The sequence below is a fragment of the Equus asinus genome, chromosome 8, assembly GCF_041296235.1.
Source record: "Equus asinus isolate D_3611 breed Donkey chromosome 8, EquAss-T2T_v2, whole genome shotgun sequence".
Taxonomy (NCBI): Eukaryota; Metazoa; Chordata; class Mammalia; order Perissodactyla; family Equidae; genus Equus; species Equus asinus.
In genome coordinates this window covers 29461926-29606104 of record NC_091797.1, presented here as the reverse complement: position 1 = coordinate 29606104, position 144179 = coordinate 29461926, and the positions used below count along the sequence as shown (strand labels likewise).

The following is a 144179-nucleotide window of genomic DNA, read 5'->3' as shown; positions in this document are numbered from 1 at the left end:
TATTTACCCAGGCAGCACCAACAGCCCACCCTGCCCCTGGGTCCCCACCCTGCCTGTGCCCGTGCCCCACCCTGGAGGTGGCCCCAACCCTGGAGACCCCCTCTCAACCCTCCCCCCCTGCCATCCCCCACTGCCTGCCTCCCGCCCCATCCACGTCCCCAGAACTCCCGTGCCTGCCACGTTAGGATAGTCTGTGCCAACACCCTGGGCTGTGTGCCAGGGAGACGGAAACGTTCCCAGCAGGAGGACTTGCCTCCCTCGTGGCCCTGCTGTTTGCTCAGCCTCAGCTACAGGTAGGATGGGAGGTAGCTGCTATGTTTCGGGGCACAATGGCCCGAGGGGTCAGCGAGGAGGAATGGGCAGGGCAGGTGGCAATGTCCGTCAGGCTGGGATGTGATGACACATCCCTGACATGTTTGTCAAGTGACCTTCGTGGCCCTCACACCTGTCCCCTCCCCGGGCCTTATTCTCACTCCCATTCTGTGGATGGGGAGGTTTAGGTGCAGAGAACTAAGTGACCTGGATCCAGGTCTTCCAACTCCGGGCCCAGGGCCCCTTCACCAGCAGAGAATTCCCGCCTCCTCCACACCCCACATTCCAGCGCCCCAAGTCACCTTGCGCCTAAATGCCAAGGAACCTGCTCTCAGCCCAGGCTCGCCCCCCCGCTCCCGGGTGAAAACTAAGTTAATGATTAACCGCACGGTGGGAGGAAAGATCCGACTGTCCGCGTGGGGAGTGGGTGAGGAATGCTCCGCCTCCAGCAGCCCCGGTCTAGAGGGACCTTGGTTTACTGGTCAGGGGCTGGTGGGCCCAGCCTGCAGCTCCAGCATCTCCTCCAGACCCTGGGGCTGGACCAGGGAGGGAAGAGAGACCTGCACAGTGAGCGCCTCCTATGTCCAGAGCGCTCATGCACGCTACCCCCTTTCCTACCCACAGCCTGGGTGATGTGGACTCGAGAGCCCGTTTCACAGATACAGACAGTGAGGCTCAGAGAGCTTATACAGCTTGCCCGAGGTCCCCAGTTAACCATGTGTGGGCTCTGTTCATCATACCATGTTCCCTCTGAGAATTCTGCTCTGGCCAGTCCCCTCTTTCCAGGGTCCTTCCTGCCTTCTGATTGACCAATTTGATCCTCCAAAAGTCCATTCCCACCTCCTGGCTGCTCACTCCACCCTACTGTCATGCTCATTTCCCTCCGACACACTTTCATCAGGCACCCCTGTGCTCAAGAACCTCCCATGGCTCCCCATTGCCTGCCCAGCCCAATCCCCTTGGCTGATGCCCACCTCTGAGCCTGCCTCCTACCCAGCCCAGATAATCAGAGCTGGAAAGGGCTATATATTATGTGATCGTTTTTTAGATAGGAACAACGAAGCCCAGAGTGGGGAAGGGAGTCATTCACTGGTTAGAGGCAGGGTCTGCACCAGAACCAGAGATCGATCAACATGGTGACCATATCCAGGCTCTAGTGAGAATAGCGTTTCTCCCCTGGTCCCTGTGCTATGGGCATGAGACGGCTATTTTCTCTTGTGTTCTTGTCCCTCTGCCTAAGATTCCCCTTCCTTCTCATCACAGTTCAGCCCAAAGCCCTCCTCCCCAAGGAAGCCCTCCCCAATAGCTCCCTCCTCTGACTTTCCAGCTCTCCCCATCTGTGCTATGCGATTCAGCCTTGATTACATTCATGGATGCTTGTCCATTCACAAGGACACACATGTGTTGGGAAAAACGAGGCTCAGAGAGTGGCAGGGATGTGCCCAGAGTCACACAGCAGAGCCAGGACCAGAGTAGAGGCCTGCTGACCCTCAGGTCACTGTTCCATAGGCCTAGGGTCCTGGGACAAGCCTGGTGTTTCCCACATCCACGTCCCTTGGAGGCAGGCCCAGCTCTCCCTACAGTCTCTGCCGGCTGGGGCCCAGGGGCTGCCGGTCTCCTGAGCAATGCCTCCAGCTCCCAAACCTCGAGCTGATCTGCTCTGGATTAAGCCACGTGTCTGGATTAAGGCTCAGCGTGTCCTGGCTCCCTTCTGCCCCAGAGGCTCTGGCTCCGAGTCTAGACAAAGAAAGTTTGGTAACAGCTGGTGGAGGCCAAGGCCCAGACACAGGACCAGAGGGTGTGGCAGCGGCCAGAGGGATTAGCCACCTGGGGCCCCTCCTCTCAGCACCTCCATTCCCCCAGGAGGGCAGATGAGGAGAGAGGGCACATTTACAGCAGCTGTTTCCTGCCACTGCCTGGCCTGTTCTCACCCCTCGGGCCAGGAATGCTCCCCTGAAACTCCCCTGTCTTCCAATGGGTTCTCACTCCCACTCCTACTGGCACCAGCAAAAGATGCCCTGATGCCACCTGAAACCACAGCCTCAGGGAAGCAGAGTTCCCAGGGAGGTCTTTGCTAAGGCCCTGGGCTGTCATGGGATTGGAGCCTGCCTCCCACATCCTGCTCAGTCCAGGCCCTCAGGTCTGACCCCAGGGGGATTGTGAGTGGGATAAATATGCCTGAGCCCCACCTCCACCATGAGACCCAGCCTCAGCCTGCCCAGAGCCCAGCACCCCGGCCGCAGACCCAGTGAGCAGAGCACCGAGGGAGAGTGGGTGGGGCGGGGGGTGACAGCCCATCCCTCAGCCCTGAGCTGGCCTCGCTCCGCCAGATGGAGCAGACCTCCTCCAGCTTCCCCAGGGGGGCCCACTGTCCTGCTGTCAGCCCCTCCCTCCCTCCCCCCAGGCACCTCCTTTAATGGGTCAGAGTCAGGGGGATGTGGCAGTGCCCTAACTAGGACCTGGCCAGGAGCCACACAGAGTGGGCAGGGGCCACATGGACCTGGCCCCCAGACCGCTGGTCAGCACCTTGGAGAGAAGCCGGGCCGGCCCAGGCCACAGGGAGGCCCGGCTGGAGCCCGTGATCTGCTGTGTCTGGCTTTCTGAACCCTCCCTGCCTCTGGCCAGCCTCCCCTCCTCCAGACATTCCCTTCTCAGCCTCCTCTCCCCCTCTCGCCCCCTCACTTCTCCTTGGACAGCTCCGGCCCCCCCAATGGAACCCCAGCTCCCTTGACCTCAGAAACTGCTCTTCAAACTGGCTGGACCCAGGAAAAGCTCCCAGCTCCTCCTTACTGACTGCCTTTCACTGCCCCGAGTGCTGGCCTCTCCTCACTGGACAGACCACCCTCTTACCCAGGAAGAGGTCCCAGGCTGGCCGCCTCCGGGCAGCTCCGGCCGTCTCTCAAGCGCCCCATTGTGGCCGTCCCCAAGCACCCGGGGTCCCGAAGGGCAGAGAGAAGGGAGGTGGGCCCTGGAGGGTGGCGGATGGAGGTCTTGCCTGTCTTGGGCTCAGCTTAAGAGTAGGGGAGGTAGGTTTCTTCTAGATCCCAGGGTTTCCCCACCTCCTCAGATCCCAGACCCGCCCAGGCCACTGCCCTAGCTCACTGAGGAGCCCTGCTCTCTGGGAGGCTCACTGAGGAGCCGGCCAGTGGGCCCAGGAGCCGGTGTGCGGGAGACTCGGGGCACGGGGTGAGGCTAGTGAGGCTACCGAGGGATCAGAGGGTGGGGAGGGAGTTGGGGGCAGGGCCAGGGAGCAGGAGCACAGGGCACAGGAGACGAAAGGGTCGGGGGAGCATCCAGGAAGTCTGGTTTAGTCTGCTTCGCCCACAGTTCCCACGGGCAGCCAGAGCCCGAAGGCACCTTTGTTCCAGGTGTGTCTCCCATTCTCTCCCGCTGCCTGGGTACCACTGGCGCCCACAAGGCCTCACTGACATTGCTTCCAACCCTTTCTTGGACAAGGCAAAGGCCAACTAAATAAACAGCTCCGTTGGGCTCGCCCAGCCCCCAGGCGGCCAGTATTACTCTCACCTGACAGATGCAGTGCTGGTGACCGAGCAGGGACTGGAACTCAATACTGAGCTCCACCCTCCTCTCAGATGGTACTAGGGTCACCCCTGCTGATCATCGCTTTCACCTCTGCTCTGGCCGTCTGCTGACCCAGCCCCTGAAAATCCGAGCCCCAGAGAGGTCGCATGGGTGGGCTCAGGTGGCATGAGCCTCAGCCCTAAGCTCACCCCTATCTTTGAGTTTGCTCGAAAAGGGGTGTGCGGCCTGGAAAGAACTTGAGGCCTCAGCATCTGGAGATGTGAGTTCATGTCCTGCCCCGTTCCCACCATATGTGAGGCCCTGGGCAGCCCCTAGTCCCCTCCCGGCCTCAGCCTCCTCATCTGTTCTCTGAGGGGGTGAGTTACCTCCCAGGGCTTTTCTGGCCCAGACACTGTCTGGATTCTCTGACCCCCATGACCCCCATCTTGCCCCTCAGCCTGACTTGGGCGGACAACGGAGGAGAAACAGAGGTGGGCACAGGGGGCTGCCCTTGCAGGCAGAGACATGATTCAGGGGTGGCATTTTAGGCAGAATAAGGGGCGTAGCTACATCTCCCTCTGCCCCGCTCCTCTGGAGTCGGTGCCAGAGCCTCTGAAAGACTTGGTCCACCCTTCTGACCAAGCAGGGCCACCCGCCAGGCCGCCCCTCACCTCCCAAGTGGCCTGTCAGGCCTGGTTCCCGCCCCAGCAGCATCTCCTCCCCGCTTCCTCTAGTCGGACAAGCTGGGGGCTTGGCGTGAGCGATGCTGAGGCTGTCAGGCCAGAACCCCGATTTCCAGCCACAGCAAGTACAAATCTTGCCTGACTTTCAGGGCTTTCCAGAAACTGTGGACCACTTCTTCCTTCAGCCCTTGTTGAGCACGTACTGTGTGTAAATACAGTTCACGTCTCAGCACCCCAGGCCAGCACCACTGCCCTGCCTGGGCCGCCACACCCCCGCCATCTGTGTGTGCCCCCTCCCATCACGAGCGCAGTCTCCCCCGGCCCCACAAGCCCTCTTTGCAGGGGCTGGGCCACGGCACCTTCCCTCTTCCCTGCACGCCTCCAGCACCTCGTCTACACCACCCTCCCAGCTCTTGAAATGGCAACGGGGCTTCGAGGTTTCATGGGCGTCTCCTTTCCCACACTCCAGTCCCAGCAAGGCTGCCCGGTCCCTGAAGGTGTGCGAACCTGCGGATTTCACCTGGCTCCGCCTGGGCACCCTGGTCCATCCTCTGGGCCTTAGTATCCTTGTTGGGGAAACGAGGACTCATGAGGATAATCGTGTCTCTGGGGTTTGGCGCGACAAGGCAGGACGGTGATGCGAGAAGACCTGACACTCCCCCAAGAGCTGTGTGTGTCCACGTCAGGTACTCTCGTCTATGTTCTCCGTGTCTCTGCAGCCTCCTCCAGCCCAGAACGGCTGGATGGAAAGGCATAAACTCCTGCTGTTGAATCTGTAAAATCTTGGCAGGGATGACAGAGAAAATGTGCCTTAAGCCCCAAGCCTTGGGCCAGGGAGCCCACCTTGCGCTTGGAGAGAGGGTTTTAGGACCAAGTGAAGGCATCCCGACATTACAGAAAATGAGAAAGTCCAGAACGAACCGCGAACCGTCTTGAGCCCTTCTGTCCTGGAACTCTGGGGTGCGGGGGTGGGGGGAGGTTGTGGAAACTGGAGACACGAAGAGCTGGATCCCAGTGGCCCTCAGGCCAGCTTGCTGCCCTAAGAGCAGAGGGACCTGGGCCCCGCCCCTGTCACCAGTCGTAGGTGCTGGGACTGTAGCCTGGGCAGTTACCCCGAGGCCTCTTTCCTGGATCCCAGAGCTGGAGGGAGCGGGAAGGGCACCTCAGTTCTGGCGGTGCCACAGAGACCTCATGGCCCCTTTCTCCGGTCCCGGGTGGGCTCTGTCCATCTGGCCCCAGCAGAGTTACAGTCGTGTCCCCGGCTGGGAGCAGTGGTCTGGAGGTAGGAAGAGGTCCACCCTCCCCTAGTCTGGAGGCCCCACCCAGCTGCCAAGAGGTGGGAGAGGAGAATCTGGCAGGGGGCACCTTCTGGGCTGGGAACATGCAAATGAGGCAGGGGAAGGAGCGGGCATTAAATGTCAGGAAGAGCCTAGGGCGACTGGCCTCGTGCAAAGTTTGCTTTGGGAAGAGTTGTTCCACCTGACAGGCCACTCGCTTGGCTGGGGGCACAGGGCGGGCCCTGGAGTGAGGTGGGGGTGGGGACGGGGGCGGGGAGGGTCTCAGGCGGAGTCTGAGTGCAGACTTCCTGCTCTGGGACGGGGGCAAGAGACTCAGTTGTCCGGTCTGTTCAACAGGCTGTCCAGAGCACGTCTTAAAGGGGTTGTGCAGATTGAGGGAGAGGCTGGATGGAAATTCCTTGTGAGTTACGATGGGCTGAGCATGCATGAACGTGGCCCTTGGGAGCAGGAGAGAGGATGTCAGTGGGGAAGAGGGGAGGGAAAGGCAATGGGGTGAGGGATGAGGGGCACAAAGGAAGAAGCAGGTGCCAACGGGGCGTGGAGGGGCCGAGGGGTGGAGCCTGGGGGATTGTTGAGGATGATGGTGAGGGAGCCCTGCGCCTTGCCCTGAGGTCATCCTGCTCCAAGCCCAGTCTAGGGCAGCTGCTGGCCTCACCCCCACCTCCCGCCTCTAGAAGGAGCCAGAGCCAGAGCCTCCCACCTCCCCTGACCTCAGCCTAGGAGAGCAGACTGGGAAAGCACACAAATCTTGCAAAGCCGGCAAATCCAGCTGGTCAGCCTGCCTTCACCAACTCCTACACAGTCTTCAAAACCTGGCTCCAGGTTCTCTTCCACGAAGCCTTTTTTTTTTTTTTTGGTGATCTGATTGGATCTGAGTTAACATCTGTTGCCAATCTTCCTCTACTTTATGTGGGATGCCACCACAGCATGGCTTGATGAGTGGTGCTAGGTCCATGCCAGGGATCTGAACCCAAGAAGCCTGAGCTGCCGAAGTGGAGCACACAAACTTAACCACTACGCCACTGGGCCAGCCTAGTGAAGGCTCTTTTAGCAGAGAAGGCCACCTTGTCTAACCTTCTCATTGCAAGTGCGGGGAGGAAAAGTGACTTACCCAAGGCCACACAGTGGGCCTTAACCCATCCTTTCTTGGCCTCCACCTAGAACGTCTTTGTCCCCAGGTCAACCTGAACTGACTTTCCCAGGTTACACTCAAGTCATTTCACACAAAACTGTGCTCTATTGTTTCCGGGCTATTAACTTTTTATCTGCAATGACCTCAGTGGTGAAAAGTGGATTCTCCTGGTTCTTCTAATTCCCACCAGCAGCACAGTTTCTGAGCATCAATGAGCATCTACTGCGAGCTATTTCCCCAGGCTTGGCTGACGGAGAAGCTTTCCCTAATTCAGAGGGTTCTTGTGAAAATCAGATGGCATCGCATCTGCCGAAGTGTTTTGTAATTGGTAACACACAGTAAACAAGTCCAGGAGGGACGGAGTTTTCAGCTCTGGGTCCCCCCACAGTGCCTGGGGCAGAGGAAATGCTTGTCCATTCATTGTCAGGCTCTCAAAGGGGAGGGTGGTCTCCTACCCAGAGAGAGACCACCTCCTCCATACCCGACCTCCCTGGGAACACTGAGGACGCTCCCTCTCCCCAAATTTCCGTGAGTTTGGGATCATGAGGCTCCAAGATGGGAGTCCCTGGTTCTGGCCCTCCCCGAGGTGGGCAGAGGGCAGGCAGGACTGGCCTGGCTAGGGGGGCGTCCCCTGCCCCTCCCTACCGCCACCTCGAGCCTGGGGCGGCCCCGATCCCTGTTTGCTTTGTCACTCAGCTGAGCAGCTGGTGCTGGGGAGATGCTGCTTTATTGGGGGTGCTGTGAAGCTGTTTACTCGGGAGGTGGGGGCGGAAGACGAGGCCAAGTCCCAGCCCTGGCCCAGCTCGGGGAGAAAGGCCGTGACCGTCACACAGTGGACAGGGTGCTGGAGCCTGGTGGCCTGGGTGTGGGCTGCTGGGTGGGCCCAGCTGGCAGGGTGAGTGCGGGAACCGGGGCTAGCTCAGTGGGCCTGTCCATTCCCCAAACACACGCCCCCCCCGCCACCTCGTCCAGCCTCAGGGGAGCCCCCAGCTCTCCAGGCCCTTCAGCTTTCCACCCTGTCATCTTCCAGGACCCCCGTTTCTTTCCAATGTGCCCAGACCGGGGCCCATAGGCCCTCTGCTTCCTCGGGTACCCAAGCACCCAGGCGGTTTGCTCTGCAGCTCCCCAGACCACCTGGTTCCTGTGCCCACCACTGCCCCGCCCAGCCCCCGGGCTCTGGGCCTGTCCCCTCTGCTCCAACCTGGACCCCAGCCCTGAACCTCCAGGCTCCAGCAAGCCCCTGCCCACCGTGGCCCCGCCCCGTGGAGCCCCTTCCCCTGGCAGAGCAGCCGCGGCTGGCAGCAGCAGAGAGGCTGCTTGTGTTTTGCTGGCCAAGCTGAACCGGCTGGTCCCAGGGGCTGAGGCTCTGCATCTGCTGCGCTGCCTTCCCTCCAGCCTTCCCCGCCTTACCGCAGCCCCCCATAAGCCCCCGCCGCTGGGCTCAGTGTGGTTGGGGGCCGTGACGGCACGGGGCGCTGCAGGCCTCCCTGGGCCAGGAGGCTCATCCAGAGTCTGGGGTCAGCCCAGGAAGCGCACGGAGGGATCAGCGGCTTCTGAGGGTGCAGGACTCAGATCACAGGCGCTGGAGGATCAGCTGTGAGCTTGCGAAGCCTGCCTTGGAATCCTCGGTCACCCACGGCCCCCCAGCTGGCAGGGGAAAGGCCCCACGGCAGGGCACCCTGTGCCCCCCGCCAGACTCACCTGTGAGCTGCCTGGTGCCCAAGGAGTTGTCTGCTGCAGCGCCAACCCTGGGGGCCAGGAGGAGGCGTGGGCGGTTGGGGCCACTGCTGGGTTTCAGCCAGGCATGTGGGGAGCCGGTGGGACCAGGGGCCAGAAGGGCGGGGGGCAGAGGTGGCACTCGGGGCGGCCGCCGGGGGCCTGGCCACCCTCGAGGGGTAGCCCTCTTAGGTCTCAGGGCTGCGTGGCCTGAGGGAGCCCCCGGCCCCCAGCCCAGGGCCACCTGCTGGCACTGTGGCAAGACCCAGTCGCAGGGGCTTCGGGGGGGGGGCCACGGTGGGCTCAGGGCACCGGGTCTGTGGGGCTGTGTGGACGCAGGCGGAGTGCAGGAATGTGCTGGGAGGAAGTCAGGGAGACTGAGAGGAAGAGTTGGCCTGGGCCTGATTTCCCATTATAAGTAATCCTTCCTTATTTACCTGAACAAATACGCTCCCTGCTTACCTCAGACCACAGGCGGGCTCCCGGTTAACCCTTGCAGGCCTTCCCCTCCTCGCTGGGGGCCCTATACCCTGGCAGCCAGGGAACTCACTCACTCACTCATTCACTCATTCACTCATTCCCTCACTCACTCACTCTCTCACCCATTAGTTGATGCATAGCTACTGAGCTCCTATTATGTGCGGGGCACAGGGAACATATCCACAGGGACCTGGGCCAGGGCACTAAGAGGGGTCAGCCGAGTGCAGGGAACAGACAAGCAAACAACAGTGGAAATTCAGTCACCCACGCCCCAGTGGAGGGCTACAGGAGCACTGAGGCAGGGGAAGTCAGAGAGGGCTTCCCGGAGGAAGGGCTGTCTGGCTCCCTGGGCTAGGGGTGGAGGGAACCCTGGGGAAAGAGACCTGAGGCTCATGCACCCACCCACAACACGTGGGAGCAGTGCTGTCTGTGCCCCTCAGGCCCGGCGCAGGCCCGTCACACAGTGGTGCTCAGGAAGGACTGGTGCTTGCTTTCCCAGGCCCAGAGCGGGGGTCGGCCAGCAGTGGCTTGCTCTTCACAGTCCCTGAGGGTGGAGGCAAAGAGGGGAGGCCACCCCCAGGCACCCAGTGCCCCCGCCCCTCCACCTCCACGAGTCCAAGGAGGGCCACACGGACCAGCCCTGAGCTGCCTCCTCATCTGGCCGCGTGGGTGGAGGGATGTCCCTGGGGGCAGGGGCTCCTCCTTTCCCCGGATCACCTTGAAGGGCGCCGAGCACCTGCCCCCGCCGTTCTGTCAGATGAGGGCATTGTAGATAATGTGTGTTGTTATTTCCTAATTTCAGTAGGAACTGTGTGAGTGCCCACGGCGTGAGCATTCCACGGCCGCAGGGAGATGCCAAGGCCTCAGCACTAGCTCCCCGTCACTGATGCCCAAACTGCCTGACATGTGGTTGCACTGTCCCACTTCTCCCCCTGCAGAGCCCTGTGCTTTGCTGTTGTCACGGGCCCCTTGGTGAGGATGGGTTATCAGAGTCGTTCCCCTGAGGCTGAGGGAGGATGGGACGGAAGTCGGGGAGGTAACACAAAGTCCTAAAGTGGCTACAGCCCCCCATCCCAGCCCTCCAGGGTCAAGAAAGAGAAAGACCCCCATGCGCCCGGGCGGGACGTCCTCCAGGATGCCTTTCTATCCCCTCTCCCCTGCCGGGCAGGCAGCCCTCCTCCCCACGCTCGGGAAGCTGCTGCTTGTAGCTGATGCGGCAATAATAACGGCCGCTGCTCAGTGAGCAGCTACTGTATGCCAGGCACTACTCAGCGCTCATGAGGTGCCAGGGCATTATTCAGAGTATAAGTACTACAACACGAGTAAGTACAAGGAGTACCCAACAAATGCTTATGGAATGGAAGGGGTGTCAGACATAGTTACCCCCAACGTCCATTCCCCCTTTTCCTCAGTAAACAATCCCTTAATTTTTTTGTTTTTGTTTTTGAGGAAGATTGGCCCTGGGCTAACATCTGCCACCAATCCTCCTCTTTTTGCTGAGGAAGAATGGCCCTGAGCTAACATCTGTGCCCATCTTCCTCTATTTTATATGTGGGACACCTGCCACAGCATAGCTTGGCAAGCGGTGCCATGTCCGCACCCAGGATCCGAACCTGAGAACCCAGGGTCGCCAAAGCAGAATGTGTGAACTTAACCACTGCACCACTGGGCCGGTCCCAACAACCCCCTAATTTTTAGCTGGGAACTTGGCTACCTGGAATTAAGGCTATTCCAGACCCCCTTGCAGCTAGATGTGACTATGTGATCAAGTAGGAGTGTCATGTGTCAATTTCCAGGAATCTTTCTTAAAAGGAAACTGGAATGTACCATTTGCCCCCTTCTTCATCTTTCCTCCTTGTTCCTGCCTGGAATGCAGCTGTAATGGCTGGAATTCTGGCTGCCATCTTGGACCATGAGGAGAAGATGGTGAAGCAGGGAGCTGGAAGGAGCCTAGGTCTCTGTGGATTGCAAAAAATCTCCATACTGGCTTTGGGCTGCCTATGTCAGGACTTTTATGAGGGAAATAGACATTTCACTTTTGTTAAGTGGGGTCTTTATTCTTCAAAGCCAAGCCTGATCCTAGCTGAGATAGACCAGAAGAAGACAGAGAGATGAAGATAAAACACTCTTGTAGCCAGTGAAGATATCTCACTGCTGGGTGGCAATGGGAAGGGGCTTGGTCATAACACAAAAACCCTTGACCTGGGGAAGTCTACTTCTTGAAGGCTGGGTACAGCCTTGCTCTGGGCCCAAGGGAGCACTTCACAGGTGTCTCCAGGGATGGGTGAGCCTCAATGGATGGACCAGGTGAGGCTGTGCTGTGTGTGCACAGAGATTCTACCCACCCAAGCCTGGAGTGGGGACCCAAAGAGCCTGGAGTCCCTGGAAGCAGAAAAGTGCCAGGAGGGGGCAAGGAGGGGACTCCCCATCTGCTCAGCTGGGGCTCACGTGGACTACGGTGCTGAGAGGCTGCTGGGGACGGACCTTAGTGGTGGGCTCAAGGGAGGTTTGATGCCCACCCTGGGGCAACTCTGGTGGGCTCCAGGGGGAGGGCCAATTAGAGCGCATCTTTAACCCATGAGGGGAACCTGGGATACATACAGCCCTCAACGCCTTGATGCGTCCAGCACGGTGTCATGGCACCAGTTCAGGATTTGACGCAAATACACATTCTGGTTCTGTCACCTTCCAGCTCCATGACTTAGGCTGAGTCTGAAACCTGCCAGACCCGCCCTCCCCATCCCTAGAGAACTCCCTCAGAGATCAGGAGGGAGATGACGTCTGTGAAAGTGCTCTGTGAACCCAGACGCCCTGCCCCAAAGCCTTGCTGACCACCAGCCACTTGCCACATGTCTGACATGAGACATCTTACTCCCTTGCAGGTAGATATTACTAGGCCCATTTTTCAGGTGAAGAAACTGAGGCCTGAATGTTTAAAATGTCTTCCCAAGGTCACAGCTGGGAAGCAATGCAAACTCAAATCTGCAGTTTCCTCCATCACCCCGTGCCTGATGGGACCCTGGTACTTCGCCCATCCCCTCGGGGCCAAGCCCCAGGTCCCCGGCATGGGTCACTGCCTCCATCAGACCTCCTGCCTCCTGCCACAGCTCCCCCAGGCTGGTCTCCTCTTCAACCCCGCTCTGGCCACCTGGTGTTGGGTGAAATGTGCCCCTCCTGTTTTCCCCCATCCAGACCCCACCCATTTGTTGTGGGCGATGCCCACCCCAGAGCCGCCCCTCGCTGGCCGTGTGACTCCATCCTGGAACTTTTCTCTGACCTACTGAGATAACACATTCTCTCTGGCCACTGGGGTTTCTGAGTCTTGAGAGTATAAGCTAGGAGCTGCCAGCCCCAGAGCGAGTGACAGCCCAGAGGAGAAGGACCTTGCTGACACTGCTGTGCGAGCACCTGGAGGAAGTGCCACTTCCTCCCTCTGTTGTTCACATGGGTTTGAGCTGAGTTTCTTCCAAGTGCGAGGGAAAGAAGCCCCATGCTTGAAGCCCGGGCTCAGGGACCCTCGTTCTGGCCCCTGCAGACCCGACATGGCCCAGTGCTTCGTGCCCCAGTTGTTTCCCAGGGTTTCTTTTCGTCCCAGGATTCTGACTTCTTGAGGGCAGGGACTCTGGAGCAGCGGCAGCATCAGGCCCATGGCACAGATTATGATTTCTGGAGCCGCTAGCCCGAGCGCCCCTCCCTCTCGGGTCCTCTCTCACCGCTAGCCCAGCAGAGAGTGAAGAGCGCTGGGTGGGAGGCAGGGCCGGGGCTCGGTTTCGGGGCTGCAGTTTATCAGTGGTGTCATCATGGAGTCTCAGGCCCCCTGGGAGCCTCCCTCGCCTCCTCCGTGAAATGCAGATGATACTTGCCCTGCTGACCTTGCGGGAGGGCGATGTGACGCGTGACTGTCATTGACAGCAGAAGTGGATGTACTTTGGAAAGGGGAGTCTGTCTGTGGGTCAGTCAGTCAGATTGCTGCCTTCCTAGCTTTCTTTCTGCCCCATCTCCTTGCACCCCCATCCTCCTACTTGGGTCCTGCCCTCTCAGGAGTGGCAGCCTGGGGGTGATGGCAGCAACAAGGCCGGGACCCACGCCAGCCACAGAGAGACGGGGCTGCCAGCTGGTTCTTGTCCGCCCCCTGCCTGGTTGACACAGGGCCCTGCCTTCGTCCTAGGCTCCAGCTATGAGAAGGTGGGAACAGCTGGGGGGAGGGCTCCCCTGCTGACCTGTGAAGAGCCTGGGGCTGGTCACCCAAGTGGGACCTTGAGGGCAGGATGGGCAGGAAGCCTGGTTTGTGGGACCCAGAGACCACGCAGCCTCGTGGCACAGAGGAAGACCCTGAGACCAGAGAAGCTAGGGAACAGACCCGAGGACACCCCAGGGCTGGGGTCTGAATGCAGACCCCCAACCGTGCCCGCTCACATGTGCTGCGAGCTGCCTCATCTACTCGTACTAAGTCCAGCGCCCGAGGGGTTGCTTGACCTTCCCACTCACAGCTGAGGAGTCGAGGCCCCTTCGACTTCCCCAAAGTCAGGCTAGAAAGCAGCAGAGGCAGGACTCGGGCTGGGTCTGTGGCAGTCCTGTTTCCAGGACACCATGCTGCAGCTGGAGGGGGACAAGGGGACCAGGAATAGCCTGGGGGGTGGCATCTACGTCCTCAGGAACACACAACTAGGCGTTTCCATCAAATGGAGTCTGTAGGGCTCGCTTGGGCCCAGGGGTGGCCCCTGGTGTCCCTGGGCCCTGACACATTGCTCTGCACGGGCCACCATGCACTTGGAGCGCCTACTCTGTGCCAGGCCCTGCAGGAGGACTGGGGCATGCTGGCCAGGCACAACGTGCCCTGGACGAGTTTGCGGTCTGGTGGCTACAGCCCCTCAGTGTCTCTCTGCCTCCGAGGGCACAGATGACCCAGCATCCCTCCCAAGGCTAGTCATCTGTGGGCTTACTGGTTTCACGAACGCCTACTGTATGCAAGACCCTTTTCTTTCTAGGAAAAACTGACAGGTGGGAGGTGCCAAAGACCTTGCCAGCTTGGAGCCTGGCTCCCCAGGCCCTAGGCTTCCTCACCAATGCCATCTCCTGCCTGTCCCCACACTGGCCCCTCCAAAAGAGACCCCAAGCACCAGAGGGGACCTGAGCAGATGGGCCAGTCTTCTCTGTGTCCAAGGCCTGGCTGCACCCAACTCACACACCCTTCTCTGTAGCCTCACCCCACCCCAGGGCCCAGCACAGCCCTCAGGGTCCCCGGGGTTTCCCTGTGGATGGAGCCAGGCAGGCTGCTGCCAGAGATGGCCTCCAAGCCTGGGGACCCTGCAGGCCTGTGCAGGGGGCAGATAGGACGCCTTCCCGACCCTGCAGGCCCCCGCGATGGCGGCGCAGGGTGGTGTCCCTGGCCTGGTCTCTGCCACAGGAATCTACTCACTCCACAAACATGTGCTGAAAGGATTAGCGGTGACCCTCGTTGGGTATACATTCTAGAGGAGAGAGACGGACAGTCAACAGTAAAAGTAATGAACAGGCAAATTATACAGTACACTGAAAAGTGCTGAGCACCATGACAAATAGGATGTCAGAAGTGCTGGGCAGGACGTGCAGAGTAGCGTCAAGTGTGGCGGTCGGGGTGGACCTCCCTGAGAAGGTGGGATTTGAGCGAAAGCATGAGGGAGGTCAAGGCATGAGCCCGGTGGTTATCTGGAGGGTTCCAGAGTGGAGGCAAAGCTTGAGCAAAGGCCCTGAGGCAGCTTGTGCTTGCAGAACATGGAGGAGGCGGGAGTGGCTGGAGCAGAGGGCAGGGGTGCAGGGAGGTGAGGCCCAGGAGGCAGTGTAAACCCGACTCCAGGGCCTTGAAGCCACAGCCCCTCATTTCCCGTCTCCCCTGCCAAGCACCTCACTTGTCCGCTGCTCACTGTGAGCCAGATGCCACGCCTATTGCTTTACAGAAGCTGACTCGTGTAATTGTCTTCACAACCCCTGGAGGTAGAGTGTCCCTATTTTAACCTCAGTGAGGAAACTGAGGCGCGGAGAGGGTGGCAGCCCGCGTGGCGAGGCGTGGCGAGGCGTGGAGCCAGGATCTAAAGTGAAGCCCCCCTCCCTGCTCAGTGCGTCAGCTGTCCCTCCGGAGCGCCAGGTGTGCCCGGGCTGGGCCATCGTGGGGGGTGGTGGTGGAGGGCCTGTGGCACTGCAAGAGGTGGCCACTGCTTTTCACCCCCGCCACCCCGTGCAGAACCAGCGGGGCCTGACAAAACCGCAGGCCCAGATAAGAGCACAATCGGGACCTGTTCTGTGGCCGGCCGGCTGGGGGCTGGGCCGGGGCAGTGGGCCGGGGCGGCGGCTGGCAGCCGGGGCCCTGCTATCGGTGCTCTGCCCCCCGGCCCATTAGCCCCTTTGAAATTTACCCACCTTATCAGGGGAGACTTCTGGGGGCGGGCTGTGGTGCCTTCGTGTCCAGCTGCGCACGGTGGCCTTGTGCCCACTCGGCCTCTGCCCAGAGGAGATGATGGGGGGGACGCAGCTGGGAAGGACCCCGAAGGGGCCCCTCCTCTCACACACAGACCTGGGCCACTGTCACTGCAGGTGGGCTCCTCCCAGGCCAAGAGATGGCCCTGCCCAGGCACTGGCCCTCCTTGCCTGCCCTCCCCCGCTGCGCCACCCCCTTGCACTGAGCCTGGAGCCCCCCAGCTCCCTCACCCCTTCAGCCACACTCCTCTCGGCCTCCCGCCTCCTCCTGTCCCTGGCCGGCTTCCCTCGGCAGCCCAGGCCTGTGACGTGCCTGAACCTCCGTCACACCCTCAGCAAATGTTTATTGAGCACCTGCTACACGCCGTGGGGCACGGCGGTGGGCAGGACGGACCAAGCTGGCTCTCCCTCGGAGCAGACATTCTCGTGCTGGGGACAGAGGAGAAATACACACAGATAGGTAGGACACAGAGGGTGTCAGAAGGCCATGACGCTGCCCTGTGGCACAAATGAAGCAGGGATGCAGGATAGGAGGTACTGGGGCAATTTTAAGTGTGTGTGAGGGGGCGAGGGGTCAGGGACAGCTTGCCTGAGAAGATGTTTGAATCAAGACCCGAAGGGCTCTAACTCTCTCCTTCTATGGGGTTAGACTCACAAACACAAGGGCAGAGCCAAGAGGAGGACAGAGATCAACCAGTCCTACACGTTCCCTTTTTACTGAGGCTCAGAGAGGGCAAGTGCCCAAGGTCACACAGCACAACGGCAGCAGAGCCGAGCAGGAGTTAGAGCCCAGCCAGGTCCTTTTCCCCATTCCTGCTGCCCCCAGCCTAGGGCACTGCCAGGGCCCTGGGTAGGACAGTCTGGCTATTCTTGGGGAGTCTGGAGGGTGGACTGAGCCTGAGTGTAGATGCTCACAGCCGCTTGACTGCCTTTTGCAGCTAAGGGGCCCACCAGGTCTTGTTGGAGGCTAAGGGCTGGGGTGTAGACCCTGGTTGAAGGACTACAGGGTGCACGTGGATGGCATTGTGACTCCGGGAGCTCTGCTCTCAGTGCCCCCTGCTTGGTGTTGAGGTCCTCCGGCTCCCTCCCCAACCCGTCCATGTTCTTTGTCTGCCCCGGATCTCCAGGTCCAGCAGAGCCCTGACCTCAAGGGCACGTTCTTCTAGAAGCCCCTTTCTACTCCCCACCCCGTCACTCCCCACACATGCCTGCTCTCCCATGAAGGGGTCAGTGGCCTGGAAGGGAGGAGGGGGCAGCGGCTGCAGCTGTGGGCAGGTGACGGTGGAGTCACGGGGCCGGATGGGCAGGTCCTGGGGCCTGACGTGTGCTGTGGGCTCTCAGCAGATGGATGAGAAGCCGATGCTGAAGGGAGCTCAGGCTGGTGGGCCGCTGGGCCATGGGGGATGGTGTCAGAGGCCCTTGGGCACTGTTTCTATTGAGCTGGAGAAGCCGGAGGCGGCTGGGCTGTTGAGGAAGAAACTGAGTTCAAACCTCAGCTCTGCTGCATCCTCACTGCGTGACCTCGGGCAAGTCACTCCCCCCTCAGCCTCAGTTTCTCTGCTCGGTAAAAGAGCGACAAGGATTCCTCCTTCAAAGGGGTGCTGTAAGGAGCAGCGGGCTCTCCCCGTGGGGCCCCCTGTCTCGCTCCTCTGCATCACGGCCAGAGTTCAGGGAGCGCTCAGCACGGGCCAAGCGCCAGAGAGACTTTTTTTTTTTTTTTTTTTAAGATTTTATTTTTTCCTTTTTCTCCCCAAAGCCCCCCGGTACATAGTTGTATATTCTTCATTGTGGGTTCTTCTAGTTGTGGCATGTGGGACGCTGCCTCAGCGTGGTCTGATGAGCAGTGTCATGTCCGCGCCCAGGATTCGAACTAACGAAACACTGGGCCGCCTGCTGCAGAGTGCGCGAACTTAACCACTCGGCCACGGGGCCAGCCCCGCCAGAGAGACTTTTTAAAGGACCCCTGTTAATGGAATTAGCCATAATCCTGGGTTTGTGACACACTCACCATGGGTCCATGCATGGCTCTGTCTTCATTTTTAATAATACAATGAATATTGTGAACCCATGTTAATCCAGGGTCAAGGTTATTGTCAGCAATGCCACGTGTATTAACTCACTTATTTCTCACATCAGTCCTATAGTTTTGGCTCTAAGTTGTCCCCAATTTACAGATGAGGAAATTGAGGCACAATTGAGGGTTCAGGGCATCTTCTCCACTGAACGATGCTGGAGATGCACCAGCTACGTTCTTCCCCGTGATGTCCTGTTCCGGGCTCCAGAGCCCTGGACAATAACGTCTTCACACGACCCCCACCCCAACCCCGCCACGTTCCTTAGCTCAGCTGAGGGGGTGACAGCCACAGGCTCAGCCTCCTCCCCCTGCAGGGCCCCCTCTGTCACCGCTCTGACACCTGGGAGAGCCCCGGGGAGCAGCCTGCCCAGCCCTGTGCTCCCTGACCACCCGGGCCTCCCCAGGCCCCCTCTCGCCCCCACCCCTCCAGCACTCTCCCAGCCCAGCTAGTGACACAAGAGCCTGGGGCTCCCAACCACTCTCCTGTCCTCCTTCCAGGTGGCGCCCAAGAATGAACGAAAGAAATTAATAAATGAATGAATGAGGATGCTAGAAAGGGAAAGAGATGTCAAAATTAAAAAAATACAGAGCATTTCTGAGAGCTGGGGGGTGGGGAGGGGTGGGGGGAGGGCAAGGTGGGACTCAGCATTGACAGACGCCCCTTTACCAGCTGCCACGTTCAGGGAGCCCCTGTGTCCTCGTGTGGATCCGACTCTCAGATCCGACTGCCCACGCCCTGACCCTGAGTCCTGCCCCTCCCCCACGGTGACTTCCCAGATACAGTGGCCACCAGAGTTCCCCAGAACCATCCTAAGCAGATAGAGCTAAAGCTGCTCCAGGGGCCTGGACTGTGGGCGGGACACCCCTGCTGGGCAGCAGCGCCACCAGCCAGGAAGTTCCGGGGCCCTTGCCTGCTGCCAGAACAGCTAGCTCCGGAGGAGGGCTGGGGAGGGTTTGGGGCCCAGGGCAGAGTCAGGGTTAGGCTGAGGCTGGGAGCCCTGGGCCTGAAACTTCTCAGCACCATCCAGGTGCAACGCCGAGGGAAGAAACTTTCTCCCCGACACGCGTGGGTCTTGAGCTGTGTGGGTCACCCTTGAGAACCTACAAAAAGCTGTAGACCCCCCCCACTCAGAATACACACACACACACAATTCTATGGGCTCACAGGCCCCCTGAAACCCCTCCATGAACCCCAGATTAAGAGTGCCTGTCCTGGTTCGTGGGTAATGTGTAGGACTCTCTGATTCACCTCCAGCTAACAGCAAAACATCTGGCATGCAGTAGGTGCTTAATATGTGCTTATTTTCATGAATCAACAGATATGGACGTGTTGGATGGAAGGGCAGGGCAGCTGGGGCTGGGCTGTGCATTGGATCGGAGAGTCAGAGTCGGAGAAGGGAATGGAGGGTGAGGCGGGGCCGTTGCTCTGCAGCTCACCATCCCCCACTCTCCCCATCACCCTCAGGGAAAGCGCAGGGGGGGCGTTGGATGCTGTGCGTGACCCTGTCCCAGGCACCCATTCTGCTTCAGCTCACAACCACAGGCGCTGGAAGGCTCTAGGAGCTGCCTGAAGCTCTCCCCAAATTTACTTATTCCAGCATTTACTGAGCCTCCATTGCATGTCACCCTGTTCTAGACACTGGGGACACCACGGTGATACCTCGCCGGGCTGACGGTAGCTCTTGCTTCCAGACTTTCCTACCCGCCCTCGTACTTGGGCTTCAGAATCCAGCCTGGGCTTCATCTCCCCTAGGAAGCCCTCCCAGACCCTGGGGTCACAGTGCTGAACCCCCCCTTATCCAACTGTCCTTCTCCTAGTCTCCTGCCCTGGGCGGGGCATGCACAGTCAGGGGCTTTGTCTTATTTGCTTGGCATCCTTGGACTCCAGTGCTGTGCCTGCAAACAGCTGTGCATGGAATAAAGGGATGGACAGACGGATGGATGGACAGATGGATGGACGGACGGATGGATAGATGGATGGAATCTGTTGGGGGGGGGGTGTACCAATGAGGAAGTGGGAGGGGAATGGGGGCTGGGGCCAAGGCAGTTCTGGGAATGTCCGTGGGGAGGGCAGAGGGTGTGGGGAGGGTGCAGGGCCCGGCTCCCTCCTGCTTCCCACCTGAGACTGGAGTGCCCTGGACAACAATGGCCGCAGGCGTGCGGGAAGGAGGATCAGGGGAGGGGTGACAGAAAATAGGATTTGCTTCCTGGTCTGGGGTTTCCAGCCGCTCCAACCCCACCCTGGGCTCCAGTCAGAGGTGCCCCTCCCCTGAAATGACTCAGGCGGGGCAGGCTGCAGGGCAGGTGGGCATACAGACCACCTGCGTCGGGGCTGGGAATCTCAGAGCTCCTACTTCCCTGAGTCATGACCTGTGTGTCACCAACTCTGGGAGGGGCTGAGACACTGCCTGCCCTGTGCACAGACCTCAAGACAGGCTCAGAGAGAACAAGGGGTCTGCCCGAGGTCACACAGCTGCCAGGGCTCGACCTGTCGCCTCTGCTGTCTTCTTTCTTTCGGGACCCTCCGAGGCAGGACCTGCCCACCTCCACCAAGCCAAGGAGGGGGCTTCTGAGAGGGTTCTCCCTCCTGATGGAGGGGGCAAGCCAGGCCTGCCTCGGAGGGTCCCAGCCTGGTAGGAGAGGAGCAGCCGCCTGGCCCAGCTGCCCATCCCTGGGGCACCAGTGGGCAGCAGGAACAGGACAGAGAGTTGGTGGGAAGGGATCCATCAGCTCCTCAGCATCCTGAACCTGTGACCGCCTCCACCCTTCACCACTAAGTCTGCCCCTCTCCTTTGGCCGCCTTCCTGGAGGAGGGGAAAGGAGAGATGGAGACGGAGAACAGAGGCTGGGGAGGGGAGCTGTCCTCAGGTGTGTGGGGACTGTAAACATGGGAGGGGGGTGTGAACCCAGCGTGCCTCCGCTCCCCAGAACTATGGAGCTCAGAGCTGAAGGAGCCTCCAGCTGAACTAGTCTAATGGTTCATTTTAAAGGGATGAAGCAAAGGCCCAGAGAGGGAAGGGACTTTCTCAAGGTCACACAGCACTATAACTGCTGAGCTTATGGAGCGTTTTCTCTGTATAAGGCACTCTTCTAAGCACTTTACACATATTAACTCTTTAATCCTTCCTATGAGGCAGGTGCATTATTATAACCCCTATTTTATAGATGGATAAATTGAGTCACAGATGGAGAAACTGAGACACAGAGAGGCTAAGGAACTTGCTTGAGGTCACACAGCTTGTGAGTGGCAGAGCTGATCTGTGAGGCCAGGAAGCCCGGCTCCAGGGCCTCATGCGTAATCCCATGCTTTGTTGCCCCTTGCTAGAGGTACCAAGCAGGAGTCTTGGTTCTTCCTTGGCTTCCACCTACTGCGTGGCTTCAATTCAGTCTCTCATGGTCTCTGTGCCTTTATGCTAATAAATATAATAATAACAATATTACTATTTGTACTTATTGAATCTTCTCTATGGTATAGGCACTGAACGAATGCCTTTTCGACATAATATCATTTAATTCTCATAACAACCCTATGGGGTAGGTATCATAACCTCCATCTGCAGATGAGGAAACTGAGGCCCAGATAGGTTAATTAAATTGCCCAGGGACACACAGCTAATAAGGAACAGCCAGGATGCAAAGCTAGCGAAGCCCAAGCTCTGATCATGACTCTGTCCTGCCTGTACATGGGCCGGGATGGGGGAGAGTTTAGTCAGTCAGTCCCAGGAAGGTCGTTCTGTCCAGTCCTTTCCTCCGCCTTTGGAGACATCTTGCCACGCGCGCCCTTCACTGGGCCCAGCAGCCGGTGGCCCTGAGGAACGCCCCTGCCCCCGCCAGTGACCCTTGCCTGCTCCTGCACCTGAGGCCGCTCGGCTCGTGCGTCATGTCAGGGAAGCCAGGGTCCCCGCGCCCAGTCTGGGACGCACTTGGCAGCAGCTGCCGGAAGGAAGCAGGGCCGCCCAGCATCTCGGGTGTCGCTGGCCACCCTCACGCTCTCCCGCACGGACATCCACCTCCTTCTTCAGCCCATGTGTGCCCAGCCGAGCCCTGCCCTAGGGAGCTGAGACCGGCTGCCCCCTGTAACCGGGACGGGGTAGATGGGAAGGCCCCCAGGAACAGGAAGGGGGGGGTGGTCTTGGGGTTCCGAGAGCCCGGGAAGGCGGCATGGCCGAGGCAGCGGAGCCAGGGAGGGGCTGGGACTTGGCGAGGTGCGAGGAAAGGGAAGGGAACAAGCCAGTGAAGGTGGTACTCGGCATTTCCCACGTGGGAGGCGCGTACACGAGTGGGGCGGGCGGGGCGCCCTCAGCGGAGCCCCCTCCCTCCCCAGGCCTCAGTGGGGACGTCCTGAGTGGGGGCAGGACTAACCGCTGACACATGTAAAGCAGGGAACACGTGGTAAGAGGTGGGGGGCCGCAGGTGGGTCACCCACGGGTCCTCGCAACCACCCTGGGCAGAGTTCTGTCCTTACCCCCATTTCAGAGACAGACACAGTGAGGCAGGGCAGGGACCCAGACGATCAGAGCAAGGGCCTGCCTAACCAGGCACCCCAGAGCATCTGAGGCAGGAGTGGGTGGGAAGTCTGGGGGCCGTCTCTTCGTACCCCTCGAGGTCGGCAGGCCATGGGCCTGGAACTGGGGGCTCAACACCCAGCTCTAGCCCCAGCCCTGCCTTTGACTTGCTGTGCAATCTCCACAAGTTCCTTTCCCTCTCTGGGCCTCAGCCTGGTCTTCTGAAAGCCAAGAGGCTGGATTAGACAGTCTATCATTAAATGTCTTGTGGGCCCTCTCAGTACTTGCCCACAAGCCCTCTCATGGTGGGGAGGGACTGCCTCTGCCCCTCACTGAATTTACTCTGCATCGCTATCCCCAACAACACTATGGCGGTAATTGTGCAGGATCTTTACCTACATAGTCTCATTTCATCTCCACACCCTTGAGGAAGCTCTCACTTCCAGTTTACAGATGAGGAAATTGGGACCCCGAGAAGGTGAGTGGGTGGCCAGGCCCCACAGACAGTAGATGAGTGGGTAGAATGGGAAGCCACAGTCTTCATGCCCCTGCCTCTCCTCCCAGGGAGACGGTCACCCGGCCCAGGGGAGGCCACAACTGGCGTGTCCTCCAGCCTAACAGACTTGGAGGAGGGAGGTTTCAGGATGGGGTAGCTTCACTCGGCCTACCCGGTGGCCACCCACTACCTGGGGCTGCCCAGGCCTGGGCTGGGATCCTGGGGGCACCATCTTTCCACGGTTCAGCCTTTCACAGGCAGGGGCTGGCAGCGCCACCATGGTGAGTGGCAATTGCCGTTCCCCCTGCGTTGCTCCACCAGCGATCTTCCTGGGCGCCTCCGAGGAGCACCAGCTGGGCCTCTGGGAGGTCCCTTGCTCACTGGGCAGACAGACGAGAAGAGTGGCATGCACAGAGCCTGGTGGTTGTCAGCACCCCACACGTCTGAACTGTTAAAGCTGCATGTCGACCCTCTGAGTTGGGCGCTACGATTATTAACCCCATTTTACAGAGGAGGAAACTGAGGCCGAGGAGCGGTTACATTGCCTCCGGGGTAACACAGCTAGCAGGTGCAGAGTGAGGACTTGAACCCTGGTAGCCTGGCCCCAGAACCACAGCGCTCCACTCCCGCCCAACACACATGAAACGAAGGGCAACAATAGCACGTAGGCGTCTGTAATTAAGACTTTAACTGCACAGGACGGACTCTCTGTGCCCAGGAAGCTGAGCGGGAGGGAGATCAAAGCTGCAGAGAACGCCTGAGTCCTGGGGACCCAGGGGTTGGAATGGGTGTCAGGGCTGAGGCACAGGGCTCCTGATAAAGGTGTTTGATCCCTGTGAGATACTGGGTCCTGGCCCCATGGGTGCCAGGCACTTCACCCAGCCCACCTCCCCCCGACACACCAACCCTGCCGCTCCTATCACACAGATAGGAAACTGAGGCCCGAGCTCGGTCCAGAAGGGCCCTCTGAGAAGAGGGTGGGGATGTCAGGCTGAGGGTACGCGTTCCCGGGGGCCCAGGAGGAGGGGATGTGGCCCCTGCTTGCCTGGCCTGGGACCTCAGCTCTCCAGGCTCCTGCCCCTGCCCACCTGGGAAGGATCACCCCTCCTCCTCCCTCTTCCCTGCCCCCTCCAAAGTAGGAGGTAGGCAGATGAGAGGCCAGCAGGCTGCCCTTCACCTGAGGCCTCCCAAGGCATCCTTTAGTCCTCACAGCCAGCCCAGGTAGGGGGCCATTCCACAGAGGGAAAAGCGAGAGCTCAGTGAGTTTCAGTGACTAGCCCAAGGTCACACAGCTGATTAAAGTGGGTCAGTTTGCCTCTCTTGAGAAGGGGGAGGAAGAACAGAGAAGAGAGAGGAGAGGAGAGAGGAAGAGAAAGAGGACGGGGTGGTCTCAAGTGTCCTGAGCCCATTTTCACAGCTCTCTGCTCTGGTCTCAGTCTCCCTGGTTGGCTTCTCCTCCCCCTTCCCGGAAAGGACAGGGCACAGCCCTGGCCCCAAACTGCTGCCCCTCACACCTGGCCCCAGCCATGAGGCATCCTGCAAGTGGATGGTGTGGTGTGGGTTCGAGAGGGTGTGGCCTCCTGGGAGGGCCGGGGAGGGGATGTTTGTTCCCGGGCGGCCCAGGTTCGAGGTGCCATCTGGAAGATGTGGCACGGGCGGGCCTAGCTGGCACAGGGCCAGGGAAGGGAAGGGGGGACCGGGGCACAGCAGGAGCTGCCCCCCAGCTGTTGCCTGGCCCCAAGAGGAGGGTGGTGGCCTCAGGTGGGCGGGAGCCCAGTGTCGTCTGAAAAAGACCCTATGAAATGGGAACTAGCCCCATATCACGGGTGAGGACACCGAGGCCCAGTAGATCAGTGAACTGCCCAAGGTCACACCTGGCCAGGTGTAAGTGACATTGGAGCCTGTGTCCTACACGCCTCTCAGCACTGCCAGATGGGCGCTGGGCACAAAGGGCAGGCATGGGACCAGAGGACCCGGCCCAGGTGTCCTGAAACCTTGGGCAAGCGTCTCCACCTCCTTACGGCTCAGTTTCCTGTACCGTGAACCGGGGATAACGTATACCTTGCAGGTGGATGGATGGGAGAAACAGATGAGATACAATTGGTAACCACGGTCAGCAGGATGAGAGCAGCCGCAGGGATGGGGGTGGATGTGCGTCTACATCATGTGGGCACATCAGGCTGACGACCCCACAGGGCTCACTGCTGCCACTGGATAGGGTCCTAGCCTGGCACCCAGACCCTGGACCGCAGGACCCAGCTCTGCTCCTCCCCGCAGCCACTCCCCTCCCTCTGGGGGAGGTTGAGCAGGTTTGTCTCCTCTTGCAGAGCCTCTGTCTTCTCACATGTCGGGCGGGGGTGCAGTGACATTCTCTATAGAGGGCCCACGGGAGGCTCCGGGAACCCCAGCGTGAGCAAAAGCGTCCTAGAGACACAGGAGGTATCATTACTCAGTAGCAGCATGGACACCGTAAGCTGTATCAGCCTCAGCTCCTCGGTGCGAAGGGGTTCATTTGATCTTCCTCAGGGCCTCAGAGACATCATGGTGAGAGGCAAGCTCTGGGGCAGCAGGCCGTGCAGAAGAGACAGCTTGGGGAGCCGGCCCGTCCCCTCCCTCCCCAGCACCCGGGCACTTTCTCCAGGGGAAGGTGCTCAGGGCCTAGGTCTCTGCCCCGGGGGTGGAAGTCCCCTCTCTTTCATGGCCGTTTTGGGGTGGGGGGGCTCCTCTCCAAGCCCAGCAAGCTGCCAGGGAGGTCCGCCAGGGGTGCGAGGATCTGGGCGGCGAGGACCTGCCTCCTTCCTCAGGCCTCCTCGAGTCCACCATCCAGCCACAACCTGGAACCCCAGCGGCCAGGGAGGACCACTCAGGGGACCCATGGGGACCCCAGTCTTGGACCTTTGGCATCAGCTAGGTGTCTGGACCCAGCAGCTCCTCTGAAAGCCTCAGCACTGGCACAGGAGCCCCCACCCAGACCCCCCTGTTATTTCTTTGTCCCCCAGGGCTGAGAGCATGGCACCTGACACCTGCCCTGGGCCTTCCGCCTGGGGCTGCGTTCCATCAGCTGCCCCTCAAGGGTCCACAGCCTCTGGACTCTGGGGCCCTCTCCTGAGGGCTGTGTCCCGCACACACTGAGTGCGTGCGACTGTGCCCAGTGCTCCCCGACCACCCGGTTCATCTCTCTGCACTGCCCTTCCCTTTATCTTCTTGGCACTCAGAGGAGCGTGAGAAGCCTGAGATGACCTTGTTAGATTTTGGTCTGTGCAATGACCGTCTGTCCCCATCAGAGTGTCAGCTCCTTGGAGGCAGAGACTGGACCTGGCTTGTTCACTGCTGTGTCTCCAGCCCTGGGCTGCGCAGGAGGTGGGGAGGCCCTACCCCTCCTCTCGGATAGACACAGAGCACAGAGGCTGGTGTTGTGTGTTCTTCCAATCAACTCCACCCTCCCCCTTCCACTTGAGCAACTCTGGAGGGTTTCTCTTCCTGGCAACCTCCACAGGTTAGAAAATGTGCTGTAGGCTCCTTAGCAGAGAATAGATGTGTAGGGGTGAGGGTGGAGGGAAGAGCATGAGTTTTTTACGTACAGAGATGGAAGAGTACACGGCATGCATAGGGAAGAGAGCACTACTTGCCTCCCTAATATCCATTCTCTTTCTTTCTTTCTTACAAATGGAATCCCAATTTTCTTGGGTGAAATAATGCCAGCATTCCTAGCAGATAGAAGGAACAGTTAACCAAGTTCTGGCCAATGGCATATACATGAAGTTGTTGGGTAGGGATTCCAGGACTGTTCTGTAAAAAAGGGACTGATTCAGTCTTTCCTCCTTTCTGCCTACAACTGGAATGTGATGACTGGAGCTGTGGTGGCTACATTGTGACCATGAGGAGGCCTTGAGGATGGAAGCCAACCTGTAATTACCTTCAGATTTTACATTCAATGAGAGAAAAATAAACCCCTATCTTGGTTAAGCCGCTGTCTTTCAGGACTATGTTACTTGCAGCTGAATGCAATTCCTAAATGACCCACGAGGGCGTGTCCGTATCTCCTTCGCCATCTTCTTTCTTGTCTAGACGGTCTTGGCTGACCACTTCCCTTAAGGAGGCTTTTGAGAAAAAAGGGGAGGAAGGGAAGGGAACAGAGAATAGACGTGAAGCCAACCCTGGGAGGAGGCCAGGGGCTACCCAGGAGAGAGGTCCTGTAGACATCGGCTGGGCCTGGGCATATGCAGGGAGGGCGGAGTCTGAAGGGACCCTGGATTCAGCTCTCATCCGCTGTTCCTCTCAACAGTAAATGTGCAGATAAACATACATACGATACCCAAGGCACCCCAGGAATGCCACCCCATTCTCCCAATTACACGTAGTCACTATTGGAAAATGCTCTAATGTCCAGGAACCATGCCAGGATCTCCCCTACCGCCATCCCTGGCCACTGCATCAAAGGGGTCAGGGCCCTGGACTGAGGCTGTGGCCAGCCCTGGAGTGAGGGTGGCCAGGCCAGAGACACTGCTGTGGAACTCTGCCAGGCCCTGTGAACAAGCCTCCTCCACTGGGTAGGGAGGCCCGCGAGGACACAGAGCGCTCAGGTGGACAGGGCAGCTCATTATCTAAGCCTCACATCATGTGGGTGAAGAGACAGAGCCCAGAGAGGGGGAGTGGCTCCATCAAAGCCACACAGCACTAAGGGCGAGGCAGGTGCTAGAATGTGCATTTCACAAAATCCATAATGGGCATCTAAACATCTAGACAACAGGTGCCTGTCTTCTCTCACACATCCACAATGGTCACTCCCTCAGCTGCTTCCCATCTTTCCTCTAACAGCTCCTTCTCAGTGGGGTGGCCCCTGGTGTTCTGTTTAAAGTTGCACTTCCGCCTCCCTTCCCTATCCTCTCTCCTTTCTCCAGAGCCCTTTTCATTACCCCACATCCCAGATATTTCACTGTCAGCTCCACGACGCAGGGATATTTTTTGCGTTTCACTGCTGCATCCTCAGCACCTAGGGCAGGACTGACACAAGGTAGGGAAGTGCTCAATACACATTTATTAACAGAAGGAACGAATGAATCTCAAGCTTCACCAGTTCCGTCAGGCGCCGCATAACAATGCTTCAGTCAATGATGGACCGCATATCTGGTGGTCCCAGAGGACTAGTACCGTACAGCATGGACATGGGGGAAGCTAGACCATCTAGGTTTGTGTAAGCACACTCTATGACGTTCACAAGACAATGAAATTACCCAATGACGCATTTCTCAGGATGTGTCCCGGTTGTTAAGCGACACGTGACCATGGTGCTTCTGCAGGTGGAGGGCATGATAAAAATGTTTGAATGGCTTCTTCTAGTGCAGAGGTGTCCTCGAATGTGTCCCCCGCCCCATGGACACACTATGCCCGAGGGTAGGAGCTGCAGCCCCTGAGCTCGCTCATCCTTTGTGAGCCAAGATCCGACCATTGAAGGGCAGATGGAAAACAAAGCTTAACGTGTCTCTGCTGCTTTCCTCATGGAAAAATCTGAATAGGCCCCTCCACTCTGTTTGTGATCACGGCCCTCTATCAGTGTGAGGGTGTGCACTAATGGACATTCATGCAGTGTGGGAGTCCACAGGCGCAGAGCTTCCAGTCCGGCCGCCTCTTAGAGTGTGCCCGTGGGTCTGAGCCTTGGACTTCTCACCTCTTACGTGGGAATAACAATGGCGCATCAGGAAGGCACAGCGGGAGCTTGCTAGGGCTCTGGACGTGCTCTCCATCTTGACCTGGGTGATGGTTCTGCAGGGTGTGCACACGAAAGAGCTCATCGATTTGAACCCTTGAGTTTTGGTTCCTTACTGTATATAAAGTATACTTCAGTAACAAAGAAAAAATAGTACTTACTTCAGAAGGTTGTTGTGAGCACAGAATAGAAAGAATTTCAAATACGCCTGACTTACAGAGAAAACTGGTAAAAACTATCAACTATGATTAAGTAGAAATGTGTGCAGCCAGGTGTGAGCTTGGTGTGGGTACGTGCTGGTGTGAGACTAGGGACCCTAAGGGTTTGGTGGTGTGTCTGTGTATGAACTAAGGTCATGAGTGGGCTCCAGTGTAAGTGGATTCATGTGTGTTGTGTGAACATACGCCCTTGAGTGTGAGTAGTACACAGAACTGCACGTGTATGCTGGAGAACATACTTGTGAGTGTGTGTGTATGCACGTGCAGGTGTGTAGAGGGCTCTGTTCTATGAACCCACTTGTTCTACACTGGACAGAGCCTGACTGCTGAGCTAATGGCACTGGGATGCAGCTGTGTCCCTCACCCCGGGTCAGGTTGGGGCTGGTTGGCATATGTCCTGCTCCCTCACACCCACCCCATCCAGGGGGAGACAGGAGACTGAAGGCCTGGGTAACGGCTCCCAGCAGCCCTTCCCTTCCCACAGTGGTAACTTCTCAAAGATGCAAATACCTCTTCACTCCATGCAAACAAGTCCTAAAAGCAGAGGCTGCCTCCCCTGAGGGCCCAACCACCACCACTACGATTGGACCCCACTGGGCCTCCCCAGCCTGGCTGCCCTCGCTTGGGGATGGGAGCCAGCTGGAGTCAGTTCCAGTTTCCCAGCCATTGATTCTTTGTCTTCCCTGGGGGGCCTTGGCTCTCCTTGCTGGCTCAGGTGTCCAGGACTGGGCTGGGAGTGGCTGTGGGACACTGGAAAACGCAGTGTCACCTCTGGCTGGGCTCTAAGTCCCTTCCTGGTCTCATGTTTGGGGATGCTCTGAATGGTCACTGCCCCCATCCTGTATGGCATAATTACTGTGGGCTCCACTCACAGGACCCTCAGCCTACCCAATTCCCCACCAGTGTTGACTTTTCCTGTCTCCTAGGTCCTGTCTCCCATCAGGGACGTGTGTTTTCAGCAGCCCTGGGTGACCCACATAGGGGAACCCAGCATGGGCTCAACACACACACAGATTGTCCTCCTGACCCATCTTGTAACAACTGCCCCAAACCCATCAGCTCTGCCAGCACGCTCACCCCCAAGCCTTCAGCCCCATGGCTCCTGGTTAAAGTGTGCTCAACTATCAGGAAGCCCGGATGCGTGGGAGGAAAGAGGCAGGTGGAGGAAACAGCATGAAAGCAAGAGCTGGATATGTTCAGAGGATTTGGGTGCTGTGCGACACAAGCAAATGCCACGAGGGCAGAGTGCAAATGCCACCTTGGTGCCCACCTGTGGCCTGGCCTCCATCCCTGGCCCTGGTACTGATACAGCCCTTGCAGGAACCTGGATGCAAACATGTCCGCCCCAGTGCCGCGCCCTCGGAAGTGGTAAACCACAGTGGCCAGACCAGTTCCAGGCATAGGCTTCTGGGCTATCATTTTCAACCTTGGGCACACCTGTGATCCTGCCCCTCTCCAGGAGCCCCCACCGCTGTCTGGGGTCTGAGCTGGGCTGGGCAGCGTCCAGCTCCAGCAATCAGGCCAGCCCAGCACAAGGCAGTCTCTCCTGCACATCTGTTCATTTCTCCACTCAACCAAGGTGGACTGAGAGCCTCCTGCATCGACTGCTGAGGACAGCTTCCTGCCTCACAGCCTTGTCTTAGAGGAAATTAGGATCTCTTAGACTCTCTTCCAGAACAGTCCTTTCCAGCATCCCAACTCCCACCCAGCCAGGAAATACCCGCAAGGCAAGGATTTGCTGGAAATAAGAGCTGTGGTCCAGGGAGAGATTCCTGAGCAGGCTGCAGACTTTCTGGACTCTGCCTCCCCAATGCCCAGTGTCCCAGTCCTCTCTTCTCAGGAGCCCAGACCTGCCACATCTTGCAGGTCACAAAAATATAACAACGGTCACCACATATTGGACACTTACTATGTGCCAAGTATACGATGAGAAACTTAACGATGGGTTTTCACTCTCATGATACCTCTGGGGAAAGGAACTGCCCTCATTTACAGATTAGGGCCCTGAGGTTCTGAGAGCTTAAATAAAGCAGTCCCACGGTGGACAAGCAGCAGAGCCTACAGCAAACCCCAGCTTTCCCACCTGGAGTGGAGAGCAGAGGCAACACTTGCCCTGGAGGAGTAGGGGTTTGGAAAACACACTTGCAGGAGGGTGGGGGGGTTCGGCCAGGGCAGTATCTATCCTTTCCGGACAAGGTCTGGGCCATGTGGCTCCCTCTGCTGGCCTTGGGCCCACCCTGCACCAGCTCTGAGGTGCAGTCCCCTCAAGGGACTCCTGCTCTCCACACATCCCCCCTCCCACCCACAACACACCTGAGGCCATTCCTCACGACTCAGTGCCACCCTGGCCCCTGCTATCCCACTGCCCTCTGCGTGGGGGGCCTCGGCGGCTCAGAGGCCCCGAGTAGCGACAGCCCAGCCTTTCAGGGGTCTTGGGTGTCTTGGCTGCCGACCAGGGCTGGGGGCTTGGTACAGGTGAGCATGGCCCCCAGAGGGCCTCTCTCCTCGGGCCCCTACTCAGACACAGCCCCCTTCTTCTCTCAGAGTTCCTCCCTTTCCCACAGCCCAGCAGGAGGAATTTCTAGAACTTGGCTCCAGGGCCCATGTCCTTGAGGACAGGACCACAAGAATGAAGCCATGACCTACTGGGGCCCTGGCTCCACTCCTCATGCCCAGGCTGCCTGGCTCCCGGGTGGGGGCCACCCCTGGCCTGGACAGCATCTAGCCCCTTGTTCACTCCATTACCATCCGCGGGAGGGGACAGCAGGGAGAGGGCTGGGACACAAGCGTCTAGGGACAGGACAGGGATTGCCAGGACAGGGGAGAGGTCACCTGCAGTCATCAGAGCTCTGAGGTCTGAGGAGGGGACTTTTCAGTCAGAGATCCTTACAGAGGGAGCTGGCTAAGAGCAGGCTTTGAGGGAGTGTTTGACAGATGAGGTCAAACCCACTGACAACTCCTTTGATGATCTCATCCAGTCCTGAGACTTGAAATTCCATCCAATTGCTGATGACTCTCACAATATGTCTCCTGCCCCAACCTCCCCTCTGAACTGCAGACCTTACATCCACCCACCTGTCGGCCCAGCACCTCCCATGGATGCCTAACAGGCATCTCACGCTGAACAGCAGGTCCAAAACGGATTCCTGATTTCTAGCCCCAAGACTGCTCCCCGTCAGCCCCGCCTGTCTTAGGTAACAGCAACTCATCCATCTACTAAGTCGATTCCAGCTGTTCAGGCCCCAATGTCAGGAGTTGTCCCTCCCTCACACTGTACACCTAACCCATCAGCAAATAGTGTCGGCTCAGCCTTCATATTGTTCTGAGGCTCTAACTCCTCACCACCTCCACCGACACCATCCAGTAAACATGGGGTCTCCCTGCTTCTGCTCTTGTCCCTACAGCGTATTCTCAACACAGCAGCCAGAGACATCTTTTCTAGGATGTCGGAGGTGTCCTTTCTTGTGCTCACAATCCTTCAACGGCTCCTGTCTCTCCTGGGGTGAAAACAAAGCCATTTCAGTCACCTCCCAGCCCCACACGATCTGACCCCTCACCTCTCTGACCTCATCTCCTACTACTCTTCTCTCTCACTCTGCAACAGCCCCGCTCCCACCTCGGAGCCTCTGCCTTTACTGTTCTCCGCCTGCACCGTCCTTACTCTTTGTGGCTATGAGTGAAGGCTTCTCCGACCGCCCCATATGAAACAGCAGTGCTCGCCCTCACCAGCACTCCCTGTGCTTCTTGGCTTTATTTCTCTCCCCAGTGCCTGTCACCTCTTAGTACGTCTCTGCTGTCTGTCTACCCTGACTAGAACGTCAGCTCCACGAGGGCAGGGGGTCTGTCTCTTTTAGTTACTGCTGTATCTCCAGCACCTGGAAGACTGCCCGGCCCGTAAGTAATGGTCAATAAATGGATGAGTAAATGACCCTCCCAGTGCAATGGCAGCAGAGCTCTCCCGGACGGGGTGAACACTGGGAAGCGCGTGTTCTCATACCTCTTCCCCTCTAGACACACACAGGAACAGAGAAGCGCTGATCTCCTTTCAGAGTCTCAAGTACACCACCCTCTCTCATCTTCCCACAGGCAGTTTCCTCGGTGCCCTTCCCATTTCTCTGTTCTTCAGGTCGCAGTTTAAGTGTCGCTTCCTCAGGGAAGGCTCCCAGATACTCTGGACTAAGTTAAGGTTGCTTACTCCACACTCTCCAGCACCTGCACGTCCATTTTCACAGGAGTCGTGACACTCAGGAGTTACCTGTCACAAACTGAGCACCAGGCTGACCTGCCCTCCACTGTTGCATCTGGAGGGTTGTGAGGATTATATGAGGTAAATCATAAAAAATAGTTTAACAGAAGTTGGTCACTAATGATCAGCCAACATTATCATAATTATGGTGGACACTTAGATATTTGTTGTTTGTGACAGAAAAGCAACACACTAGAAATGATGTTTACATCAGAAGTCACAGCCTGGATAAACCCTGGGAAGTGCTGGGAGCCACGGCCACATTTCAAGTGTTATTGTTCTAGGTGACCTTAGCTCCCTCAAATTCTAGTGGGCCTAGCCAACACAGCCCTGCCTACATCTGGCTCAGTCTCACAGATCAGGCGGGTGGTGGGGTGGGGGTGGGGAGCTGCAATCCTTCAGGCCACCCCTCCTCATGTGAAGTTCAGACTGAGCGCCAGCAGTGTCCACTCACCTGGGAACCTGTTAGAAATGCAGAATCTTGCCCTCTTCCCCAAGATATACTAAATCAGAATTTGCATTTTAACATGTCTGAGTTTGAGAAGCACTGCCCCGGATCACAGCATCTCAGAACTAACGGCTAAAAAGGATTTAAAGGAAAAATCCACACGTTCCATCCAGGTCCTGGTTTCTAAAGCAGTACACCTCCACTTCACACAGGAGGCATCTGAGACCCGACAGTCACGCTGGCCTGTCAGAATCCATTCGGTGGGCACCCTGACCCCCAAACACACACACTCTCCCCGATCTCCAGGCACTCTCGTCTGCTCCCTGTCCCACTCCTATTTTTGAAATCCAGAGCTGCCATGAGCGCCCTTGGTTTTCTTGGCCGCCAGACAGGGCCGGACACCAGGCGGTGTCTGGGAAAGTTGCTGGGTCACAGCGGGGAGGTGAGGGAGGGGCCTTCCCGAGAACAGAGAGGGAGGCACCAGGTACAACCTGAGCTGGGGCAGGCAGGTGGCTTGAGAAGACCTGTTTGCTCTGCCAGGAAGGCTGGGCCCGGACCACTGCAATTGCCTCCCTCACTCTCCACCCCCAAGACAAAAGCTAAGCCGAGAGCCCCCTCCCTGTCACCTAGCCCCCGTGGGAATGGCTCAAGCCAGGAGCTACCATCAAACCTGCTCCCTCTCCCAGGGCCTGGTGACTTCTTGACAGGTTACAGCCCCAAAGACAAACAGATTCTGCCAAGCAAATAACTGTCCAGCAGTGGGGGTTTTGGGGAAGGCCTGGGAGTGGGTCTCAGCTGCCAGAAGACCCAGGTGACAGACAGGGTGGGGGCCCCTCTCCTGCGAGGACTTCCGTGGGCACCTGGAAGGAAGCAGGATGCGGGTGGACAGTCCCGCCACTGGGGGCGGGGGCAAGGGCGCTCACCCCAGGGGTCTCCGGGCCAGTCTCCCAGGCTCCCTCGCCCTGGGCTCTGTATCAGGCTATACGGAGAAAGAGTTCTGCATTCAGGCCCTTGGGCCAGGAACAGTTCTTTTGTGGGGTCTCCGCGTCTCTCATGCACTCTGTGGCCACAGGTTCCCTTACTGAGCTGCCTACCGGGAGAAGGCCATGGAATCCCCTTCCCACAACTCCCACAGCATAGATGGCCCAGCTCACACCCAGGGCCACCATCACTTAGAACACACAGCTTTGCCAGCCAGGGTGGAGGCCAAATTCTGGGGTCTGCAATTAAGTGAAAATAATGCCGGCATCTGGGAGTCCTGGGTCATGGTCTGCAAGACTCAAGCAACTCCCTTCCCTCTCTGATCTCACTTTCCCTTCAACACAGAGGGGTGCTGATGTGACTGAGGACAAACTTGAGATCTGAGCTTTTAAGAGTGCTACAGACAACAAGGGATGGATCCAGTGAACCCACCATTTGCTGTGTTATCTGCCACTTAAGTTTCTTTCATGCTATCTGACCACCTGTGTAACTGACCACCCCATCTCCTGGCCAAGGTCCCAGGCCTGTCTCACATAAGTACATGGGATAGGTTCCAATTTTGTTTGCCAACTGCCTGGACTGTGGTCCCTACCTGACTCTCAGGCTCCCAGGCCAGTCTGCAAAAACTTACCTAATCCAGATTATACCAGAAGGAGCACCTAGAGCAACCAGGACCTATACCTAACCACCACGGGAAGAGGCACTCCCTCTTCTAAATCTAGGATGCTGGGGCCCAGCGGGGACTGAGGACGACAACTCCCCAGCTCGGCTCTGCTTTCCCAGTGGGGAAGAGGCCTGTGCAGCTCTGCACTCTTCCTGTGCTCGTCCTGCACCCGTGCCGTGTGCCTGACACAGTAAAGGCCCAAACAATGCCTGCTGGCTGGTCAACACTCACTTGGCCAGTACTTGTTATGTGCTGGGGATAGAGTGGTGCTCAGTGGACGCATGGTACCCTGGGGGCCTAAAGGCCACTGGAAGCAGTTTCCTCACCTTTCTGGTCACTGGGAGCCAGAAGGGCAACAGATCTAATTATAACCCCCGAACTAATCTCCCAAACACATAAGGAAACTCAGGGTCTGTTTTCCCATTTGCAAAAGGCAGAAATCTGGAGACCAAAAAGTGCACATCACAAAGCCACTGTGGGGCCAAGCAGGTACACAGGGCTCAGAGGCGCAATAAAACTCAATGACACACATGAAAACAGGGTTTTGTGTGTGTTAATTTAATCATACAAATATTCATTTATACAGTAAGGAAAAACCTCCTCATCTTCATCTCCTCCCAGGCACCATGAGGCCCCACCACAAACGCCCACCCAGCTTGCTTGTACACACCAGTGTCCAGGCGAAGGGGCAGCCATCGCTGCTCCAGCACTCACCCAAGAAAACAAACAAAAGGCAAGGCAGGGTGGGATGGGGAATCAGCTTGCATTTCTGAGCCCTGGCAACCCCACCATCCGCTCCTGCTGGGGCTCAGACTGAATTTGGGGAGGTGTTTTTTCTCGTGCCTACTTCCCACCTTGGCCACCCTGCCATCCTCGGGCCACACCAGCTGTCTTGGTGAGGTTCTCTCCAGGCTGGAAGCGCCTTTGATGGGCTTAAGGTTACAGCCAGTCTTTACTGGGGGAGAGAAGGCTGTTTCTTGTAGAAAAATACCCCGAATTCAACTGTCCCCATGGCAAAAAGAAAAAAAGGCATGCACTCGTGCACACACATCCACACACACCTCACTCCATGCACACAGACAGGTTCTTCCCAAGCCTGAGCCCCTCTGCCTCCCACACTGGGCTCAGGCCCCTTAAGGATGGTGCCTGCCTCACCTCCTGGGTGGCAGACACTGGTGATCCTGCCCAGAGGCAGCCTGCAACTTGGTGCAGAGCCCAAGAGGAGCAGGGAGTACTGGGGCTGAGAGGGCAGCCTCTACCACCCGACTAGGCAGGGGAAGAGAGGGGCTCTAAGCATTGCTCACAACCCAAACCACTGATAGGAGGCAGAATAAATGGTACTGATACCCTCCTGGTCCTGGGGGAGCCATGGACTCCCTCTGCCCCTACTCTACGGCTTGCACTTGCTCTGGCCCTCTGCAAGGAACTCACTTCTCCAAGGATGTGCACAGAAATGGTTTGTTCTTGGAAGGGAAGCCAGCGTGCCCGGCGACAGCCAATGTGCTTCCCGGGTGAGGGTGACTATAAGCAAGAGGAGCAGGACGCCTCTGGTAGGGCCAGCCCCACTGCTGGTGGCCTATGAAGCCCCTGCTGAATAACCACAGGCAGCCCCTCCTGGGAAACGGGGCAGGGACACCCAGTGTGGGGCAGATGAGGAAGCCAGGAAACCAGGGGATGTAAAACCTCCCACGACTGCCAGGGGCAGCTGGAGATGTGCTGCTTTGAGGGCTGTCAAGTGAGGAGAATGGCTGGGCATGTGTGGGCTCCAGGGTGGCAGAGTCCCAGGAGGTTGGCACCAACAGCAGTGGCAATCTGGGCCTAACAGAGTCCTCAGACAAAAAGCCACAGTGAGCCCCTGGCTTGGGCCAGCGGTGGCCTGGGCACCCAGCAGGGGCTCCTCTCTGCTCTGCTTGGGAATGGGGCATTCATCGTGTGCATAGAAAGTGGGTGCTCCAGTGTGAGCCCCAGTCCAGCCCCAGACTCCGCTGCACTGCCCTTCTCAGCAGGCTGGCCCCACCCTCCTCCAGGGCTTCTCCAGTGGACCAGTTTATTCTTCATTTTTTGGGAGGTGGGGAGGTGAAGAGGGAATTTCATACAAGCTTTTCTCCCACAATCAAGCTTTAAAAAACAACAGTCTCAGAAGAGAATGAGGAGGAACAAACAACACACATTTTTGGAACTCAGACACCCAGACAGAGACAGACAGGCAGGCAGACCCTCACCCACACCCAGGCTATATGACCCCTGCAGCCGCTCATCACCTGGTCTCCCTGCTTGTCTTGCACCCCCAGGGTGGGTGGGGGTGTGGTAACAGGCAGGCGACCCTGCAACCGCACCCTAGATTCATATCCCTGGCTATCAAACCAACTAAGACTCGAGGGAAGGATGGGGTGAGAAGAGAAGAGGGACTTTGCATATTCTTGTATCTTTGGCAGATAGCTGTTCTAGCCTGGTTCAAGCTTCCCATGGAGATATCCACATCTCAACCTGCTCAGAGGCCAATGGGGCCACCTGCCCAAGTGAGAAGACAGCCAATCAGCCTCTGCTTGGCTGGATTGCACGTCCCCCCACCACCCCATGCGCCACCTTCCACCTCGCAATAATCAAGCATTCTGCTCAGGGCGGGGGTTCCCTCATTTCCATCAAAATGTGGTCTCCAAGATCATGTAGTCAGTAACTGTGGCCCTTACACATGGCAAATTCCCCATTTGCGGCTGTGTTTTCATACCTTAACAGCTCAGCCTCCACTAACAGGCTGTGAGAACACCAGAAAGGATAACTGGAGGGAAACACGGGGAAGGGAGTTGTGTGACAACAGAGAAGCATGGGACATCTTCACACTCGCCTTCTGCACACTCACTGTGAGCTGCACCAACACCCGTGTGTGGGTGCAAGTGGTACACACATAGACCCAGCACAGAGCCACTGTTCCCAGAGCAAACAGGAGCCAGTGTATGAAAAATCCAAAAGAGCAGTAGGCATGATGGCATTTCTCTCTGCCAAGAGAAACAGGGAAGAAAAGCAATTTGAATTGTTACAAGTTGTGTAGAAGGACACCTCTCGGCCTTAGAAACTCCCAAGTCACCCAAGATCTGTCCTAAAGGCTTCCTGTTGGCCACATAGGGAAGTTTGGTCTTCAGAGAGGTTCTGATGATAACAAGCCACAGGGTTGACGAATACAAATGTCAAAGGTGTAAATCAACAGAAGGTTAAGGAGAAAAGAAGAGGAAAAGGGTGATAACTCATTGGCTGATGCCATTAAAAACAAATGGGGTCAGAGACTTCTGGAGTCATGTGGCACAGCAGATGTCCTCCTGTAGTACTGACCCACAGAGTCCCTAAACGTGCCACGCCAGCTTTTAACCTGAATTGGTTCCAGAGCAAGCAGCTATTCTATAAAGAGTATGTTATCCCTTATCTAAAAAAATAAAAGTGGGGAAAGAGGGAAGAAAATTAACATGTGCTCAAAACTACAACCTGTCTGTAGGCAAAATAATTTTTGTTTAAAAAGATGGCTTTTTTCCCCCATTTTAAACTTATTTTCCCTTCCCGAGTGACCTAATGATTTGTTAGACTGACGCCTAATAAACAAAACCCAAGGTGGCTGCATGGATTTCTTCTTGGTAGCCTCAACACCATTCCTGCAATTCAGCATTCACACATGCATACTGAGTTTACTCAAAACTAGTCTGTTCTGCTTCTTCCTCTTCTTCCGGGAAGGGGGTCAGAGCCAGGGGTCTGTACGATGTGGTCTGCAATCCAGAGGAACCCCTTGCCCACCCCCCCCAAAGTCAGGCCTTCTGTCTTTTAATTTTTCTTCTTGCTGACACCCGTTTAGGACTGGCCGAAGGGGTAAGGCCCGTGGAGCCCCTGGAAGAGAGTGAACACAGTCAGTGACGGTAGACACAGCAGGTACATTTTGACAACCAAACCAAGTGAAACAATCTATGGTTCCCAGTGAGCCAAAGGAAGCCCCAAGGACCCGACAGGGCCCAAGGGTTATCCTTGCCACACAAAACCTCAGGAGGCCAAAAATTGGCACATTTCAAGTTGCTAAGTGTTCTTCTGCAATCACACCATCTGAACAGAGGGGAGGCAGAGGGAGAGACTCCTCATCTTTCAACTTCTAGGTCACTTGGTGCCAACTTTCCTCCACCCTGGTCACAAAGCCTTCCTTCCTTCTTGAAAGACTGTCTCAACCCCTCTGCTCAAGGTCCCTGTACATCACTTTCTGCACTGTAACTTCAGAGGGAGGCTACTGCTGGCTAACGACACTTACATCAACAACAAAAAAACCACAGCAGAGGGGCTGGCCCCGTGGCCGAGCGGTTAAGTTTGCGCACTCCGCTGCAGGCGGCCCAGTGTTTCGTTGGTTCGAATCCTGGGCGTGGACATGGCACTGCTCATCAGACCACGCTGAGGTAGCGTCCCACATGCCACAATTAGAAGGACCCACAACGAAGAATATACAACTATGTACCGGGGGGCTTTGGGGAGAAAAAGGAAAAAAATAAAATCTTTAAAAAAAAAAAAAACTACAGCAGAAAAAGCGACTGGCTACTGGGCACCCAAGTACCAGGCATGGTACTAGAAGCTGCTTTGCGTACCTGGTCTTTAATCCTCACCCCGAAAGCCAGGTGAGTATTATTACACCCATGTGACTAATGCCCATTCAAGTGCAGAGACTAAGAGACTTGTTCCAAGTCACATGTGTAGTAAAAGGCAGAGCCAAGATTCAAACCAAAGTCTGATCTTTGTTTTCCCTACATTGCCTCTCCCTTTCCACATGATGATAAGGTTTATTCCAACTTCCCAAAGGCATTTCCAGGCTGCTTGGCTGGGTAGAAAAGGCTTCATGGCCTTGCTTTTCCCTTATGTTAAAAATGAGACACCAAGATGTGCCAACATCAAAAGCAGCTCCAGGAACTCACTGGAAGATGACCTGTGTCTCCCTCTACCTTACCCCCTCCTCCCAGAGTACGCTCCTTGGAAAGACCCAGTCAATGCCAAGACCGAGGAGGGTAAAAGTATCCAGTGACCAGCCTCACTAGGGTCCTACACTCCAAAGTGGCCCAGGAGCAGCAGGGCCCTTTGACCAAAGGGACTAAATGGGCGTGGAGAGCAGGTGCCTCGGCCATAACCAAGACAAACGACCACGGGGGCTTCCCAACCCTTGACAACTACCTAAAGAATCTTGAATCCAAGCACCACTCGGGATGAGGAGCACAAGAATGACTGAGGTGACATTTTTCATTAGTTTGATAGGATGTGGGCAGTCAGAATTTGACTGCCTTAAAAAATGACACACTTCTTTGAAAAGAAATAAAAATGCTTGGTTGCAGGGCTGCCAGTTGAGTTAGAATCCCTTTTCAGTATGACTTGTCTGTCTGCTGCAATCTCTCCCACACCTAGCATGGCACCTGGCCCTTAGCAGGCACCCAGTAAGTATCTGTTGAATTAGTAACTAAGGAGGACAGGCACTTCTCAGTCTACCACCTGGAGCGTCAGACCCCTCTAAGTCACAGGAATACTGGCCCTTCCAAAACCAAGTTTTTAAACAGCTGCTTAGGCCTGGAGATATAAGTGTCTGGGTCATGGCTTCCATCTGGTCACAGCCTCCAGGGTCCTGGGAGAGGCTGGGCTCTCTGGAGATGGTTAGCTAGGGATGCAGAACCCTCACAGTTTCCACTGCAGTGTGATGAAGGTCATGCAGAACTGGGAGAAGGAGATCTGAGTTCTGCTCCCGGCTTTGCACCAGCTCACCAAATGACCTTGAATAAGGTCCCATCCCCAGCCCCTTACAGGATCCTGTGAGGTTCCTCCTTAAATCTTTCCAGATTTAAGGTTCTAAAAACCGAAACAAAGTGCCTGGCTCAGGAGGCTGAAAAAGAGTATTCCAAGAAAAAATGCCCTTTGATCACGCATTTAAGCCAGAGGTCAAAGCTGTCAAATGTTCTTCATAGTTTGTTCAGTGGAAAGCACTGAAACTGCTTTTGTCCCCTCCTCCCCCTATCATATAAAGCCTCAGAAGACCAGGAGTATGCCTGTAGCTGCCTGTGGTGTCATTGAACAAGAAGTTCTGAGGAGGTGAATCTGGGGGAGGGGCAGGCCAACACTGACGGAGCGTCAACTGTGAGCCAGGGGCTGCGGTAGCAATTTAACATCTTCTCTGTAATTCTCACCAAGATCCACGGAGACGAGTACGATCTCCAAGTTCAGAGAGGGGAAGTAACCTGATCAAGGGCACAGAGCTGGAAAGTAGAGCAGTGGTGCTTAAAATGCCAAATGCCACAGTCTGCCAGCCTCGAGCAATCTTGCCTCCAGCAGGCAAGCCAAGGCTGTCACCATCTCAGTAGCCATGGCACCCACCCACTCAAAGGAGTATGGGCTGGGGTAGCAAAGGACTCTCAGATTCCATTTTGTGGGGCCTGGTTGGAGGCCAGAAGTGGAAAGTAACAGAAGCTTAAAACAAGCTGCTCTCAGTACTTTCCAACAACATTCATTCATCCGGAACAATCCAAGGAAAGCAATAAAAGTTTCGATTCCCCTAAGACTTAGAACCAATAAAATGCTCAAAGGTCTCTGTGCAGGAAAATATGCACAGAGAAAAGAAAACTTGAAAAACAAACAGCATTTGTTTTCTATGAAATATTTTCCCCTTATCCTAAATGTAACTGCTTTCCAGACCAAAGCTCCACACATTTCACATGGGCCTTTATAAAGCAAGTACCAGCCTCTGACTTGTCTGGAATGCTTGGAGATAGATAAAATGGGTCCTACACAATTGGCAGAGAGAGGAATAAAGACATGAGCATTTTCCGATTTCCACTTGAGGGACCCAGCCTTTAGACCATTCAGCGTGGTATTTAACTAGCTTAGAGGACGGAGTCACTGTTGATCCTCTGTTTACTGACTGAGGTTCCATGCCTTTTGGAAAGAAAAATGCTACATAATTCCCTTTCACCCAGAGAATGGCACATGGAGTTGCTGATGTTTAATTGGTGCAGAAAGGTGGCTTGAGGAACAAGTTCTATTTCCCTTCCCCCCCAAATTAACTACATCACTTCAAGGAAGGGAGAGGGAGCCAATTCTATTTCAAAATCACTTCATCATCTAGACTCCCCACATGCAAGATTATAGGTGTCACAAGTGGATCACAGAACAGAGGCAATGCAACACCTGTTGTAGAGGAAAAAAGCTTGGCAGAGAGTCCAAGAACAGCTTGGTCAGGGCATCTTATGGCAGGAGGCCAAGCAGTAAGTGCCTTTCCTAACAGTGGGATGGAGGTATATTCAAAACGGGAGGCCCACTCACACTTTAGGTTCCACTGCGGTTCCTAGACCCTACGTAACTGGTTTTGATGGCAAACGTCTCCAACCCTAGTCTAGAAGTAAAGTGCAGCAAAACAGATAAGGTTCACTCTCTGCTGGGGCCCAGCAACTCTTCAACTTTTATTTGTAGGAAAAGCAAATGTCAAATATTTTAACTAACCTGCATCACTGACATCTCTCCTGTAACAGTGTGCCACTACTAATAAGGAAAACAGACCAAGAGACAGATGCATCGGATGGCACTACAGAGCCCTGAATTAAACTCTGAACCAAGCAAAAATTGAGGAAATCAGCATGATTACAAAACTCCATGAGTCTGAAGTACAAGGCCACCCTCCTCTCTCCGAGGAATCACTCTCAGCACATAGGGAACAGAGGCAAGGCAGGATTTATGCACGCTAATAGAGGGTATGAACAATCAAACCCAGAGAAGAACTCCTGTATCTGACTCGGGGTCTAAAGGCCGGTTCCCTAGGGCCTACCCAACTTGCATGGAAATAGGTTTTCAAAGGCTCCATTTCTTGGAGTAGCTCCACTGCTGCTAGGGGACGAGAAAGTGTTGCTGGTGAAGGAGAGACAGTCTTTAGGTCCATGGGGGTTGAGGCGCTGCCTGTTTGTCTCAGCCTCCCTTAAACTTTTCACTGAAATGCTGTCACAGCTGTGAGCCCCGGGACTTAAGTTTTACTTCGCTACAGGGCAAGTGAGCTCTCTTAAAGCACAGACGCTCCATACTTGCCAGCTAAGACACAGGGGCCCCCGTTTGCTGGTGTCTGGGAAGAGACCTTGGCCTCAAGCCAGCTGAATGATTACAGTAGATGGGCCAGGTCCTCAACTGCACTTCCATGATGGAATAACTACTGCGAGTCACAATTTGGCTAATTCTCTAAAATATTTTGAAAAGAGAACACTTATGGACATAAGAGTCTCAAGCTCAGTCTCATTTATCACAATCTCTCTCTTTTTTTTTTTGCTGGGAAAGATTTGCCCCAGGGCTAACATCTGTTGCCAGTCTTCCTCTTTTTTTTTTTCTCCCTTCCCAAAGCCCCAGTATATTGTATATTCTAGTTGTAGGTCCTTCTAGTTCTTCTGTGTGAGCCACACATGGTTACTGAGCGGTGTGGTTCTGTGTCTAGGAACTGAATCCAGGCCGCCAAAGCCAAACGTGCTGAATTTTAACCACTAGGCCATCAGGGTTAGCTCCATCACAATCTCTTGAACTGACAATTTAAGATCCAGTACTTGTTCTCAAAGCAAACCTAAAAATAACAACTAGCACTCTGCTTTGTTGTTCACAATAGTTTATAGTTGCCCTTGTGGAATAGCAGAATCACTCCTAGCCAGTGATTTGGTTATCACTGATCTTATGTGAGTGTGCACCTGCAAGATCTTAAAAGTTCTTCCCAAAATTAAACAGAAATCAAAATAAATTTTCCAAAAAGGAGTACTAAAAAACTGTCACTGAGAGAAAATCTGAACTGTATGCTAAATTACTAAAAAACAAGAAACTAGTTTTGTTTCAGCTAGAACATTTTTTTTTAAAGATTTTATTTTTCCTTTTTCTCCCCAAAGCCCCCCGGTACATAGTTGTATATTTTTAGATGTGGGTCCTTCTAGTTGTGGCATGTGGGACGCTGCCTCAGCATGGCTTGATGAGTGGCGCCATGTCCGCGCCAAGGATGCAAACCGGCGAAGCCCCGGTTCACCGAAGCGGAGTGCACAAACTTAACCACTGGGCCACAGGCCCGGCCCCAGAACATTTTTTAAAACAAGTTTACTCATCAATTTTCAACAATAATAAGTACAGTGTTACCAGAAGAGCAAGGTGCCCTTTTATGAGGGTGGAACCTGTTTCTGCCAATTATTTGTGCCCTGCACACAGTAAGACTCAAATATAAGTAAAATGTACTGTGAAATATTCTGTTTTCTGACCTTCCAGGAAAAAAAAAAGAAGGCTGAAATTCCTAATGAAACAAGGATGTCTTCTGAGGGCTTTTTTGGGTTACTCTTTGCCTATGTGAAAGTTTGTTGTTTAGAGAAAGCACTTGGAAACTTTCACATACCTGTCTTCGTTTTGCTTTTATTTGTGATTTGATTTAAATAAATAAAAAGGTTTACACAGGTTAATAAAAAGACAGGAGTGTTTGCTGCATGGCTGTGAAATAACGTGCTCGCCCAGTGTATACTGATAGCAGCATCGGATAACACCAAGAGGGCCCTCCTCCATCTCATTTCCTGGGCCAGTCCCCCTTTGTGCCTCACTCACCTAGTGCTCCTTTTGTATCACTTATGTACATGGAATGCAAACACAGAAGAATACAGAGCTTAGTACTAAGTTCTGTCCTGATCCTATACCGCAAACATGGTGTAGTGAGGCCCACTCATAGGGCTGGCTTAGTTGGCAAGGGCCAGAGAGTGACGAAGCCCTGATCAAACCCATTCGTCTCTCATTAATTAGAAATAAAATAAAGTCTGTATTGGAGTAACGGGAGGGCAGTAAGGATTCTCTAAGGAGTACTCAAACCAGGGCGCCTCCCTTGATGGCTGCCGACCACTCAAGGTGGTATAAGCCACGTCAGCACAATGGGAACTTCCGCAGATGCTTCAACACTGGTGTTCAAGCCACTTTCACGTGACAGTCCTCTAAAATTTCAAAGATGGATTTGATGCAGTGGCTGAGGATTAGTGTGAGAACCAGCCAAAGAATAAAAAAATCTACTCTTATGCATGAGGGCTGATCACAGGGCAGGCGAAGTTCACAGCCTTCTGGTTGTGCCAAAACTGCGTAAAAGCTTGACTCAGTTACAGGTGTGCTGAACTAATTTTTCAAAAGCCCTATAAAACCATTTTTTATACCTACCTAACACAGTTTTCTGTTGCTCTTAACTAACTTCTCCAGTCCTGCTTAGGACCTTCTCATCCATCCATCCTCCCTCTACCCATCCATCCAATCCTCCATCTTGCATCCCTCATTCCTCCTCCCTCCATCATCCATCTTTCCATCGGCCTTCCACTCTTCCTGTCACTCATCCTCCCACCCATCCAAAGCTCCTGTAGCCACAGGCAATTCCCAGAGCCTTCACCCACCCTCTGCCAAATCAGGAAAATCATCAAGAAGAATACAATCCAAACATAATTGTCAATGAAAACACATTACGTAAATTTCTGCAAGGAGAAGGAGGATAGTGGCTGAGTTCAATTCTCCCTTTCAGTAAAGACTTCAGAAAAAGCTATTTGCTACCTGGACTTCTAGCCCCAAAGATCTTGTGTAATAGCAAGGGTGACAGAATCTAAGTGGGATGGTGGCAGACAGAGCTCTCTCATGGTCATCTCCTAGGGCAGAGGGGATTCCTAAAAGGGAAGAAAGAACTGATAAGAATCTCACTGAGGAGGAGATCGAAAAGGAGAAAAGCTTACCAAAGTTCCCACCCTGTCGCCATTGGTGCTGCACTGGGATCCTGCTGAGGCATAGGGTGGGCTGCTGGTCCCATTTCCTCTCAGAATTTCCACTCAAGCTCCTGTATCCTTCTGTCAACTACCCTTCCCTTACATGCTATGGTCTTCGCTCATCTATTTTACAATTAATTCACAGCATTACCACCCCCCCACCAATGGCTGGCTGACTGCGGGAAGAGAATAAATTGTCCCTCCTTGGTCCCATTCAGCCATATTTGGTTTCTTCTTGCCACTCCCCTGCTCAAAAGCTTTGTTGGCACTCTGTTTCCTTTCACATTAAAAGTGAACTTTCCTTGGCTTGGTTTTCAAAGGTCTTCTTCCAAAATTCACCCCACCCTCTCTAAGCACACCTCACTCACCACAGTCAGGCTGGCCAGCATCCCATGAACACACCCTGCCTGTGGTTGCCCTGCCTTCCAGCATGTGGTTTCTTTTCTCTCTAATTCAGTTTGAATCTATTATCCACCAAGGTATCACTTTCCTTGCTACTCCAAACCTCACTGCTTTCCCCTTCCTCCAAATTCCTACGAGCACTTAAAAGTCAAGTGGAACTCAACAGACTCCATCTTTACTGGCACTCATTCGTTCCTATGAGCTAGTCACATCTATGTAATCAGACAGTAATTTCTTTGAAGATAAGGATTAGCACAGGCTGAGCACCTATTCACTTACTGGCTGAATAACAGCAAGGCTATCTCTGCGTAAAGCAAACAGTTTAAACTGGCCTTTGGGCAGTAAAATCACAGCAGAGAGCCCAAGACCCTGAAAGCTTTGCAGGTGAACCGTCCACAGCTTTGGAAAGGGTCTAACTTTCAGCTGAGCTTTAAGGAAGCCCACAATTTCCCCCTGAGGTACCACATCTCTTAATCTTACATTCTGCAGCACCTGGTCCTACCAGAGTACAGTTATAGCAGACTTAGCTGAGAACAAGTCATTTGAAACCCGAGCATCTACACCAGGAGACAAATTCTCACATTTTTGAATTACAGTTATCTGTTTGAACCTGTAATTTCACTAGTCCTACTTTGAGAACTTTTTTCAGAAATTAAAATGTTGGGGCCAGCCTGGTGGCGCAGTGGTTAAGTTTGCACATTCCACTTCAGGTGCCTGGGGTTCACCGGTTCTGATCCCGGGTGTGGACCTACACACCGCTTGTCAAGCCATGCTGTGGCCAGTGTCCCACATGTAAAGTAGAGGAAGATGGGCACGGGCACAGATATTAGCTCAGGGCCGGTCCTCCTCAGCAAAAAGAGGAGGATTGGCGGCAAATGTTAGCTCAGGGCTAATCTTCCTCAAAAAAAAAAGAAAAAGAAAAAAAAGAAATTAAAATGCTAAATTCAGAGTATAGGGAAGAGAATGTGTTCTTATAACCAAAAGAAAATATGCTGGCAATCTTGAGAACACTAGCTCTGTTTCAGCTATAAGACTGCCCAGGGTCAGATCAGTCTAAAACAATGCTCAGAGCCCTAAAGCAAAGAAACTGGAGCTGAACAGCTTTGAAGCTGTTGAGGTACAAAAGGGAAAGTTCCTGGAGATACTTTTTATTCTCAGTCAGATAGTAATGTTACAAACAACAAAAGACATTTTCTAAGGTTCACAGTGTTTGCTTGATTTATTTGTAAAATGCACACATGACCCATGCCAATGCAAACACCAATAAGACTGGGAGGGCTCTACTGGCTCCGCTGGGTTTTCAAGAGAAAGTCAACGGAGTATCATCCAGGCTTCCTGGCAAACCCCTACTGGGACGGAACGTGCTAATCTGCCGGGGGTGGGGGCAGGTTCCTCAGTTACTCTGCACTGCTACCTCCTTGGCCACAAATGTTTTTTGTAGCTCCCAAAGGAGGTCTTTACAACCTGACACTAGGTGTAAAACCACCTTCAGAGAACAGCCAACAAACAGCTTCTGCCAGCAAACCTCATCACAGTGCAGTCTACAAGAACGTTAGATTCAACCTGGGCTCCTGGGTTCAGCCCACGGCCCACCCCCAATCTGCTGTGTGAAAGTGAGCAAGTCACTTACAACTTCCTTATTATTTTGTCAAGTGAAAAGAGTTAACTACAAAAGTCATGAAAGTGCTATGAATCAAGAATAAGAATAAATGCAATAAGGGTGCTCTGGATAACACGAAGGGTTTGTTTACATGTTAGACAGAGAGTATTAAGCTCAGTCCCCAGACCTCTTCTCCTTCTACACCAGTGGTTTGCAAGTAGGGGGATTTTGCCACCTCCTGGGGCATTCGGCAATGTCTGGAGACATTTTTGGTAGTTACAATCTGGGGTAGGGACGTACTTCTGGCATCTAGTGGGTAAGGGCCAGGGATGCTATCAAACATCTTACAACACATAAGATGCCCCCTTCTAGTTACTCAGGCCAAAAACCTTGGTATCATCTTTTACTCTCTTCTCTCCTACATCGCCTTCCGACCCATTAGCAAATCCTGCTAGCTCTAGCTACAAACTAGATCCAGACTCGGACCACTTCTCCTACCTCTGTCGCCACCACTCTGGTCCAAACCACTTGCTTTTTTTCACCTAGATGATTGCACTAACTTCCCTATTGGCCCCTACTTCTATTCCTGCCTTGTATTCTCCTCATGAGAGCCAGAGTGATCTTTTCACAACACTAGTCAGGTCACATCACTCCTCTACTCAAAACCCTTTAACGGTTTCCTTTGTCCCTTAGAGCAAAAGCCCAAAGCTTTATAAGGGCCCACAAAACCCTCCATGACCTGGTTTCCGTCCTCTGACTTTGTCTCCCTCCACTGTCCTTCTCCTTCACTCTGTTCCTTGAACAAAACAGGTAAACTTCCACCTAAGGGCTTATAGTGGCTGTCTCTCTGCCTAAAATATTTTTTCTCCAGACAGCCTTTGCAGAAACAAAATCCAACTTTAAAGGGAGTAAGATATCCCCTAAGTACGTTCTAGTTCTAAAATACTAAATATGTTGAAAGGGTTATTTTAAAGTTGTTCCAGAAAAACAAAACTCCAGAGACTGTATCTTTTGGTCACAACCAAGGAATACAGACAGGTTTTGTGACTTCAAGAGGTGTGGGCATTACTGTCACAGGAGTGAGTTAATGGAAATTTCTATGTCAACAAAAAACTAAACCCAAGTGACCATGGAAGTTAGGGAATCCATTCCCTTCCTGGATGCTAGAGAGAAAGGCTGATTTCTGTAGCTTCCATAATAGCTTGTGGGAGAGCGGTTTAGTAGCAGAAAAGTCACATACTATTTGGTCAATAATTGGCTTGGTCCTCATTTGAAACGCAGTAGCACAATATAGAAAGCATGCTCTCCCTAGCCCACAGCTGTCAGCTGCGTGTAAAAATAAATTAACAAAAATGTGAACTTGAACATTATCTGTAATTGGGAAGCAATGTAGTGCACTGTTAAGAGAGCAGGCTCAGGAGTCAAAATCAACTGCTTTTGTTTGTATCCTGCTTTTACCACCTTCTAGCTGCATGACCTTCAGCAAGTCATGCAATCTGTGCACCTCAGGTCTCCACAACTGTAAAGGTATAACAAGAGTACCAGTACTGTGGTACTGTTGTGTGGACTAAGTGAAGTAATGTATGTCAAACACTGAGCCTGCTGTCTCTGGGGAACAAACACTGGGGGCTGGGAGGTGACTGGCACTTTTTGCAATAAGTTCTGTAGAACTACTTGGCTCCTTAAACTAAGTACATTGATAATTTTAACAAGAAAACTTAAATTTAAAAAGTCCAGGCACCGGCCCCGTGGCTAGCGGTTAAGTTCAACGTGCTCCACTTTGGTGGCCTGGGTTCGCAGGTTTGGATCCTGGGGGCGGACCTACACCACTTGTCAGCCATACTGTGGTGATGACCCACATATAAAATAAAGGAAGACTGGCACAGATATCAGCTCAAGGTGAAATTTTCCTCAGCAAAAAAAAAAAAAAAAAAGTCCTCAGCACAGTGGTTGGCACACAATAAGTGCTCAATAAATGGTAGTTTTACAGCTCTGACTACTGCACTTTCATTGGCTTCTGCATAGGAATAGCATGCTTTTGCTACTTGTCCCTTGCCAGGTAAAAACACAAGCTGGATAGAATATCAAGTGACACAAGTTTTCTTTCCAGCTTCTCTCAGAGCCATCTTTAAGCCTTTCATGGAAAGGGTCTGTATCTGAGAACGAAGACTCAGGTTTCATAGCAGTGGGAAGGTTACACTGCCCTCTATTGCCTCACATAACCATTAGCCCAGCTAAGGACACCAACCACCTGCCTTCTGCTCAAATTCAGCACCCTCTGCACTGTGCAAATGTTGGGCTCAATTGCACTGAGTTGCCCCAAACCCATCCCTTATTATGTCAAACTGGCTGGCTACCTTAAACTAGATAATAAGATCCACAAGCCATTACATCCTCAGGCCCATAGAGCAGACCTGCCTTTTCCAAACTTCCCCTGTACCCTCTACAACGATGTCTAAACCCTCACCTGAACAGAGGGAAAACAGCTCACCTATGCCTTAGTCAACACAGATAGCAGCAGGTTAGAAGAGAGTTGATTTCTGATGTAATAAAAGTAGCCTGACTCCTCTAGCTCCAGAGACAAAACGTACTAAGGGCGTCAGAGAGAGAGAGAGAGGAAGAAGAGCAGGTGGGAATGTGGGCAGGCAGGGCAGATGGCACTCGGCAGTGGCTGACGCTGGCAGTGGCTGACGCTGGAGGAGCGCGATGAACCTCCCCACAAAGATAATAGCAGGTTTCGCCTTCGGAACTAGCACTTGGCGGAAGTAATAACAGCAGCTCAGACTGTAATCCAGTTTAAAGGAGGAGTGCTGTATGACATATACCAGCTCCAACATTTTTTTTAAGTAAGAACAAACACAAAATAAGAGCCATAGTCCAAGTAACAAACTAAAATGAATTTGGGATTCTTTTCAGCTCCCCAGTACAAATTATTACTCTGTTAGAGAAAGGAAGCAAAGCATCTGGCCATCCGAAAGAACAGCCCCTCGGTTTTTGCCAGCCATCCTCTTACTCCCAGTTGTCCTCAATCAGACCATTTGGTTGGTGTCTTATTCCTCTGTATGTCTTAGAAAACATATAGAGATTTTAAAAATTACAGAAAAAGAAGTATCTAACTTAACAGGACTTACTCTCCTTCCACACCTCTATAAACTGTTTTTCACTTCTCTCACACTGTCCAAACAGGAGCTATCCTGGCCTCCAGAGATGAGTCAGAGAGCTGGAATTCATGCCAACACTAGCCTTGGGTCAAAAGACTGAGCATCTACCCTACTGTGACCCTTTGTCCTCAGAGGTTCTTGAACTAGTCACATTAAAAGGGTTCATTAAAACAGCACCTAACCTTCACCAACACTTGATCTGACTGTTCACCTGGGACACGTCAGCCACAATTGAGCTGACAATGAAGCCAGCCAATTTCTAACAAAAGCAAGGAGTCAGATTTATGGATCTCTGGAGCAGGTCAGCATATACTTACTTTTCTGACTCCCTCTGACAGCGCTCACACAGGGAGAGGCCAGGCAGGCCCTCTGGGCTGTGGGATGGAGTTAGGGCTGGTGTTTCCACCCAGAGCTTTCCCCTAGGCATGGAGCACTGAGTCTAGAGAGCTTATGGGTTGTCAAGGGCAGCTGGGGAAGGGCTCTAGGGGTGTCCAGTTCCTGGAATGACAGATATGCCATTATGCTGGCATATCCACCCAGTCCTCATATGTATGAAGCAATTTTTTCATTTTACCCTACCAACCTTAACAAGTTAAATTATAACTATGGAGGCAGCAAGAAACTCTACCTGCCTACTAAAACTGTGGTCATAGGCCTCCAAGAGCATCATGTTCTTCCCCAGCCTTAACGGCAGGCAGGGAATTTCTTTAGAGTAAATCAAATCTATTGCCACCTCAGTGATCCCTAACAGTAGGCCATCAGGAACTCCTCCTACCCATCCAATAAAGACAGGACCTGGAGTGAGCTGAAGACACTTGCCCCAACTCTAAGAGTCCCAAGAGTCTCTTTCATCCTTTCCACCCCTCCATAAATAAAAGGGTGCTATTTATTATAAACACCACATGGTTTGTACACCCCAAGAGTTATAAAAACAGTTTTTACTTTTATCAACCAGGAAAAGAATTCACTACTATAAGGACTCAACAGACAAGGAAATTCTTCAAAAAGAAGATGGCACAGGCAATCCTCAGTTTACATTAGAGCCGCTTATCTTAGTTCAACTCTGCTTCTTTCACGCCTTGATGATACTGAGCATCAAAGCAGTTAATGGTTTCACTCAACACAGCCTCCAGCCCAACAGGAGGATCTAGGGAAAGCCCAAGTTCACCTATTAGGAAATACTTTTTAGTAATGTGGCACCTAGATTTGAATCCCAGCTCTGCCTCTCACTAGCTGTGTGATACTGGGCAAGTTAGCCCCTCTGAGCTTTTGTTTTCTTATCAAAAAATGAGATGATAAATGTAAAGTACTTGGCAGCACACCTGGCACACAGGAACAGTTAAAAATAACTGATTATATATATACCTGATCTCATCACTTGGTCAAGTACACCCTTTAGAACCTCAAGCATGCCTGCCTTTAAAAATAAATAAATCTATATTCTCAGGGCAAACACAAATGTTTAGAATTATGAATTATCTCTGCTTTAAGATATCCGTTTAAGTATATAGCCCCAAGTCTTTTCAAAACCATTTGTAATTATTTCATCCACTGCTTGTCAAAGGAACACACTGCCCCCAACTTAACCTAGCTCCCATTGTCCGTCATCCACATCTCCTGACCACACATCCCTTACTCATTCTGCCCTCAGCACTTAAACTGTTCTCCATACCATCGTACTTCCTGTCTGTCTTCCAAATCTGTCCATTCTTTGGAAAGCCCTTTCCATCAACTCCATCTCTACCTCATCTCTGCCTTCCCTACTTCTAACCCCAGTCATACACACAAATCACACATTTGACAGTGTTGTTCTCTACTGACCAAATTCATTCTTGGTCTTGACTGAACTGTACATGTGTCTATCTCCCCTACTGTACTGTAAGCTGCTAGTTGGTAGGGACAGCTTGCTTTATTCTTCGAGTCTCTGACTGAACACTGTACACTGCTCTAAACAGTGCACAGATGTGTTAAGAAATACTTACTGATGACTGTCTACACAATCTGCCCCATTTCTCAGGAGCCCTAAGAAGTGGAGCTGACTCAACTTTAGCCAGAAATGCTTTCAAAGAACTTGCTGGATGCTTACTAAGTGCTTTCTGAATAAGATTCTGTTTCAATTAAGAAAAAAGAAAGGCTCCAATTTCTCTTTGAGATCTAAGTGCCCCATTCTCAATGCATTATAGCCAATAGTCTCCTTGATATCATCTCCAATGAGAATCTTTTCTCTGTGGTTCTTGCAAATGCTACTTCTGAATGATCCTACAGAGTTTACAAAAAGAACTAGGTAATATACCACGAGTTCAACAACCTCAAGAAATATCTCAATAGCCTCACCATAGCCCAGCCCTTCCAAGAAAAGGCAGCAAGGTAGGACCTCAATGAAGGCTGGTAGGTAATCCATTCGGACTCCCCCTACCCCTGGGCCAGGGCAATCGTCACGTAGTTAGTTAAAAGATATAAAGCCCTAAAGGAGTGTAAAACAACTGACAGGTTCACAACTCAGGAAGATGAGTGCAGTGTCCTGGCCAGGAACACCAGCCCTCTCCTAAGACTAACAGCGATGGCCAAGCCAGGTGGTTCACAGATGAGTAAAGGGGCTGCCATTATAGAAAGCATTGGAGCAATTGGTTTTTCCTCCTCCAACTCTGATCTTCCCACTCAACTCAAATGCCTCAAGCTCCCATTCTAACAGGGCATGCTTAGCTTAAGGCCTGTAACACCTGGAACAGCTATACTCTGGAAGGTTAAATTCAAGGAATAAAAATCTGGAGCAATAGGAGCTTAGAGGGAAATCTTTTATTAGAATGTTAAGATGCAAAGTCTTTCCTCCAATACAGGCAATTTACTGTCTTGCCAATTTACTTCTCTTATATACTGTACAACTAACATGACTCCACAGAATTGTTTAATCCTTTATAATGACCATCCAATCAACTAATAAATCAACCCTTTGTTACACTACTATTGAATGAAGTTCCTCTCACTAGACTGTGGAGAAAGAGGAGTCACATCACCAGATTTCTTTTCTTAATTTCCTCTTGATCTAGACCATATACAAAGCATTGGTCAGAGCAACTTTTCCCTCAAATAAATATCAATTTTATTTAAAAAATTTTGAGGGTGAATGCCAACATGAAGCAAGGACAGACTTAACAGTAATATTATATAGATGGGATGCTGGGCCTACTACACAGCATTATTAATCAGAGAAGAATGCACAGGAATACTCATAGGCCCCACCACACGAACTGCCTACAACAGTCAGCTCTCAGCTTCAGGGCTTTATTCAACCAACCAAACCCAACAACCAGGAACCACCACCACCTTAGCAGAGTGTGAAAGACACCATTTAATCAGCTAGCATAGAGAGAAACAGATTAAGATATCCAACACCTAGAAGAGCGTCTCAGAAGAATCAGAATATTTAAAATCACGGTTAACTCAACCAACAATTCTCTCACTTATTCCCAACATGTGAGAAGTCAAAATATCACTTGGGCCACTCTGGGTTGTGGGTGAGGAGGCAGATGGGCCATAACAGACAGGAAACAGATCAACAAGAAGACATGCTGGGGCCAGCCCTATGGCCAAGTGGTTAAGTTTGCGTGGTGGCCTTGGTGGCCCAGGGTTCACTGGTTCAGATCCTGGGTGTGAACCTACACACCACTCATCAAGCCATGCCATGGCGGCGTCCCACATGGAGGAACTAGAATGACTTGCAACTAGGATATACAACTATGTACTGGGGCTTTGGGAAGAAAAAAAGAAGACATGCAAACAAGGTAAATAAAGTAAAAACCCAATGACACTATTTAGGATAAATAATTTAGCTTGTCTTTTTCCTTGGCGGGGGGGGGGGGGGACCTCTACCCAAAACCGAAAAAACAAAGTAGGAGCAAATTCTAAAGGTGTGTTCTTATTGCTCTAAACTTAGCATACATTTACACTGTAAGCATGGCTGGTGATATTTTGACTTTCTTTTTTTTAAATGCTATTATGGTAAAAAAAACTTTGTTCTTTCAACACCCAAACCAGAGCAGAGAGACAGTAGTAAATTATAAATGTGGATAAAGTAACATCCACAGGATATGAAGATGGGGGGCGGGGGGAGGGGAGAAGGGGTAGGTTTTTGCGTTGTTGCTGTTGGCAGGAGAGCTAAGCAGTCTTAAAGAACATTCTAGGCTTCTAGGTTTGCCATGAAGGGGTATCACAAATCCCAAGGCCCACCACCTACCCCTTCTCCTCTTCTCCGAGGGCACCTACCTTACTGTAAGTCACTACTGATAAGTTGTTTGCGTGACTGCTGGGGGACAGATTTACAGAGTTCTGTGAGAGTCTATTCTCATCTTGCTCGGTTTGGTCAGGAGCAGGAGCCCATGTGTTTTTGCTGATCGAGTCGAACTCGGAACCCCCAGGGTCTTTTAAGTTGTTTTCATCTGATTGTCGGTTCTTTTGGGGAGAGGCAAACGGGTTGAAGTTTCCTTCTACCTTGCGATGTGGCTGTGTGTTGAACTCCGTTTCAAAAGATGACAGCTGCTGCGTTACTCCTAAAAGTCCACCCACCTCCACACTGAGAATCACCCAGATGACATCTGAAAGAAAAAGGCAACACAGGTCAATGCCAGGCACACCCCCAAGGCCCAAGCCACCATCAAGAACCCCAAACACCACTCAAACCTTAGAAAGAAACGTTCTTCTAGATGCCAGTTTTAAACTCTTGCTGACAAAGGAGTCCAGTACATTTGCACTGCATGCAACTCTACATTTTTGGTAACGTCAAGTTCAAACTCTGGTACAAATTCAGTAGAAGTCTGTGGTGAGACCCATGAAACTATTTGTAAAGACTTTATTAGTCAATTCTGATGCACATCTTTATTTCAAAATCATTCCTCCAGAAACAATGATCAATAAATAGAAACCTAAAAGCTAATTCCCCAGAATTACAAGCTCTTTGTGGGTTTTACTTTATTTTGCACATGTTTAACTCAGAAAACTCAGGGTGGGCATAATTGAGTCAAAAATGCTTATAATTACTAGAATTGCAATATTTCAACAGCCCCCCTACCCCCATTTGGGCAATTCAGAGTGACCATATATTGTCCAAACTAGGATAACTCAGAGTAAAAAAAGGAGCTATTAAAAATTACACCAGGACACGGGTATAAACCATCACTAATCCTGACAAATTAGGACAGATATCACTATCTGGCTATTTTCATGATGTAGATGATCAAAAGATATCAAAATTTAATATGCTTCAGACTTTCTAAAATAATCCAATTTAACACCAACTGTGCATTTCTGTCATGTAGGGAAACGCTACTATTCACAATGGAACCATAAGAGATTTGTTTGGTCACAATTCAGTGATCTCCACCACCAAAGCTAAGGCTGAGACAGCAGAGAGCAGGAAGCGGCAGTCTCCTTTGACATTCAGCACCTCACTTCAGAGAGGAGTGTCATCTACTTTCCTCCTAGAAGGTTTTCAAAAAGTGAGCTACAAAAAGGCCAAGAAGCTTTAAGTGTGAACCCTGCTGAAAACAAGTATGAAAAATTGTCCAGGCTCCTAAGTAACTGCTGAAAGGCTGACAGGAAACAAATTTCCTCTCAAATAAATTCCATCAGTTAGCTACATGGAAATACAGATAATATATAAGCCTAGAACAAATACACTAAAATATGCAAGATAGTGAAGGAAACTGAAGAAAGCCCTCTTGGGCTGTGTCTACTACCAATTTTGTGTTTGGGTTCTGTATCTGGGGAAGGGGATCTTAGAGTGCCAGACAGCCAGAAAAGCTCAACTTAAGGTTAGTGGTGGGGCCGGTCAGTGCTGTAGTGGTTGGGTTTGCACGCTCTGCTTTGGGAGCCCAGAGTTTGGAGGTTCAGATCCCAAGCGTGGACCTACACACTGCTCACTGAGCCATGCTGTGGCAGCATCCCACATACAAAATAGAGGAAGACTGCCACAGATGTTAGCTCAGCTTCCTCGAACAAAAAGAGGAAGAGCAAGGGAAGTTGGCTCAGGGCCAATCTTCCTGAAAAAAAAAAAAGGTTGGTGGTTTGGGAGCTGTGTTAACAACTTGGTTGCATGCAAACAGCCATGAGCCAGAATCCTCGTTAGGCAGACATGCAGCGACATCTGCTGTTCACTTCTAGAATTAGCAACTCTTTTCACCTCTTACGAAGGGAAGCTAAAGTCACTAGCAACACTAGCATGACTCACAGGAATGGGCATCCATTCCAGACAACTTATTATTAAAGCAAATGTGGATCTTCAAGTAAACTGATACCATAAAAGTTGATTTAACACTTAAGCCAGGATATGCAGCATGCCACTTCACTTAGAAACCTGGAACAAAGCCAGGAATGGTGGGTCAGAGGACTTTCATTTAAGGTTCTAAGTCAATCTCATAAACAATATGATGTGGGCCTTAAAGAAGAATTCAACGGCAGGCAGCCTGAGGAAGACTCATTCCATGCTCTCCTATCCTAGCTTTCTAACCAAAGGCAACAGTCCTCACTCTACTGTTTGTTTTTCCCAAACAGATATGCCCTGTCTTCTTACAGTACATTGATTCCTACTTCTTGTTTTCACCCATCTGTTTTCAAAGTCCCTTTGTAAGTACATATGTTTAGCAGACTCAGCTACAGGTCATATGCTTCGTTTTCTTAGCTCAGGAAACGAAATGCTTATGAAAAAGAACAGTCTTCTGAAGGCTGTTATCAGTATATGAGACTAATGGCATTAGTTCCCCTGGCTTTAAGCACTAAAACTTCATTAACATAACTCACTGGGCCTTATCATACTTAAGCCACCACACGCTCTTCACCTTGGCTGTTTTTCTGTACTGTTCATAGATCCTACAGAATAGCTATAGAAGAAACGTCATCTAAGAAGCCACTGATTTATAAACACCACCAATAAACCCTCCAGTTCTGATCCTCCAAAGTTATTACACGATGGGTCATTATGAACAGCAAAATATGCCTTCTCTATGCTACAATCTGAGCCATCTAGGTATGACCTCTAGACCTCGCATTTCAGGATGTGTTCATCTGTGTGCATAGTGTGTATCTGTGCTTTTAAATCAAATAAAAAGAATGATAAAAGTGGGCCCAACAAGCTTGTTTCAAGAGGTTGACAACTTCCAGTTCTTGCCAGAATACCTTGATTAATGAGATAAGAGCTACCAGCCAGATATTTTACTATCTCTGATGATAAAATCACAGCTGTATGGAACTTCTTCACTTACAGTGGAGAAACTGGCAAACAAACTACTCAACTGAGTGATGAAGGCTAACATCACCAGTGATGCTACGTAAATATCAGGTACCCGTGAAAAGGCACTTCACTTTCGTAGCACTCTTCCCAAGCGCATAATATCAGTCTAATCATGAGGAAAAACATCAGACAAGCTCAGACTGGGAAACATTATAAAGGATACTTGCCAGTATTCCTTAAAACTATCAGGGTCATGAAAAACCTGGAAAGACTGAAAAACTGTTACAGACCAGAGGAGACTGGGAGACACGACAACTAAGCATAATATGGTACCCTTGACTGGATTCTCAAACAGAAAGAGGTCATGAGTGGAAAAACTGATGAAATCTAAATAAAGCCTGGAGTTCAGTTAATAGTAATGTACCACTGTTGATGTCTTCATCCTAACAAGTGTGCCGTAGTTATGTAAGACACTAAAATGGGGGAAACTGGGTATATGGGAACTCTGTATCCTTTCCAAAACTTCACTATAAATCTAAAACCGTTCCAGAGTAAAGTCTACTAAAAGAAATAAGTATAGCATTAAAAAATTGTATTTTCAGACATTAAGAGGTAAAGTTGCAGCAGAGCCAATGATGTGTAGTGAACTGACTACAAAGGAGAGTGCTTTGATCCAGTAGCAGGGAGGACAAGACAGGGCAGGGAAGAGGGGCCTGTCACCTGCTCAAATTCTTCAGACACCTCAAAAAGACCACCTTATCACTGGACACACGAATAACTCCTATCTGTGGGGAGATCTCTTTTCCAGGGCAACTCCTTCTCAGTAAAGCAGTAGGGGCCAGTTAACAGTCTTTACACAGCAGTGACAGTAACAACTGTACAAATGAACTATCATCTTGATGTGGATGGTGGGCTGAGGCTGCCTGAATAATTCCACAGCCTGCCTCTGGCCTGCACAAGGTGCAAACAGAAACCACTTAAAACAAGCAATAAACTGACACATCAATAGGTTCCACTTGGTCTGGGCTTCCCAAAGGGAAAAGCCAGGGGACCTGCGAAAGCACCACTTTCAAAAACCCGGTTTACAAGGATACCTCAAAGTGGTTCAAACTGTGACTAGGACTGAAGTCTTGTAGGCTTCTGATCTCTAGAGCGACTGCCTTAGGCTTATCCCCAGGAGTTCTGAGACAAATCATGCCCTATTTAATAATCATGAGCTTGTACCTTAAATTGGGGGGGAGAGGAGAGAAATACAGTGATCATTTAACCACTTATTTATTTGCTTCAAATCTTAGGAAATATGGATCCTTACTTCCCAAGTCCAGTAAAATCAGTGCCATGGAACTTCAGTTCAGAGTAAAACTATGTCTGGGACAAAAGATGAAAATCAGCTAGGAATGAAAAGAGAAAACAATAACCCTGCCATTAACTGGGCTAGGAGGACAGACATAGATGAAGGCAGGTGTAAAGTTAACAAGAAACATTATTTCTTCCAAGGTCATACAGCAGCTGTAAAATGCTATAATGACCCTCTTTGAGTGGCTACTACTTTCTTCCCAATGATGGCCCTAGACCCACTTTGCTACAGCCAAATTGCTAAACTGCCCTTGTCTCATGACAGCACCCAAACCCTAACTGATCCTCTCTTCTACTCCTGCCTCAGAAAACTGACCCCCACATCCTTTAGAAACTCCTCAGAATCCTTCAGCAGGAACCTAAATCTGATAAAAGCTGCTTCCCTGCTCCCTCTTATTGCATGACATCCTACAGTTCTCCTGGAGTGCCTCCCCTCACCGCAGTATGTTAATAAATCTGGTTTTGTCAAGACTACAGGCTTGTTTCAGGTGATCTTTGAACCCAGATCCTTCCAGCCTCAACTCCTACATGCAGTGACTCCACCCCTTCCTACCTATCCTCCCTTCCTGCGTACTGCTCTCCCCTGAAGTGGGCTCAGCTGGCCCAGCCATCAGCTGATACATAAGGAAGGAAGAGCGCATTTATTCAACGATAAGGGGGTCAGAAAAAGAGAGAAGGAGCAGCCCCTAGAATAAAGGAAAATGGAGTATATGGTGTTCTAGTATATACACCAAGAATTCATGATACCTATAAAAAGGGTATGTAAGCTTTAACTCCTCTGCCTCACTCATTAGTTTCACTGAAAGCAACTAGAGCACTAAATACTTTAAAAATTGGCACTTAAAGGTAAAGAATTAAGTGTTTAATCTAGCTTTATTTGTAAAATTGAATTTCAAATGGAGTATATGGTGGCAAAAGTGTTTCAAGGAGGACAGAATCATCAACTGGGTCCAGTGCAGTTAATAAATCAAGTAAGTTGAGGACTGAGAACAAAGCACTGGATGCAGCATCATGCAGGCCACTGGTGATTTTGAAAAGAGCAGTTTCAGTGGAGTGGTGGGGATGGAAGCCTTAATGGAAAGAATTCATGAAACTAGGAAATCAGGAGGTGGAGATAGCCATTATTGATACAAAATTTTCCAAGGAGTTTTGCTATGGAGAGCAGAAAAATGGAGATGAAGCTGGAGGAGGAAAATTAATAGCATTACATTATATATAACAGCAAGAAATTTAAAATAACTCAAATATCCATCAGTAGGGGCTGGCTGAAAAAATAGTATCTACCTCAAGGAATAATCTACAGTCATAAAAAGGAATGAGAAAGATTTCTGGAGTGATCTCAAGAATATATTAGTAGGTGAAAAAAAGTGAGATGAAGATCAATATCTACAGTTGACACTTTTGTGTAGGGGGCAAATTTATATACATTTGCTAGTTTACAAAACAAAACAAAAATAAACAACATTCACTGGATAATCCATAAGTAAATAAATAAAAATTGGTCCCTATAGGGGGAAGAAGGGACTAGCTGAAGAGGACAGGGGTGGAAGGGAGACTTCTCTCAAAATGTATCATTCCTAAATTTTGACTTAGGAATCATAGATACGTTTTACATACTTGGAAAAAACAACAACAACAACAACTAAGCCAAAGGGGGACAAGAGTAAGGACCAGAGATAATAAATTTCCTAGGATGGTGACTGACACAGGGTAGGTGCTCAATAAAAGCAAATTATTTATGCAGAAGTACTTAGCACTGGAAGTGACACTAAAAAAGTTTACGGTGTTGCTCTGTTGGAAGTTAGAGTCAATGTTAAGAGTAATGTCTGATGACTGGCTGTGTCTAATTGTAGCTGGAGGACTAGAACAATGACAGTAAAACAGGTTTCATACATAAAATCCAAGAATTCATGATACCTATAAAAAGGGTATGTAAGCTTTAACTCCTCTGCCTCACTCATTAGTTTCACTGAAAGCAACTAGAGCACTAAATACTTTAAAAATTGGCACTTAAAGGTAAAGAATTAAGTGTTTAATCTAGCTTTATTTGTAAAATTGAATTTCAATGTAAGTCATTGTTGATAAAGAAAAGTTTCCCTCACCAAGAACTATTCCACCTAATATATGTGGAAGAAATCATCACTTTGTAACCCCTAATTAAAAGGATTCACGCAACAATCAATGAATGAAACCATTAGGCAAAAGGTTGGTTGACAAGGTGGACCAACGCAATGCAGGGATCAGGCGGTCACCACCTGACCCCTTTGACTGACCTTAGTAACACTAAGAGCCAAATAATCTTCAATACTCAAAACAATTCTGAAAAAGAAGAACAAAGTTGGAGGTCTGATACTTCCTGATTTCAAAACTGATTACAACACTACAGTAATCAAAATAGTGCGGTACTGGCAGAAAGACAGACACATAGACCATGGGAGAGAAAGAAGAGCTCAGAAATAAACTCTCACATTTATGGTCAAATGATTTTCGACAAGAGTGCTAAGACCATTCAAAGGAGAAGGGACAGTCTTTTTAACAAATGGTGTTGGGAAACTCGGATATCCACATGCAGAGAATGAAGTTGGACCTTTACTTTATACTACATACAAAAATTAACTCAAAATGGATCAAAGACCTAAACATAAGAGCTAAAGCTATAAAACTCTTAGAAGAAAACATGGAAGGAAAGCTTCATGACATTGGATTTGGAAATGATTTCTTGGAGATGACACCAAAAGCATGGCAACCAAAGAAAAAAGATAAATCGGACTACATCAAAAAGAAAACTTTTGTGCATCAAAGGATACAATCAACAGAGTGAAAAGGCAAACCACAGTATGGAGAAAATTTCTGCAAATCATATACTTGATGAGGGGCTAATATCCAGAATATATTAAAAAGTCTTATAAGTTAAAACAAATAACCTGATTAAAAAATGGGCAAAGGACTTGAATAGACAAACTGAATGGCCAAAAAGCACATGAAAAGATGCTCAACATCACTGATCATTAGGTAAATGCAAATCAAAACCATAAGGAGGGGCTGGCCCCGTGGCCGAGTGGGTAAGTTCGAGCACTCCGCTGTAGGCGGCCCAGTGTTTCCTTGGTTCGAATCCTGGGTGCGGACATGGCACTGCTCATCAAACCACGCTGAGGCAGCGTCCCACATGCCACAACTAGAGGGACCCACAACGAAGAATATACAACTAGGTACTGGGGAGCTGTGGGGAGAAAAAGGAAAAAAATAAGATCTTTAAAAAAAAAAACAAAACAAAACCATAAGGAGATACCACATCATACTCATTAGGATGGCTACTATCAAAAAACAGAAAATAACAAGTCTTGGCAAGGCTGTGGGGAAATTGGAATCCTTGTGCATCGTTGGCAGGAGGGTAAAATGGTGCAGCCTCTATGGAAAACACTCCTCAGAAAATTAAAAATAGACTTGCCATATGGTCCAGCAATTCTACTTCTAGGTGTCTACCCAACAGAACTAAAAGTAGAGTCTCAAAGATATACTTGTATACCCATTTTCATAGCAACATTATTCATAATACCAAAAGAGAAAAGCAATTCAAGTGTACATCAATGGACGAATGGATTAAAAAAGTGTGGTAAATACATACAATAAAATATTATTCAGCCTTAAAAAGGAAGGAAATTTTGAGACATCCTACAACTTGGATGAACCTTTAGGACGTATGCTAAGTGAAATCAGTCAGTCACAAAAGGCCAAATACTGTATGATACCACTTCTATGAGGTACTTAGTCAAATTCACAAAGACAGAAAGTAGAATGCTGGTTGTCAGGGGCTGGACAGAGAGGGGAATGAGAAGTTATTATTTAATGGGTACAGAGTTTCAGTTTTGCAAGATGAAAAGAGTTCTGGAGATAGATGGTGGTGATGGTTGCACAACAATGTGAATATACTTAATTCCACTGACCTGTATACTTAAAAACGGTTAAGATGGTAAATTTTGTTATGTGTATATCACTACAATTTTAAAAAAAACCCCAAACCTTGGGGCCTGGTAACTTTAAGATAGTTGCTCAAAGTCAGTCGGTAATATATTAAGTGACAGCATCAAAACCACAAGTTAGATCTTTTTTCTTTTTTTTTTAAAGATTTTATTTTTTCCTTTTTCTCCCCAAAGCCCCCCGGTACATAGTTGTGTATTCTTCGTTGTTGGTTCTTCTAGTTGTGGCATGTGGGACGCTGCCTCAGCGTGGTCTGATGAGCAGTGCCATGTCCGCACCCAGGATTCGAACTAACGAAACACTGGGTCGCCTGCAGCGGAGCTCACGAACTTAACCACTCGGCCACGGGGCCGGCCCCGAGATCTTTTTAATCCTGGTCTAGTGTTTATTTATAACACCATGCAGCACTCACTCCCCAACCCTGGTCAGTTTTGAGTGTTCCACCAATCAAGAAATAGATAATACTTATGGAGACAACTATTTCTGGCAGAAAAGATGGAAATATTAACATCCCAATAATAATTTAAACTTATATAGCCTACTAATAAGGCATAACCTGAGTGGGTTATAGCATAATAGCACAAAGTTAATATAGCATGAAAGTACATTTAAGCAACTTAAATTACTAATTTAAATTTCAAACTATAATTACGTTTAAGGATAATGCAGGGAATTCAACCTATAGCTAGAACACATTAGGAGCCAAATGTATGCAACTGGCATAAAATACACAGATTAAAACTGGCATTTTAACAATCATTTTGGCATTAACATTGAAAAGTACTTAAATGTAACACTGGATAAAGGGGCTTAACACTTAAATACTGTCCGTTTTATATGCAGATAGGTAGAAAAATGGCTGGTATTCTTATTCCTTCACTATTTCTGCTGAATTTCTCAACCAGTCTGATTGGGACACACTTGGTGTTTCTCGACATCTGTAGTATTTTCATCAAAGGGTAATTTAAAAAAGAATATCTGAGCAGAAGAAGTACCTCCAAGTAACTATTTAGTTCAACAACCAGAAAGTCAGATTTTAGACTAGCAACTGATTTACTTAATTCAACCTTAATTATCTTGATTTTTTTTTAAAAAAAGGCCACTTCTCCTGGTATACATGCTTCTAAGGTGAGGATTTAAGAACTCTGATACCCTTCTACAGAGTTACTATGTATGTTTTGAATACTTAAGAGCATAGTAACAAGACATGAGCCCCATTTTTCTTTTTTTTAGAAACTCAAACCCTATCTTTCACATAATATGGACAAAAAGTATAAACCAGCATTACTGATAGTAGTTATCCTTGGAGAAAGCTTTTCCGTCCTAGAGATCTCTGAGAATGTACTACATTAACTCTGCTCTTCCTTCCGCCGCCTCCTAAAAGAGGAAGGGCTTTCTTTCTGGCTTCAGGAAAACTGCTCCCACTCAGTATCACCCTAGCTGGACCAGTAGAAGAACTAGCAAAACAAAGAAAATAATGCCTCCCCCTCGACATTCTATCCAGACATCACATTCACTGACAAGCCAAAGTCAAAGACAGCAATAAAGCACAACTTCCTAAATACTTCATTCTTTTTCTCCCCCTTAATTTTTCACTTTCTTCTTCATTTCTTTGGTCTTACAAAACTTTCCCAAGCATCCCTTCCTCTTCATTTCCACTGCAGACTCTTAACAGTCCAAAATATTTTCCTGGCTTGAATCTGGACACAGCACCTCGGGGGGAATGAACGATACTCATCCCTAGACTGAAGCAGGTCTAGTAACACCCACACACAGGGGGTATTAGGGCTCACTCACAGCCATCCGGACTTCTCAATCCTACAAAAGGGAGTCAGCCTCACCTCCCCCTCACACCTGAGGTGCAGAGCATACAGAAGCCTTCTTGGGCCTCTTAGTCTGGGCCGTGATATTCCGCTACTCACCTGTCTTCCAGATGACCTGTGGGTGTAAATACTCTTCAGAGTACGATCATCTCCAGTCTGTATAGCACTCTTTCACACATAGAACCCTCAACTCATGCCAAACCACACTAGTCACACTCAACCAAACCAGTTTATGCTTATTTAATGCAATCTGGAAATGTGGCACCTTCTCCCTGTTGCCAGTCTGAATCTATCTGGTTAAAATACTGCATATTTGGAAAAGTCCTTCCAGACCATCTGACCTAGAAAATTATTTCCTAATGCGTACTATTTTTTCTTATTGAAGAAGCATTTTTAATAGACTTTATTATTTTTTATGACTTTATCTTTAGAGCAGCATTAGGTTCAACAGCAAAACTGAGCAGAAGTTACATATACCCTCTGCCTCCACACTCATACAACTTTCTCCACTATTAACATCCCACAACAAAGTGGTATGTATTTGTTACAATCAATGAAGCTACACAGATGTACCATTACAACTCAAAGTCCATAGTTTACAATAGTTTTACTCTTGGTGTTGTACATTCCACAGGTTTTGATAAACGCATAATGACATGCATCCACCATTATAGTATCAAAGAGCGCAGTTTCTCTGTACTAACAATCCTCTGTGCTCTGCCTGTTCACCCCTCCCTCCCCAAGCCCCTGGCAATCACGGATCTTTTTCCTGTCTCCACAGTTCTGCCTTTTCCAGAAGGTCATACAGTTGGAATCATACCGTTAGTGGCCTTTTCAGACGGGCTTCTTTCACTTGGTAATATGCATTTAACGTTCCTCCGTGTCTTTTCATGGACTGAAAGCTCATTTCTTCTTAGTGCTGAACAGCATTCCACTGTCCGGATATACAATAGTTTATTTATCCATTCACCTACTAAAGGACATCTGAGTTGCCTCCAAGTTTTGGCAATTATAAATAAAACTGCTATAAACATGGTAAGAGTATTTTAGTTTTTTAAGAAACTGCCAAGCTGTCTTCCAAAATGACTATCATTTTGCATTCCCACCAGTGATAGATGAGAGTTCCTGCTGCTCCACACTCTCACCAGCATTTGGTGGTGTCAGTGTTCTGGATTTTGGCCATCCTAATAAGTGGGTAGCACTAACTCATTTAAATTTAATTTGCAATTCTCTAATGACTATGAAGTTGGACATCTTTTCATATGCTTATTTGCCATCTGTATATCTTATGTGGTGAGACGTCTGTTCAACTCTTTTGCCCTTTTTCAATTCGGTTGTTTTCCTATTATTGAGTTTTAAAAACTTTTTGTATATTTTGGATAACAGTTCTTTATCAGAAGGGTCTTTTGCAAATGTTTTCTCCCAGTCTACAGCTTGTCTTCTCATTCTCCTTACATTATCTTTCTCAGAGTGAAGTTTTTAATTAATTTTTTTGCTGAGGAAGATTTGCCCTGAGCTAATATCTGCTGACAACCTTCCTCTATTTTGTATGTGGGTTGTTGGCTGGCCACGAGTGGTGTAGGTCCACACCTGGGAACCAAACCCAGGCTGTTGAAGTGGAGCATGCCGAATTTAACCACTATGCACTGGGGCTGGCTCAGAAGTTTTTAATTTTAATAAAGTCCAGTTTATCAATTCTTTCATAGATTGAGCCCTTGGTGTTACATTTAAAAAATCATTGCCATACCCAAGGTCACCTAGATTTTCTTCTGTGTTATCTTCTAGAAGTTTTATAGTTTTGCATTTTACATTTAAGTTTATGATCCATTTTGAGTTAATTTTTGTCAAGAACGTAAGGTCTGTGTGAAGATTCACTTTTCTTTTGTGTGTAGATGTCTAGTTAACCCAGCAACATTTGTTGAAAAGACTATCTTTTCTCCAGTGTATTGTCATTGCTTCTTTGTCAAAGATGAGTTGACTATATTTGTGTCGGTCTGTTTCTGGGCCCTCTATTCTGCTCCATTGATCTATTTCTTTATTCTTCCACCAATACCACATTGTCTTGATTACTATAACTTTACAGTAAGTCTTAAAGTCAAGGAGGTCAGTTCTCCAACTTTGTTCTTCTTCAAAACTGAGTTGGGTATTCTGGGTCTTTTCCTTTCCATATAAAATTTAGAATAAGTTTGTTGATACCCACACAATAATTTGCTGGGATTTTTATTGGGATTGTGTTGAATCTGTAGATCCAGTTGTGAAGAACTAACATCTTGACAATATTGAGCCTGCCTATCCATTTACATGGAGTATCTCTCCACTTAGTTCTTGTTTGATTTCTCTCATCAGAGTTTTGTTGTTTTCCTCACATACATCTTGTTCATATTTTGATAGATTTATACCTAAGTATATTTCATTTGGGTAGAATGCTAACATAGATGGTAATGTGTTTTTAATTTCAAACTCAACTTGCTTACTGTTGGTATATAGAAAAGTGATTAACTTCTGGATATCAACCTTCTATCTTGAAACCTTGCTATAATTGCTTATTAGTTCCAGGAGTTTGCTGATTCTTTCAGATTTTCTACATAGATAACTATGTCATTTGCAAAAAAAAAAAGACATTTTTTTTTTCTTTGAGGAAGATTAGCCCTAGGCTAACATCTGCTGCCAATCCTCCTCTTTTTGCTGAGGAAGACTGGCCCTGAGCTAACATCCGTGCCCTTCTTCCTCTACTTTATATGTGGGACGCCTACTACAGCATGGCTTGCCAAGTGGCGCCATGTCCGCACCCGGGATCTGAACCGGCGACCCTGGGCTGCTGAAACGGAAGGCACAAACATAACTGCTGTGCCACTGGGCAGGCCCCCCAAAAAAGACAGTTTTATTTTTTCCTTCCAAATCTGTATACGTTTTATTTCCTTTAGTTGTCTCATTGCACTAGCTAGCACTTCCAGTACAATGCTGAAAAAGCAGTGGCCTTTTCCTTATTTCTGATCTTAGCAGGAAACTTCTAATTTCTCAGCATTTAGTATGATATTAGCTGCAGGATTTTTGTAGATGTTCTTTATCAAGTAGAGGAAGCTCCCCTCTATTCCTAGTTTGCTGACAGTTTAATCATGAATGGGTGCTGAATTCTGACAAATGGCTTTTCTGCATCTATTGATATGAACATGTGATTTTTTTTCTTAGCCTGTTGATGTAATGGATTATATTAACCAGCCTTTTTTTCCTTTAACTATAACTCTTCTTTTTAATTGAGGTAACACTGGTTCATAACATTATATAAATTTCAGGTGTACATTATTATTCTTCAACTTCTGTGTAGATTACATTGTGTTCACACCCAAAGACTAGTTACCACCCATCACCACACACACGTGCCTAATCACTCCTTTCGCCCTCCTCCCTCCCTGCTTCCCCTCTGGTGACCACCAATCCAATCTCTGTCTCTATGTTTGTTGTTGTTTTTATCTTCTATTTATGAGTGAGATCATATGACATTAATTAATTTTTGAATGTTGAAGCAGCGGTGCATATCTGGGATAAATCCCACTTGGTCAGGGTTTGTAAAATTCTTTTTATATATTGTTGGATTTGATTTGCTAATATTCTGTTGAAGATTTTTGCATCTATGTTCATGGGAGATAATGGTCTGTGGTTTTCTTTTCTTGTAATCTCTTTAGTTTTGGTATTCGGATAATGCTGGCTTCATAGAATGAGTCAGGAAATATTCCTTCAGCTTCTAGGTTCTGGAAGAGATTCTAGAGAAGTGGTATAATTTCTTCCTTAAATAAACATTTAGTAGAATTCACCAGTGACTTCATCTGAGCCTGATACTCTCTGTTCTGTAAGGTTATTAATTGTTGGTTCAACTTTTTTTTTTGTAAAGATTGTCACCTGAGCTAACACCTATTGCCAATCTTCTTTTTCTCCTCCCCAAAGTGCTGCCCCTCACCCCAGACATAATTGTATAGTTGTGAGTGCCTCTGGTTGTGCTATGTGGGCCTGGGACACCACCTCAGCATGGCCTGATAAGCGGTGCCATGTCAGCACCCAGGATCCAAACCAGTGAAACCCCGGGCTGCTGAAGCAGAGCGCACAAATTTAACCACCCGGCCATGGGGCTGGCCCCCTCAACTTCTTAAGAATAGGCCTATTCATATTGTCTATTTCTTCTTTTTTTTTTTTGTCCTTAAAGACTGACACCTGAGCTAACATCTGTTGCCAATCTTTTTTTTTCTTCTTGTTCTTCTCCCCAGAGTTCCCCCAGTACATAATCATATATACTAGTTGTATGTCCTTCTGGTTCTGCTATGTGGGATGCCACCTCAGCATGGCTTGATGAGTGGTGCTAGATCCGTGCCCAGGATTCAAACTGGTGAAACCCCGGGCTGCCAAAGCAGAGCATGCGAACTTAACCACTCAGCTACAGGGCCGGCCCCTGTCTATTTCTTCTTGTGTGAGTTTTGCCAGATTGTAGCTTTCAAAGAATTGGTCCATTAGATGTAGGTTATCACATCTGTTCCACACAGAGTTGCTCATAATATTCTTTTATTATCTTTTTAATGTCCGTGGGATGTGTAGTGATGTTCCCTCTTTCATTTCTGATATTGGTAATTTGTATCTTCTCCCTTTTTTTTCTTAGTTAGCCTGACGAATGGCTTATTAATTTAATTGATCTTTTCAAAGAATTGGATTTTGGTTTTGTCGATTTTCTCTACTGATTTTCTGTTTGCAATTTCATTCGTTTCTGCTCCAATTTTTATTACTTCTTTGCTTCTGCTTACTTTGGACTTAATTTGCTCTTCTTTTTTTTACTTTCCTAAGGTGGAAGCTTAGATTATGCATTTTAGGTCTTTCTTCTTTTCAAATATATGTATTCAATACTATAAATTTCCCTCTAAACACTGCTTTTGCCGCATTTCACAATTCTAATTAGTGGTGTTTTCATTTTCAGTCAGTTCAATGTATTTTAAAATTTCTCTTGAGATTTCTCCTTTGACCCATGTGTTATTTAGAAGTGTGTTGTTTAAATTTCCAAGTGCCTGAGAATTTTCCCACTATCTTTCTCTTGTTGACTTCTGGTTTAATTCCATTGTGGTCTGGGAGGATATACTGCATGATTTCTGGTCCTTCAAATTTGTTAAGGTGTTTTATAGCCCAGAATGTGGTCTATCTTGGTGAATGCTTCACGTGAACTTCAGAAAAATGTGTATTCTGCTGTTGTTGTATGAAGTTGTCTATAAATTTCAACTGTATCCAAGTAGACTGATGTTGTTGAGTTCAACTATATCCTTAATGGTTTTCTGCCTGCTGGAGCTGTCCATTTCTGACAGTGGGGTGCTGAAGTCTCCAACATAAGTGGATTCATCTATTTCTCCTTGCAGTTCTATCAGTTTTTACCCACACGGTTTGACACTCTCTTGTTAGGTGTGTACACATTAAGGATTGTTATGTCTTCTTGGAGTACTGATCCCTTCATCATTATGTAATGCCCCTCTTCATCCCTGATAACCTTTGGTCTGATGTCTGCTCTGTCCGAATATAGCTACTCCTGCTTTCTTTGGATTAATGTTAGCACGGTATATCTTTCTCCATCGCTTTATCTTTTTTGTCTTTTAAATTTTTATTCAGTTAATGATAGGTTACAATCTTGTGAAATTTCAGTTGTACATTATTGTTTGTCAGTCGTGTTGTAGGTACACCCCTTCAACCTTTGTGCCCACCCCCCACCCCATCTTTCCCCTGGTAGCCACTAATCTGTTCTTTGTCTACATTTTTTAATTTCTCATATGAGTGGAGTCATACAAAGATTGTCCTTCTCTAACTGGTTTATTTCACTTAACATAATTCCCTCAAGGTCCATCCATGTTGTTGCAAATGGGACGATTTTGTTCTGTTTTACGGCTGAGTAGTATTCCATTGTGTATATATATACACCACATCTTCTTTACCCAATCATCTGTTGATGGGCACTTAGGTTGCTTCCATGTCTTGGCTATTGTAAATAATGCTGCAACAAACATTGGAGTGCATAGGACTTTTGGAATTGCTGACTTCAAGCTCTTTGGATAGATACCCAGTAGAGGGATAGCTGGGTCATAGGGTAGTTCTATTTTTAATTTTTTGAGGAATCTCCATACTGTTTTCCGTAGTGGCTGCACCAGTTTGCATTCCCACCAGCAGTGTATGAGGGTTCCTTTTTCTCCACAACCTCTCCAACATTTGTTATTATTAGTTTTAGATATTTTTGTCATTCTAATGGGTAAGGTGATATCTTAGTGTAGTTTTGATTTGCATTTCCCCGATGATCAGCGATGATGAGCATCTTTTCATGTGCCTATTGGCCATCCATATATCTTCTTGGAGAAATGTCTGTTCATGTCTCCAACCCATTTTTTGATTGGGTTGTTTGATTTTTTTGTTGTTGAGTTGTGTGAGTTCTTTATATATTATGGATATTAAGCCTTTGTCAGACATATGGCTTGCAAATATTTTTTCCCAATAAGTGGGTTGTTTTTTTGTTTCAATCCTGTTTTCATTTGCCTTGAAGAAGCTTTTTAGTGTGATGAAGTCCCATTTGTTTATTCCTTCTATTGTTTCCCTTCTCTGAGAAGACATGGTATCCGAAAAGATCCTTTTAATACTGATGTCAAAGAGTATACTGCCTACATTTTCTTCTAGAAGCCTTATGGTTTCAGGTCTCACCTTTAGGTCTTTGATCCATTTTGAGTTTATTTTGGTGAATGGTGAGAAAGAATGGTCGATTTTCATTCTTTTACATAGGGCTTTCCAGTTTTCCCAGCACCATTTGTTGAAAAGACTTTCTTTTCTCCATTGTATGCCCTCAGCTCCTGTGTCAAAGATAAGCTGTCCATAGATGTGTGGTTTTATTTCTGGGCTTTCAATTCTGTTCCATTGATCTGTGCACCTGTTTTTGTCCCAGTACCATGCTGTTTTGATTACTGTAGCTTTGTAGTATGTTTTGAAGTCAGGGATTGTGATGCGCCCTGTTTTGTTCTTTTTTCTCAGGATTGCTTTGGCAATTCGGGGTCTTTTGTTGCCCCATATGAATTTTAGGATTCTTTGTTCTAATTCTGTAAAGAATGTCATTGGGATTCTGATTGGGATAGCATTGAATCTGTAGATTGCTTTAGGTAGGATGGACATTTTAAGTATGTATATTGTTCCAATCCATGTACATGGAATGTCTTTCCATCTCTTTATGTCGTCATCCAATTCTTTCAGAAAGGCCTTGTAATTTTCATTGTATAGGCCTTTCACTTCCTTAGTTAAATTCACCCTGAGGTATTTTATTCTTTTTGTAGCGATTGTGAATGGCATTGTGTTCTTGAGTTCTTTTTCTGTTAGTTCATTATTAGAATATACAAATGCTACTCATTTATGCAAATTGATTTTATACCCTGCAACTTTGCTGTAGTTGTTGATTACTTCTATGAGTTTCCCAATGGATTCTTTGGGGTTTTCTATATATAAGATCATGTCGTCTGCAAACAGCGAGAGTTTCACTTCTTCCCTCCCTATTTGGATTCCTTTTATTCCTTTTGCTTGCCTGATTGCTCTGGCCAGAACCTCCAGTCCTATGTTAAATAAGAGTGGTGATAGAGGGCATCCTTGTCTTGTTCCTGTTTTCAGGGGGATGGTGCTCAGTTTTTGCCCAATGAGTATGATGTTGGCTGTGGGTTTGTCATATATGGCCTTTATTATGTTGAGGTAGTTCCCTTCGATGCCCATTTTGTTCAGAGTTTTTATCATAAATGGCTGTTGGATCTTGTCAAATGCTTTCTCTGCATCTATTGAGATGATCATGTGGTTTTTACTCCTCAGTTTGTTGATGTGGTGTATCACGTTGATTGATTTGCGGATGTTGAACCATCCCTGTGTCCCTGGTATGAATCCCACTTGATCATGATGTATGATCCTTTTGATGAACTGCTGAATTCTGGTTGCCAAAATTTTGTTTAGAATTTTTGCATCTATGTTCATCAGCGATATTGGCCTGTAGTTCTCTTTTTGTGTGCTGTCCTTGTCAGGCTTTGGTATCAGTGTGATATTGGCCTTGTAGAGTGTGATAGGAAGTGTTCCATCCTCCCTAATTTTTGGAATAGCTTGAAAAGGACAGGTAGTAAATCCTCTCTGAAAGTCTGGTAGAATTCCCCAGGAAAGCCATCTGGTCCTGGGGTTTTACTCTTCAGGATGTTTTTGATTGCTGTTTCAATCTCTTGTGATTGGTCTGTTCAAACTGCCTGCTTCTTCTTGAGTGAGCTTTGGGAGACTGTAGGAGTTCAAGAATTTATCCATTTCCTCTAGGTTATCCATTCTGTTGGCATATAGTTTTTTGTAGTATTCTCTTATAATCTGTTGTATTTCTGCAGAGTCTGTTGTTATTTCTCCTCGCTCATTTCTGATTTTGTTTATTTGAGCTTTCTCCCTTTTTTTCTTTGTAAGTCTGGCTAGGGGTTTGTCAATTTTACTTATCTTCTCAAAAAACCAGCTCTTTGTCTCATTGATCCTTTCTACTGCCTTTTTCGTTTCAACAGTATTTATTTCTGCTCTGATTTTTATTATTTCTCTCCTTCTGCTGACTTTGGGCTTCATTTGTTCTTTTTTCTCCAGTTCAGTTAGGTGTGCTTTAAGGTTGCTTATTTGGGATTTTTCTTGTTTGTTAAGATGTGCCTGTATTGCGATGAATTCTCCTCTTAATACAGCTTTTGCTGTATCCCATATGAGTTGGTATGGCATGCTATCATTTTCATTTGTTTCCAGGTATTTTTTTATTTCTTCTTTAATTTCTTCAATGATCCATTGCTTGTTCAGTAGTGTGTTGTTTACTCTCCACATCTTTGTGCCTTTCTCAACTTTTTTCTTGTAATTAATTTCTAGCCTTATAGCACTACGATCTGAGAAGATGCTTGTTATTATTTCAATTTTTTTAAATTTGTAGAGGCTTGCCATGTTTCCCAACATATGGTCTATCCTAGAGAATGTTCCATGCGCACTTGAGAAGAATGTGTATTCAGCTCCTTCAGGGTAGAGTGATCTATATATGTCTATTAAGTCCAATTGTTTTAGTTTTTCATTCAGCTCCACTATTTCCTTGTTGATTTTCTGTCTGGATGATCTGTCCATTGATGTGAGTGGGGTGTTGAGGTCCCCTACTATTATTGTGTTGTTTTTAACATCTTCCTTTAGGTCTGTTAATAGTTGCTTTATGAATCTTGGTGCTCCTGTGTTGGGTGCATAGATATTTATAAGCGTTATTTCTTCTTGATGAAGTGTCCCTTTGATCATTATATATTGTCCCTCTGTGTCTCTCTTTACCTGTCTTATTTTGAAATCCACTTGGTCTGATATGACAATTGCAACACCTGCCTTTTTTTCCTTGCTATTTGCTTGAAGTATTGTCCTCCACCCCTTCACCCTGAGTCTGTGTTTGTCCTTGGGGCTGAGGTGTGTTTCCTGGAGGCAACAAATTGTTGGATCTTGTTCTTTAATCCATTTTGCCACTCTGTGTCTTTTTATTGGAGAGTTCAATCCATTCACATTGAGAGTGATTATTGATGCATGTGGACTTAATACTGTCAATCTGTCGCTCATTATCTTGTTTTCCTGTGTTTCTTTTCCTGTGTGCTTTAGACTACCCATTTAATACTGCAATTTCTTATGCTGGGTTTCTTAGATTTTTCCTTATCTATGATTTGTGACTCTGTTCTGTACTTTATTTTAGTGTCTACCTTGAAGTTTGTATTTAGAATCTCGTGTATAATATATTCTCTGGTGGTCTCTTACTTACTCGACCAATACTGATTTAGACCCTTTGCTCTTCCCCTCCTAAATAATTATTTTCATTTTTCATTCCAACTCGTCTTATTAATTTGTAGTTAGAGTGCTAAGATCGTCCTTGTTTTGGTAGTTTCCTTATTTTTCCCCTAATGCTATAGTTGAATATTTGCTATCCTGTTCTGGTTCTATCCATTGGTCTCCCTAGTCTGTGGCTTGTGTCCCCTTTCTCCCTTTTTTCTTTTTTCAAGTATGAGAGCCTTCTTGAGGATTTCTTGTAATGGAGGGCTTTTAGTTACAAATTCCCTTAACTTTTGTTTGTCTGGAAAAGATTTAATTTCTCCCTCATATCTGAAGGAAATTCTTGCTGGATAGAGTATTCTTGGCTGAAGGTTTTTATCCTTTAAAGCTTTGAATATATCACTCCATTCTCTCCTAGCTTGTAGGGTTTCTGTAGAGAAATCCGCTGACAGTCTGATAGGGGCTCCTTTATAGTTTATTCTCTTTTTTTTTCTTACTTCCCTGAGTATTCTTTCCTTATCATTCCTATTTGCCAACTTTACTATTATGTGCCTTGCGGTGGGTCTTTTTACATTGACAAATCTAGGAGATCTAAAACCCTCCTCTACACACATTTCTCCGTTGATCCCTAGATTTGGGAAGTTCTCTTCAATAATTTCGTTAAGCACACTTTCTGCTCCATTTTCTTTTTCCATATTCTCGGGAATTCCTATGATCCTTATGTTCTTACTCCTCATTGAATCCATTATCTCGGAGATTTTCCTCATTTTTTTTAATTCTTAGTTCTCTTTCTTCCTCTGTCTGGCGCCATTCAGCCTGTCTGTCCTCGATTATGCTGATTTGCTCCTCTATATTGTCTACACGGGCATTCAGGGAATCCGTATTCTGTTTTATCTGGTCCATTGTGTTTTTCATCTCAAGTAATTCTGTTTGATTCTTCTTTATAATTTCAATCTCTTTTGTGAAGTAACTCCAGAACTCGGCTTGTTTCTCTATCTTTCTCTCTACCTCATTGAGTTTTTTGATTATAGCTGCTCTGAATTCATTATCACTTAGTTTACCTAATTCCAAGTCCTCAGGACTTAATTCTGTGTTTTTATTGTTTTCCTTCTGGTCTGGGGCTTTTATAAATTGCTGGATGGTAGAGGAGTGGTTTTTTCTCATGGTGGTAGAATTCAGTTGCAGTTACAGCCTGTCGCCACTAGATGGGGGTCGAGAGCGGCATGTTAGCTCTCCGCCTTGGGGCAAGATGGCTGTGCCCACTGGCTTTGCTGTGGGGGAGGGGCTGTTACTCACACGTGCCGGTCTGGGTTCAAATCAGTTCTGTTCTCTGGTCTCCCAAGGCCCTTGATTTATAGGGCCCCCGCGGATGGAAGCTTCCCCCCCGTCAGCGGGTCTCCACTGAATCAGCGGCAGGAGTCCTGGATGATCCCCCGGTCGCGTGGCCCCTCCCCCCGCTCCTTCCCGACCCACGCCGCAGCGATCGCAGACTCTAGGGGAGGGAGCGATGTTCTCTCCTACCGTTCCAGCGCCTCCGAAGGTGTAAAGCTAGGTTTATGATCTCCTCCTTCTTGGTATTGTAGGTCTCTAACGAGCTGGCATTATGTTTATTCTCTGAAATTCAGTTCTTCCAATCTTTTGTTGTATTTTGGAGGGGAGAGAATCCCGGGTCAGCTCACCCCACCATTTTGCTCCGCCCACTCCCTCCCGATGATTCTTAAATTGGTTCTCCTCATTGAATCTGCTATTTCTCTGATATTTCCTCATTCTTTTTAATCCTTAGTTCTCTTTCTTCCTCTGTCTGGAGCCATTCAGCCTGTCTATCTTCGATTATGCTAATTTTCTCCTCTATGGTGTCTACACAGGCATTTAGGGAATCCATATTCTGTTTTATCTGATCCATTGTATTTTTCATCTCTAGTACTTCTAATTGATTCTTCTTTATAGTTTCAATCTCTTTTGTGAAGTAGCTCCAGAACTCATTGACTTGTTTCTCTATATTTCCCTTTACTTCGTTGATTTTTTTGATGATAGCTAGTCTGAACTCATTTTTACTTAGTTTACCTATTTCCAATTCCTCAGGACTTAATTCTGTGTTTTTATTGTTTTCCTTCTGGTCTGGAGCTTTTATAAATTGCTGGATGGTAGAGGAGCAGTTTTTGCGCACGATGGTAGTATTTGGTTGCAGTTACAGCCTGTCGCCACTAGACGGGTTGAGAGCTGTGCGTTCTGAGCCATCCGCCTTCAGCCACAATGGCGGGTGTGCAGCACGGGTCAGGGGAGGTGGGACACTTTCTCTCATGCGCTGATCTGGATTCTGATCAGCTCGCGCTCTCTGGTCTCCTGGGGCCCTGGCTTCATGGGGTCCCCGCACACAGAAGCTTTCCTCCGTCAGCAGGTTTCCACTGCACCGGCAGTGGGAATCCTGGACGATCCCCAGACACATGGCCCCTTCCCCGTTCCTTCCCTCACCCGTGGCAGCGATCCCAGTCTCTAGGGGAGGGAGCGAAGTTCTCTCTTACCCTGTTCCAGCTCCTCAAAGGCCAGCTGCAGCCTCTCCATCCTCCATTGTCTTGCTGCTCTAGGTCTCTGATGGTCTCTGTATTAGGGCTATTGGTTGAAATTCAGTTGTTCCGGTTCTTTGGTTGTAGTTTGGAGGGGAGAGAGTCCCAGGTCAGCTCACCCCGCCATTTTGCCGACATCACCTCTCTCCATCACTTTATCTTAATGTACATGTATCTTTATATTAGAAGTAAGTTTCTTGTAAACAATATATGGTTGGATCTTATTTTGCGATCCACTGATAATCTCTTTCTTTTAACTGATGTATTTAGACCGCTGAGGTTTAAAAAACGATTACTGGTACAGCTGGATTAACATCTACCATATGTGTTACTTTTTTCTACTTTTTGCCCTTGTCCTTTGTTCCTATTTTTGTCTTCTACTGTTTTTCTGCCTTTTGTGGTTTTAATTGAACATTTTATATGATTCCATTTTCTCTCCTTCCTTAGCATATCAATTATACTTTTTTTTTAGTGGTTGTCAGTTTGCAATGTACATTAACAACTAATCCAAGAAAAGTCTGAAATGACACTATACCAGTTCACAGATACTCCAATATCTTATAATAGCAAAATATTCCTAATTTCCCTCTCCTGTCCCTTATATCATTGATGTCATTCATTTCACTTACACATATATATACACACACACAAGATACTAATTGAACACACTTTTGCTATTATTATTTTGAACAAACTGTTCTCTGCTAGATCAATAAAAAATAAGAAAAAAACAAGTCTTAATTTTACCTTCACTTAGTCATTCTCCAGTGTGCTTCATTTCTTTGTATAGACCCAAGTTTCTGACTTATATCATTTTTCTTCTCTCTGAAGAACTTGCTTTAATATTTCTTGCAGGGAAGGTCTACTGGCAACAAATTCCCTTAATTTTGGTTTGTCTAAGGAAGTATTTCTCCCCAACTTTTTTTTTTTTTTGAAAGATTTTATTTTTTCCTTTTTCTCCCCAAAGCCCCCCAGTACATAGTTGTATATTCTTCGTTGTGGGTCCTTCTAGTTGTAGCATGTGGGATGCTGCCTCAGCGTGGTTTGATGAGCAGTGCCATGTCCGTGCCCAGGATTCGAACCAACGAAACACTGGGCTGCCTGCAGCGGAGCGCACGGACTTAACCACTCGGCCACGGGGCCAGCCCCTTCTCCCCAACTTTTGAAGAATAACTTTGCAGGGCACAGAATCCTAGTTTGGTGGGGAGAGTTTTCTCTCAAAATTTTAAATATGTCATTCCATTCTCCTCTTGCTTGCATGGTTTCTGAGAAGTCATATACAATTCTTATCTTTGCTTCTCTATCAGTCAGCTGTTTTTTTCCTCTGGCTTTTTTCAAGACTTTTTCCTTATCTTTGATTTTCTGCATTATGAATATGATATGCCTATGTGTAGTTTTTTTGGCATTTATCCTATTGATGTTCTCAACTTCCTAGACCTATGATTTGGCATCTGACATTAATTTAGGGAAATTATCAGTCATTATTGCTTCAAATATTTCTTCTGTTCCTTTCTTCCTTCTTCTGGTAGTCCAATTACGTGTATGTTTACTTCTTTTGTAGTTGTACCACAGTTCTTGAATATTCTGTTCCATCTTTTTTTCTGTTCCGTTTTTTTTCTTTGCTTTTCAGTTGTAAAAGTTTCTATTGATATATCCTCAAGCTCAAAAGTTCTTTCCTCAGCTGTGCCCAGTCTACTAATGAGCCCATCAAAGGCATTCTTCATTTCTGTTAGTTTTTTTTTTTTTTTTTTAAAGATTTTATTTTTTCCTTTTTCTCCCCAAAGCCCCCCGGTACATAGTTGTGTATTCTTCGCTGTGGGTTCTTCTAGTTGTGGCATGTGGGACGCTGCCTCAGCGTGGTCTGATGAGCAGTGTCATGTCCGCGCCCAGGATTCGAACCAACGAAACACTGGGCCGCCTGCAGCGGAGCGCGCGAACTTAACCGCTCGGCCACGGGGCCAGCCCCGATTTCTGTTAGTTTTTGATCTCTAGCATTTTTAAAAATTTTTCTTAGAGTTTCTATCTCTCTGCTTATATTAACCATCTCTTCTTGCATGTTGTCTACTTTTTCCATTACAGCCCTTAGCATATTAATCACAGACTTTAAGAACTCCTGTCTGTTAACACCAACACTCCTCCATGTCTGACTCTGGTTCTGAGCTTGTTCAGTCTCTTCAAACTGTGTTTTGTGCCTTGTTATTTTTTGTTGAAAGGTGTACATGATATACTGAGTAAAAGAAACTGCAGAAAAGAGCCTTTTAATAATGCAGTGGTAAGGTACAGGGGAGGGGAAGCATTCCTTAGTCCCACAATCAGGTCTCAGTCTTTTGGTGCGCCTGTGCCCCTGGGCTGTGAATGCCACCAGTGCTTCTCAGGTTTTTCCCGTCTTGATGGGACAGGATGGCTAAAGGGGCTGGAGCTGGGTATTTCCCTTCCCCGTGTGGAAGGCTAGAGCCAGCTAGAGTTGGTTATTTCACTTCCCTCAGGTCAGTTAGGCTCTGATAAAACCACCTCTGGTAAAATAATTTCTCCTGTGGGCAAGCCTTGTTAAGAAGAACAGAATGCTCTGCATAATTTCAAAACAGTTACTTTCCCCCTCTGCTGCCTGAAGCATTAGGGGATTTTTCTCCAGTATTCACTGTGAGAACCTGGTAGAGATCCTTGAGGTAGAACTCACAAAAGTGTGGGGACACCCCAGGAGTTTTTATAACTCTCAGACTTGTCCACACTGAGCCTCCACAATTTGTCAACCACAGTTCCTGTTTTTCTACCCCAGTACTGGTTCCTGCAGAAGTGCCTGTGATTCTCTGTATAATTTTCAGTGCACATTAAGCTACATGTTCTGCCTTGGGTACTCCAGAACTCCACACAAGCATTCAACACCTTTCTGGTTTTATGAGCTGGAATCTTTGACTCCACCCTGAAGATCCCACCAGGACTCCAAAGAAACAGATCTTTGGAATATTTGAGATGAAAAAACTTTAAGGAATCTTTACTAAGAAAAGTTCAGGGGCCAGCCCTGTGGCTGAGTGGTTAAGTTTGTGCGCTCTGCTTCAGCAGCCCAGGGTTTCACTGGTTTGGATCCTGGGTGCGGACATGACACCACTCATCAGGCTACGCTGAGGCGGCGTCCCACATGCCACAACTAGAAGGACCCACAACTAAAATATACAACTATGTACTGGGGGTATTTGGGGAGAAAAGGCAAAAAAAAAAAAAAGACTGGCAACAGTTGTTAGCTCAGGTGTCAATCTTAAAAAAAAGAAAGAAAGAAAAGTTCATACAAGACAAGTTAACAGTTGAGGAAGGATTACTAGAGAAGGTTTCACAATATAATCAACTCTTTTAATAACAACAACAGTAAGAATGTCAAAATAATAATAATAAGCAGCAGTATCTTAGACTTATTCACTATTTACCATCCAGGTGCTGCTGTAAAAGCTTTTACACGCATTAACTCCTCTAATTTCCTCAAAGCCCTATGAGGTAAGTGCTGTTTTCCTTAGTTTAGTGTTGAAGAAACTGAGTCATTAAAAGATAAAATAATTTCCTAAAGGTCACACTGTTATTTCACTGCTGAACTAGAAGTCAAACCCAGACAACATGACATCAGAGCTCATGCAGCCACCCTATTGTCCTTTATAAAAAAAAGAATATCTAAGAATTTGACTATAAATGAGCCAAATAAGTTGTGGTTTGTTCATTCTGTTTTTGAGATGGCTAATACATTTTATTATTTGGTCACTTTTTATATATCTTGCCCCAACACAGCAAAAAGAATTATCAACCCAGACAGAAAGTACATTAGTGGTTGCCAGGGGCTACAGAAATAGGGAGTGACTGCTTAAGGGGTATGGGGTTCCCGTCTGGGGTGATAAAAACGTGTTGGAACTAAACAGATGACAGTTGCACAATACTGTGACTGTATTAAATACCACTGAACCGTACACTTTAAAATGGTTAATTTATTATGTGAATTTTATCTTAATTTAAAAAAAGAATGATCTACATATTTTGGTTAATAGTCATCCAATGGAATGGTATACAACTATTAAAAACTGCATTTTTGCAAATAATGACAAGGGGAAAAGGCTCTAAAATACTACAGAGTAGGAAAAAAGTAGGTGACACAACTATATGTAGCACAATATCAAATTTGGAAAACAAAAAATTTTTTTTACTTTAATATTTGGATACATATATTAACATGTCTGTATAACAGAGCAAATGTTTTCTTTTTTTCTCTATACTTTCTACATCATATTTCTTCTATCGGAACAAATCTATTTTTAAAAGAATTCAATCACAAATAATGAATAAGTTTAGCAACGTAAGTGACATAAAAGTCATCAAATAAGAGAAGAAACAGAAAACTAAAATGGTCAAACTAAATTCAAATATCAATAATTAAATTAAACGTGAATAGCCTTAAACACACCAATTAGAAGACAGAGATTCACAGAAGAGTAAAAAAAAAAAAAAAAATCCAACTATATGCTGTCTAAAGAAACTCCAAATATAGTGATATAGGTAGGTTGAACATAAAAGGCTGGTAAAAGATACATCATGCAAACACTAATCAAAGAAAGCTAGAGAGGCTATATTAATATCAGATAAAGTAGACTCCAGAGGGAAGACAATTACAGGGGCAAAAAAAGAGGGACATAATGGGTCATTTACCCAGAAGACATAATCCTAAATGTGTATGCATCTAACAATAGAACTTCAAAATATATGAATCATGGGGCCAGCCCCATGGCCTGCTGGTTAAGTGCAGTGTGCTCTGCTTCAGCAGCCCAGGTTCACAGGTTCAGATCCTGGGCATGGACCTATACCATTTGTCAGCCATGCTGTGGTGGTGACCCACATGAAAAATAGAGGAAGATTGGCATGAATGTTAGTTCAGGGTGAATCTTCTTCAGCAAAAATAAAAGAGCCAAAAACTGACAGAACTGAAAGGAGAAATAGACAATGCGAAACTGAAGTTGGAGCCTTCAATACTCCTTTCTCAGTAAGATAGAACTAGCAGATCTCTGCAAAAAAATCTATAAAGAACAGAGGAATTGAAAAACACCATAAATCAACTGGATCCAACTGACATGTATAGGACATTCCATCCAACAGTAGCATAATATACATTCTTTTGAGGTACACATGAAATATTCACCAAGAGAGACAACATCTCCTGGGCCATAAACACCTAAACATATTTAAAAGAACTGAAATGATGCAAAGTAGGTTCTCTGACCATAATGGAATTAAATTAGAAATGGTTAAACAAGATAACAGAAAAATGACCAAATATTTGGAAATTTAACAACACACTTCTATATAATCCATGGGTCAAACAGGAAGTCTCAAGGGAAATTAGAAAATATTTTGAACTGAATGAAAATACAGTCTTTCAAAATTTGTAGCTAAAAGCAGTGTTTAGAGGGAAATTTATAGTTGCAATAGAGCAAATGTTTGTGTCTCCCCTGCAAAATTATTATATTGAAACCTAATCCCCAAAGTGACTGTATTTGGAGGTGGAGCCTTTGGGAGGTGATTAGGTCACGAGGGTAGAGTCCCCATGCATGGGATTAGTGCCCTTATGAAAAAAGATCCCAGAGAGCTCCCTTGTCCCATTAGCCATATGAGGACACAGCAAGAAGACTGCAGTCCATGAACAAGGATGCAGGCCCTCACCAGATAACAACTCTGCCAGCATCTTCATGTTAGACTTCCCAGCCTCCAGAACTGCGAGAAATAAATTTCAGTTGTTTACAAGTCATCTAATCTATAGTATTTTGTTACAGCAGGCTGAATGGATTAAGAAAATAGCATTAAACACCTATATTATAAAAGAAGAACGATCTCAAATCAATGACCTCAGCTTCCATCTTAAGAAACTAGAAAAAGAATAAAATAAACCCGAATCAAGCAGGAGAGAAACAAAATTAACAGCAGAAATCCATGTAATTGAAAACATAAAAACAGAGTAAAATCAATGAAACCAAAAGCTGGTTCTTTGAAAAGACCAATTAAATTAAGAAATCTATCAAGATTATTAAAAAAAAAAAAAAAGAGGAGACACAAAATACCAAGAATGAAAGAGGGGATTATCACTACAGACATAGAAGGCATTAAAATGATAATAAAGATTCTACAAACAACTCTATGCACATATATCTGACAATTAAGTAAAAAGGGCCAATTCCTTGAAATTACTCAAAGTCCCTGAAGATGAAATAGATAACCTGAACAGATCTATAACTACAAAAATAAGTTGAATTAGTAATTAAAAACCTTCCAAAAGAACCCTCCAGGCTCAGATGATTTCACTGACAAATTCTTCAGAAGAAGAATACCACCAATTCGATACAATTTGTTACAGAGGAAAAAAACTGGTACAACATACTGGAGTTTATAATAGAGGTGCACTATCCAATGGGGCAGGCCACTAGCCACATGTAGCTATTGAGTACTGGAAATGTGGGCTGGAGTCACATGTTGAAATGACAGTATTTTGGCCATATAGAGTTAAATAAAATGTATTACTAAACATTTTTGCAAGTCCTCAAATAAGACTTAGGTCAGAAATAAGATCTTTTTCTTAATCACTTCTGATTTCTAAATATAAAAGAGAAACTGTAAAACTAAAAAGGAAAAATGACTTTCAAGTGGCTACTAAGCCAAAGTCTAACCCACTCTAGAATTCAATTGCTTTCAAGACCATCTCAAAACAAATTACAAGTAAAACTCTTAGAAATCATAAGAGGAAACTGGAAGGACACCGTTCACTACAAAGCAAAAATCAGTTACAGGCTTACAGCATTCCTTCCTGGAACCCAATGTCCAGACATATTGACATTCTCTTTGTAAAGAAAGGAAAGCATGAGCTCTTTAAAGATAAAAAGAGAAAAATAAAGAGCTAAAAGAAAAAGGCCCGATTTTTTCAAGATAAAGATTATAGAATGAACTAATTTCTAAGTGATAAATATCTTTTCTATTCCAAGGAAAAACCCATTAGAGCATTCTGTGGGTAGTGTCAAAGCATCATAATAGGAACAGAATGCAATTTGCTTTTCAGTAAGAAGATGGCCTCTTCAAAGATTCCCACCCTTAACTACAAGACTAATGGGACTAATTACCATCATATAGGAAGCAAAGAAGAGCAGGAAGTTTCACGTGTAAACGTTTTACTATGATAGGGCTATGGTCTCTAATGGGAGGTTTGTAAAAATAAAGAAACGGCAATATTCTGAGCAGCAATTAAGGAATATAAGCTGTATCAGAAAAACTAAGATACCAGATAAAGCTTGAAAGCCCTATACATTGATCATTTTAGATACTAATCATTCTTCAGTAGTTTTATAGCATATACTGATTAAATTAGGTACTAACCATGATTTAAACAGAAAGCAATTATGCTTGCTTCCTTATTTATAAGAAATATGCTCTGGTCTGATTCAGTGGCAAGTGTACACAATGGCACTTACTAAAAATTCCCATCACACAACAATTCAGTAAACCCTCAAGAATTTCATCTGAAATAATTTCAGCATACATGTAAACATTTTTGTGAAGGGGTAATGTACATATCTCCTCCACTGTAAGTCTTACTTTTTTCCTCGTTTTTAATATTTCTGAAATCAAAATGATCATGTAATTAAATGTGTTAATATGGTAATAGCTCTACCCTTCCCTCCATAAGAGAAGTTGTCACTAAACTAATGATGGATGTTAAAATTACCATCATATAGGAATCAAAGAAGTGCAGGAAGTTTTATGTGTAAATGTTTTACTATAATAGGGCTATAGCCTCTACGTAACTAAACACTTTAACTAGATGCAGCCTCAGTTATAGACCTTACCAATGCATACACACAAAAAAAGATTATATGCATTTTTTTAAAAAGCAAATTATGCCTAAGTATTTAATCTTTAAAATGGTCAGTGGTTTTACAACTATTTTCTTTCTAACAATAAGTATAATAGTATTTTAAAAAAGAATTATATCTGGTTAAAAAAATTTTTTAAGGAACTGTCAATCCCAAAATTCAGAATCCTAGGAACCTACCATTCCAGATCAAAGAACTTTCTGTTAACAGAAGGGCTCTGGCTACCATCCAAAAAATAGAGGTTGGGGCCAGCCCCGGAGCCCAGTGGTTAAGTTTGTGCGCTCCGCTTCGGCGGCCCAGGGTTTCGCCAGTTGGATCCTGGGCGTGGACATGGCACCGCTCATCAGGCCATGCTGAGGCGGCGTTCCACACAGCACAACCAAAAAGACCTACAACTAGAATATACAACTATGTACCGGGGGACTTTGAGGAGGAGGAGAAGAAGAAAAAAAAAGATTGGCAACAGATGTTAGCTCAGGTGCCAATCTTTAAAAAACAAAAGATGCTGCTTTCAAATTACATTTTTGCCTCTCTACCAAATCCTTATATATATATCGGTCTAACAAGAAATAATAAAACTAATTATAAAGTGAACAGTGTTAGCACTAACAGTACACACTACAACTACTCGCAGTTAAATTTCAAAGCAGTTAAAACTATTATTTGATGATTCATACCTGGACATGCAAATATTTTATTTACTACACTTTATAGATAGAACAGTGTTTCATCTGATTTCTTGATTTTCTATGCTTCAGAGGTTCAGGACCCATATATTTGCATTTTACAAGTTAATAGGAACAGAAGAGCCATTTCACTCTGCCTTTGACTCACGCATAACTACCTGGACATGACCACCAAACAAGCACCACCATCTGGTGGCGACATGACCATGGCAGGCTTCCTTCTCTGAAGCAGAAATAGCCCATCACCATATAAACTTTAAACAGACCTTAGAACATAAAGATATTTAAGGATTTCAGATATCATTTACTCTTTGAAATGTCCCTTCTAAAAACATTTCCCATACCAGTCACAGTCAGCTTAGGGAGCATTTCTTTTATCAAAAAAGAAATCTGTTGTTTTCAAGGGCTACTCATATTGCTGATATTGGAGAATTCTAGAGATCAGAATTGAAACAGAGAGCATCTTATTGAAGATCGTCTAGAAGAAACTGAGGCAGCCATTTTGAGTCCAACATAAAAGAGAGATGTTCTAAAGGTGGGGTCAATAGGCAGAAGGGCAAGAGAACTGGCAGAAATGTCAGGTAGAACAGCATCTAAACAGGAGACACCTGTGTGGAGTCTGGAGGCGCTCTGCATGAAACCAGAGCTGCTTTCCTAACACGATCAGTTAAAACTCAGGATAAGAACAAGGAGGGACAGCTCTACATCACCTGGTTACGGAGGACACTGCATAAATTGAGAAGATGGAAGAACTTACAAAGGTTTTAGGAAACAAACAGCATGGTTTACAGAGAGCACACAATAAGTTTCCTAATATGTGAGACATATTATGGTTTGGAAGCTTAGTAAGGGAAGTACCATTTCCAACCTCTGAGAAACTAAATGAATAATGTATAAGTATTTAATCTATATAAAAATGTCCCTAGGGACCTATGTGAAGTACTTAACAAGAAGAGCTACTTCAAGTGGGAGAAACCATCACCAGCATGTGATAACCAGAGTATCACTTGATCTTCGCAACTAGATCTCTCCAATTTAGAAAGAACCAACACAGTGCAAGTGTAAATCTCTCCTGTGGAATTATGGAAGAGGGTACTCTACTAGGAAGAAGGGAGGCATGTTGCCACTGGTACCAAGGCTAAAATGGGGACAAGCACCCATGCTGCTTACTCCTTCTCAAGAGTCAAGTGTCCTGTAGGAACTGTGTATCTTCTAGCAGGCCAGAACTCTTTGGGAATACTCATACTTACCCAACTACCTAAGAGTTGCCTCACCAATCTCAACCCCCACCCTCATTCCCACTCACTCCGGAAATGGAGGGAGGACTTAGGGACCAGATACCCTACCCTCACTAAACCCTAACAAGCATCAACATTCTAGAGCCAAAGTTTCTTTGTGAACCTCATATAGTAGTGAAGGCCAAATTAATGACAATCATCATAAAACTACTTTTGTTAATTTATACCTATAATTTATAGCTAATTTATAACTTTTCAGAGATCCTAGACAAACCATTATTTCTCTCTGGTCTTCAGTTTCCTCATCCTTAAAATGTAGTAGCTAATACTTCCTTCATAAGGTAGTTTATATGCAAAAAGCCCAATTTAATGCCTGACATACAGTAGGTATTAGATAACAGGTTGCTTTTATCTAAGAAGCAAAAGTCTGTTACAAGAAGATAAAATAAAATGTTTGGGTTTGAAAATAAATGTGCCAAGAATCAGATAGTTTGTGGTACTCAACCAAGGGAGTTAGAAACATATGTGGTGGGGGAGGATTGGTTGTAAAGATGAACATGTGAAGCTACAGATATTTAGGGCTAAGGGTCTTATAAATATGCCCCACATAATGAAGAACTATCCACACAACATGCCAACAGCACCTCTGTTGACTCTGAGAGTGCATAACCAATCTAAAATGTAAATTATTAAATACAACAAAAATTTCTTGTGAGGAAGAGAAATGAGCTGAAACAACATAAGTGTTATTATAAAAATAAGGAGAATGAATTATTTCTAGAGAAGACCATCTAAAGACTAAAGAAGAGGGGCCAGCTCCATGGCCTAGTGGTTAGGTTTGGCACACTCTGTTTCAGGGGCCAGGGTTCACAGGTTCAGATCCCAGGTGCGGACCTACACCACTCATCAGCCATGCTGTGGCGCATCCCACATATAAAATAGAGGAATATTGGCAGAGATGTTAGCTCAGCAGCAATCTTCCTCAAGCCAAAAAAAAATGAGGAAGAATGGCAACAGATGTTAGCTCAAGGCTAATCTTCCTCAGCAAAAAAAAAAGTTCTAAAACTGATTGTGGTGATGATTACACAACTCTGAATATACTAAAACCCACTGCATTATACACATTAAATAAGTAAATTGTATGCATTGTACGGTATGTGAATTATATCTCAATAAAGTTTTTAAAAAAAGAAATTAAAAAAAGACTAAAGAAGAGACCACCCTATCAAAAACAAAACAAACAAAAAACCAGTTTTATTGTTAAAACAGAAAGATAAGGTACAGAGAAGTTACCTAACCTGTCCAAGTTTGTGCCCAGGCAACCTAGTCCTACATTCCAAACTCTTATCCCTACGCTATACTCAATGAGCTAGCAAAGCTAAGAATGAGCAGAAAAACTGGGATGAGCCAATCATGGTTAACATGGCAGTTTATGTTTTTTCATGTATTCATAGTTGTGGTTTTATACATATTATATTCACTTTCTGCCAGTCATTTAACATCTCTGCTATTAGGAGGTGTTTTGTAAGCAACAGTAACTTGGATTCAATGAAATTCGATAGTGTATAAAATGGAATTAAATTCTTTACTACAGCAGATGAAAGATTTGCCAACTGTACTCGACAGAGGCCCAGAGGTCACCTCAGAGAGAGAGCAGGAAAACACAAGCCAAGGAAGCTCCTAATTCAACAAAACCAGTTTCATTTTTATCTTTTCTCCTTTTTGGAGGGGGCATTCACACAGGCTTTTATCAAGAAAAGTGTTCCACTGATTAAGAAAAATGCATGAAAACCATGGAATCAGATGAATTATTAAGATCCTTTGAAGGTATTAGATTTCACAAAGTCCTGAGAAACAACTCACAAACTATAAGACAAGAAAGTCTTTAAATTCTTTACTGCCTCCAAAGCTTAGTATATTTATACTCTACCGACTTCTAGAATTTGAGACGGATGTTAAAAATATAAAATTTAATGTCCCCCATAATGATAATTATTTTTAAGTTAACATTAAAAAAACACACACAAACAAGACTAGAGCTCTCAAACACTGGAGAATGCTAAGAAGCAAAATCTTTGCACCAAAAAGATTTTAAAAAATCATGTATGTTGTCTTCCTCCCCCCTTAAAAACTCTGACATTCATTTAAAAAATGTATTGAGTAGCCACTCTCTGCTCTGCACTGGGTTCAGCTTTTTAAAAATTTACAAAGATAAATGAGACATGTATCACCTTAAGTTTCAAAGGTGATATGAGACATTCATCAAATTAAATGGGTAGAAAGAGGTAAAGTACCAAAGAGAGGCAAAGGAGTGAGAGGGAAAGAGAATGCAATGGGAGCTCAGCAGCAGGAGAAACAATTTCCAACTGTGCAGGTAAGAAGACACTTAGGAGAGGTGGCCTGAATAACGAAGAGTCCAGAAGGGAAGGGACAAACAACCTCTCTGCATTCTGATACACGGTTACATGTTCATTTGTTATTCAACAAATAGTTCACAGTCTAGTAGGAGAAAGGATAAGTGAACAAACACCTAAAATACAATGTGTTAAGTATAATAACAAGCATGTGCATAATATTAATGAAAAAGGGAGGGATGAATTTCCTTGGGGCAGGAGGGAGAGTAAGCAACTGGGGTGGAGGGAAGAAGGAAAGGTGACTTCAGGGCCCTGAGGATGAGCAGGAGTTTGTTGGAAAGAAGGAAAAGGTATTTCAGGCAATGGGAACAATATGAACAGGGGCATGGAGAAGTGAAAACATGTGATGTCTTCAGGGACTGGCTATGGGCGAGTAAGGAGGTGGCTGAAGACAAAAGTGAAAACGAGGCCAGGATCAGATTGTGAGGACCTTTAAGCCCCATGCCAAGGAGTTTGGCTTCATTACAGTAGGCACAAAGGTTCTAGGCAGAGAATGATGTCACATAAGCACTATAAGACATCTTTTCTTTTTTTTTTTTTTTAAAGATGGCTGTTGCTTCTATTTTATTTTATTTTTAAATTTATTTATTTATTCATTTTTCGAGGAAGATTAGCCCTGAGCTAACATCTGCTGCCAATCCTCCTCTTTTTGCTGAGGAAGACTGGCCCTGAGCTAACATCCATGCCCATCTTCCTCTACTTTATATGTGGGACGCCTGTCACAGTATGGCTTGCCACGTGGTGCCATGTCCACGCCCAGGATCCGAATTGGCGAACCCCGGGCCACTGAAGCTGAACATGTACACTTAACTGCTGTACCACCGGGCCGGCCCTAAGACACCTTTTCTAACATTAAAAATTTGTGAGGTTGTAAAAATATTTTTTAAAAACATATAGGAGAATGTTAATTGCAGGACACCTTGAAATAAATCCAAATTGGCATGAAGCCAATTAAGAGCTCCCTGAGGGCGAGAACTATTTACTATTTATTTTCCTTGGGATTTCAGGACATGGGATATAGTAGAATCCAAAAGGGACTGGTTTTTGATTAAGAACAACAAGACAGAACAAAAGATGACTCCAAGGTTTCTGGCCTGATCATCTCAGTGGAGTGCCATTGAGAAGAATGTCAGTTTTGCCTGGGAGATGCTAAAATTCAGCAATCTGCAGACTATTCAGGTGTTCTGTCCATAAGTGGTTAAAATACAGATTTGGAGGTCCACAAAGGGTCTGCAGCCAGAGACATGAATTTGAGCATTGCTGTGTCTGCTGTACTGGAGACAGCTGAAGCCATGTGGGTGGATGAGGTCACCGAGCGTGCACGGGGCCCAGCTCAGAATCGAGTAATCCAAGGGCAAAGATGAGACTGGACAGGGAAAGAACATTCAGAGGAGGAGGAGGGGAACCAAGAGAGGTATCATGTGAGTTTAGGAAGGTACAAATTTCAAAAAGTACTTGGAGTATGGTGCCAAATGACAGAAGGTCAGCATGAAGACTATAAAGTGGCTTTGGATTTAGAAACTGGGTAGTCAGCGATAAACATTTCATTAGAGTGGGTAAAGGACAGATTAGGTTGAAGAGTATATGGAAAACTGGGAGAAGAGACAGTGAGTATACAGTGCTCTGTTCAAAAAGTGTGGTAATAAAGAGGAGGAATAAAAGGCTTGACAGGTCAACAGGTGGAGAGAAGTATGCAAATTTTGCACATTATCTTCTTTTATATAACTTGTGCCTTGAGATTCTGAGGACAATGACTACCTTCAGTATTCTTACAGCACCTACTAGATTATACAATGAAATCAGCAGCACTACTAAATCATTGTTTAGAATGCAAGATATATCTTATACACTTCACTGAATTTTAACTAAATTCCTAGTGTAAAAGGGAGAGTGCCAGCCCACACCAATTAGATAGTCATTAAATTCAAGTCATTTACCTTAAAAGAGGCCGTTGCCCTGATATTTAATTTGACAGCTTCTATGAGCAACACTGGGGATGCTGTAAGATGTTACCTGAATTCCTTCACCCTGGGCTGCACAAGGACATACTCACCTCCATAGTAGAGTCCTGTAGCAGTGCACATCCGCCACTGTCCCTGATACATTCCTGCTCTGCTGGGGCTGCACATCTGGACGCTGACATCTGCAATCTCTTGGGGCTCTAGCGATCTCACCATCACCATGTTCACATGTCCAAATTGGTCTCCCCCGACATATTTAAGACAAACCCCTGGAGGCCAGGCCTCTGTCCCTGAGTTCAAGCAAAAGAAAAAAATGTTAGGTAATTAGTGGTCCTATGCTGGGTGCAGTTCATTAAAAAACTGTAGAAAAGGCCTCCTTCTTTGTCTCACACATACATAAACCTACCCACATATCCTTGAGCCATGTAACACCTCACACAACTGATGAGAAGGAATCATCAGAATCAACAACCTCTGACCAACACTCTATCCCTAAGAGAAGGCACATCCGGCAAAAGCAAGGCAGTTCCTCAAGGAGATGTGTTTCAGGTGACCCCAGGGAAGGCCACACATCACACTGAATCTGCAGAACCTAAGAATGATGTCCATGAAGACCAGAGAACAAAGCACAGACTCACATCTTTGGAGGACTGCTTTCTCTACTAAGATGTAACACAGGCCCATTTTCACTTCAACTTTTTAAGCTGACATTCAAAATAAAAATATGTCTGATTGTCCCCAGCTTTTCCATTGAGGCAAAAGGATGAAACACATGACGAGTAATTTCTATGATATTATTTTCTTTTGAAACTACTTTTTCCCTGATGTATGACTTTTCTTCTGGAGTCCTTAACTATGAAAAGACTGAGGCTCAAGAGACTCTGTAAATATAAGAGGAGTCGAGTGAAAATTTCATTTTCAGGTTCAAACAGTAGTGGGGGGAAGCTCAACAGTGAGGTGAACTTGTCTGATAACACAATGAAACTGTGATCTCGGGGGTGATAACACCAGTCAAGAGGTGCTTGCAGGAAGCACAGGAATGGTAAGACAGAGAAACGGCTTTGGCAGGAATGTCTTTCCTCCTTTGGAAATACAAAGATCTTATTTTGTACCTACTCTTGTGTACCTATTTTCATATAAACTAATTCAAAATGAGAAATCTATATATTGACTTGTTCTGACCAGTCATAGGTAGCCACATAGTGACTAACGTGATCTTTCCTGTGAAGCCTCTCCAATATACTTCTTTTTACTATAGACAGAAACCTCTATATATCTTTCTTGGGGATACATACATTTACTATAAAAATAAATCACTATGAGGGGCTGGCCCCGTGGCCGAGTGGTTAAGTTCGCATGCTCTGCTGCAGGCGGCCCAGTGTTTCGTTGGTTCGAATCCTGGGCATGGACATGGCACTGCTCATCAGACCACGCTGAGGCAGTGTCCCACATGCCACAACTAGAAGGACCCACAACAAAGAATATACAACTATGTACCTGGGGGCTTTGGGGAGAAAAAGGAAAAGAATAAAATCTTTAAAAAATGAAAATAAAAAAAATAAATCACTATGAAAAGTTGAACATGGCGGGGCTCTCAGGACAAGGCATGCTTGAAATTTACCTCCTAATAGTACTCTAAGATGCCTCAGTACCTTATTCTTGAAGTGCCAGGCTAGTTTTGATACACCTGAAAGCTTACCACTGAGAAGGGAACCAGAGAGAAAAGCAACCTGAGCTTTACTGCTGAGATCTCAGTCCCATAATAAACAGTACCTTCTGTGGCTCTTAGATCTTCAGGGGTAGCAGATGCAGCAGCAGCCACTATGTTTTGTCACACCCTCTTAAAAAAAACCTGCCAGCAAAGTGCTCTCTTAACACTAGAAAGAGCAACTGGTTGTGGATGATACACTGGCAATACATGCAAATTTTGTTTTTCATTTCTGGGGCCTATGGCTTGGCAAAAGCCTATCTGTCTTAGGTCAAGAACAGTAGCAGGTGACATGAAGCACCTTAGAAAATGTCAGTCTCTAAAGACCAGGATCCAAGAGGAAAATTAAACTACCGTTATTAGGGCTAAATTCACAATTATTCTTAAAACAAACATACACACACACACATGTGTAACAAGACAATGTCGGTTTACATGAAAACCCAAGAATGAATCCGTTTTTGAACTTCTAAGAAAATAAGGAAAACCAAGAATGTCTGGGTGTGGGAAATACTTGGCTGTCCTGAGCAGACAACCACAAGCAGCTGAGAGCTCTAAGCTGTGCAAAAGAGGGAGTGCTGCTAGGTTTCAGGGAGACTGAGTTAGTTGGTAAAACGCTAAATGATTAACAAATTATGCAGCTACAATCCTAATCTATTTAGTACGCCAAACCCTATTAATGTAGTACTTGGAGAGCCTCTTGAAGAAAAAACTGGAAGAGTTATCAACGATCAACTCTAGAGTGCTAATCTGCTATAAAGTAACCAGTCATCTGCCTTCTGAGACTTAGCAACAGTTCACTATGACATATAGTTCTTACAGCCCCAACGGTTAGGTCAGGTAACTCTGAAAAGGTCAAAGATATTGATTCTTGATGCAAAACAAAGGGAAATACTGGTGAACTATTCAGACCACCAGACTAAGGATACCTGAAATCCTAATGTGAGAAGTATAATACAACAAGGCTTCAAATTAACTCTCAGTTGCAGACTGGCTAATGGGGGACAGACATATCTAAACAAAAAGAAAAACTAATCTGTTTTATGACTTTCCAAGTCAAGTATCACAAGCATGCATATGATTAAGGCCGTAATTCACCACTTATCATGGAATATGTTTATTTAAAAAAATAAAAATTAGTAACAAAAACCTGTCATATAGCAATTTTGAGACAAGAAAGAGCATGGCAAAAACGAAATAAATGTCCATCAGTTCCAGAAAGCCTGGGACTTACTAAGTATAAGTGATTATAAAAATAGTTTGGAGACAGCAAGAAACATCTAAAGAGCAATGCAGAAAAACCACGATGAAGATCCCCTAATCTTTTTAACCCCTGTAAGTGTGAAGACTGCGTTTCAAATTAAGCTACATATAAACAGGGATCTTCACTGATCTGGTCATTGTTTTCTCCCGATAACCGATAAAGTCACTGGAACATCATAAAATTCGTTGAATGAAGAAAGCAGAATTATGTTCTCTATAGTCATACTGAAGAGAAAGGTAGAAAATTAACTATTTTAAGAAGCCAAAAGAAAACTGCAGGAAATAGTTGTTCTTTCTCAAGTTCCTTCCCCAACTCTTGTTTTATATTCACCTCGATGTAATTCAAAAAAAAACAAAGATGACTTTGAAGCCGCTCTCTCACAGGACAGTCACAATTACTTCACCAAAGTCAGAGAAACACCAGCTATTATAACATGCTCAGCTTAACGTTCACTACAGCTGGACAGCAGAGCATGGCTGTAAGAACTGAGAAGCCATGTTGGTAAAGAGAACTGTCTGCTTTTTATCTTTAGAGGGACAGTTTCAAATTTTCACTTCAAATCTAATTGGAAGGTTTCCTGCTCAAGTCTCCCAAGCTTCTAATACTTCTATAGTGCCAGAAGTGTGGATCCTGGGATTCTGCAGCTAATGTCATTAAATGCCTCACTTCTGTTTTCCTATGGTCTGAATCTAAGGATTTAAACAATATTAGGAGTTTAATTTTAAACAATGTGTGACATTTATCTTCTTTGGGAAAGCTGTTGAGACAGCTATATGTAGTTCCTATCAATCTCATCTGTTGTATATTTGAATGCCTGGCATGCCTAAAACATGAGAGCAGACAGGCACCATGAAAATTACTTACGAAACTTCAGTGAGCACTTATCTCTTAGAAGGTTATGAACAACAGTAAGAGAGCCAGAGGAGAAACAGCTAAGGCGTGCCCTACTTCTATGTTACTACTCTATTTCCAGAAAGAATTCAGGCCAGACTAGGATGATGTTGAAGAACCAGTGCACATGCATGCTTTCCCTCTCTTTAATAACAAATCTGTTACTTAGTTATGAGAGGCCAGTTTCTCCTTAATCAAATGGAAAGCATTTAGCTATAGACACAAAACTGTTTTACAACTGGGTGAACAACTTCCAGAAGAATAAAAAACCTATTTGTTCAAGTACCTTGAAAGGTAAATCTCTAGCAATTGTTGCCCAACTTTTCCAGAGGTGTTTGGAACAAGAATGCCCTTTTACAGAAAGAAAGGCTGCAGACACAGAGGCTGTTTTAAAGGGAATTACCATGCAAAAGCAGGAGGAAAAAGTGGCCAGGCCCACCAATACAGATTTTTCTCCAAGTCAAGGTGGAACGCAGGCTCTTTGGGGTTTTTTACATTCTAGCCATTTTATATCAATCCCCCCAACTCCCCATTAACCCAAGGAACTGTCCAGTGAGTGAATAAATATATCAAGAGGTTTTCTGAAATATAAAATGGTTATTCTGCAACAAGATAGTGTTTAAAACATTTCAACAGTATTCTAACCACTTTCAATATTTAACTATAAAGAACTCATGGAAAGCCAGACCATTTTCAGTGTTTTCACTGTAAGTAAACAAGGTCTTGGTTTAATTTTTTAAAAGATAAATAAAAGTTGTGAATGTGTCATATTTTATAAACAAACATCACTCATTTAAAAAATTCATGTATAGGTTTCAAAAGTATTTTTGATCACTAACACAGTAGGTTTTAGTAATTCAGAGAAGAAACATGATGAATAGAAGCTGAAGTAAAGAGATTGCTTTAATATTTTTCAAAGCAGGCAACATTAACAAAGGTGAGAAAGAAAGTAAGCAAAGTGAAGATAATCAAAGTTCAAACAAGCAAGAATTTCAAGAAAAATAGAAAATATGGCTATTTTCCCATATTACCCTGTGCTATTCAAACTACCAAAGCACCACACTACTAGAAGCAAAAGGGAAAATAAGCTAATGAAAATTTTACAAAGCCACAAATGTCCCCAGTCATCTACAACACTGGGTCAATCCGGATTATGTGTTTGCTCAGTGACACAATGAATCTTCACCCAAGGGAGAGTTACTTCTAAATAAGCCAGAAAAACTAATAACAACCATTTGGTACATGAATTATTAAGTAAAACGTTAGCCGGTTTTTCCCCATCACAAAAGAACTGAAGCTACAGAAAAGTAAAGAGTCAATAAAAGGTCACTTTTACAAGTTTGTTTGAGCCCCCAAAGAGAGTTTTCTATCATCTTGCTATCTAGATAGGGTTCCCCTATACTCGCAAATTTTTAGCTACTCATTTTGCCTAGTTCTCCATCTCAGAATTTCTCTGTTTCAATCCTCATTAATAAGGAAATAAAAGCACCACCACCAGGTCAGCATAAACTGTTACTGGATGGGACAAGAAATATTAAACCCACTCCAACAAAAAAAGCCTTTAGAAAAGAATTTAACAAGTAAAAGGTAACAATTAACAGTTACCAGACACATAGATATTATTTTCAAAGAACTATGGTTAACTTTTTAATTTTTCTTAAAGTCAACAATACATCAAAACTTTTTTTTTTTTTTTTTTTGAGGAAGAGTAGCCCTGAGCTAACATCTGCTGCCAATCCTCCTCTTTCTGCTGAGGAAGACTGGCCCTGAGCTCATATCTGTGCCCATCTTCCTCTACTTTATATGTGGGATGCTGCCACAGCATGGCTGGACAAGCGGGCCATGTCCGCACCTGGGATCCAAACCAGCTACCCTGGGCTGCCGAAGTGGAACGTGAGAACTTAACTGCTGTGCCACGGGGCTGATCCCAAAAACAGTATTAAAAAAATAATAATAATTTCTCAATCTTTCCATCTTTCCCATTTTAAACAAATAACTACACTTCTTACTCTGTTTTTCAAAGTGATATTAACATCTCAAATAGATATCACAATGAAATTTCAGATAGAATCATGTTGTGGCTGCAAAGAAATGAGCTCTCAAAAAGGTAGATGCTCACAGCTCCTTCTAACTGCTTTGTTCTATGCAAGGATGTACCACCTCTAACCTACTGGAAATAACTGGAAGATTAATTAGAGCAGAATTAAAATGATGGAGTAGAACTGTACAGGTGGATACGATACCACTACCACACACAGGCCTAATTTCTGATATCAAATAAACACTGAATTGTGTTTAGATGCCATCAAGACTTAAATCCTTCTTCCACTTTAGGGTAGGGGATATTTCATTGATGTCTGGTCATCATACCAGTACAAGAAAAAAAATGCTATATCATGTATAAGAAAAAGCTCAGAGTTACACAATCACATAACTTAAGCTAAAACATTTCCTTATTTCCTTTTAACCACTAAGAAAAAGAAAGCTTGGCAAGGAAGAAATCCCCATTATACATTTACCAGAATTCTGGATCCGCCATGTTTTTATAAACTGAGTATCAGGAGGTATCGACTCCCCTTCTCCTATGGTGACATCTTCAACAAAGGACATAGAGGGCACATTGATGTTTGGACTCTCAAAGTCATAATAGGCGCCAATTGCTGCTTGTAGGTTCCTGCAAATAAAGAGAAAAGGCAAAAGACTTCAGTCCTGCCCAAAGCATATTATCCTAATCGTCAAACAAAAGGAAAAAAAACCTGTTTCTTAGGGTTTGTTATAGAACCTGAGGCTCCTGGTACACAAATCTTCAGAGCCACCGTTTCTGGCTGAGGAACAACAGGAAAAACACCAAGACCAACAAACTTGTGCATCATTTTCTTCCAAGCTACCCACACAGAAAGTAACAAACATCAGCACCACCACCAGCAACAACAAGAAAAATCTCCCTCTTACTCACAGGCAGCAAGTAGGGTACAGAAGTCAATCAAAAGAGCTCCTCTGTCACTGTGACTAGAATTCAAAGAAGCTCCATTTTTTAAAACATTCTAATTACTTAATTTTTTGAAAAAGCAATACATGCTCATAGTTCAAAAAGTTTCATACAGTGAAAAATACCCATCTTATCTCTTCTTTCCTACACGGAGACACACACACACGGGTAATCATTCATATTACTTTCTTAAATATCCTTCTAGAACTTCCTTATGTGCATACAAGCAAATGATATATATTCTTATTTACCCCCTTTTTATATAATTGGAAGCATATTACAAACTGGTCCTTTGCTTTATTCCCTTAACACTATATATCATGAAGACATTTCTATGTCAGTACATAATGAGTATCCTCATTGTTTTTTACATCTATATCCACTGTATGTATAAATACATCATTAATTATGTAACCAGTCCACTTCTGAGTTTGTTCCCAATCTTTCTCTTTTTTTTTAAGATTTTATTTTTCCTTTTTCTCCCCAAAGCTCGCCGGTACATAGTTGTGTATTTTTAGTTGTGGGTCCTTACAGTTGTGGCATGTGGGACACCGCCCCAGCATGGCCCAACAAGCAGTGCCATGTCCGCACCCAAGATTCAAACTGGCGAAACCCTGGGCCGCTAAAGCGGAACACGCGAACTTAGCCACTCGGCCACAGGGCGGGTCCCTGTTCCCAATCTTTAATCATTCAACAAATAAGCTTAAGCATACATCATTTTATATACACGCAAGTGCATCCATGGGATAAATTCCTATAAGTGATACCACTGGGTTAAAGAGTATATATCTGTGATTATTTTAATAGATATATCTGAACTTCCCTCAACAAAAGTTATACAGTTAAAAATGCTGCTACCAAGGGGCTGGCCCTGTGGCCGAGTGGTTAAGTTCATGCGCTCCACTGCAGGCGGCCCAGTGTTTCGTTGGTTCGAATCCTGGGCGTGGACATGGCACTGCTCATCAAACCACACTGAGGCAGCGTCCCACATGCCACAACTAGAAGGACCCACAACTAAAATATATACAACTATGTACCGGGGGGCTTTGGGGAGAAAAAGGAAAAAATTTTTTTAAAAATCTTCAAAAAAAAAAAAACCGCTCCCACCAAGAATGTATGAGAGCGCCTATTTTCCCACTTGTTCATCAACAGTGTTTCTCCAAAATTTTGGATTTTTGTCAATCTGATAGGTAAAAAATCTCAGTGAATTCTTAAAATGTTTTCTCTTTTTATGAGAGAGGTTAAGTACTTTTTACATGTTATGGAGCCATTTGTAGTTTCTTTTTTGGAAGTACCATTTGTAAATGTTAGTGTTCTTTTTAATTACTCATAAACCCCCTTCGGTAAGAAGGAACTAGCAAGCACATAAACTCGAGTCCATAATTGAACAGAATCACATGATTGACAGCTTGATTCATCAGTGCCAGAAACCAAAGGCCACTATGGGGTTTAAGTAAGCTGTATTCATTACAGAGATCAAAGAAGTTGTTGGTAATTACAGTAACTGCTTCTCTTATGATCTTACTCAAAGTAGTGACATCATCCCCAGTTCCCACAGTAGACAACAACACAAATTGCATTTTTCTAAACATAACCTAACCATAAGCCAATGGATCCAGTGGATTGTTTTTAATTATGCATAAACATAGCATGAAATAAGCTCTGACGGTATACAACTGTTCAAGACACATGCTATTAACAGCAAATACTTTTCTGCTGGGGCCTGCCTGTTCCTCCAGGTGTTTGCAGCTGCCAGAAAGGCAGGCTATATTTAGAGCAGCTATCTCAGGTCAAGCTTCATGCAATGGTGGCCTGTCATATTAGTGATGACTGGAATTACACCACCACCAACTGCCTGCCTGTCCTGTGTGTGCTAGACAAAATTTACATAGAGCAGAGCTGGGCCAGGGGCCAAACTGTGCCTGTTTGCTTGACCATTCAGTAGGAAGGCTCAGACTTTAATGTTCCCAGCAACTTCGTTACCTAGCTGACTGTGATCCAAAGTGAAGAAAATGCGACTGGCCAAACTTGGGGAAGTCCAACCCTACCACCCACAAACAGACTTAGGAGGACATAAACTTAGAGATCAGGGATAAAATGAGGGAGAGAAAAATAAGCCTGGTTCGCATTTGTTCTTCTGAAAACTTTTTGTAAAAGCTATGTGTTCATCTTTTTATAAAGATAATTTTTCTGCTGCAGGTCTCCAGCAGGTAGCTTGCTAAATTGTCTTCAGCTCGCTTAGCCATAAAATATGCTTGGGAGGGAAGAAACTATTTGTGTACTCAGGAAAACTGCCAATTCTCATCCTCAGCCTGTGTCATATTTCACCACTTGGCTCTGCCTGATATCAGACAAGACTTCGAGACCACTGCAGTAGAAGCACTAACAAGTGGAAAAGTCCAGCTACCCTACTTAGGCAGATTCATCCTCCTCCTCACATCTCCTTTTGCACATCCCAATTCATCCCACAGCCAGACCAACAAAACTGATTATTTGTACCTCTATTATCCAAGTACTTCAGCCAGAGAAAGATGAAGAAACATTTTTAAAGCCCAAAGTGAAACTGAAAGTAGTGAACTGGCCTCCTGGCAGGAAGCAGGAGTGGAGGATGACAAAGCAAATTCACCTCCCAAGTACAGGGCAGGGAGTGGACTTCAGCCCAGTGGCGTTCTAACCCATCAGGCAGGTACACGGCTCAAAACGTGGGTACACAGCTCCAGAGCACTGGAAAGATTTAGATCACAGCTCACTGGGCTGAGCAACAGCAGGAATAAACCAAAGAGCTCCAACTCAGTGTGAGAACAAGTAGACACAATAGCATGTATTCCGATTCAAAACAACATGCTCAACTATTATTAGACACCAAGAAATTCTCCATGAAATAGAGCTGACTGAAGAGACGGAAAACAGAACACTGACTCACTATTCAGCCTCAAAGTTTAAACTTCCAGGTTCCTTCAGTGTTTTTGCTCAAAAAGTTTTTAAATCTGATTTCAGACGGTAAAAAGCACCCTGAAGAACAAAGGGGAGGCAGTGTAACAGTGGGGAAAACAGACACAGGCTAATAAGATGGAGGATGGTGATGGTAGTACAACACTGTGAATATACTTAATGCCACAGAACTCTACACTTAAAAATGGCTAAAATGGTAAATTTTATGTTACATAGCACAGACTTTGTTTGGAGACAGCTCCAACTCCTGGCTGTGGGGCTTTGAACTTGTGGCTAAGCATATATGTCAGTTTATTCATCTGCAAAACTGAATTTTTTATATTAAAATATTGGTATATAATTAATGAGCATTTATCCCGTGCTGGGCACTCGCCCTGGGACTAGGCATAGAACACCTAGCAAGAAAGACAAGGCCCCTGCCTTTACCAGGCTTACAGTCTAGAAGACTGTGGTAACCCGGAGACCTCAAACAAAGGTAACTCCAACTGCCTCTCACACCAAGGCTATCAGCCCAAGGCAGCTTTTCCTACTTGGGGTGAGAAATGGGCTTGGTGCACAACACAGTTTCAACTGCACTGATAATCAGATTAACCTGATTTGGACTAGACTTTGGTGATGATGATTATGTGTACACTGCTGAAATGCAGTTTTGTAACTCAGAAGCAATATTGTCCAACCTTCACTTTATAGATAAGGCCACAGATGCACTGACAGATAAATAACTTGCCCCAGGCTAGACAGCCAATTATTAGAATTCAGAACCACACCTATCCAAAGGCCTAAAACTTTTAACTTATCCAGAATTTGCTAATTATCTAATAACACTGTGAACATCTGATTTTCTTAAGAACATATTAATTACCATCATGAATTCGATGAATGAATTAGTTGTAACTCTCTCGTTAAGATGAATTCTTGAAGTGGTTAAATACCTAATCTTGCATGTACAGTAGTTGCCCCTTATCTATGGTTTCACTTTCCACAGCTTTAGTCACCCTAGGCCAAGCCTAGTCCAAAAATATTAAATGGAAAATGCCAGAAATAAACAATTCTGAGTTTTAAATTGCACACCATTCTGAGTAGTGTGATGAAATCTTGCGCCTTTCCACTTTGTCCTGCCTGGAACGTGAATCATCCCTTTGTCCATGTACCCACACTGTGTAGGCTACCTACCTACTGGTTAGTCACTTAGTACGTATGTACAGGAGAAAACATAGTATATATAGGGTTCAGTACTGTCTGCAGTTGCAGGCATCCACTGGGGGGCTTGGAACGTATCCCTGTGGATAAGAGGGGACTACTATATTAACAAACACAGAATATTTTATTCTTGTACTATGTATACATACATAAGTCAGATTACTGGTCTTACAAAGAAAAATCATCTATATACCAATTAGACTGCCAGGAACATCACTCAAAATTACGGGGGTAGAAAACAGTTAAGAAAATCAGGAAATCAGATTTAAAGAGGCAACGCCAAAAGTCTGAGAATTAGCTCAGATTCTCAGGAAAATAAAATTAAATACCTTCTTTTTCCATTCTCTAAACAAGTAAGAAACTCAAAAGGATCCAACTTATTTATGAGAAAAAGAAAACCATCCATCTTATTTGGACACAAATTAAAATGAGAAATCAGAATAATGAACCAATCCATTTAAGCACCAACAACAGCATCTTTGGGCTTCGAGCAATACTTATCCGGAACCACAAGAAGCTTCCCTCACCTGTGGAGTGCCAATGACACTGCAGTGGAGGCCATAAGCCTCCCAGGGATCAGGAAGGCCTTACTATCTCTGAATGACTGAAAAACCTGAGTAAGAAAAGGATCAGCAAAATTACGGGGGTTCCTACAAGGGCTTACCAACATCAACTCAACACGAATCTAACATGAAAGACCAAAAAGAGGGGCCAAAAAATATGTACCTGTGACCATCGTGAATGTTAAGGCCTGGGAAGAAACTGAGAATTTCATTAAAACAGAAAGATGACTGCAGGTAGGGAATAGGAGTCGGGCTAAAGAAGACTCTCAATATTTTCAAACCTAAAAACTAACTCACAGATGATACTATTTAACATGCGAAGACAGTAGAAAAGAGAACGAACTTGTGGAAAACTTCATTAAGAGGAGCAACAAAGTTGGCACCAGCATTTACCTACTTCTTAGAGCCACAGAGAGCACAAGATTGTTTCTTCTCCTTTCCCTAGCTATTTACTGATCCATTAATTTTATTACTTTTTAGAACTGGTCCTTCTAACTATCGTCAACAGTTATACTTTTCCCAAACATAAAGTAAAAAACAAGCATTCTGCCATGAAAAGGCAAGGTGGCAGCACTGTTTTAGATTTAAAGAGACATTAACCACAATAGTATACAGTCCTTGAGGTTCTTGACTGGATTCTGATTCTTTAAAAAACATGAAAGGGTCATTAAAGATACATCCGGGGACAACTGAGGAAATTTAAACATGGACTGGATATTTTTTATTAGTATTTTTTGTAAATTATCTTAGTATCTTAGTATGCAGTTATGTAAGAGAACGTCCTTATTTTTAGGAGAAGCACATTGAACTGTTTAAGGTTGAAGGGTCGTGATGTCTACAACTTTGAAGTGATTCAAAAAAATTTTACATAGAGAAAACAAATTATGGCAAAAATGTTAACCACTGTTGAATTTAGGTAATAAGTATAAGGGCATACACTCTACAATTCTTTAAAATTTTCTGTAGGTTTAAAAAGTTTCTAATAGGGGCCAGCCCCGCGGCCAAGTGGTTAAGTTCGTGCGCTCCGCTTTGACGGCCCAGGGTTTCAATGGTTCAGATCCTGGATGCGGACATGGCACTGCTCGTCAGGCCAAGTTGAGGAGGCGTCCCACATACCACAACTAGGAGGACCGATAAGTAAAAATACACAACTATGTGCTGGGGGGATTTGGGGAGAAAAAAGCAGAAAAAAAAATTGGCAACCGTTGTTAGCTCAGGGGCCAATCTTTAAGGGAAAAAAAAAGCTTATAATAAAAAGGTAAATGGAAAAAAGAAGAAAGTGAGGGTATACTTTATGCTGCTACTGGAAGATATAAAAAAAAATTCAATGCACAGAATTACTGCAACCATCTTGGGAAAATGAAGGGACCTACTGGGAACCTCAGGAGACCTAATGACATGCCAAGGATGATCAGAAAGAGAAATAATTGCTTTGTCCTTTATGACAGAGTTGAACCACTAAAGTAGGCAACCCCAGAGCCGTCTTACACTGGGTATTCTTGTCATCTGAGATAGTAAAATTGGCTTATAGTTTAAAACAACAACAATGAAAAGCAGATTCTGAGGACACAGTAATATAATACTGGCTTTCTAAGTGCCTTTGGCTAACATCTCAGGATCAAACTGTTTTTCCTTTTTTTAAAAAAATGAGGTGAAATTCACAAAACATACAATTAACTACTTTTAAGTACATAATTCAGTGGCATTTAGTGTATTCACAACGTTGTGCAACCACCACCTCTCTCGAGTTTCAAAACTTTTTCATCACCTCATATCCATTAAGAGCCTTCCAGACCCATTAGGTAATCACTCCTCATCCCTCCTCCCCAGTCCACTGGCAACCACTAATCTTCTGATGTCTGTCTCTGTGAATTTGCCTATTCTAGATAATTTATATAAAAGAAATCATATAATACACAACCTTCTGTCTCTGTCTTATTTCACTTAGCATGTTTTCGAGATTCACCCCAAACTGTAGCATGTTGATCAGCACTTCATTCCTTTTTATGGCTGAGAAATATTCCATTATACATACATACAGTCACGCATAGCTTAACAACAGGGATACGTTCCAAGAAATGCATCATTAGGCAATTTCCTTATCATGCAAACATCATAGAGTGTACTTACACAAATCTAGATGGTATAGCCTACTACACACCAGGCTATATGGTACTAACCTTAAGAGACTAGTCACATATGCAGTTCCTCATTGATCAAAACTCTATGAGACACAGGACTGCATGATTTTTTATTTATCCATTCACCTGTTGATGGGCATTTGGGTTGTTTCTACCTTTTGAATATTATGAGTAATCCTGTTATAAACACTCACATACAAGTGTCTGTGTGGGCATACGTGTTCATGTCTTTGGATATAAATCTAGGAGTAGAACTGCTGGGTCATATGGTAATTTTGTGTTTAACTTTTCGAAGAACCACCAAACTCTTTTCCATAGCAGCTGAACCATTTTACATTTCTACCAGCAATGTACAAGTGTTCCTATTTCTCCACATCTTCACCAACACTTATTTTCTTTTTCATTACAGCCATCCTAGTGGGTGTGAAGTGATATCCGACTGTGGTTATGATTTGCATTTCATTAATGACCAAGGATCCTAAACATCTTCTCGTGTACTTATTGGCCATATCCTCTCTGAAAGAAATGTCTAGAGGAAGTGACATGCCATAGAAGATTTGAGAAAGCTCTAAATCCAGAATTTTCCATCCATACCCTGAGGGTAGAGACCTTTAGACTGGAAAGATAAGCAGAGCTAAGGGACCTAACCCAGTCCTAGATGTTCTCTTGAAGTAAAAAGTCTAATTATAATATTACTGGAGTTGGTTATTTATCAAAGGAAATGGCCCAGTATGAAATGGATAAGCAGTGAAGTTTGAAAGGAGTTCTATCACCAGGAGCCTGTAATTATTATATTCCCAGTCAAACTCTAGGTCCAAAAATGGCATCTTATTGGAAGGGGAAAGCTAAAGCAGCATGGCCCTCATATAGGAACTCTCTCTGACACTGCCGCTACATGCCCTGTGCTCCTCTCAAGTATGGTCCTAAAGGATATCAGACATGGGGAATCTTTCTGGGGGAAGCCGGGCCAAGGCATTCAGTCCTCCGTCAGCGAAATGAGTTAACGGGTGACCACGAGACTTGCTGATTTTCTCTTACTGCTCCCATCCTATAGAAGACAATATATGCTCTGTATTCTTACTGCTTGTATGCCCCAGACTGAGAACATTACCTGGCACATAGAAGGTGCTTAATAAATCTTTGCTGAATGGAATAAACCAGTGACCAAAATACAGTATTTTTCTTTTCTCCTTTTTATTTGGTTTCTCACAATCGTATACTGGGACTATATGACAGAGGGCAGAGGAATGACGACAACAACAAAAATGTATCATTTGGCCCACGGACTGCTGATCATGCAAACGTATATCTGGACCAATCAAGGCTAAACTAGGGAGAGCATAGCTACCTCCCAGAGACCTTCAGCTGGTTGGATGGGGCACCTGCAACAAGTCACAGTATGACAGCTGGACCTGACTAGGAGTCCTCTCTCATTCGGGAGGGGAAGGAGAGTATCTGTAGTTGTTACTTGTTTAGGGAATGCTCCCACTTCCACGGAGGATTCCATAGTACAGAGTGAGGTCATTCCAGAGTTGACATGGGGGTGGGGCCACCCAGGAATTTAGAACTGGAAGAGAGTTTTTCTCATAGTACCTGGTCTATAAACTACACATCTGGGAGCTTTTGACAGTCATGGTTCTCTTCAGCAGAGACGGAAGACCACTGCGAAGACCTAAAGACCACAAACACAGAAGGAAATCTACAAGTATTTTCAGTCCTTGGTTCCAGCTGTTCCTGAAGCCCAAACAAATGCCCATCTTGGAAGTCTGTGTAACATAGCAATATCCTTTAAATACCCCTTGCCCCTTTAGCATTATCTAGTTTGAAGTGAGTTTGCTATTTGCAATGTAACAAACCCAGATTAATTCAAAATTGTACAGTGTGTTCAAGGGATAGAGTCTGCACATCTGGTGCAAAGTCTGTTAGAAGAGGCAGAAGAGGAGCCAGCCCCATGGACGAGTGGTTAAGTTCCCGCGCTCCGCTTCAGCGGCCCAGGGTTTCGCCGGTTCAGATCCTGGATGCAGGCATGGCACCACTCATCAAGCCATGCTGAAGTGGCATCCCACATGCCACAACTAGAAGGAACCACAACTAAAAATATACAACTAAGTACCGGGGGGCTTTGGGGAGAAAAAGCAGGAAAAAGAATAAAAGAAGATTGGCAACAGTTGTTACCTCAGGTACCAATTTTGAAAAAAAAAAGGCAGAAGTGCTGGAAAGGTAAATTAAAACAACTCAGGCCGAGAAATCCCACTTTTGGGTATATATTTATCCAAAACAACTGAATGCAGAGTCTCAAAGAGATATTTGCTATCCATGTTCACAGCAGCATTATTCACAATAGCCAAAAGGCAGAAGCAACCCAAGTGTCTACCAGCGGATGAACGGATAAACTAAATACAGTATATGCATACAATGGAATATTATTAAAAAGGAAAATCTACCTCATCCTAAAATGGGGATGAACACTGAGGACCTTATGCTAACTGAAATAAGCTGGCAGAAAGACAAATAATGTCAAATTCCACTTATATGAGGTATCTGGAGTAGTCAAATTCATAGAAACAGAAAGTAAAATGATGATGGACAGGGACTGAAGGAATGGGGAAATGGAGAGTTATTGTTTAATGGGTATAGTTTCAGTCTTGCAAGATGAAAAATTTCTGGAGATTGGTTGCACAACATGCTTAACACTACTGAACCGTACAATTAAAAATGGTTAAGATGGTAAATTTTATGTTATGTGTACTTTACCACAGTTTTTAAAAAATTTAATTAGAGGGGGGCCAATATGCTTCATTAAGAAATCTGGACTTACTCCTCAAAGCAAGAAGAGCATCTAAAGGTTTTTTAAAAGAAAAAAAACAATTTTATTGAAGTATAATTTACATTATATAAAATTCATCCATTTCAATTGTACAATTCAAAGATTCTTCCTAAAGTTACCAAGTTGTAAAACCATCACCATGTTCAGGGACATTTTCATCATCCCAGTAATGTCCTACTCCCCATAACGTGTAAATATGTTACATTACATGGCAAAGGGGAATTAAAGCTGCTAATCACTTAGCTGAAAATAGAGAAATTATCCAGGTGAACTCAGTGTAACCCCTTAAGGGTGGAAGACCAAACTGACAGAACCAGAGACAGCAGCGTGAGAAGGACTTGCAAGACATGCTGGCTTTGAAGATGGAGAAATGAGGCCATAAGTCAAGGAATGCGTGTAGCTCCTAGAAGCAGGAAAAGGCAAGGAAATGGATTCTCCAGCATGAACACATCCTGATAGCACCTAGCTTTTAGCCCAGAGACACACATTTTGGACTTCTTATAAATTGGGGTTTTTTTAAACCATTGAGTATGTGGTACTTTATTACAGCAGCAAAAAGCCAATACAATGGCTATTCATTCTATTATTTGTTCTATTTTACTGTATATTTGAAAATGTTCATTGTAAAAGGAAAAACACTATGAATACAAGGGCAGACTAAGGATTACAATTTAAAAGGTGCTGTTTTCTGCTGAGTCATTTCCTTCATAACGCTGCTTTCAAGAATTCAATTATCCATTAAAGATGCATACTTAGAAATAACTCCCACTTTTCTTGCCCCCCGAATTTAATTGTTATGAATACTTCCCGAAAAAGGTAAACGATCACTAGGATCAGTGCTAACAAAATTTTTGAAGATAGCAGAACACTGGCCTAGAAGAGACATGAAAATGTATGGTACACAAAAATTCCCAGAATGATGAACAGAAAACGTGATTCAGACAAAGCTATCTTCATAAACAAAACGTTTGTGGTTTATTGTTGTTCATGAAACTTTCTTTGGGACATAATTTAAAGTAGCAGTTACGAAATGATCAGGTAAATCTATAATTAAGTAAGGTTTTCAAAAGCGTGTTTACCTAACAGGGAACTGACAATAAGCCAGCAGTGGTCAAATGTATCTCATCCTACAGCCTAGTCAGAGAGCTATTTTCTAAAATATACTAGGAACTTTGGGGGGTTTTTTATTTTTAAAAAAGGAGAAAGTGCCAAAAAGCTAAATTGTAAACCAACATTCCATTTTCAAATCTAGCTGTTGTTACTGCATACAGAGAAAAATGCACCGGCTTTGAAAAGAAATACCACACACCTTTTACACGTATCTTTGATTAAAATGCTCCACATGGGTCTAATATGTCTTGCCTTTGCGATTTCCTCACGGTGTGCTACAGGGGCCAGCTTCAAAGCCTTTCCAATTCATCTCCCCTAAAGAACGATGCTGACCATACCATCTTTGGAAATATTACAAAAGTAAACTTCAGCACACTTCACCTCTAAAAATGCACACCAGGGTACACATCTAAGAGAGAATCTAAGGCCTATGTTATCACTCGTAGTCTCTCCTCTAAGAACAAAAGGGTAAATAAATCTTGGCCAAGTTCTACGTAATAAGATGAACAAAACCAATGCAATGTTATCACCACTACCAGTAATGCCACACGGCCTAAATGCCAACTTTACTCATTCTGCAGCCAACCCATCTCCAAATACACTGTGGCTATATTTGGCTGCTCCCTGGTACATGTGAGATAGGTACCTTTAAAAAGCTACACACTTACAGCTAGGAGACTAAATTAAATTAGATGGAACTTGGAGAAAGAATATGATAAAGGCAGACTTTATGAGAGCTAACAGACCTGAGTGGACCAGGCCTCTTTTTCTTTTACAAACTAATAAAATGATACTATAAGTATGTCAGAGACTGCTGCCGGTTTTTAGTAGTAGCTTATCACTGAGAACAAACAAAGAAGACAATATTTAAAGAATATTTCCTCTAAAAGCCCTGTGACACTTGGAAACAATCTTACATACTCTGTTAATATTTTCATGTTCTGGGAAACCAGCTACAGATGACAAGCAGTCAGGTTTAGACAGCTCATCCAACTATGGCATTTCTTATACATTACAGAAGAAAAGGATTTTCTAAAATAGCTACTTTGCATGACACTGCATAATTATCACCAGTTAAACTACAAAAAAAGTCATAAAACCACCCAAAGAAACATGAAAAAAACACTACCAAATTTGGTTTATGAGGAAATAATACAAACTGAGGAAAAAAATTCTTCTATAGCTTTTTCTGATTTGTCCTAAAAACAAGTGGTGTCTCAAAGAGAGAAAAAGAGCAAACATCCCAAAATAATGGAAACAGTGAAGGAGTTTATGTATTACAAGCTTCACAAAGGTCAAGAAGATCCCTCTCTCCAGCACCTTTTCTTTCGATCCTCTGTGGATGAGGGTAAGGCAAATACACTTAGTTCCACACTAGTAAGATATACTAAAAACTAACCAAAAATTTGCTTCATTCACCATAAAATCCTTCATGACTCTAATTTAATAAGTTCTATTTAAAAATTAGCACTACCTTTAACAAAAGGTTGCCAACTAATAAATGAAGAAAGAACAGAATTAGAAAATTACCTTTTTGCAACCACTTATGCGATAAACAAACCACTCAGGCAAGGATCATCAACGGATACTAAATCACTTGGGAGAAAGACTGCTAGGGAAAAGGATATTCTCACAGTCTCTCACAGATTACTCATTAATTACAAAGGAGAAAAATAGGTGAACACTATTTTAAGCAAATACTCATATTCAGCATAATAATGGGACAAACTAACAGAATACGCCTCCTGACATATGATAAAACAGAAGACACAGAATCATCTGTGTATTATTTCTAACAAAAAAATGTTTAACCTGAATCTAATTGTGAGGAAACAATCAGACTAACCAAAAATAAAGGGCACTCTGGAGGACAAATGGCCTGGACTATTAAAAAATGTCAATGTCAGAAAACACCCAAATGACAAAGGTGAAGAAACTGTTGCAGATTAAAGACGACTAAAGAGACATGACAACCAAATGTAACAGAAGACGCTTGAGAAGATCTTGGATTTAAAAAAGTTATAAAGGGCATTTGGGGAACAAATAGAAAAATCTAGATATGGACTGTATACTGGATAACACTAGTGCTTTCACGCTAAATTCCTTGGGAGTGACCATGATAATGCAGTTATGTAAGATAATGCCCTTGTTCTTAGGAGACATTTCCTTCAGGGCTAAAGGGTGAAATATCATGATGTCTGCAATTTATCTCAAGCGGTTGGGGGGCGGAATGTATAAAATCCATAGAGAGAACTCTGATACACTGCTGGTGGGAATGTAAAATAGTAGTCAATTTGGAAGAATTTGGCCGTTTCTTGAAAAGTTAAACATAACTTTACCATACAAAACAGCAATCCACTCCTAGGTATCTACCCAAAAGAAATTAAAACACATCCACACACAGTCTTACAAGCAAATGTTCATAGCAGTTTTATTCATAATAGCCAAAAAGTACAAACAACCCACATGTCCATCAACTAGAAAATGGACAAACAAAATGTGGTATATCCATACAACAGAATATACTCAGCAATAAACATGAATGAAACACTATACATGCTAAACCATGGATAACCTCATAAATATTATGCCAAGTGAAAAAAGCCAGATACAAAAAACCACAAATTACATGATTCCAATGACATAAAAAGTGAAGAAAAGGCAACTATTCAGAGACAGAAAAAAGACTACTGGCTGCCTGAAGTTGGAGATGAGAATGGGAATTAACTGTAGAGAAATCTACTGGAGTGATGAAAATATTAAACAATTGGATTGCAGTAATGGTTCTTAGCTCTGGAAACTTATGAAAAATCATTCAATTATCCAGTTTAAATGGATTAATTTATTACTGTAAATCATTCTTCAATAAAAGTGCTTAAAAAATAAAGCAAATATAATAAAATAGAAATTATACAGGTATTCATTGTGTTAAGTCTTTCAACTCTTCTAGTTTTGAAATTCTTCAAAATAAAAAATTAGGGGACAGATGAAAATGAACTCTGCAACACACACACACACACTCCAAAATTAGTGTTTCTAACTGCAGGTTACCTAAAGGAGGTAAAGGACACAGCACAACTCAGATTTAGGATTAAATAAAAGCATTGGAACGTAGGGACAAATTTTATCTGATTAACAATTTTTTTCTACTTAGGTATTGTTTTTTCCTAATTACACAAGTAATGTATGTTCATCGTAGAAAATTTAGGAATTAAAGCAGAAAAGAAAGAAGAAGAATTAAAGTATAAAAAGGAAAATAAAACCCAACTGTAATCTCATAGCCAGAGATAACCATTTATAATTTCTTTATTCTACAGGTAAAAGGAGATCCATTTCCGGGAGGGAAAGGTATCTATACATAACATCATCACAACTTGATCAATTATTCAGTTGGCATAGCAAAATTTTATATCGTATCCAAACACATAAATCATAAGAATGAAAAGGCAGAATAAAAAATTTTAGATGGAAATCCAATGCTTCCTTTCAGCTTCCAATGAAAAACTGCATGCATTAGCCTCAGGTCTCTCCCAAAACCCTCCTAAAATACAGGTGTGATGCTACAGACTAAATGAATGTTTGTGCTCACCCCCGACCCCCCAAACTCATATGCTGAAATCCTAACCCTGCATGTGATGGTATCAGGAGGTGGGGCCTTTGGGAGGTGATTAGGCCACAAGGGTGGAGCTCTCCTGAAAGGGATTACTGCCCTTATAAAAGAAACACGCCCCCACCCCCACCCCCAGCCCTGCCTCCTGGAGCTCCCTCACCCCTTCCATCACATGGGGTTACAGCAAGAGGTCAGCCATCTCTGAATCAGGAATGGAACCCTCATGGAATATCACATTTGTCGGCAACTTGATCTTTGACATCCTAGCTTCCAAATTTGCGAGAAACAAATTTCTGTTGTTCATAAGACACACAGTCTATGGTATTTTTGTTATAGCAGCCAGAATGAACTAAGACAAATGGGGGGGTAAAAGTCATAAATTCACAAGGACAAAGTGAACAAGTGGAGGCAACATTTGGGGCCCTGGAAAGTAGACAGACAAGTGCTAAATGACTTAGCTGACCTGAGAAAGCTGACTCCTCCTCAGCCAGCAGTGAGGAAAAGGAGAGAAGCAACCTGCCTTAAAATGAAGATCCCCAAAAGGTTCAGGAATTAATGGCACCACATACCCTACAAGTGAGGTGAAGACAGGGATAAAAACAGGAGAGGTTATGCATTTGCCTAAACCTAACAGTCAGACTTCAGATCCCCTAATATAGTCTAAACACCACATAGCCTAGGGACTGCTCCACCCTGAAGGAAATGGGTGGGGCTGCTAAGCCCTCAGTTAACAAACCCTACAATCAGGACCACAGCTTCCAATCTACTTTTTGTGTCCTCTTAAATAGGAGCAGATAGCCAAGAACCACCAAATATTTAAGGTAAAGCATCTAATATGAAAGAAAAAGACTAAAGCAAGCAAACAGAAAAGGCAACTTGAAGAAAACAACAAGGAGATCTCCCAGAAAACAGAGCAAAATTTTTGTTAAAAGGTGAAAAGAGAAAAGATAGAGGACCAGACCAGAAGGTCCACTATCTGAAAAATAGGAGATCTAAGACAAGAGAACAGAGAAAGTGAAGGGGAGGAAATCAAAAGATTAATTCAAGAAATTTTCCAAGAGAGAGGACAGTTTCCAGACTGGAAGAGCTCTCCAAAGCTGAGCAGAGTGTATGAAAAGACATGCTGAAACGCATCACCACCACATTTCAAGACACTGGAGACACAGACAGTTACCAAAAGCTTCCAGAAAGGGAAAAAACAGATTCATTCAAAGAACAAAGAATCAGAACAGCATCACATTTTAACATCTTCACTGAAAAACAGAAGACAAAGGAGCAGTGCCTTCAAAATTCCGAAAAAAATATTCCAACATTAAAATTGCTACCTAACCAAACCCGGAGTATATCAACCAAGCATTAGAGTAAAATACAGTTTCAGAATACAAAAGTCTCAAATTTGATCTCCTTTGCACTCTCAGGAAGTTTAAAAAAATGGGGTCCAGGAAACAGAGGTTCCAACAAAGGGGGGGAAAGTGTGAAAGAAATCCCCAGGGTACCCAGGGTAAGAGCTGTGCAGCAGACCTAGCACTCACCCAGTCCAGATCAGAGGAGGTCAAACACTCTGGATAAAAAGATAAAACTGATAGAACACCTAAAGTGTCTGAACCTACTAAGAGATTCATAGTTGGTAAGGAGTTTGAGGATAACTCGGTAAAAAACATGTAAGAGACTGAGCAAACCAAAAATCAAGACGATTATTACCCTTGGGGCAGCAAAAGACTGCAGAAAAGGAAAATAAATCCAAGTACGGTAGTCCCCCCGATCTGTGGAGGATACAATCCAAGATCCGCATGGGATGCCTAAAACCACAGATAATAAAGCTTACAGATACTGTGTTTTTTCCTATACATGCAGACATACCTGTGATAAAGTGTAAGTTATAAATTAGGCATAATAAGAGATTAACAATGATAACTAATAATCGAACAATTATAACAAGATACTATAATAAAAGTTACCATAGATCTTAGCAACCTCAGCATATGATTTTTTTTCTTTTCTTACTAAGTCAGGAACTTTCACCTTTTCACTTAAAGGAAACCACTTTACAGTTTCTCTAAATCGGCAAGATCACTACTCTTGCACTTTGGCGCCATTATTAAGTAAAATAATAACTTGAACACAAGCACTGTGATACCACCATAGTTGATCTCCTAACGAGACAGCTATTAAGGAACTAACAGGCGGGTAGCGTGTACAGCATGGATACGCTGGACAAAGAGATGATTCACGACCCTGGTGGGACACAGCGGGACAGTACGAGATCTCATCATGCTACTCAGAACAACGCCCAATTTAAAACTTATGAATTGTTCATTTCTGGAATTTTCCATTTAATATTTTCAGACTGAGGTTGACTGCGGGTAACTGAAACCCTGGAAAGCAAAACCGTGGATAAGGGGGACTACTCTACACTAATGGCTCAAATGTCAATAAGCATTTAAAGACAAACACTGAAAACTGATTTAACCAAATTACAAATAATTAAAATGGGAGACAGGGTGAGTGAAACTAACAATTACCATGTGACAGCACAGTTCTGAATCTTTACACATATTAATTTATCCAATCCTCAGATAAAAACTGACACTGTCCTTATATATGATGAAAACAAGGCATAAAGAGGGTAAATATCTTGCCAAAGGTCACACAGATAGTAAATAGCATAAGTTTTGAACTTTGCTCTTCACCACACTGGCTCTCACAGAACAAAATCCCCATCTCCCTGTGGGAAGTCAACAGATAATGGTTAAAATTGAAAAAATCAATTGAGAAGTAAAAATCCAAAAATCAGTTGAAAGAACTGAAAAAGATTACCTCTGGAGAGTGAGATAAGGACAAGGGGGTCTAGAATCCGTGTTCCTTTTAACAAGCCTGTAGAACTACTTTACTCTTTAAACTACATGTGTTTATAACTTGGATAAAATGAAAATTAAATTATAAGAAAATATACTTCCCTTTCAAAACACTTTTTAAGTAAACATTAAAACTCTTATTCAACCCTAGAACACTGGACACACACAACAGAGGAAAAAGGGCAAAAACAAGCTCAAATATATATATAAGCATTTGACACATGATAAAGACAGCTTTTCAAATCATTGGGAGAAATGTGAATTTCTCAATAAATGGGAAAACTGACTAATCATCTGGAAAACATGTTAAATACTGGTCTCTCACCACAAAGCCAAATAAGCTTCAACTACATAAAAGATTTATATGTAAATTATGCAATCATAAAGAAAACTGAGGTGAATAATTATATCACAGTCAGATGGGGAAGCATGTCTAACCACGAAACCAAAAGCAGAAATCAGAAAGGAAAAGACTGCTCCATTCAACTTCATAAAAATTCTCAAAACAGTGCTACATAGTAAAAAACATTATAAACCAAGTTAAAAGATGAACTAGAGGAAAAGTAAGCATTTAATAAGAAGCTAATTTCCTTAATATGCAAACAGCTCATACAAATCAATAAGAAAAATAATCTAATAGAGGTAGAGAGGAAAACACACAAGTCACAAAAAAACAAATGGTTTCAATAAAGCTGGGGAAAAAATACAAATGGCCAATAAAGCTATGGAAAGAAGTTCTATCTCATTCATAATTAAAGCAACACAAATTAAAATGAATATATTATTGGGGGCTGGCCCAGTGGTATAGTAGTTAAGTTTGGCACACTCTGCTTTGGTGGCCCGGGTTCACGGGTTGGGATCCCAGGTGAGGACCTACACCACTCATCAAGCCAAGCTGTGGTGGTGACTCACATACAAAATAGAGGAAAGACTGGCACAAATGTTAGCTCAGGGCCAGTATTCCTCCAGAAAAAGAGGAAGACTGGCAACAGATGTTAGCTCAGGGGCAATCTCCCTCACCAAATAAATAAATAAAGTGAATACCTTTTTAACCCATTAGACCAGCAATAATGTAAAGACAAAGACCACTCTTGGGTTGATAAGTGTGGCAAAACAAGCACTCTTGTACCCTGGTAGTAAAGACGAAAATTGGTACAATACTTTTGGAGTGAATTTGATATTACCTACCAAAATCTAAATTGCCCATACACTCAGCCCCAGCAATTCTACTTCTAGGCCTGTATCCAGAAGAGTATGAAGACACTTGTACCAGAGCAGCTTTATAAAAGCAAATACCTGGAAACTGTCCATTCACCAGGAAGTGGTTAAATAAAATATGGTCAGCCACAATGGAATACCATGCAGCCATTAAAAAAAAAAAGATCATGTTCATAGCATACTGTGAAGTTAAACAAGTTAACCTGGGAACAGTAGGTATAGGACGATTCCATTTGTGTGTGTGCGTGTGTGTGTGTGTGTGTGTGTGTTTTTAAGTATGGGGGAGGGGATAAGACCTCTATACACAAGATGGTGCACCTACAGATCATGTTCTCCCAGTTAGAAAAAATCCTGACAACTTAAGTGGATGATGGATCTGAAATGGCCCAGCCTAAAGTCCATACTTAACAACATATCAAAGTTTGTTTTAATGTATAGTGGAAGAGACAATCTCCCAAGAATGCCTAACATTGAAGACCTAAAGACATCTATCAGGGACTACTTTCATGACTTTTAACTATCTATATAGATAAAAGGCCTCTTTCAGAAAAATGGTAGGAGAAGGGATTCAAACCTGCATGGAGAATGGAGAAAAGTATAATGAAAACTTTCCATTAGCATACCTAAGGACTCTGTGACCACTTTGATCAAATACATGCCTATAATGGTACAGAATGTCTCTGAAAGAATAGAATAATAGCCACTTCTGGACAGTGGGATGAGAGAAACACACGGATTTATGTACTATCTAAACTTCTCACAAGAAGCATGTATTATCTTTATTATTATATAGCCAAATAAAATTTTAAGAAGTTAAAACACAAATAGGAAACGGGAAAATCACGCAAAAAATACAACTTAACAAATATCAATTTTTAAAATGACAAAAACGCCGAAAAGCAAGGACATTTACAGCTATTAAAACGACATAGAGGGGCTGGCCCGGTGGCGCAATGGTTAAGTGTGCATGTTCCACTTCTCGGCGCGCCAGGGTTTGCCGGTTCAGATCCCGGGTGTGGACATGGCACCGCTTGGCAAGCCATGCTGCGGCAGGTGTCCCACATATAATGTAGAGAAAGATGGGCATGGATGTGAGCTCAGGGCCAGTCTTCCTCAGCAAAAAGAGGAGGATTGGCAGCAGATGTTAGCTCAGGGCTAATCTTCCTAAAAAAAAAAACAAAACAACACTACATAGAATAACACCTGGAAAGATACACAGGGGACTGATAGTGGTTAGTACCTCTGGCAAGAGATAGGAAGTCTAGAATTGGAAAATTACTTACTTTTCTTTTTTCTGTTGTTTTTTTTTTTGCGAGGAAGACTGGCCCTGAGCTAACATCTGTTGCCAATCTTTCTCGTTTTGCTTGAGGAAGATTGTCACTGAGCTAACATCTGTGCCAATTTTCCTCTATTTTATGTGGGATGCCACCACAGTGTGGCCCAATTAGCAGTGCTGGTCTGTGCCCATGATCCAAACCTGTGAACAGCAGGCTGCCAAAGTGGAGCACACGAATTTAACCACTACACCACCAGGCCGGCCCCAAGACTTACTTTTCATTGAAAAATCTTTGGTACTGTTTGAATAACTATTTTTTAAAAATATTGATGATTTTTTAATGTATATAGAATATTCAGCAGTAAAACAGAATGAACTTCTACATATGATACATGCTACGATGTGGATAATTATACCTTGAAAACATTATGCTAAGGGAAAGGAACCAGTCACGAAGGTATACTGCATGTCTACATTTATATGAAATATCCAGAAAAGGCAAGTCCAGAGAGACAGAAAACAGAACTGTGGTTGCCTGGAGCTGGGGGTGAGAGTGGGGACCGACCACCAACTGGCATAAATCCTACTGGAGTGACAGAAATGTTCTAAAACTGGATTGTGATGATGGCTGTACAAATCCATAAACTTACAAGAATCACTGAATTGTACATTTAAAATAGGTGAATTTTTTGATATATAAATTATACCTCAATAAAGTTGTAACATTTTAAAAACCAAAACAAGAAGCTACCACATAGCTGGAATTTGCATTAAAATACTGTTTTCTGGTGGGAAAAATGAAGAAAAAAAGGCAAAATACTAATGATTGTGAAATCAAGATGAGAGGTAGATAGGGTTCATTATAGTTTTTTTCCTAAATAAAAATGTTAAGTCTATAAAAAATAGCCAACGTGTGCACGCACCCACGCACACACACACAAATAAGGCTTCACCAGAAATCAAGGAAATGCAAATTAAAACAAGTAATGCCTTTCATCTATCAGATAAATCTACCCGGCAAAAATTAAAAATTTTAATTCCCAGAAAGCAGGCCTTCTAATGCCTAACTGTTAAGATTATTACTTAGCATACCCTTCATGGAGGCAATCCGGCAATGTTTATCAAGAACCTTCAAAAGAGCATACCTTTGACCTGGCAATTCCACTTCTAAGAATCTGTCCTAAATAAACACATGGGTTATATATCACAATTTTTTTTAAAAATTAAGAAAGAGAGAAAGAAGAAAATAATTAGGCAAGTGAACAGATATTTTTAACAGTGAAAAACAAAAAAATCAACAAATGGCTGCTTAAATAAGTTACAGAATACTCAAGTAATGGAATATTAGTAGATGAAAAACAGGGAAAGATATCCATAATGTTTAGTGAAAAAGTAGGCTATAAAGCAGTATGTATTATAGATATTCTAACTTACATTTAGCAAAATGCACATGAATATCTATAAATGCACATATATGAACACAAACTGACAGCAGTGATTAGCTTTGAGCAGTATTATAAGTGGCTTTATTGTCTCCCTTCAACATTTCTGATTTGCTGGGTTTCTGTGTTCAGTGTTATTATTTTTAGTCAGAAAAAAAGGATATTTCCATTTCCCAAAAAGGCAAACTTCCCTATGAAAAAAAGAGACAAAGGGCATATTCAGCCAATTCATAAGAGTACACAAATTAAAACAAGATCACATGTTTTATGAAACTGAAAAAGAAAACTTTTTAAATTATACTATGCTACATTGATGAGATATTAAAGAAATAGTTACTCACACAGTAGTGGCAGACATAAAAATTAGTCCAACCTTTATGGAGGAAACAATTTGGCAATTAAGTTTTAAGTGCATTAAAACCATGTTTATCTTTAGCCCAGCAATCTAATTTCTAGGAATAAATTTAAAGGAAATAATTAAAAATGCAAGCAAAGATTTAGCCACAAGGATGTTCAATATTGAGTTTATACTGACAAAAAACTGGAAACATATCCAACAAAAAGGGATTATTAAATTGTTCCACATCCACATAATGGAATACTGTGAAACCTTCAAAAGTAAAAGTGTAGAATCCTATTTATTAAGAATGGAGAAATGTTCATAAGCTATTGCTAAGTGAAAATAAATAATGTATGTACTGGTTGAAGAGCGACCCCCAAATTGATGTCCACCTAGAACCTCAAAATGCGACCTTATTTAGAAATAGAGTCTTTGCAGATGTAATTAGTTAAGATGAGGTCATACTAGATTAGGTTGGGCCCTAAATCCAACTGACTGGTGTCCTTCTAAAGAGGGGAAAATTTGGAGACATACACACAAGGAAGAAGACCACGTGATTACTGAGGCAGAGACTGGAGTGATGCAGCCACAAGCTAAGGAACACCAAGAAACCATCACAAACTAAGGACAGATAAGGAAGGATTCTTCCCTAGAACCTTCAGAGGGAGCACGGTCCTGCCGTGCTTGATTTCGGACTTCTGGCCTCCAGAACTATAAGAGAATAAATTTCTGCTTTAAGACACCCAGTTTGTGGTAATTTGTTAAGTAAAACACAGCAACCAGGAGCAGTCTCTAGTTCCAGGCTGCTCACATTTGAATCCTATTTCCACCACTTATTATCCATGTAACTTTAACTAAGTTATTAACCTTACCTAGTCTCTTTTCCTTTTCTGTAAAATGAGGGTAACAGTACTTATTTCCTAGAATTACTGTACTAAATTATATAATAAATGTAATCACTTAAAACAGTACCTGGAATATAGTAAATACTCCATTTTTGTAGAGCAAACACAGGTGTGTACACACACACACTACAGTTTAGAAAAATATAGATCAAAAGGTTAAAACTGTTTATCTCTGGGTCCTGTGAGTATGGCTTATCTCTGTTTTCTTTTTGCTTACTAGTACTTTCTAGCATATCTGCAATAAGATGTATGTCATAATACTGTTTATGTCATAACACGTTATTTTCTTAATTTTAAAAAATTTAAAAGGCAGTGGTTCCCAGTTACAGTTGTATGTAAACCCCATCCCTCAGCTAGTGATTTCCACTCTCTCAAACTTGTTATTAAATATTGTATTAAAAAAATTCAAAAGCAAAATTTGAGAAAATAAGTGCCAACCAGAAAGCACTTGAGCAGCACATCATGTATCATTCAATCCATCATTAGCAGGCTGCTGCTCCACAACAGGCTGTGAGTCACTGACCTCGAGCACAATAATTCAAGTGTGAAACCTTGGAAACATTTTATAGACCAGAGGCTCAAACATTTCAAGAAAACACAACTGTTCATTTTTTAGAGTGAGTCTTTTAAAATCCAGTACATAGTAAATTCAATGGGGCTGGGTTCCATATTTGGAATAAACTGCTCCTCCTCCCAAGACATACATTAACTTTGGCAAATCATTAGAAAACCACTTACAAAATCAATTACCTTTCCAACAAGTGAAAAATGCATTAGTTTCATCTGCACAAGGTGATTTAATAAGAGTTAAACCTCTTCAGTGAGTTTTAGTCTTGTGTTCCAGGTCCCTAAAAAACTCAACTTATAAAATGTGTTCTCTGACACTATAAGTAAAATATAAGTATGTAAATTCAGATGAGCTCACTACAAGATAGTTTACTTAACACATTTTACTCAACACAGCAAAACCAAGTTTTAATAATTATATGTAATTACTGGATGAAAGTCTGTTGCTTAATACAGTGAAGGAATTCTACTATACTTGCAGAGACCAAATACACCACTGCATTGTTAATTAAAAGAAATATACTGAGCCAGCCCTGACAGCCCAGAGATTAAAGTTCAATGCGCTCCACTTCAGCAGCCCAAGTTCGGTTCCCAGGCGCAAACCACACCACTGGTCTGAAAGTAGCCATGCTGTGGCAGTGGTTCCCATAGAAGAACCAGAAGAACTTACAACTATACATAACTATATACTGGGGCTTTGCAGGGGGGAGAGGTGGGGAGGGCAGAGGAAGAAAAAAGGAGGAAGATTGGTAACAGATGTTAGCTTAGGGTGACTCTTCCCCTGCAAACACAAACACAAACACACAAACACACACACACACACAATTTGATCAGCCTATCCAAGTACCTTGACAACTAATTCAGTTTCCACTGAAGCAAAGAAGGAGGTACAAGGGCCATGGTACCCACTACTCTAGTAATAATTCTAACTAGATAATTATTCAAATTGGAATACCACTGCTGTAAAAACATTTTATATATATATATATATAATTTTATATATTTACACACACGTGCATAGAAAATTCTCTACGTATATGCGTGTACATGCATATGTGTGCATATACATATGCATACAAAATTTTATAGGCATAGAAATTTCCCAAAAGGCAAAGAAGAAATAGTAGTGGCTGTATCTGGAAAGGAGAGGGGATTTTTCCTTTTCACTTTTAGTCCAGAGGCTGCAAATTAGTGGCCCAAGGACCACATCCTACCTACATATGTGCTTTATTTGGCCCCCACAGTGTTTTAAAAATATTTAAATTAGTTGCCAATGCTTGAAAATCAGGAAATTTCCCATAAAAATCTGAATTTCTGGCTTCTCTTGAAAAAACAGAAAAATCTAAGAACACTGGGCCCCCATTCCATCACAGAAATATTTTATTTAAGGTAAATATCAGACATCTTTATAAAAAGCAAGCGCTTTCCAGCTCATACACACACTTCGACTGTTCATGTTCCCCATTTGGCACCTATAGGCATTTTAGTTAGCAACCGTTTTTTAGGCCCTTCTAAACTATTTGAACTTACTATATACATTACTTTTTAAAGTTTTTCCTCAATGAAACACACTGGCAAAGATCCAGGAGAACTTTAGAGAACTTACAAAATATTTTCCTCCATTCACATCTAAGTAACTGTTACCTAACTTTTCTGAATAAGAAATTGATTATAAAGGATATTCAGTACAAGGAAATATGCCTGGAAAAGGTAGGTATATAAGGTGGGGCCAATCTTTAGAGGGCTCAAATTGCTTCCAGAAACAATATTCTTGTTGTTACTTAAATCTTAATTTGCTTTTCATGTTATGTATGGAACGATCAGCAGCATTTAAATCTCATGTCCAAATTTAAACTTACAAACAAAAGGGCCTGAAAAGGAGCTGAGTTTGTAGGACTTGTTTCTTCTAACAGCACTAGACTTCAAGATGTCCATAAAAATGAAGTCTTTACTCCCATCTACCTTCATGTATTACTTCCACAAATATTTACTGATCACCTACTATGTACAAAGCATTGCGTCAGATGCTTAGGGATAAACAAAGGCCCTTAGAGGTGCATTTTCCTCTCCAGGGTGTGTACTGTATATGACAAATGTTATTAAGGCAAGAGTGGAGTTTGGAAAAGACAGGATTAGCAAGAACAGTGATTAGTGTCCCAATTTCAAAAAAACAATAGGATTTCATAAGGCATAGAGAGGAAAGAACAGAACTCTAGGTAGAAGAAAAAAGTTTAAAATCAGGAAAGCAAAAGTATACGTGGGAAACGAGCAGCAGACCCGTCTGAACAGGGCAGAGAGAAGCAGGATATCCAGCACAAAGATGTGCTGGAAAGGTAGAGGCAGATAAGTGGGATCAATCTTTGGAAGGCCCTGAATGACAACCTAGAGCTCTCTGCTCTTTATCTGGTATGCAACAAGGCATTGTTAATGGTGTCTGAGAAAAGAAGGGCCCAGATCAAAGGTGTGATTTAGAAAGACTGATCTCGTGGTGGCACGTCCACAAAATGGACTAGAAGGAAGACAGCCAGGTGTAGAAAACTAATTTGGAGACTATTCCTACGTTACCATGTTAAAGTGGTAACATTATCTACAAACTAAGGTGGTGGCAGGGAGAATGGAAAAAAAAGACAGTTGGGAGGTGCACTGCAGAGTGGAAATGCACTAGGTTTTGGCACATAATGTGGGGTATCCAGGAAAGACAGGGCATTGGAAATAGCTCAGTTCAAGCCTAGTGTCTGAGAGACCATTGAGCTATTAACAGAACAGGAAAAAGCCAGAAAGAAAAGCTAGCTGGGGGCAGGGATAAGGATAAACTGAACTTTTAAACACATTTAGTTTTGGACATCAGCAGAACATCCATAAGTTTTTTCCCCCCATCAGAAGACTTTGCACTTTTCTGGTCCAATTTTTAGTGATGGCCAAAGAGAGTATATATTTAATAAAAGTAAAGGATATATTTAATGCAGAGTCAATGAGAAGCCAGTCCCAGAGCATATAACATGACAAAAATTAAGCTCCAGAAAATGAAGCTGGACTCCTACTGTATATCATATAAAAAAATTAATTCAAAATGGATCAGTAACCTAAATATAAGAAATCAAACTATAAAACTCCTAGAAGAAAACAGAGAGGTTAATCTTCACAACCTTTGATTTGCAATGGATTATTAGATATAACATCAAAAGCACAAGCAACAACAAAAAGTTAGATAAATTGAATCTCATAAAAATTAAAAACATTGTGCATCAAAGAACATTATCAAGAAAATGAAAAGATAATCTATAGAATGGGAGAAAATATATGCAAACCACACATCTGATAAGAGTCTAGTATCCAGAATACACAAAGAACTCTTACAAATAGACAACAAAAAGACAAACAATCCAATTAAAAAACAGGCAAAGGACTTGAATAGACATTTCTCCAAAGAAAATATACAACTGGCCAAGAAGCACATAGAAAGACATTCAATATCATTAGTAATTAGACAAATGCAAATCAAAATCACAACGAGGTACCACTTCATACCCACTGCTAGGGGAAATGTAAAATGATTCAGTCACTGTGGAAAACAGTTTCGTGGTTCCTCCAAAAGTTAAACATAGAATTACCATATGACCCAACAATTCAATTCCTACATATATATCCAAAAGACCTGAAAACAGGTACTCAAACAAGTACATGTACACTCATGTTTGTAGCAGCACCATTCACAATAGCCAAAAGGCGAAAACAGGTCAAATGTCCACCAACGGATGAATGGCAAATTGCGGTACATATATGTATACACTAGAATATTAATCAGCCAAAAAAGGAATGTAGCACTGATACATGCTCTACAACATGCATGAACCCTGAAAGAAGCCAGACACAAAAAGACAAATATTGTATGATTCCATTTATATGAAATATCTAGGATAGGTACATCCATAAGGAAAGAACTCAGACTGGTGGCTGCCAGAGGCTGGAGCCAGAGGGGAAGGGGGAGCAACTGCCTAACGGGTGCGGGGTTTCCTTTTGGGGTGATGAAAATGTCTTGGCTAGACAGAGGTAGTGGTTGCACAACATTAGGAATACACTAAATGCCACTGAATTGTTCACTTGATCATGGTTTAATTTTATGTCAATTTCATTCAATTTCTTAAAAATCAACAATATTCCAAACCAAAAATAAAAATAAGCTCCATGTGTTGTCACTCCTGATCCCATTAACCATATACTAGCCAAGCCACTCAGATGGCTCTGCTCCACTTGCTCCTTCCTGGTTTCACTCAGGAAACATCCTCTAGCTATAATACACTCATTTTCCATCAATTCAGATCCCCCAATCATTTCAAAACTTCTAGGAAAGCAACTTGTCATAGCAGGCACTCAATCTTTGTGAATCACTGGTTCTATTTAATTTAGTCCATTCTTACCTGTACTGAAATTTCACTTAGTTAATTCAGTATTAACATAGGAAAGTTTCCTTCTTATTATTCCAAAACTTTTCTCTGATAGTTTCAGGCATGTTCTTTTCCTATTAGAGAGCAAATTATGACAGTCTATCTTCTGCTTTTGTATTACATTACCTGCTAGGAATCCATCCCAAATACATTTGTTTAAATACTTTCTGGTTAATAGTTTTTGCTGTTATGTGCTAGATTTTGTGTGTTGGGGCGTGGGACGATAAGAGGTGGTAAAGAAACCACCTCCACCCACCCTGGCTATACTGGGGATTAGTTCTGACTTGATCTACGATCAGAAATGCAAGTCCCACAGCAAAAGGATAGTAAAAAGACTTCCTGTGGGACAGCAATGTATTTTTTACTGTGTTCCTTTTAAAACTAAAATAATCTGGATGCTGTATTTGTAAACTATTTAATATCATACCCAGAGTCCCAACTTGTGTGTGTCAATCAAAAAAGACCAAAGAAAGAGGAAAAGAAGAATATTCTAAGCAAGAACTCCTAACCTTCTTAAAAATGGAATAAAGTGCACAACACTCTATCACTGAGTGTTATGCAACACTTCCCTACTCTTCCTACAACTGCCGCTTGGAACACATTTTTTAAGGAAATCAGTATTAATATCATGTTTTATTTCTCATAAAGGGACTTTTCCTAGCTTCACACATACAAACCAGAGAGTGGATCAGAAACTCATTTAGCATACAGGTGACTGAGAAATGGATTAAGACGAGGCAGGGGAGACACTGAGATCAGATAAGATGCACAACCGATTTTCAGATCTAGATTCTGATTCACTTCATTGCATAGTGGTTATACCTTTATTTTACCCAGTAGGGTGCCTCTGACAATGTTGAGAAAGTCAATAGGATATTTTACAAAAATGTTTTTCCCAAGTTTCTTTTCTAGAAAACATCTGTTCCATCTACCATGGACAAGTGGAGTGTTCCAAAAAACACACACTGCTTCCTGAAGATACCTGGAGGCAACCTAGGATGTTGCAACAGAAAACTGCAAAGCACTAGCCTAATTATTCCTTAGGAAGGAGAGAAATAGCCAATGTTGTCTATATGCCACTTAAAGATATTTTCCTTATACCTATACTGAGACATAAGGCCAGTACTAACTCCCACCTTAATACCCTCTAAAAACCTAGAAGTGTTATCTGCCTCTTGTCACAAACACTGAAGAACTCACTTTGAAAACTTAACAGAGACAAATGACTTTGAGGGCCAAAGTGAATTTAAAATCTTATGTAACACTGAACTGTACACTTAAAATTGGTTCAAATGGTAAATTTTACGTTATGTATATTTTATTACAATCTTGTTGGTTTCCCCTGAAAAAAAATATATAAATCTAACAGGCTGTATTAAAGAATGAGAAGCCATGAAATTGAATTTGTTTAAATTATAAGTGGTTGACAATTTTTAGCGATTTGAATTATTAGAAGCTGTCTGACCTCTTCAGGAAGGTAGTTATTAGATATTCTCCATCTCCAAGGAGGACATAAGCAAATGAAAAAAGCTTGAATTGTAGTAAGAGATTTAGTTTTGACATAATTCTAACTAGAAAAGTAATTAACCACTATAAAAAGGTATCATGGCAAATCTCTGCCCTCAGGGAAGGGAAGGGTTATATGCAATGCTGCAGGAAAAACTGGAATGAACTACAGAATTTCCTAAGCCACTTTTCAGTTTTAGAATTCCAAGTTCTATATTCACAGCCCAATAGTGCCTCTGGGAGACATTTCACCTATAGAAAGTTATATTAGACCACAAGTCATTTCAGTCTGGCTTTGAATACTGGGTCTTTTCACCACACTATTTATTCATTTTGGGTATTCAGGAACTGAAAATTGACTACTTTTGTGAAGAAGCTATTCCACCACTCCAGCAGCATGGCTGCCAGCTCAGGTATAAACACTACAAAAAAATGCTTAAACTGAAACAATACTTGGCTCTAAATTAAACACATAGAAATGTCTACATAATGCACACCCAACCTAAGACTAAAAATAAGTAAATAAACAAATCTGTGTTTACAGAGTAGATAATTTACAAGGCCAAAACATTCAATTTAGTCAGTTTTTCAATAGCTTCTTAAAAAGTTGTTTGTTATCAACAATAAAAAATAACTTCTTACTTTTGAAAACAAAGGCATAGTTTTTCCAACTCAGGTTTCATTTCAGAAGACTCACGGCCTTCATTTGAAAATAATGATTTGTAATTTTGCACATTATTTTTTAATAGTCATCAGACAACTGAATGGTGGTTATTTATTACAACCCAAAGCCAGCACTTATGAAGGCATAGGAAGGTTAATCATCTCAAATTCAACAGGTTAACCAGAGCAATTTGAGAGAGATTTTGCCAACCTGTATCAGGACTATCTCAACAGTTTCCAAGGTTAGACATTAAATGACACTTTAAAACAATATATTTCTAGACTTTAGATACTTAAACAACACATAAATATTTTGACCAAGTATGCTTGTATTTTTTAAACTAGATTTTATTAATTATGTTGCATATTGGTTTAAAACAAAAAATCTAACAAGACGAATTTAGCAAGGTCAACACAGGAATCAGACTATAATACTGGATTATGGAGCTAACTGCTTTCATTAGAAAGAAAAGAATAACAAGCCTTACTTCCTCAGTTCACAAATGACTTTTCATTTTATAATCAAAGAAAACAACATGTCTTCTACAGTAAAAAAATACGGTAGTATAGCTTAAAGCTGAGTTATCACTTAACTGCCTGGATTCCTAAGAAGCAAGTGATTTCTAACTGCTTTAAAACCAGAATATATTTTTTAATGGTTCACTCTTTTGCTCAGAAATGTATCAAACCTTATTTCATAGAGAGAGAACATCTCATCAGAATACATGTCTTTGATCTTAATAATTTTTTATAAAAAAATAATTTTATAACGCAACTATAATTTTTAAGTTATTTATTCTTATCCACATTGGGCCTCATTTTAATGACACCTAAAAATAAACAATCTTAGATGTTAAACACACACACCTCAAAGCACATAAAATTCATTACACTGGTTTTTTAACCATAATCATTGTACTAATAAATACTAACTCTGAAGAACTAAAAACTTATTAGGGCAGGGTTTAAATGGTACAACTCACAAGGAGGTGGGGAGAAATAATGATCCTCCCCTACCAAACTGGCAGCAATGATATGCCAAGTTTCCTATGCTGAACTAGTGTAAACAAGGAAGAAAAAAGCTGAGGGTGGGAAGCAGGCAATCAATCAACCCTCCTCAAGATATAGCTTTACTTCTAAATTTGACCAGTATATACCTCTTCTCAGTGTTTTCAATACCTCCTGTCACCTTCTATTTAAACATCATAGGCTAGTGTTCAGAAAGCTACTATAGGCTGTAGTCCCTGTCTGAGATCATCCCGGACACAAAAGACGCAAGTGGAGATCACAAATGCTTCTTTAACTATAAAGACTATCTCCTGCATTCAATGCCTCAAAGAGTTTTCTAAACATCTAGAAATTCAATCCCACTCTTGGTATAACAATCAACTTTAAAGATAAAATAATAGGACCCACCAAAGATGCTGCACAGAAAAAAAAAACTCACATCACTTTTGGGGTGGCCACAGCTACAAGGCTCCCATTAGTAAGATAAGCATCATGCAAGACAGGACTAGATGAGGAAGGGGATAAAGGCTAGGCTCACAGCCTTTTTGGCTGGCATTGCCTGAGGCATCAGTGGACAGGGCATAAAGGGGAGGCTGGCTGCATAGTGATGCCAAGAGAAACAAGATTTCACACGTCAGGGGACTGAATGCCCAACAGAGAGAGCAAAGGGCACTCATCTCAGGCTTTCTGACCAAAGAAAGATGAGTTGTTTCACCTGAAATCCTTTCAAAGGAAGGCTAATGGTCTCCACTTTATCACTCACCTCGAGTGAACTCAACAACCCCTCTCAGAGAACAGGGGGAAGCCTTGCTTATCAAAAATAGCAAGCGCTACATCCAAAGCCAAGAAACACTCCTCCGGTCTAAGTGCCATGGTCTTCTGTCCCAATTCAGTCTTCTATAAGGAGACGCCGAGCCAAAAATACTCGGTTGCCGGTCTAAGTCAAGTTCTCCATTTTCCCAAACATCTACCAACCCAGCCTTCTTTCGGATAAGCCCCTCTCCATTCGGGCACTCGGGAGCCCAGAGCTCCAGACCCCTCGGAAAGTTCACTCTCCCAAAATAACCTCCTTTCCTTCACTCTTCCTAAGGGTTTTCCCAGACCCTGCCCCAGGTCTAGGACTCCCGGTCCTCCGGTAGATCCCACTTCGTCCCGGCACAACTTTTCGGAAAGTCATCTCTTACCGTACTCACTTGTCCTCCCCGCTAATAGTCTTCCCTTTTCCCTATCTATCCTGGAGTGGAGAGAGACTCACACATTTTCTCTTCTTCTCGGTTCCTAACTTACAAGTCTCGCCCGTGCCCCAGGTTCTTCCATAGCACCTGATTCTCTCCCGGAGTTGCCACTCATCCCTGTCATCCTCAGCCACTAACTCCAGCCCCCAAGCTTTTTTCCCACTCCCCAAATTCAGGTTTCCTGTGCTTTTTACTCTTAGCCAACATCACAGCCCTCTTGCTCCCAGGTCCACCCCTACGCTTCGATGCTCAAGTCTTGTCCCCTTTTCCCATGTTCCTCGGCCCCCAACTCTCCGCAGAACCTCAGGAACCCCTCCCCGGTCTCCCTTCCGCCTCTCCTACCCTCCGTAGCCCCCAACTCTCCTCGTGCGTCCTCTCTAAGCCCTGCTCAGTCCCCAAATTTCTCCCATGGCCCTGGGGGCTCCCCTACGCGCCCTCCCCGCCCCGGAAAGCCGGAGCCCCTCATGCCAGCCCCGCCCGCCCTGCTGCCGGGCTCGGGTGTCCCTTCCCTTCCCCTCGGGGCCCCGAGGCCGCTGCCAGCGTTGGCGCGGCCGGCTCACCAGTTGGTCATGTCCAGGAAGAAGGCGCAGCCGGCCGGGTTGAGCTGGAAGCCGAGCAGCCGCTGGAACTCGGAGATGAGCACGTCCTTGTCGGTGGTGCCCAGGCAGCTGAACTTCTGCATCAGCTCGGGGTCCAGGTCCACGTCCATGCCCTCCATGGCTGGGGCCGGACACCCGCTTCCCCGCCTCCTCACAACCGAGCCGCCGCCGCGCCGCCGGGCCCGGGGACCGGGAGGGGGCCCGCTGCTAGCTGGCGCCGCGACCCCGCTCCTCTGAGGTAGGCCCCGGGCCTCTCACCGCCTCATAGGGATAAACTCACTCAGCCACTCACTCACTCTCGCGCTCCCCCCCCTCCCACCCCCCCCAGCGCCGCCGCCTCCGCCGCCGCTGCCGCCGCCTCTCGTTTCTCCGCCGCCTCCGCCTCCTCCCGCGCCGCGCCCACTGCGCAAGCGCCGCCCGCCTCGACCCCGCCCCTTCCTCTCCCGGAGGCCCGCCCCTCAGTGGCGTCACAACCCCGTGACGTCCCCCGCGTGACCTCACCGCGGTGGAGCGAGGGGGCGGGAAGCGAGAAGGAGGAAAGGGACAGCTCGGCGGCGGCTGTGACTCCCCGCCTGACCGTCTCCTCGCCCCGCCCCCGCCTCACGGGGAGGAGTTAAAGCTCTGGGGTTGGGAAGAAGCTCGGGGAGTTAAGTCTAGGGCCACTCCACCGTTTTGCAGATGAGGGGGCTGAAGTCCGGGGAGGAGCAGAGACCGTAGTAAGGTTAAGTACCAAAGTGCGCGTAGGACCCAGTCCTCCCAGCCCAGGGTTTGCCCATCGCTCTGGAAAGGTTTCTTTGCTTAAGTTTCCAGAGCTCCTTTCCCAGAGCGATCCTGCCGTAAATCTTTGGTTTCCGGCCCCCCTCGGAGATGATTACTCCAGTTTATCAGTGCAGCTTCTCTTATGGAACAGGGGTATCGAGTCTCCAGGGAGTAAAGGAGGCCTCAGTACAAATGTCAATCACGGGTCCAGATGAACGCCGCACATAATCTTCCACCCACTCTGTCAAGACCAACCGTCTCAAAATAAAGGTTAAGTAACGGGAATTTGGCGTGCCTTATTCTGGTTTTAAAATAGAAGGCAAAGTGTTACTGTACATATGGTACACCTACCTGGTCAAGGCCCCATTTCAAGATCAAAGAAGGAGAGAGGAAGCATAGGGACCAGCTCGTTTACGCCCTTGCATTCCTTCTTTCAGCGTGTGCTTTAAACACCACTATTTGCGTGACACTCTGCTACATCCAAAGGGGGAAAAGATGAGTAAGAAATGGTCTGCCTTCAAGAAGCCCTCTGTTTTACAAATAAGGAAAGTGAGATCCAGAAAGGTTATATGGCTTGTCCAAAAACAGAGCAGCAAAACTAGAATCCAGCTTTCAGGTTCCTAATGGAGTATGTTTCCCATAACTTTCAACAGCACACAGAACGAGTATTGTCTGGGGTGCTAGGAGGTTTCGGAAAGGGAAAGCATTCTACCTCTTTCTGTACCACTACCAAATAAGAGTTAGTAAAACATAGTGGCTTTAAAAGCCTGGGTTCTAGAGTCACATTTGGGATTCAAATTCTCTTTCTGCCAATTATTGGTAATCATGGTGCTTGCCCAGATAGGATTGTTGTGGGGATTAAATGATGTAACAATATATAAACTCAGTACCGTGCCTGCTCCATAAGAAGCACTCAGGAAATGGTAACTAGTAGTGTGGCCGTAAACATGAGGAAATGGCTGTGGAGTTAAACAGTGATACAAGTAGGCAGGAATTACTTCTTCATCTGGCCCCTCTTCTACTTCATTTCCCTTCCTGGTCTTCTATTAAAATATGAAACATATACTCTTTCTTTTTTCTTAATAAGGGACCAACCTATCTCCAGTGATTTTTTTCCCTCCGACAGGGATATCTTATCGGAGACAGACGCCTTTAACAGCATACAGTAATAATACAAACTTATACTGTACTGTAGTATGAATATTTTATAAGAAACTGTTCTTGAGCTTCCAAGATCTGTGTGGAAGCTTAGATCATTGCCAGGGCCTAATTTTTGGGTGGCCACAATGTTGGAATATTTCACCAATATTAAGGAAAATTCAGTCTCCCTCAGAGATGTGCACATATTGTCGCAATCTTATGGAGGATGGAAGGGGACTCAGAAAGATTATAAAAATCTCAATATTAGAGCTGAAAGTAATTGAGACTGTCTAGTCCAACCTCCCCATTTTACAGATGAAGAAGTTGAAACCAAGAGAGGGGAACTGATTAACCCAAGATCATGCAGCTAGTAAGAGGTCTCCAGACTCCCAGTCCAGCACTCCATCCACTATATCCTGCTACGATTCCCTTTCTACTTGAGTTCAATTTGGACTTACACACAAAATAATCAGATATTATGGCCCAAGAGCTGATTTGATGTTAGACTCTAGGCTTTCTAGGAAGCGTTTTAACTTGCAATATCCATGGATTAAAGTTGTGTTGAGCGAGGATCCAAAAGAAGAAAATGTTTTTGGAACCTGACGACTTCATTAGAATGCTGTCCCAAGGGAACCAAAACTCTTGGCCAACACCATGTGGTACTAGGGTCTGAGCTCACCCCTAAACAGCGCACATAATGCAAAGAGATCCTTGCAAATAAGAGACCCAAATGACTCAGAACTTCAGTTCATGATAAGAATTATCTCAAAAGAGTAAAATGACTCCTCAAGTGAATTCTGAAACTTTGTGGGGACATTTTTGGTTCTCCTGAGATTTGGGTGGTACACTGGCCAGTAATTCTGTGAAGACCAAGGATGCTAAACATCTGCAATTCTTGGGACAGTCATGCACAGTAAATAACTGCCCCATCCCTAATCGCTGTGCAGAAACACTGACCAAGGGGCTGGCACGTTAGACATGAAGGAAGAACCAAGCCCCAAACCCATGAAATGGTTGTCTTGTGAACATGGGATATTAAATTGAGGAAATGAGGTGTTACCCAATCAGGAGACTCCCAGAAATGTGAATTTCTACTTGAGTCTGAGGGATTATTAACAACACCTAGGGTTCTGCCCTGATGGTTCTGCAGCTTTGTTTTGTTTGAAAAAGGACCTGGAGAAGGACTGGTTGAGAGGCAAAGGGACAAACTGCTGAGCACCCTAAGGAAGGAAGGCTGACTGCAGTGTTCCAAAAGGGCTTCTAGGTGCCATCTCAGAACTATGTCAGGGGCTGTACTTGGAGATGCCACTGCCTGAATATGCATCCAGAACCAGTCGGCTTCTTTCTGAATTTCTTGGGCTGGTAATCTTGTGTAAGAAATTTAAACTAATCCCAGATCCCTGGACCAGGTCAGTTTCAGGGTTTCTGAAGGGAGTTAAGCCATTCTATCGTTTGGAAGTTGAAAGCCTAGGAGAAAAGTGATTCATCTCACCTGGGCAGTCTAGCTTGCCTCCGGATCTCCAAGTCCTTAAGATTCAGAATTGCCAAGGCCAGCTGGTACTAAGATTATGTCACAGCATACCTGATTCACAGAGTAAACACATAGTCCAAATAGATAATAGCAACTTGTAGTAGAAACCTTTTGGGGGTACATCCAAACATTGATGACCTCCTTTCTCTGAGAGCTATTAACAACCTTCTAGGTGGCCCCCAGCAGCCATATCTGCCCCACATAACCCTGTCCTTTAGCCCCTTCTGATTGGTCAAGAGGGAAAAGCCTGACCTAGGGTCAGCCAATCAGATTCTCTCTCTCTGGAATTTGGTATTGGAACTTAATGAGTTCCTGGAATAGGCCTAGGCTGTTTACTTGATGGAAATAGAAGAAAAGAGGCCACTTTTGGGGGCACCCATGAAAAGGAGATAATACCCATCTGCGGAAAGAGAGCTGTGAAGCCGAGAGAAGCAAAGACAAGAGACCTGAAGGCATGAAAGAGAGGGTCTCCTGTCATCCTGAGTCCTGGTTGTTCAGCTTCCTTTAGATTCTATGAGATTCTCCAGGTTCCATTCAAAATACATGGTCTCCTGGATGAAGTAAAAAAATAGTCATAAAAAAAAAGTTGGAGGCTGGCCCAGTGGCATAGTGGTTGTTTGCACACTCTGCTTCGGCAGACCTGAGTTCGCAGGTTTGGATCCCAGGCATGGGCCCACATACTGCTCATCAAGCCATGCTGTGGTGGCAACCCACATACAAAATAGAGGAAGATTGGCACAGATGTTAGCTCAGGGACAATCTTCCTCACCAAAAAAAAGTTAAGAAAATAAACTGAATATTTGATTTCTAGATAGAAACAGATGTCCTACTCTTAAAAATAATGGAAACCCCTATAGAAAAAACACGAGGACACAAACAGGCAGTTCACAAAAGAAGAAATGCAAATAGCCAATAAACATATTAAAGTATGTAATATGCCACTCATAGTGAAAGAAATGGATTAAAACAATAATATATTAACTTTCCTAATAAGATTGGCAAAGTTAAACAGTATACATACTATGACCTCATTTGTGTTTGTTTAAAAAGCATATGTGTATATGTCAACTCAACAACAAAAAAACAAACAACCCAATCAAAAAATTGGCAGAGGATATGAACAGATGTTTTTCCAAAGAGGACATACAGATGGCCAAGAGGCACATGAAAAGATGCTCAACATCACTAATCATTAGGGAAATGCAAATTAAAACTACATTGAAATAGCACCTCACACCTGTCAGAATGACTATAATTATCGAGACAAAAAATAACAAATGCTGGAGAGAATGTAGAGAAAAGGGAACCCTCATCCACTGCTGGTGGGAATGCAGACTGGTGCATCCACTTTGGAAAACAGTATAGAGATTTCTCAAAAAATTAAAAATAGAACTACCATATGACCCAGCCATCCTACTACTGGGTATTTATCCAAAGAACTTGAAATCAACAATTTCAAAGAGACTTATGCACCGCTATGTTCATTGCAGCATTATTCACAATTGCCAAGATGTGGAAGCAACTCAAGTGCCCGTTGATTGATGAAGGGATAAAGAAGATGCAGTGTATATATACAATGGAATACTACCCAGCCATAAAAAAAGACGAAATTGTCCTATTTGCAACAACATGGATGGGCCTTGAGGGTATTATGTTAAGTGAAATAAGTCAGACAGAGAAAGACAAACACCACATGATTTCACTCATATGTGGAAGATAAACAAACACACGGACAAAAGAACTGTTTAGTGGTTACCAGAGGGGAAGGGGGTTGAGGGGTGGGCACAAAGGGTGAAGGGGGCCACTTATATGGTGACTTACAAATAATAACGTACAACTGAAATTGCACAATGTTGTAAACTACCATAATCTCAATTTTAAAAAAGTAGGATGTAAAATTAGGGGACCAGCCCGGCGGTGCATCGGTTAAGTTCACACTTTCTGCTTTGGTGGCCTGGGGTTCGCTGGTTTGGATCCTAGGTGCAGACCTGTGTACCGCTTGTCAAGCCATGCTGTGGCAGAGCTCCCGCATATAAAGTAGAGGAAGATGGGCATGGATGTTAGCTCAGGGCCAGTCTTCCTCAGTAAAAAGAGGAGGATTGGCAGCAGATGTTAGCTCAGGGCTAGTCTTCCTCAAAAAAAAAAATAGGATGTAAAATTAGAATACTGTATGAACCTAACTATATAACAAAAGATTGGGAATGTTAGAGAATTATTAAAAATAATTTTAATTCCTTTTTATACTTCTCTATATTTAAGGAAATAAATAGATCAACTTTATTTTCTTTAATTGGTTGATCTATTATCTCTGCTAACACAGAAAAATGTTTACAGTTGGCCCTCCCTATCCTTGGTTCCACATCCACAAATTCAACCAACTGTCAATTGAAAGGCTGTAATTGTTGCATCTGTACTGAACATGTACAAACGCTTTTTCCTTGTCATTATTCCCTAAACAATACAGTTTAGCAACTATTTACATAGCATTTACATTGAATTAGATATTGTAAGTAATCTAGAGGTGATTTAAAGTATACGGGATGACGTGCATAGGTTATACGCAAATATTCTATCATTTTATACAAGGGACTTGAGCAACTGCAGATTTTTGTATGTGAGGGGGTCCTGGAACCAATCCCCCAAGGATACTGTGGGACAACTGTACAATATATTCTTAAATGATTAAAGATGTGACAAAAAGTAGTATTATCTATGATCCAATTTCTGAGATATGCATGAATGAGTGCGAGAGAGGTCTGGAAGGATATCCTCCAAGGTGTTAACAATGACAATCTCTCAGTGTGGAGAATGATGGATATTTTCACATTTTTTATCTCTATTTTCAGATTTCTAATAAAATGATCATGTAATAAAACATCAAGAGACACTTCATTTTAAAGAAAAGAAAACCGGGTGGCTTGGGGGCTTGTCGAACACGAGTTTGTTTCAGTTCTTCACATTCTCCCCGTGGCAGCTACCTTAAAACTTTAAGCTGCAAAACCTAGGAAGCAGCTAACAGTCAGACGAACTATTGGGTTGAGCAAGCAAACGTGTGCTGGCTTACTATGAGCCAGGCTGAGTCAGGGACCGTGGCCCAGAAGGAGAGCCTTCATCCTCATGCTAAGGGACCGGGGACTTAGTTTCTCTCTAGATCTCAGTTTCCTCATCTCTATAGGGAATGCTGCACAAAGACCCCTAAGGGGAGCAAAAGAATAAATCAACCAAAAGGAAGAAAAAATATTTGAAATTTAACCTACAGCTACAATTAGTATTTGCGTAAGCATAACCACAAGCCCAAACTTCCATTCTGTGCTTATTTCTCCAGATTAGAAGTTTAAATAAGATGGGCATAAATGCTTGTAAATGGTAAATATTAAGGTACTACACGACAACAGGAGAGACAAGGGCATAGATTTCTATAAATAACTATGGTAGGGGAGGAAGACAAGTCCTCTACCCTCTAGGTCCTTCTGCTGATCTAAGAATTAAATTGACATGAGACAGAATAACAAGAGAAAATCAAACAAAGTTTAATAACGTGTAAGAAACCCAGGAAAACTGAGTAACTCAGCCAGAATGGCCTAAGCTGCCACCTTAAATACTATCTTCAGCCAGAGACAAAGGAAGATGTTCGGGGTAGTGGTTTGGGGCTTCAAAGGGGAGGAAGGCAGTTGACATGGAGATGAAAGAGCAAATGTTTGGTAGACAGAATTTTGATAAGAATGGGCTTAGCAAGGACCCTCACAGTCTACCAGATACCCAGAGTTATCTACGGCAATGGCCTGTCCTGGGGACAGGGCTTCTATCTTAAGTTCTTTTAGAGAGTTAGGGGGAAGGTCAAAGTTCTTTCAGAGTCTTTTGTCCTTAACCAAAGAGACACATTTGGCGGTGGTCAATTCTGATCACCCAGACTATATGAAGGTAACCAACAGTGCAAAGCAGCATATGTTCAAGTGCCGGATGAGCGATAGACAGAGAGGCTATAGGATTTGGGAGGAGGGAAGAGCTGAGGGCAGGCTGGGATGCACAGAGACGCATTCTAGACCTTACCCAGGCCCTGGAGGATTCTCCTCAGGGTTTGAGGAGCAGGCTAGTGAGGGGACACATTATGACAAAGTCGTTTAGGCATTTGTTTGTTGTTTTAATTGTAATAAAAGACACAACAAAATTTACCATCTTAACCTTTTTTTTTTAAAGATTGGCACCTGAGCTAACAAGTGGTGCCAATCTTCTTTTTTCTTTTTTTTTTCCTGCTTTTTCTCCCCAAATTCCCCCAGTACATCATTATATATTTTAGTTGTGGGTCCTTCTAGTTGTGGCATGTGGGTCTCCACCTCAACGTGGCCTGATGAGCAGTGCCACGTCTGTGTCCAGGATCTGAACTGGAAACCCTGGGCCACTGAAGCGGAGCACGTGAACTTAACCACTCGGCCATGGGGCCGGCCCTATTTAAAAATTTTTTTTTTTAATGTTTTTGAGGGAGATTAGCCCTGAGCTAACATCTGCCGCCAATCCTCCTCTTTTTGCTGAGGAGGATTGGCCCTGAGCTAACATCGTGTCCATCTTCCTCTACTTTATATGTGGGACGCCTGCCACAGCATGGCTTGCCAAGCAGTGTGTATGTCCACACCCGGGATCCAAACTGGTGAACCCTGGGCCGCCGAAGCAGAATGTGCTAACTTAACTGCTGTGCCACCAGGCAGGCCCCTAACCATTTTTAATGTACAGTTCAGTAGTGCTAATCTCCAGAATTTTTTCATCTTGCAAAATTGCAACTCTATGCTCATTAAACAACATCTCCCCTTGCCCCTCCCCCAGCCCCTGGCAACCACTATTCTACTTTCTGTTTCTATGAATTTGACGACTTTAGTAATCATACAGTATTTGTCCTTCTGTGATTGGCTCATTCCCTTAATATAATATCCTCAAGGTTCATCCGTTGTTGTCTCGTGTGTCAGAATTTCCTTCCTTTTTAAGGCTGAATAATATTTCGTTGTACATATATACTACATTTTGTTTATCCATTCATCTGTTGATGAACATTTGGGTTATTTCCACCTCTTGCCTATTGTGAGTAGAGCTGCCAAGGACAAGAGTGTGCACGTGCCTCTTCAAGACCCTGCTTTCAATTCTTTTGGATATATACCCAGAAGAGGAATTTCTGGATTATATGATAGTTCTATTTTTAATTTTTAAAGGAAGCTCCATACTGTTTTCCATAGTGGTTGCACTATTTTACAATCTTACCAACAGTGCACAAGAGTTCCAATTTCTCCACATCCATTCTAACACTGGTTATTTTCTGGGTTTGTGTGTGTGTGTGTGAGGAAGATTGGCTCTGAGCTAACATCTGTGATCAGTCTTCCTCTTTTTGCTTGAGGAAGATTGTCGCTGAGCCAACATCTGTGCTGATCTTCCTCTGTTTTATGTGGGATGCTGCCACAGTGTGGCTTGACAAGGTGCTAGGTCCGCAGGCAGGATCCGAACCCGAGAACCCCAGGCCGCTGAAGTGGAGTGTGCAAACTTAACCACTATGCCACCGGGCCAGCCCCTATTTTCTGGTTTTTTGATAGTAGCTATTCTAATGGGTGTGAGATGATATTTCACTGTGGTTTTGATTTACATTGATGTGACGAGTAGTGATATTGAACTTCTTCTCATATGCTTATTGGCCATATGTATATCATCTTTGGAGAAATATCTATTTGAGTCCTTTGCCCATTTTTTAATCAGGTTATTTGATTTTTTTGTTGTTGAGTTATAAGAGTTCTTTGTATATTCTGGATAGTAACCTCTTATCAGATATATGATTTGCAAATATTTTCTCCCATTCTGTGGGTTGCCTTTCACTCTGTTGATGGTGTCTTTTTTTTTTCACGTTCTTTTTTTTTTTTATTGAGTTATTGATAGGTTACAATCTTGTGAAATTTCAGTTGTACATTAATGTTTGTCAGTCATGTTGTAGGTGCACCACTTCACCCTTTGTGCCCACCCCCCACCCCACCTTTCCCCTGGTATCCACTAAACTGTTCTTGGTCCATAGTTTTAAATTCCTCATACGAGTGGAGTCATACACAGAGTATCTTTCTCTCGCTGGCTTATTTCACTTAACATAATTCTCTCAAGGTCCATCCATGTTATTGCAAATGGAATGATTTTGTTCTGTTTTGCAGCTGAGTAGTATTCCATTGTATATATGTACCACATCTTCTTTATCCATTCGTCTGTTGATGGGCACTTAGTTTGCTTCCACGTCTTGGCTATTGTAAACAGTGCTGCAATAAACATTGGGGTGCATAGGACTTTTGGGATTGCTGACTTCAAGCTCTTTGGATAAATACCCAGTAGTGGGATGGCTGGATTGTATGGTAGTTCTATTTTTAGTTTTTTGAGGCATCTCCATTCTGGTTTCCATAGTGGCTGCACCAGTTTGCATTCCCACCAGCAGTGTATGAGGGTTCCTTTTTCTCCGCAACCTCTCCAACATTTGTTGCTATTAGTTTTAGATATTTTTGTCATTGTAACGGGTGTAAGGTGATATCTTAGTGTAGTTTTGATTTGCATTTCCCTGATGATCAGCGATGATGAGCATCTTTTCATGTGCCTATTGGCCAGTTGATGGTGTCTTTTGATGCACAGCAGTTTTAAGTTGGATGTAGTCCCCTTTGTCTGTTTTTGCTTTTGTTGCCCGTGCTTTTGGTGTCATATCCAAGAAATCATTGCCAAGTCGAATGTCATGACGTTTTTTCCCTATGTTTTCTTTCAGGAGCTTTATAGTCTCGCTTTTACATTTTGAGTTAATTTTTGTATATGATATAAGATAAAAGTCAAACTTCATTCTTTTGTATACACTTGGAAATTTTTAACAGCTACAAGACCCACGCTCCTCTTTGCTGCCTCCTGTTTTCTGTTCAGATCACAAAAATATAACTAGAAGCAACTCCAGGAAAAGGAAAGAAAATCTAAGGTGTATTTGAGGGTGTTCTCTCTGGGAAGTGAGTGAGTGAGGCTGAAGAGCAGCGTCCTGCAGTGAGCAGTACCTCCACCTTCAACATCTACCCAGAACGTGGTGAGAAAGGACCAGAGCCCCACATTTGGGATTTTTCCAGTTCGTCTACCCTATTACTCTACTCAAGAGATACAAAAATGGGAGGCACCAACTTATTTTACTATCCTTTCTTCTGAACAGAGCATCTGATGCTCTGGGTCTCTTTTTTCCTACTGTGGTGAATGGGACAATGCAAAAGAAAACCTGAATGTCTTTATCTCGTGTCCCTTGGTACCTTGACCTAGATACATCCAGCAGGAGTCATTCTTCTTCTTCCTCTTTTCTTGGCCCCTTTAGTTTACCAGAGCCAAAACATCTTCCAAGTAAACACCAATTCCTTACCTCTCCCTCATATAAAAAACCCCTCCCAACCCCTCTCATTTGTTATAATCACTCCTTTCACTCTTCGTCCAACTGGGTCACAGTGTGTAAAACGTCTCGCTGTCTGCATCCTAGGTAGAGATAAGGAGGAAAAGGGGAACAAATACATAATGAATCCTTACAGAGTGCCAAATGTCCATCACTTTAAGTACTTTGACTCATTTAATTCTCTCAACAAAATGATATCAATATTATTATTATTTCCACTTTGCAGATAAGGAAATGGAGAATGAGAGTTTAAAGTAGGTGTCCAAGGAGACACAGATGTTGAGAAAGCCAGCATTTAAGCCCAAGATTCAGAAAGAAACCTGTGCCCTCCTCATTACACCAGGTTTCTTTCCGTTCTAAGGAGTTTACCTTTTCCCCATGTTCAGCCTGATTGTGTTTCTATGGAGCTGTCATTACTTCCTCTTATTGGGGCTCCTTTGATAATTTCCAGGATACTGCCAGAGGAAATTGAGGTAATAAATACTAATAGTACTGCTAATATCTTAAATTCACATAATAATACCTTATAGTTTTTCAACATATCCATCCATTGTTTCATCTCATGCTCAGGAAAAACAGATTGTATTAATTAATTAATTAATTAATTTCCTCTCCGAAGCCCCAGTATGTAGTCGTATGTTCTAGCTGTAAGTCCTTCTAGTTCTTCTATGTGAGCCGCTGCCACTGCATGGCTACTGACAAAGGAGAGGTGTGGTTCCACACCTGGGGACCGGACCCAGGCTGCTGAAGCAGAGTGCACCGAACTTTGACCACCAGGCCATCACGGCTGGCTTGTATTAATTAATTAATTTGTTTTTTTAAGATTTTATTTTTTTCCTTTTTCTCCCCAAAGCTCCCCGGTACATAGGTGTATATTCTTTGTTGTAGGTCCTTCTAGTTGTAGTGTGTGGGATGCCGCCTCAGCGTGGTTTGATAAGCAGTGCCATGTCCGCGCCCAGGATTCGAACCAACGAAACACTGGGCCACCTGCAGCAGAGCGCACAGACTTAACCACTTGGCCACGGGGCCAGCCCCCTGTATTAATTTATTTTTAATAGCTTTGGCATTTTACAAAGACTCATACATGCTTGTTGCAAATAAAGTTAAGCAATATAGAAAATTATAAAAGAAGTAAGTAAAAAAAAAACCACCGTAAATCCCACTACCCAGATATACCCACTATTGGTATTTTAGTAAATAGGTCTTTCATGTATCTCTTCATATAGTTTGCCTAAATGGTATCATACGGTATCTTCCTCTCTAGCCTGCTTTTTTTCATTCAAAGAATGTTGAAAACAGCTTTCCACATCAATAAATATAAATTTAAATCATCATTTTTAATGGCTATATAGTATTCCAATTTAGGAATGTATTTTACTTGACCAGTCTCCTAGTGATGGATTCTGAGATTACTTCCAATATTTCATTGTTATAAGAAACTATTAGCCCCAGCTTAAAGATTAGGGAACTGAAGCTCTGAGAAGCTAAATGACCCTTTTCTCAAAATCTAGGTCTGGAAACAAGCTGCTCAGGCCAAGCCCCAAACTTCTGATTCTTAAAACAGTGCTCTTTCCAACTAAATCACAAGTGCAGAAAGCTGGGCTTATTGATATTGACTTGACAACTAAAAATGAGATTTTTTTTAACTGCCCCATTTCTTGAAAAGTTAAGCGTATACTTACCATAAAACCCAGTCATTCCATTCCTATGTGTTTACCCAAAAGAAATGAAAGCATACGTCCATACAAATAATTGTACATGAATGTTCATAGCAGCTTTACTTGTAGAATTCAAATAATGGAAACAACCTAAATGTTCATCAACAGGAAAATGGATAAACCAATTGTGATATGGCTACACAATCGAACATGACTCAGTAATCAAAGGGGATGCACTATTAATACATACAACACCTTGGATGTGTCTTGAAAATAGTATATTGAGCAAAAGAAACCAGACACAAAGGAATATGTGCTGCATAATTCCACTTCTATGAAGTTCAACAGGCAAACTAAGCCAGAGTATTGGAAAGTGACCAGTGAGGCCCTCCGCTCTGCACGGTTTCTCAAGGGCAGACCTGCCTGCAAGGACCACATGTCTGAAGCCCTCGCCATGCCACCACGCATGTAAAAGCTGAAGGATGCCATGAGAAAGACCATTTGCATCAAAAACAGACATCCTTTTTTTTTTTTTTTTAG

General features: G+C 44.8%; 2 protein-coding genes across 5 annotated transcripts in view; both read right to left on the bottom strand.

The window, feature by feature from the left end:
- Positions 1-9081, bottom strand: part of SPDEF (SAM pointed domain containing ETS transcription factor) — an 18055-nt gene extending 8974 nt beyond the window's left edge. The window contains exon 1 of one of the 3 annotated variants that reach the window (XM_014846283.3): positions 8649-9081. Coding sequence is in view for 1 of the 3 variants with exons in the window: in XM_070515074.1 (XP_070371175.1) it covers positions 8358-8370 (13 nt within the window). In the remaining 2 variants the exon portion in view is untranslated. Of the gene's footprint in view, positions 1-5024; positions 6033-8357; positions 8614-8648 lie in introns of those variants that run through there. The other 2 variants (XM_070515074.1, XM_070515075.1) reach the window with 2 other exon arrangements.
- A 26391-nt stretch (positions 9082-35472) lies between these two features.
- ILRUN (inflammation and lipid regulator with UBA-like and NBR1-like domains) lies at positions 35473-131519 on the bottom strand. Of its 2 annotated transcripts, XM_014846280.3 has the most exons (5): positions 131096-131519; positions 98203-98357; positions 91913-92110; positions 55137-55465; positions 35473-38805 (listed from the first exon to the last, which is right to left on the bottom strand). In XM_014846280.3, exons 1-5 carry the CDS (start codon positions 131251-131253, stop codon positions 38770-38772), a joined length of 876 nt encoding a protein of 291 aa, XP_014701766.1. In that variant the 5' UTR covers positions 131254-131519; the 3' UTR covers positions 35473-38769. The 2 variants fall into 2 exon arrangements, with proteins under 2 accessions (XP_014701766.1, XP_014701767.1); XM_014846281.3 differs by lacking the exon at positions 91913-92110 and having other exon boundaries at positions 131096-131456.
- Between the last annotated feature and the right edge of the window lie 12660 nt (positions 131520-144179).

Coding starts and splice junctions, on each gene's coding strand:
- ILRUN (XM_014846280.3), bottom strand. CDS start 131,253: ATGGAGGGCATGGACGTGGACCTGGACCCCGAGCTGATGCAGAAGTTC. Junction 98,358..131,095: donor TTCCTGGACATGACCAACTG/GTGAGCCGGCCG, acceptor CTTTATTTGCAG/GAACCTACAAGCAGCAATTG. Junction 55,466..91,912: donor TACAGGACTCTACTATGGAG/GTGAGTATGTCC, acceptor TTTTTCTTTCAG/ATGTCATCTGGGTGATTCTC.